Source organism: Lissotriton vulgaris, chromosome 8, assembly GCF_964263255.1.
Source record: "Lissotriton vulgaris chromosome 8, aLisVul1.2, whole genome shotgun sequence".
Classification (NCBI taxonomy): domain Eukaryota; kingdom Metazoa; phylum Chordata; class Amphibia; order Caudata; family Salamandridae; genus Lissotriton; species Lissotriton vulgaris.
The window spans coordinates 1,538,052,955-1,538,197,133 of NC_141696.1; the positions used below are offsets into that span (position 1 = coordinate 1,538,052,955).

General features: G+C 46.2%; 1 protein-coding gene across 1 annotated transcript; it reads right to left on the reverse strand.

The window, feature by feature from the left end:
- Positions 1–4,326: 4,326 nt before the first annotated feature.
- On the reverse strand, positions 4,327–71,781 carry LOC147700315 (uncharacterized). Its single transcript, XM_086935682.1, has 8 exons — positions 71,640–71,781; positions 51,197–51,323; positions 49,003–49,113; positions 29,478–29,588; positions 24,627–24,716; positions 24,210–24,320; positions 18,539–18,631; positions 4,327–5,514 (listed from the first exon to the last, which is right to left on the reverse strand). Exons 1-8 carry the CDS (start codon positions 71,661–71,663, stop codon positions 4,493–4,495), a joined length of 1,689 nt encoding a protein of 562 aa, XP_086791808.1. The 5' UTR covers positions 71,664–71,781; the 3' UTR covers positions 4,327–4,492.
- Positions 71,782–144,179: the final 72,398 nt, after the last annotated feature.

Consider the following 144,179-nt stretch of genomic DNA (forward strand, 5'->3'; position numbering starts at 1 on the left):
AAAGTAGATCTGGTAGTATTTCCAAGTAGGTTTATTCTTCAAAGGAAGACCTGAACATCTTCATGCCAGACACAGCTGGACCAACTGCTCACTGATGCCACAGGCATGACATCATCTTAGAACCATCTAAGGCATCATAAGGATGCAACATCCTAATGAGTGAAACATGTGAGTAATGATAAAGTGATGAACCACATGACATATAAATATAACACTTACAGACAAAATTCCCAGGTTGCAGAAGGTCAAACTGTTGGCAGTAATAGACGCCTAAAAGGAGTTTGACCAGGTCCATTAGAAGTTCCTTGAGTACACCCTGGGTTAGGGCCCAGATATAGAAGCTGGATGTTCATCTGTTTCAGAAATCTATGGGTGGCGATTCAGGTGAATACTTGAACCTCAGTGAAGGTAGGGAACGAAACACTCAGAATGGGGAAAACCTGGCACATTTAGGTAGTAATACTAACACTGACAATTGTAGCATTCAATGATGGAGGTCATTATTCATCCTTATGTGCTCTCACCTGCGAGCAGTCATTAAGCCATATAAGATCTATCTGTTATAAGTACTATCCAGTCACAGTTGTTATAGTGAACTATATTTCCATAAGGTAAATGACGTTCTTTTTCATTTTGTATTTATTGTTTTCCTATTCTTGTCAGGATTTAACACAATCTCCTGCACTGTATTTGTACATCCCTCGTTTGGTTCTTTTAATATTGCATTTTTCTCCTGCTTTATATATTTTAATCAAATCAAATCAAAAATCTTTATTCGGATATAAAATATCCATAAAAGCATAGATCATATCATAATAAAAGGGGAATATAACAGTCCATTAACAAAGACACAATAAAACAAAATCATATATGACAATCAATTTAGCATAAAACAAATATTTGCAGAAGACCCCATAAGACAATTAAATATTATAAGCCAATTAACTATATAAAAACATATTTCATCAAATTCAGATTGAGCCTAACCACAACATCTACTAGTGAATCAATAAAAACAGAACATCATAAGGTGCACATTGAATTTGTAGCGCACACCGCCAATTTTAGAAAGGTGCCTACACAAGCATTTAGTTCATCATCTTCTAACTTACAGAGTATGCTTAAAAAATGGAATCAAAAACTGGTTAGTGTATAGGCTATAACATTTCCCAAAAAATGAAAAGTGGAGTGTTGTCTGTCCACTCCTATCATCACATGGGCAAGGTAATTGATCCAAATTAGCAATATACCCCAAAGGAAAACACAGTAAAAATGTAACTGTGCCAGCCCTTAAACGAAACAATAATCCTCTCTTCCAATGTCCAATTGGCTTTAAGAGGTAACTAGATGGGGGTAAACACTTTTTTATTCGTATCTACAGATTAATCCGGGTTTTTAAAAATCAATGCATGGTTGACACTACTCAAACTATCCCTTACTACAGCAAGCCATGGTATTTCTTGTCCCTTATCACACTTGGGTTAGTCTCCAATAATCTCTCTGATCAGTGACGCTGCAGGATTCTGCCAGATCGCAAGCCAAAAAAGAGCTGGTCGTGCCTTTATGTAATCTTCAACATAGTGTCATTTTAGTTCAGCATGGCAAATATACTGTGAGGTGGAAATCTGGACTCCCAGTACTTTCTGACAAAATCTGTTTCCTTCAAGTTGAATATTATTGCACTTTGTGTGTCCCCATATTTACGCGCCATATGTCTCTGTTGGAATGCACTGTGTTTTATAGATTTTCAAGAGTGCTAGGTATTATCCTTGTCTTTTTAGGCTGCGGTAAACTAATGATTGAATTAATAACTTTGGAAAACTTGTCCCTGCTGTAGGTCACATGGTCTACCCAAGAACCATTGACGGAGAAAACAAGCCCAAGGTAGGAAAAAGTGCTGGTGCAATAAAGTTTTTGATCATCTACGATAATAGAGTTTATAAGATACTATTTTGGCCCACAAGACATAATAAATGATTTTTTAAAATTGATGCAGGGATCAAGACTACCCATAAAATACACAAAACCCCGTAAAAAAATTCGTAGAGCATTCGGTGTTCGTCCCAATAAAACAGCGTCATCAGCGTACAATAAGGTGGGGACTAATTTGCCGTAAATTTTGGGGACATCATTAGTAAGTGCGATCAGAGATTTATGCAAATTATTAATATATGAAATAAAGAGCAGGGGGGCCAAAATACACCCCTGCCTTACACCTCTGACGATTCTGATGTGCCCTGAAACTTCCCCATTCTTATTGATCCTTACACAAGCTTCCAGGTATCGGTGCAAGTATGCTAAAAAATGGACTAAAACATCATCTAAGCTGTATTCTAAAAGGATGGACCATAACCGGGCCCTATTAACAAAATCAAAAGCCGAAGTAAGATTCATAAAAGCCAAATATACAGGGGTTTGCTGGGCTACAGTATATTTCCCAGTGATTAAATTAAGGTTCAAATATTGTTCAATAGTGCCCACTTTACTTCGAAATCCCAATTGGCACGGTTGTAAAATACAGTCATCCTCGGCCCATGTCCTTATTCTGTTATACAAAATCCTCCCTAAAATTTTCGTTGTGTTATCTATTAGGGAGATTGGCCTATAAGAGTTAGATTGAGATCGATCGCCCTTTTTAAAAACTGGTACAATAGTGCTTGTAGACCAAGTACTTGGGAGTGAGGCATTAATTGGGCTAATAAAAATATTTAATAAAAAGGGCGTCCAGAACTCAGGTTTAGACTTAATCAAACCAATAGGCAGTCCATCAGGGGTATATATTAATTTATTCTTATTATTTTTATTTCTGTAGCTTTTATTTTTCCTATTCTTGCATTATTTAACACAATCTACTGCAATGTGTTTGTATATCCCTCTGCAGGCTTTTTTCATGTTGCATTCTTCCTCCTGACATATGTTTTATTTTATTATCACTGAAGGGGCTTTCATAGTTTTGAACGGTGTCTTCAGATCACTATACACTTTTTAAATAGTTTATAACTATTTAGTAAGTTAGTAAGCCATCGAACATACAAATCAAAACATTAAAAACACTCTGGAAAAAACTTGCCAATATTTGTATAGACTAGTTTAACAGGACACCTGGTAAATGCAATTGCAATGGTATCTATTTTTGGACCAGGATAACTGGATCCTACCTTGAGCGTACAGTAAAAAGAAAAAAAAAACTATAAGGTTTCAAAACTGTGTCTTCTGAGGCAAAAACAAGGGGCAAATTAAAAACAGTGTCCAGGGTGGGGGACAGACAACATATAGCTTTACATACTTGACAAAATAGAACAGGTTCACTTTGCAGCATTCCTGCTACCTGTGTGGATATGGAGCAAATAAAACTGTTAGACAACAAGGAACACAGCAATTTCAAAACAATGAGTTTAAATAATAGGAAATGCAAAAATACACCTCCCTCTACTTTTAAAACTTGAAAAATAGATCTTTGAAGAAAACCAATTTGCCGTATTTCTTATTGAATGAGCAGCACTTATTGTACAAAAACAGGTTACTTCATTTTATTTAACTTTAGTTATTTATTAGAGCCTTAACTTTTTAGAGGCGGCTCCACGACCGCCCCATCCCCTTGTTAGAAGCCAAGTTTGACCCTTTATAACAGTTTCAACACCATCCAGGCCACATTGTACCGCTGGTAGCAATAATTTGAGGCAGAGTTTGGAAATTCAAGACAGACATAACTTGCAACTTTGAGCAAGTAATTTCATTATAGGTTTACAAGAACCTTATGTCATCTTGAAAGCTTACAATGAAAGAGATCTTTCACTAAATATTCATTGTTAGGCAGATAATGATGACACACTCAGAAACATTGATATTTCTCCAAAATATTCCTCGAGGGTCTTCATAACTAGAATTATAATAGGGTCTCTTTTGTGGTGCCCATATGTTATTTTTAATTGGCTTATTCTGGGCATAATGAATCAGGTTAATGTCAATTGTAGTTTTTAGATATTCCTGAATGAACAATACCAATATCACAATCAATCCACTGTATGTTTTGACGTTTTATGGAGTGGTCTACAATGGCTTTATTGATTATTACTTAAACTTAGGAAGCATTTATTTTGTTTACAGCCTTTTGTGGCCCTGGTGTTGTCACAGAATACACGCCTGTGCATCTGGCCTTCCTCTATCATTGTGCACAACTACTAGACATATGTTGGAAAATAACCGGTTTCTAGATTTTAAGGGAAAGTGTCAGGCTCTGTTTTAGCATGAAACTCTTACTATTTATGGCCATGTTGGTTTCGACTGAGCACGTATGTATTTTTGCATTTTGCCTTTCTTTCCTTTGTGGACTAGCTGGTGTAAGGAAATAGATCTTGTGGATAAATCTAATTTCTTGCTTAGTGCCTGGAAAAAGCCTCACAGCATGTAGCATGTAGCTACAAAGGAGCTGGAGAAAGTGTGACAAGTGGCTGAATCCCTCCTCACAATCAGTGCAGCAACATGGTCCTACTCATGTCAGTACAGCTCTGTTATGAATTAATTGGTGTTTTCGAAGAGTTGACTTTTGACAGAAACTCTTCTCACATTCAGCGCAGTGAAAGGGTCTTTTCCCTGTGTGGATTTTTTGGTGATTTAGAAGGTTTACCTTTTGAGTAAAGCTCTTCATACACACAGTGCAATGAAAGGGCTTCTCGCCTGTGTGGATTCTTTCATGCATCAGAAGACTTGACTTGCTAGTAAATCTTTTTTCACACTGTGTGCAGTGAAACGGCTTCTCTCCTGTGTGTGTTCTTTGATGGTACAGGAGAGTTGATGTTTGAGTAAAGCTTTTGTCACACTCAGTGCACTTATAGGGCCTTTTGCCAGTATGAGTGTTTAGGTGCTTTTGCAGATTTGACTTGTGATTAAAGCGTTTCTCACACATGGTACAGTGGTAGGGCTTGACCCCAGAATGGACTCTATAGTGAATTAAAAGATGTTGTTTTTGAGTAAAACTCTTCTCACATTCAGTGCATTGATATGGCCTGACACCTGTATGGATATTTTGGTGAGTTAAAAGATTTTGCTTCACAGCAAAGCTTTTATCACATACAGTGCAGTGATACGGCCTCTCTCCCATGTGTGTTCTTTGATGCACCAGAAGATGTTCTTTTCGATTAAATGTCTTCTCGCACATGGTGCAATGAAATGGTCTTGTTCCCGTAAGTAACATTTGGTGGTTTAGAAGATGTTGCTTTCGAGTAAAGCTCTTTTCGCACACTGTGCAGTGAAAGGGCCTCTCTCCAGTATGCAACCTTTGATGCTCAAGAAGACTTGATATTTTGGTAAAGCTCTTCTCACACTCTGTGCACGGAAAACGTTTCTGTACTGCGTCGATTCTTTGATGATCTACAAGAAGCACCTTCTGGTTAAGTATCTTCTCACACTCACTGCTCATGAAGCGCTTCTCACTCTTGTGGATTCCTTGTAGTTTTCCATGTAAGCAAACGACGAACTCGTTTTCATTCAAGCTTCTATTTTCTGATTGGTTGACTACAGAATGAAGAGAACAAGAACATTTTAATTCGGGAAATGATTGTTAAAGAAAGAAATGCATTACTGTAACAGAAGGGAACATGTCAAGCTCTGCCTTGATAAACAAATGTTGGACAGTTGCCGAAAATGATGTGTCATCGCAGGAAAATAACAGGAATCTAGAGATAGACTAGTATCATTCAGTGTAATTAGTTATATCATAGAAACATACAGTATGCAAGAGTTGGATCATCAACAGTAAGTGGAAAGCAATCAAGCAGTGTCTGCAATGCACCCAACTTTCCTAAAAAACTACTCTGTATCTTTTAAAAATTGTTCCCCAGCTGCATCGTTGCTAAAACTAGGCCACTGTAAAATTGTCCCCTGTATGTATAAGAGTGGCTTATAGAAGTATTAGCGGGAATGACATTGAAATATTTATGATACAAATTCTGTATAATCTCAAAACCATGAATTAATCAAACACGATGTTGATATCATCTTAAACACATGATTTAATAAAACCAGGATCTTTACCACCTATAAAATAGACAGTTTTTACTTGAATATTTCAACATTTTTGATGTTAATTTGAATTTGAATTTTTTAGGCCCGGTGTTAGGTCTTTAACTTAACAATTTCCTTGGTGATGACTTCCAAATTTTGCTGGGAGGTCAAAAGATATGGGTATCACGATAATAAAGTATGCTTCAAAAGCCAGAATTGTGTGTTGAAGAATTTTCTGCTCACTTTTTATCTTAATTGATCGTATTCCGTTTTGTATATACAATTGAGATCACAAATTATCAATGTCAATGACAATACTGGTTCTTTTTATTTATCAAAATGATATTTATGTGCTTTGCACCCTCCTCTGCCAAGTACCGGACCCATCTCTGGAGCCAACACTGTGGCAACAGGGCATGGGGTCCCATGTGGACAGTGCACTCCAAATGTATTGGGCCACTGAGCAGGGAAGCCTACCCTGGGTAACAGGGATCTGCAGAGATGACAGTTTTACACCCAACCAGTCTTCAAATATGGGCCAAGGATTTCATTACCTTGCCTTTCATAGGGCTGACCGAAGCCATGTAGCACAATTAATGTCAGGTTGTCATGTGCTGGCTGAGGTGGGATCCCACCAGCAGCCTTGTGGACAGTCTCAGGCCGAGAGCGCTCCCTCAGGATTCAGTCTTCTAAGAGTTGGGTTGTTTCAGAGTGAAGCCTCCCGTGCTTGGCCACCTTCAACACAGACTAAATACAAATGTTAGACCAATAGCTTAAAAGTACTGTAAGGGAAATTTGCAAAAGAACTCCTGGAAGGGAGAAAGGCTGCTCCCACAGGAAATCCCTATGGAGGGCCCATTGACTGGGGAGAAAAAAAGTTTTACTGGCGTTAGAGAGATTGTTCCTGATGATAAGAATGCCCAAGATGATCTGAGACATTACTTAATGATGAGGATGGGAAAGGACAAAGGCCAATGGAGGGGTCAGTTCTTAAAAGCATGCAAGCCAAAACCCAAATGCGGTCAGACTCTTAAAAGCCTAAAATATTAGAGTATTATCAAACGAGTAACGAGTAACACAATAAATCAAAATATGCTAACATTAACTTCAACCTTCTGGCTCTTTACCAACTGTGAAAAATAGTAGCTATGAGCTAACCACACTATTAAATAATATCCACAATATCCAAAATATTAATAAAGATCTTCAAGCTGCGGGAGGCAGTATGCAGGGATGAAAAACTAATATACATATACAACAATGGTCCCAAGCAAGGAGACAGAGAATGAATCAGAATAAATATAGACCTAGTCAGTTCTATATTGGCAAAGACATGCCCAGCCGGGCAGAGGCCTTTGAAGTTTATATTTCAAAATGGAAAGTTTAAGCACAACACAATGCCTTCAGCAATTCACGTGTGTGGGGCACATCCTGTACCCAACCACAACAGTACATAAACACAGACAACACATAAAAGGGCTTATAAGGCAAGAGCAGCAATTTCTGTAGAATTCCAGTCATACAGAAAATTATGTATAGGTACCATTACAAAGCATCACATAAAGAATCAATTTACACAAGTATATGGTACTAAGGTCGACGGCGTTTCGGACCCCCTACTAAATCATGGGGTCCATCATCAGGACAAAACAATGATTGCCTTGGAATGTAAGCCTCTTTTGCCTATGGAAGGAAGGAGGGGGGAACAGAAAGACATTCAATTTATCTGATAACATATTGTTATCCACCTAATTGGTGACATTCGTGTGGTAATTATTCCATTAGCCGTGAGAAACGGGGTGTTCTATTCATCATGAAAATGATGAGTGTACAAAAAATCGCAGTGACTTTGACACTGGTGATTTTAACTCTATGGTGTTTACATGCATGCGACCGAGTGACAAGAAACACGATTTTTCAAGTGGTACTTGGTAGCAGGCATACGGTTATGGTGGCTAAAATGTGAGGTGAGTGAGTTGTTCACTGGGGACAGCAATGGGAAGTGTCAGTTATAAATATAAATATAAACGGCGCAGTGAAAAGAGTAGTTATTGATCAGAAAGATTACTTGAGCTCACCACAGAGGGAATTGGTGAAAAGCTCACAGGCGAGCTTGGAGTAAACACGGGCCAGCAGAACCAAGGTCTGGGGTGATTGGGCCAGGGGCTTTGGACGCTAGATAGAGGGAAAAAAGGTCGTTAATTTCAACCGGATACAGTAATTGGCGAATCGGCAAACCGCCGCTATGGTGGAAAGGCCAACCCATTGTAGTGACTGGGAGCCTATGCCTATGCAGATCATGAGGGGGAATTACATGGGGAACTTGCTTACCAAGAAGGGGGTAAGTTCCTCGTAGTAATGGGCCCAGGGGCGGGGCATACGTGGTGCCTAATATCCGCTTGTGACCTGCAGATAACCAAAATATAACAGGGAAACAAAGGATCAGAGCCAATTACAGAGGGAGTATTTTGGGCAGGCATTAGACCCGAGATGAGCAAGGGCTTACCTTAATCCGGATAGTACCGGCAATGCCGTTGTGCGCTGGGGGTCATGGAGCCAGGAGGAGCCTATGGGGTATAAAATGAGGGGGAGTCCGTTAAGCTTACAGGGCATGGTGGCGGGGAATCGAGGCGGCATGGGCTGGGTCCGCATAGCAGACTTACCGGGTCAGTCGGCTGAAGTCGAGTTCCTGGCTGAAGGTGTCAGGTGACCGACACTGTTATAACAGGGATGGCCATAGGTGCTGGCGGGGGGCATAGAAATAAACGAGGGACTGCGCGGATGGACGCCATGTCAGGAGTGGAGGTGGAGCGGGGCATAGAGATAAAGGAGGGACTCTTGGATAGTAACCAGGATGGGAGTGGGTGGTTGCTCGAATTGTAGGGCAGGAAGGTGAGGGGATTAAAATAGTTAAAAATTATAATGAGCAATAAAGAATTTATATAGTAACCATGAGACGAGTCGGTGGTTACTCATTGTATAGAGAACCAGTTGGACGAAAGAATATAGATAAGAGCAGTTATGGAGTGCAGATAGTGCAACCAAGTGATATTTGTGCCAATAAAAACAACAGATGTAATTAGCAAAGTACATTACGCCAGGATGTGGCAATTGGCAGCAATATGGGTACATATTCCTTACTTAGGTTCCTCCAAGAGAAGTTCAAACACATTTTTTGCTTAGGTCCATTTGAGACAATTATTCATACAGTTGCAGGGCACTGTCAGATTAATGTGGTCCATTCCTTTTGCTGGTTGAGCCCAGAGTTAAGGCTATCAGTCCTTATTATCCATTTTAGCTCTTCCTTATTGAGCATTAGATTGAGGTCACCGCCTCGAGGTGGTATTGTCACTTGAGTTATCACTGTCCAGCGAATGTCATTTTCTGTGTGTTGCTTGCTGGTGAAATGCTCTACCATGGGAGCATTAGGAGTCCTGCAGCGTATTCTGCTTCTGTGTTGGGATATTCGAAGCTTGACTTTTTGTTTGGTCTGTCCCACATAAATGAGATCACAGGGGCATAAGATAGCATATATAACATTGCAGCTGTTACAGTTGGTGAATGTTTTCAATAGATTTTTAATCTCTTTGAAAGTGAATTCTTTGCCTTCAAGAGTAAAGTCACATACAACACATGAACCGCATTTTGAATGGCCCTTAAGAGGTGTTGTGGCCCAGTGGTCATCAATTGTTCTTTTTAGGGAAGTGGTGGAAGGGAGGGCTGCTCTCACAAGATGGTCCTTAATGTTTTTGCTTTTTTTAAAAGCAAAAAGTGGGCATTCCCAGTTCAATTGACCCGCATTTAGAATGTGCCAATTCTTTTTTATGGTTTTCTTAATTCTATTCGAGACAGCAGAGAAAGTAGTTACACAAACCAGTTTGTTTGTGGTAGGTTTTGTTTTTTGTTCCAGAAGGGCCTCACGCGGACAATACCATGCGCGTTTCATAGAGTTCTTAATAAGGCGGCGAGGGTAGCCCCTTTGTTTCAATTTTTCAGCCAGGGTATTTGCCTCAGAGAAATAGTCCTCTTTGTGGAAGCTATTCCTTCTTAGGCGTAGGAACTGTGAGTACGGCAGGCTGTCTTTCAGTGCCCTAGGGTGGCAGCTACTGTAACTCAGTAGAGTGTTTCTCTCTGTCGGTTTACGGTACAGAGATGTATAGAGTAAGCCTTCCTTATGTTGAATGTTAAGGTCCAGGAAAGGGATGTTAGTTTTACTATGGGTAAGAGTGAATGTCAGACCACTGCAGTTATTATTAAGCCAGTGTAGTAGGGCAGGAAAAGTGTCAGTGTCACCACCCCAAATCATGAAGACGTCATATATGTAACGTCTCCATGTGAGGATGCCTTGGTGAAATGGATTACTGTCCACAAGAATAGTATTGCATTCAAGCCAGTCCATGTAGAGAATGGCTAGGGTGGGAGCAAAAATGGCTCCCATGGAGGTCCCACGGACCTGTTGATAATATTGGTTGTCATATGTGAAGAAATTACGTGTTAGGCAAATTTCGAGCAATTGTATTATAAACAATGTGGGAACTCTATGGGGACATATTCTTTGATCAAGAATTGCCTCCATCACAAAAAGGGACTCTCTCTGAGGAATATTCGTATACAATGATTCGACGTCGAGGGTGCATAGGGTCTCGGTGTCGTCATTGAAGGGGTAATTTTCAACAAGGTTTATCATATGTGTACTATCTTTGATGTAGCACCTGGTGGTTGGAACAGTCTTTCAAGAAAAAATTCACATGATACGATTGGGGTCCCTTGTTGTGTGTTAAAGAGGGATGAAAAACTAAGGCCAGGCTTACTTTGGATTTGAGAAAAGACCCTACTCAAAGACAGTGTTAATGATCTTTGCGTTAGTGGGGGTTTGGGTTTGGGATCATATAAAATATCCTAAATAGCAGACATAATTCCACTGCTAATCAAGTCATAGGTGTGATGTCTCATTGCAACACACAAATGGAAGCTCCATGCTGTTGATTCCTGTGACTGAGAGCATAGTACTTGGATTCTTAACAAAAAAAAATAACCTGCCTACAAGGCTGGACATTTCTAATGTGTGTCAGGTTCTTTTCAACCACAGGATACACCTCTCCCTTTCTGCTGCTCCCATTCCACTAATTACATTCATCTCTGCATTGATTATACAGCTAATTCAGGCATTCACAGACCCAAGCGTTTCAGACACCAATCTGAATGGAGATGTAAAACAGGAACATCTTTCAACTTCCATCCTGATGGCAGCACTGATCCAATGCTGTAATTTTGCTTTCACACTTTTTGATGGGAATTACTCTAACCTGATGCTTTATGGAGTTAATGTTATCATAGTCAGTACCCTCCCACTAGCTTCTATATAACTGCAGGAGGAAGTAGGAATTACTTCAGCGGTGTGTGCAAATGTGCGAGCCTTCTGCCTACCTGAAGTAACTCACTGAATAAGAAGAGGTGTGAAAGGAGCAGGAAGGCACAAACAGCTGCAGGGTGTTCTACACCATCTGATAGTCCTGTGATACAGCAAGCCTTTTTGTGGTACTTGAATGTAGAAGCTGCTACACTGGGTAAAACAATTTATGATTTGAATACTCATCAGGAGACAGTTGGAGGACTCAGTGGGAGTTGGGCTGATCTAGGAATAATAAGATATCAATTTACACGTAATAAGTCAACAAACCACAAGTTTGCATGCATTCAGAAGGGTATGCACAGTGGGCTACTTTCAGACAAGTCTAGACATCTAAAAGCTTCTGGTAGTCCTGCCTTTGGGTGGATTCAGGCACCTTGGATTCAACACTCGGATGGCATTTAGGAAATGTTGACCTTTTTGTGGAGGACTGAAGGGCATCCCAGGATTTGGCAATGTCTGTGTTCTTGATTGTTTTTTTATTTTGCATCACGTCAACCTGAAGGCTGAAGACATGCTCACCATTAAACGAGATGTTGGGAATGTGCTGTTTCACCTTAGGCAGGAAACCAGCGATCTGGATCCAGGGATGGGGGTGCATAAGGTGCTGGTGTTAATGCGTCTAAAAGCGCTGTCTGCATCATCCAAGGCCCATCTGATGTTCTCAGTGGAAAGTATTTTGCACACTTTGCAACCAGCATTTCTCCCTTCTTCCTCTGTGCCTCAGGGAGGTGCTTGATGATGTCCTGCATTTCCTCCCATTGATGCCCTTCACAGTGCTGGAGAAGTATACAAAAAATGATATGGATAGAATGCTTGAATAAATGTCAACCTCTGGTAATTACTGGAGGCTGCGTCCCAGTCCAATGTTATTTTGTACATCATGCCATCTCAGTTTGGACCCAGCCATAGGCAAATCAGTCCCGACCGTGCACCAATAGGAACAGTCCAGCTCAAACGTCCAGGCAAGGTCTTCCCTGAATCAGAGCACAAGCAACATAAGACCAGTTTTGCCATGATTGGGCTCATCCGTCGGGTGCAGCTTTGTTCCAGTGGCACAGTGAGCATGGGACCCATGTCCGGGCATACCCGACACACAGGGCATCACATTGAGTATAAAAACTGTGATGGTTGGAATACTTGAATTAATCTCAGACACTGGTAATTACTCAAAGAAGCATCTCAGTTCATTGCTATTTTGTACACCACGCCACCTCTGTTTGGACCCAGCAATATGCAAATCAGTCTTGAGCCTGTTCTAATAGGAACAGTCCAACCCAAACTGCCTGGCCATATCCTTCCCGAACTGCAACACAACTAACCCAACACTGTCTGGACTGTTCCTACTGGAGCAGGATTAAGACTGATTTGTTTATGGTTGGGTCCAAAGTAATGTAGCATAAAGTGCAAATTAACGATGGACTGGGATGCGGCCAGAGTACTTATCAGTTGCTGAGATTAATTCAAATATTCCAGCCATCAATTTTGTGTTTTGTGTACTTCAACTTCAGCATCTATCCATCTGCTCTCTTTGTCAGATAGAGGGACATCATCTGTTGCCTGTGCTGAAGCACGTTTGTGTGTTGTATGCACAACCATTGAGTTTGTGGGACTTGACCATACACTTGACGGATACACCAGATCCCCTGGAGCAGGTTTGAGATGGTTTTCAACCTTTGGGGTTAGACCCTGGTTTTAGCTGGATCTCAGAAATTGTTTGCAGACTACAACATGTCCTTGAGCAAAGGGGTGATGCCAATGTCTTTGAAAGGATCTCCACCAGGAATGCATCTTCAGCTTGTAATTGTGGGCTGGCCTCTGAATTATATTTGCAGATAAGTAGAGATGTCATGCATTAGGGATGTTTGGTGGGGTACCTGTCGAGGGCAGGTTCATCTGTGGGATCCTCATTGTGGTCCTCTAACGGGTCATTCCCTTCTATGGGCACTAAAGGCTCCAAGTACCAGTCGTTAGGTTGATAAGGACTACCAGGGTGTGAATCATAGTAGACAGAGGAGGGAGGGACTGTGGAAAGTGTTGTGTGGGGCCATTGAAGTGCAGTGGTGAAGGGGCACGCCTATGAGAAGGGGAAGAGATGGCAGGCTTGTCCCCGACCCTTTTGGGCCTTGGAAGCGTACGAGGCCGAAAGTGTAAATCTTCTTCCTCAAAGATCAGCTTCTGCTTTTTGAGGATGTGAAAGGGTGTGCGAGTTCGGAAGCAGACAGCTACACAAGATTATTCCCCATGTACGGGTGTTTGAAAATTTTCTTTTGCCTCCTTTTCAGGAACCTCTAGCAGCAGCAGCTGGATAGAGCTGTCTATGTTGTCGGATCTGGAGTTGAGGATTCGGTCAGCCTCAAGGCCAGTCTGAATGGGTTTTTTGCCATTGAATTTGGCTCCAAATCTTGATGTTTGGCGCCTCAGTTCCGTTAAGAGGTGGAGTGGTTAAACACCACTTGGTGGAGGCTTGCTTGGAATCAAGTGAGGTTCTCAGGGTCGAATGGTGTCTGCTGGCAGAGTAGTACCCGAAAGAGCAAAAGGCTCGGCAGGCCTCCTTGTCATGCTCCAGCAACAGAGGTTGCATGCGCTGTGATGGTCTGAACAGGTCTACTCGTCAATGCATCCACAGCAAAACTGGAAAGATGTCCCTCCCATAACACCCCATATAGTCATTCTCTGGAATACGTCTTGAAAGTATTGAAGTCCTGTTGATTCTGGTAGGTGGGGGTGTCAATTGCAGTACATCGAAGAGTCGTCGATGCAAGGATTCCATCCAAGATGCTGGTGCACAGGTGAAAATCCTCTGATCGGGAAAAGGATAAGCAGCAATTGATTTTGATGCCAAAAAGTTCAGAAGTTGAAGGCTGTTCCAGAAGAAATCGGCCATGAACCTATCCTTCCTGGAGCTGGCATTTGAAAGGCAACATCTGATGGGGGAATAAAAGAATCTGAAGTGAAGTCATTGTCCTGGTGCTTTGTGATCCAAGGGTGAAATCACAGCAAGTCTTGTGACTCGAAACTTCTATTAGAAGAGTATTAGAAGAGTATCTGTATCTACATCAACACCTGTTACGATCAAATATATTTTAGACAATGCAGCTAAACATTCTCCACTGTCTATCAAAGGCCTACTGTTTTTTGAATTTATACTGTTCCAAAATAAAACCCTTTTCTCAAAACTACATTGCATCACCTTTTACCTCTAGACTGCTGCCTAAGCCTGTCTACAAATGAGGGAAAAAGAAAACTGATTGGCTTAACATTAGGCAAATTAAAAAGGCACTCAACGTCTGTGAGAATTAAGAGGCTTCTAATACTGTGATGACTTGTACTGACAGCTGCCTCCTCTAGACTGTTCTTTACTCAGCTCCTGACAGTGGGGCCCTGCAACAGTGTCTGTCACCCATTCTCGCCTTCAGTTTATCTTTCACATGTCATTCCTAGAATCTTTTTTGTTTGGACAACTTACGCAGAAAAGATGGTTCAAATGAAAAATGAAGCTGAGACCCTGAAAGTGAATAGGCTACAAGAACACAAAACATAATTTCAAATTATAGTACTGTTTCAAAGACAAAGACTGTAGATGCCACAAAAGTCAGAAGACTCGGTTCCATTAATGGTCATACCAGCCTAAGCAGCAACATCACAAACATAAAAGGCACATCTATCACCAGAGACATGGTTGTAGATCAAAATCCTCCAGCTAACCATAATGTAACAAGTCTTATGGAAGTTCACCATTCAGGTGCAGACAATGGCATCTTCCCCTCAGCTCCAACCCTTAAAGCCGCCCTTTCAACACAACTTCCTTCAGTGTGGGCTGTACCACTTACCATCTAAGAGTGGTAAAACATCAGTACAACCAGTGGATGCTTACTATTGAGATCGATACTTTTTTTATTTCAAAGCATCCGTGCCTTCTATTTTATTTTAACAGCATCCGCAGTAAAACACCATTTGATTGACCTTCGCAAGAAGACAACTTTTTCTCTGCAAAAAGAAAGAAATACTAGGAGTTCCTCATCCCCTAAGATGGAAAGGCATATATTCAAGATACCGCCTACTCAGGAGGAAAGGTCCCAAAAAAGACTTAAGGCTGAAGAAAGTGTGACATTCTTGACTGATGAGAAAACAAAAAGTAACAAAGGCAATGGAGTGTTTCAAGACTTCACTACTGACATCACGTAGACTTCCTTCCAAATGTTACCGAAACTTATTTGATGCCTACGGTAGATTCAACGATTGAAGGGCCTGGCAAAAGATAACAAAAGTGTCTGGTCTGGAGTATAGTTTGGTTTAAAACAAATAATATTAGTGCTGCCCTCCAAGAATCACTTGATGACTCAAAATGGTCCTTTCACTTCTAGGAATATCTCCTGATGTTGCCAAGAAAAGCTAAATTGCTGAGTTGCCTTCTCAACAGTGACTCCATCTAGAAGGGCTCATAGAAAGCACTGCAAGAGGTGCACAATGCAATTAATTTGAAAATGACAAACGCATTTAGGTCTTCATCTCCAAGAGTGCTCTTGAGCTACCTGTTCAGGCCCTGGTTCTACAAGATCGACAATGAGCATGACTTTCTAATAGCTCTCCCTAAATCCAGTGTCGAGTCAATCATGGACCTCATGCATCCGCAAGGCTGGTAGAAGGACCCCGACTGGTCATAGGCACCACATCGTCCCTTTTTGACAATGACCTATAAAACAGCCCACTTAAACATGCCTTCATACTTAGCATGGGAGGATCTTGCAGCCAAAAGAAACTCTAGAAGCTAGCTAGTAATCAATATGTCTGGTGACCCCTAACACTCAGAAAGGACACTCAAACAACTCTTCTGTGAAACAGACCCCAGGCTGTGGCCTATCGCTATCTATCAGGAAATCTAGTCTGAAAATATACTATATAAAAGGAACTATGTAACCAACTAGGAAACAAGGAAAAGGTATCATAATAACGGACATTATTAATATGATAAGAGCCAAGAACACTTTGCAGTTTACTAGAAATTCACTGATTAATCTGATTTTATTATTTGTTCTTTATCTGCTTCCTAATTTAAATAATTTATTGTTAAAATGACTATCTTATCTAGTACCCTTTACTTTTCCTTCGATTCTTACAATGGCCCGAAATGCTGCAGGGGAAAATATTTATACTGAATCTAATCTTGTTTGATAACCATTTTGTAATCCTTTTCCCTTCTACTTTATGCTGTAATCCACACATTGTAGTCTTCCTAGCCAAATTTCGTGTCACTTAAATGTTTTTTCCCTCTCACCATCAATATGTAAATTCCTGTAATTTCATACTTGTCGTACATCGCTCGGACAAGCATGAGGCTTGTTTTGTGCTATACATGGTGGGGCAGGCCATGTAGGGGGGCAGGAAGCAATGACTTTGCTCATATTAAAGCCTTGTAAGAATCAGGTAATTAAGTCTCTTTTGTTTCCTAATGTTGAGTCCAAGTATTTTGCAAAAGTGTTAGTGGCTGAACTAAAACAAGTGTTTCCTGCTACAGATAAGGTAGATCTGAAGAGGTTTACATCATCAATTGTATGACACATTGATCAAGAGATAAAACTCCTCTTAAGATACTTAAGTCATGGATGGCATATATCCTCCCAGTCCAGAAGAACACAAGAGGGGCATGTTCTAATTATAGTACAGAGGTGCAGAGCATTTGCAGGGAACAGCTTCAGGTGTGAATCGATTCCTCTCTCGCCTTGAGGCATCTCTTCTTGCAGTAAGCATGCCACAGGTGGGCTGACAATAGATACATTCTAGCTTCTCCCCCATTATTGACATTTTACCATTCTTACAGTACCTTCCTTCTACAGCTCTTCCGGTCCTCATTTTGCTTGTGCAGGATATGCCATGAACAGGCAGGAGGGAAGGGACTTTGAGGGCCCGTAGTGGGCCCACCTTCCACCCTGGCCCTAAGCTGTGGGCACTGGGGGGCACTTACATATTCCTGCAGCATGTGGCGGGCACTGCATAGGTGCATTTTTTGCATTGCGGCGGGTGCTGCAGCCACGAGCACCAGCCACAATGCCTTGCAGGCATTCGCATCGTAATCCCTATGACGGGGCCGCCGACGGCTAGTCAGACGGTTCCGTTTCTGATAGGGCAGCGGGCGGATGTTAGTTCACCCGCCATCCTAATTGGGTCCTTAAATATGGGTCCTACCAGTGATGTCATACGGAGGTTGTGTGGTTATAGTACTGTAATCAGGGCCAGTACAATAAGTGTACATGTAATGTGGTGTTGGTGTATTTTTCATGCTGTACATTTAGTGCTGTAGCTGTGCAGTAGTAGCAGTGCAGCCGAGTTGTAGTACTGAATCAGTAGCACTACTCCGCGTATGGAGCTTGGAAGAGATTTAGAAACAATTGAGCATGCTGATTGAGAATTTTATTCACAGACACTAACAAAATGGTGGAAGAGTGAGGTACATAATATTATTCTCAAACAGTAGCTTGGCCTTGGTGTCTACCCATCCCTGTTCCTTCACTGTTTCTGAGGTGTACACCGTGTTTGAGCGCTATATCAGTAGAGCGGGCCACCTTCTTTAGAATGTGAAATAATACAAAATACCAGGCCACATGCTAACTTGTATACTTTACAGCATGGATATGCTTGTTTATATTATGTGCACATTTCTAAAATGTGAAGACCGTAACAATTTTAGAGATTCTTGGTCTACTACATATCCATCCATAGATATGTGTGTCGCATTTCAAAAGATTAACTCATATTTTCCCATATGTTTTTGTTTATTCATAAACAATTTAAGCTTATCACATTTAGTGCTGGTTTTCAAACATGTCTTACAAAACAGCCAATAAACTTTACCTGATGCACAAATTTCTAAAGAAACGTCCGCTACACCCTACAGACAACTCATTCAGAAGACTCACTTGTGTTTCTCTCCTTCGTCTTCCTCTTTTGCACTCGATGCCACAGCCCATGGACACAACTCACCAGGATCCCCTCATTAATCCATCTCTCCCTCTTCCTTTGCTCGTCAGCCAATGAACTATATGTAGACACTACTCACCTGTGCTTTCTTCTTCATACTCTTTCCTGCACTTGCACCTCATCCAATAAACCATGTACACTCCTCACCTGTATTTCTTTCTTCATCGTCTGTCTTCTGCTGGAAATGTGCTCTGTTGTCATCCGCAGAGCTCTGTGAAATGATGGAAGCAACCGGGACACCTGTAAAAAAACAGAATATTCAAAATATTCTCCTGAAATCTCCCCCTACAATCGCTGCCTGGCTTCAAAGTATGATGTTTTGTAACACAACTAGTGGCACGTATGCTCAGTTGCAGCCCCCAGCCTCTCGGCCGGTTGACAGGCAGCAATGACCCGCTTACTCCCGACCCGGCTGCCCCTTCTGGGCCTTCACCTGTGTAAGATATAGGTGTGTTGCGCTATGACCCTTTGGCGCAGGATAAATGCATTCCACTACTAGACCTTTTGTAAAGAAGACCCATGCTTGTGCTATATTAGGTACTGTACATGACCTCTAGCAAACACTGTATGCAGTAAACCAATGTATAGGATGTTACTACGCAATTATTACGATATTGCCGCATTGTTCTGCACTGACCATTATGTTGTTTTTCTTATGTTCTTTAATTGTGAAAAATAAATGAAAATTCTCCTGAAATCTCAGCAGTGCCCCGCCCAAGAAGTGCAAGAAACTTTCAGTAATGATTGCTCTAGAACGTTGCCTGTGTGGGAATTTGGCACACATAGCATAATCATGATCTAGAACTGCTGCAGTAAATGCATGTGATTATTTGTCCTGTGATCAACCAACGCATATCTAATTAACACATCTCAATAAAACGGCTACTATGGGAAAAAACTTCTTTATAGCAGCCGGCCCGGCCTACAGAGCTATAAACCTCCTCCAGCACTTAGCCAACAAGCTGAATATCTCAGCTGGTTCCAAAACACTCTAAGTGCAGACACTCTTTGCTCCAAGGTTCCACATTTCAGGAAACATTCAAACATGCTTTCTTAGGAAAAGCCCCCAAAGTCTGGAACACAATAACAACAGAATTACAACTAGTGCATGTCAACTCCTTCTCAAGCCCCTACTCATAACAAACCTGGTGACCTGTTCTCAGGACACCCCCGCGCCGCACGGCCACCTGCTGTGTGTGTGCCCCTCGCCTCGCTGCTGCTCGCAGCCTCGTTGTGCCTGCCTCTCCGCCCTAGCTGCCTGCCTCGCTGTTCCCTGCCCCTCCCCGTGTCTGTGTGTTGTTATTGAATTGCCTTTTTGTCTTTCACTACTGTGCGCGTTGTTGATATAGCCTTGTTCTAATTTCTACTGTTGTCCCCCTGTGCGCGTTGTTGATACAGCCTTGTTGTATTTTCTTTCTGCAGTCCCCCTGTGCCCTGCCCGCCCCGCTCCCCGCTTCCCGCCGCCGTTCACGCGGCCACGCCCCCTTTTCGTTTTGTGTCCTCCCCGCTCCCGCCTCCCAGCTGCTCCTCCCTCCCACTTGTCCATAAATGGCGACCGCGCGGCGCAGGTGAGTGTGACCTGTTCTCAGGACACCCCCGCGCCGCACGGCCACCAGCTGTGTGTGTGCCCCTCGCCTCGCTGCTGCTCGCAGCCTCGTTGTGCCTGCCTCTCCGCCCTAGCTGCCTGCCTCGTTGTTCCCTGCCCCTCCCCTTGTCTGCGTGTTGTTATTGAATTGCCTTTTTGTCTTTCACTACTGTGCGCGTTGTTGATATAGCCTTGTTCTAATTTGTACTGTTGTCCCCCTGTGCGGGTTGTTGATACAGCCTTGTTGTATTTTCTTTCTGCAGTCCCCCTGTGCCCTGCCCGCCCCGCTCTCCGCCGCCGTTCACGCGGCCACGCCCCCTTTTCGTTTTGTGTCCTCCCCGCTCCCAGCTGCTCCTCCCTCCCACTTAGCCATAAATGGCAACCGCGCGTACGCGCAGCGGGCATGCCGATTGTGCGCCGAAGGCGCGCCAAAGGTAAGCCCGCCTGCGCCCGTCCGCGCCTGGACTGCACCCAGTGCCAGGACCCCTGGCCCCCACCGACGCAAGACGACCCGACAAACCTACGATGCCGCGGCCCTCAACGCACTCATCACCGGCCGGAAGCCCACCTGCTGTCGGGCCGCCCCGAAACGCTTCCACGGACCCTTCACCTGCACAACATGCAAGTTCACCTGCCTCCAAACATGCACCGCGCCCGCCAAGCCAAACTCCAGCAGCGACCTCAAGTGCATCCTGCTCGACACCCGCTCCGTCCACAGACACGCCGTCGAACTCTGGAACCTCCTCGACACAACCTCACCAGACATCGCCTTCCTCACTGAAACATGGATGAACGCCTCCACAGCCCCCGACATCGCCATCCCCATCCCGGATGGATACAAGATCATCAGGAGGGACCGCGTCAACCAAACCGGAGGAGGCATCGCCATCGTCCATAAGAACACCATCCGCATCACGACCGACGCTGACGACACCTACGCCGCCGCCGAACACCTACACTTCCAGATTCACACCGACCCAAAGACGACCCTCAGAGGCACCCTCATCTACAGACCCCCGGGACCACGCACCCAATTCAGCGAAGACATCACGGACTTCATCAGCCCACACACCCTCCCCTCCGCTGACTACATCCTCCTAGGGGACCTTAACTTCCACCTGGAGAACAACAAGGACCGCAACACCGTCACCCTGCTGGACAACCTCGCCAACTTCGGACTCAAGCAACTGGTCAACACCCCCACCTACTACGCCGGCCACACGCTTGATCCCGTCTTCTCATCCAGCAAGCACATCGCCTTCAGCCACTCCACCGGACTTCACTGGACTGACCACAGCTGCGTCCAATTCAGCTTCAGAAAAACCACTACTCACCACCACCCACACCAGGTTCCTCACAGAAACTGGAGCAAGAACACCGCCGACCAGACCACCACCTCCCTCAGCCAGAACCCACCAGCCAGTACACCGGACCCCAACGAAGCAGCCCGCAACTTCACGCAGTGGCTGACCGCCTGCGCCGAAGACCTCGCACCACTGAAGAACCCTCCCAGCAACCCCAGAAGCAAGAAGGCCCCCTGGTTCACCGACGAACTCAAGGACTCCAAGAAGACCTGCCGCACCCTCGAGAAAGCCTGGCTCCTCGACCAGACCACTGACAACATCACCGCCCTCAAACACGCCACCCGCAAGCACCACCAGCTCATCCGCACCACCAAGAAGAGATCACTGAAGGATCGACTGGACAACAACGCCCACGACAGCAAGGAACTCTTCAGCATCGTCAAGGAGTTCTCTAACCCCAGCACCGGCAACAACGACATCACCCCCTCACAAGATCTCTGCGACTCCCTCGCCTCGTTCTTCCAGCGCAAGATTGCCGACATCCACAACAGCTTTGGCGCACCATCCACGCACCTACCCGCAGAACTAACGCACCCCACCGCCACCCTCCGCACCTGGACCACGGTGACCACCAAAGACACAGCCCGCACGATGAACACCATCCACTCCGGATCTCCGACTGACCCTTGCCCCCACCACGTCTTCAACAAGGCCGACTCCACCATCGCACCCCAACTCCGAGACGTCATCAACACCTCCTTCGACACCGCCACCTTCCCGGAGAGATGGAAGCACGCCGAGCTCAGCGCCCTGCTGAAGAAACCAACAGCGGACCCCACCGACCTCAAAAACTTCCGCCCCATCTCGCTCCTCCCTTTTCCTGCCAAATTCATCGAGAAGATCGCAGACAGACAACTTGCCGCCTTCCTCGAGACGAATGGATCCCTCGACCCCTCGCAGTCCGGTTTCAGAGCCAACCACAGCACTGAGACCGCCCTCATCGTAGCCACCGACAACATCCGAGCCCTTCTCGACAACGGGGAAACAGCGGCACTCATCCTCCTGGACCTCTCCGCAGCGTTCGACACTGTCTGCCACCGCACCCTAGTCCAACGCCTCAGCAACATCGGCATCCAAGAGAAGAAACTGAAGTGGATCATCTCGTTCCTCGCCGGAAGAACACAGAGAGTCCGCCTCCCCCCGTTTCGTCCGAGGCCACCGAAGTCATCTGCGGCGTCCCGCAAAGATCATCATTCAGCCCCACCCTCTTCAACGTCTACATGAGACCTCTCGCCACCATCGCACGCCAACACAACCTCAACATCCTCTCCTACGCCGACGACCCCCAGCTGATCCTCTCCCTCACCAAAGACCCCGACACCGCCAGACAGTTTGAGTATACTACACTTGGGACATGAGCGGGGATCCCACACATTACCCATCTACAAGTATTATATACGTTTGTCTTGTGTGCTAATTCCATTTCAATCTAAGGATTTTACAACCCAATCTCAGAATAGTCAATGCTTCTGGTGTCAACTGTATATTTCCTTAATATTTGGCTACATCAATGTATGTCTACAGACAAAAAAAGGGTGAAAACAGGGGTAAGTAAAGGTTTCGGGAGATGTTTCATAAATATTCAGAAACACAAAAGATATACCAGACCTAGCGCCTCAATGACCACAAGTCGCGTACATTGTGTTGGGACTTGCTGTCAACAGGACGGAAAGCCTGTGTCCATCCAGAAGGCGGCATGATTCATCATCTGGGCCCTCCTGCCACCAAGTGCTAGCTACAACCTCGAAGAGGAGAGCTCGAGAGGTGAGAAGATTTTTTTCTGTAAGGTGGTGACTGTGGGACAGAAACATGTTCCCATCTCTATCTCATGACTCACGATGTCTAATACGGTCAGGCCCGGAGGCGATTAAGGCTATTGTCCATCAATAGCCGGCGGCTCCGGTCTGCAGATAAGAATCTGCTAACCGTACCGAGATTTAATAAGGTCAAATGGGGAGGTAGAGCTTTTTCCACTGTTGCTTCGAAGCTGTGGAACTCCCTCCCGGAAAAACTCTCAAGCCAGGCGTCTCTTTCTCTTTTCCGCAAAGCCTTAAAGACCTGGCTTTTTTCACAGTCCTCGGTATAAGCATGTTTTTCTGTCAGCACCCTTATGCTCCACTTACAGTGCCTTAACGCCCTTGGGCTAAGTTCGCACTCTATAAGTCCAATCGTCATTCATTCATTCATCTAGGTAAAATTAACCCTCATGAATTTTTAATCCTACCCTCTGGAGACTAGGATAAACCTTCACACCATCCACCACAGAGGTAGTGTTATCTGCACATTTCCCATCACCTCTTCCCAACCCACATGACACTTCCTATTGCTCTCTTCATCAACTTACCAAAAAAGGATTCTCACCTCTAACGCTCCCTTCACAGGGCATGAGAAATCTATTGGGCGTGGCCAAAATATTTTTGCCCAAATCACTTTCATCTGAGACTCCTATGGGCTGATTGATGAAATAAGGGATGCGATATATGCTGTTCCTGTGACAAAACACGGAGGATGGTAAGGAATATGACCAGCATAGTATATTTAAGGGCCTCATAGATAAACAGCAGAGAAAGGAGAAATAGAGATAATCTCCTGAGCAGGTTTCTCAAATAATCTCACTGTGAGCAAAATATTATTCGAGAGGCATGAGACCAGCAGAAAGGGATTACCCCCCTGTCCAGCATTAGTGATGTAATAATTCTGGTGTATAACGCTCACTGGGCCTATAACATGGACACTCCCATCCCAGACAAGTAAGGAAGCATGGCGGCCTATTATTTACCTAACTGGACACTGACACAGGATTATTATTTTTTTTTAAATGTTAAATCAGCAACAAAAAAAAGTTATCAGGCTGGTGCCATTCACCTACTTGTAAGATTGTTGATGCTTCCTTTCATCTCAGAGTCCCAGTGGTCCACAGAACAAGCCTTGGCCTCTTCTTTGAGGCCTGATGAAATTAGCGACGCAATACCAGCCAATCCTGTTAAAACATGTAAAAAATTATTTGAAAATAAAATGAAGACTGGGAAGAAATCTGAATAGCCTAGAATATTTAAGGAACTCATATGAAATAAACAGAGACAGAGACATGATCTCCTCAAAAGAGTTGATCAAACAATCTCAATGATTTGTGGGTAAGTATAACTCCCGCAGTGTATTCAGACCACTGGACAAGGGCTAAGTCTGTGTCCAACCGAGTGATGAAACTACCCTGATGCATCACTAATGCACCGGCCTCGAATGTGGACACTCACCGCCCACCACATCAGGAAAAACTGTCCTTTACCTGCACTGGCCGTGGCGCTTCGGCATCCAGTTCCATCTCCATCAACTGCTTCTAATGTCTTCTCAGGCTCAGATGTGAGAGGAGGAAATCCTGCAATAGGAAAAATGTGACATTTCAGGGTATTTTGCAAAGTAAGCTTGACTCAATACTAAAGGAAAATGAAGATGACGAGTGTTATATGGACATAGGTGGAAATAACACTTCTTTGTAGAGATTATGCTTTGATTTTCATATAAAAGGATGTAGTCAAACAAAACCTGAATTTCGACTATAGAACTGTCACCGCGAGAGTTCAACGACGCTACTTCTGTAAACACTATGCCAGCATGGCAGGAGGACCAGGACACTACTTTTTTCTGGCTTCTTTGTGAAGACAGAAACACTAAGATCATTCTTTTTCCAACTAGGCAGTTTTTTTTTGTCAAAATCTTCGATTTTTCAGCAAAAGCTGATGTTCTTTAATGCAGCATTACCCTAAGCCGAATCTTCTGAGATGCTGCACCCCAGCATTGCACAGAGTAGCTTTTTATGGCAGTCTAAATATAAGGCGGGATACTCTTGTAAGCCTAAGTGGAGCAAAGCGGTACCTAAAGGCTGACTCTAATGTATATCACAGTAAAAACACCATATACCTACACTATGAATGCCTACCGATACTATAATGCCTAGCCCAGGTCCGTAACAATCTTTGCAGAGTCCCTTCCGCGACAGGCTACCAGCGCACAGGTACAGGGCTGTGCACATCGGTAGTCTCACACATGCGGCCCACACACAGGCCCAGTGCCTCTTACCCAAGCTGTGCAGCAGCGGCCTCAACTTAAAAGGCAGACACTGGTGGTCAGCACGTTCAGTCCAATTACTGTAAATTTACCATGAGTGAGTATCAGGGAGTGACTCGAAGTAGAAGTCCAAACTCTGGGTGGTCAAAAGCAAACAATCCCCACAGAACCCCTTTGTTACAACAATGTTACTACAAAGCATCTGTGATGTGATGCCATGCCAGAGCAGAAAGAAAGGCATAACAGAAGAGAGACTGTATGAAACGTAATAGAACATCTGGATTCTTTACTCCAAAGTTAATAGTAAATAATGGAAGGCCAGAACTTAAGTGCATTTTGAATGGGCCTGTTGGGGCCAGGAATGCTTGGTATTACAGGCTTGCACCTCTGCCCTCGGCTATCCTAGATATAGGTTATCTGGTATTCTGGTATTTCCTTGATGAAGCACACATGACAATAATTGTGTGGAGTGGTGTGGCTCACTGGTTGGAGGCGGCAGACCGGCCCGGGACCAGGGTTCAAGTCCCGACGCGGCAGGGTCGTGGACTAGGGTCAGCGGACTCGATAATTCTCGCCTCGGTGCCTACTCTAACCAGGGATCACACTCGGCAACTCTGGGCATTGCCTCATCTCTACAACGGCACCCCACATTCGCCGGGGATGCCTGGATTCACCTTGGAGATACCCTGAAGGGACCATCTCACAGGGATAGCTAGGACGGGTTCCCCAGCGGTCTACAGCGCCACGACGCCTCAGGGCAGCAGTGCGCTTTACAAGACCACATACATTACATTACATTACATTACATAATGTGCATGCTAATGTCTATGCTTTTCATCATGGTCCTGAGATCCAGAGCTAGCTCTGAGGTCTGGAAGGATGCACTAAGCATGCTCTCTGGTTGACACACCTAGGTTACATACATTAAACAGTTGTGACAACAATTGACAGTGCTGGACTGACTTTTTTCTGTTCAGGGGTAAGTATGGTGTCTGATGGCTTCACACCTTAATGCTCCTCTAGAATGTACGGCCCAGACCCTGCATTGCCACCCCTATGTGCAATGTCATGTGCATGTTGTATAACTGGTGACTGGTAGCAGGACTCCACTTTGTTTGTGAGTATGTGGCTGCTGAGAACAGTGAGGTTCATTTTGTACCGCTGGTAAAACATAGTACAAGATGGAGGTTGAGGTACACCCTCCCCAAACAGAGGTAGGTCACTGCTTGCACTCCTCAGCTAGAGGGTGTAGCCAGCACAACCGGAGCACCATAACTAGTGCTGTAACATCTATTGTAACAGTAGAGTGCCATGCACATCCAAAAATCTAGCACAGCAATAGTAATATATCTCTGTAAACAAAACGCTAAGCCAGTAGCAAATACGTCAAGTGTGATATACCTATCATCCTTAAGGTTGTCTTCCAGCATCTTTTTGTCTGCTCACCTCATCTTTTTGCAGATTCTTTTGGTTGACCTTAAGTTTCAGATCACTTTAGCTTTGTTAACCAGTACAAAGTGCATGATCTTCTCCCCTAAACATGGTAACATTAGTGTATAGGCAACTGGCATATTTACTTTACTAGTGCGTCCCTTGTAAAGTGGTAAACAGCATACCCAGGGTCAGTAAATTAAATGCTACTAGTGGGCTGCACTGATTGTGCCAACCACACAAGTAGCCCCTTAAACATGTCTCAGGCCTGCCATTGCAGAGCCTGTTTGTACAGTTTTACTTCCACGTTGACTTGGCATTTAAAACCCTTTGCCAAGCCTTAAACTCCCCTTTTATTACACATATATCACCCCAACGGTAGGCCATAGGTAGCTTATAGGGCGGGGTGCTGTGTAAGTAAAAAAGTAGGATGTGTACTTTTAAGTTTTGCATGTCCAGTTAGTGAAAATAAACTACATTCATTTTTCACTACTGTGAGACCTACTCCTCTCATAGGTTAACATTGAAAATTCCTTAATACACCTTTAAGCTGTAATTCCAGATTAGAAAGGAGTAACTGTTTCATGTTTTATATCTTTAGAAAAGTAATTACAAATCCTATTTACTAGTAAAGTAGGATTTGACATTACTATTTTAGAAATGACACTTTTAGAAAGTGCACTTTCCACTGCTGTGTGTGCCTGCAGCCTATCTCCAATACACATGTAAATGTATGTAAATGTATAGGCATTTATATAGCGCACTACTTACCCGTAGGGTCCCAAGGCGCTTCGACCGCTGCGAAACCCTTCCTGGCTTCCCTGAGAGATGGTCCCTTAATGGGTATCTCCAGGGTGAGACCAGGCATCCCCGGCGGTCTGGTGGGGCCGTTAGTGAAGATGAGGCAAGCTAATGCCCAGAGTTGCCGAGTGTGATCGCTGATCAGAGTGGGCACCGAGGCGAGAGAATTATCGAGTCCGCTGACCCTGGTCCAGAAACCTGCCGCACCGGGAATCGAACCCTGGTCCCGGGCCGTCCTCTGCTCTCGGGTCTGCCGCCTCTAACCAGTGAGCCACACTACTTCACATCTGAGATAAGTGACAGTTACACTTTGTGCATTCCCACTAGACAGCCACAAACACAGGAAAGTTAAGTGTTTCTAAGTACTCATCTGCATTCTGATGTCTGTGCCTAGGCAACAAGGAAGGGAGGAGGTAGCTGACATTTAAACCTTAAAAGGCAGTTTCCTGACCCCACAAAAAGGGCCGATTATCCCCTACAGCTAGTCTGGAGCCAGGGCTGGGAAGAAAGGGCTCCTGTGCACTTTAAAGATCCTTCTTTGAAGTCACCCCGACTTCAAAAACCCAATTTGGTATAAGTACTGGGTCTCGGACCCCACCAAATCCAACACTTCTGCACCTTAAACTGAACTTTGTCAAAAGAACTGCTGTGCTGCATCGAGGACTAATACTCTGCTAAACTGCTGATATGGAAGACCTGCTATTCCGTTGTGCTCTCCTGCAGCCTGCTGATCTCTGACCCCACTGAGGGACTCTGCCTTGCAACTGAAGTGATCTTCAAGGGCTTGAAGGATTGCCTCCTGTTACTTGAGACTCAGGGCTATCAAAGTCTCTACCCATGCTCCTGTACCTGGTTCATTGGAAGTTCACCCAGATACTTGCAACAGAGAAATCAACGCATCTCCACTCTGCGTGTAGCAGAACCGGTGCATCGACCCTGTTGAGGAAGCACAATTGGTGCATCACTGGGTCCGATGCATCAGCTCCAGAGCCTGATGCATCGGACCCACGCATCGCCGCCACAGTGGTGTGGAGAGATTGATGCATTTCCTTGACTGTGTGGAGAAACTTGCCGCATTGCACTTTGGAATCAACACTTCCCGGCTTGGTGCTTATTCGACAGAACCAAAGCAACGCCACTACTGCATGACGAAAGTCGACGAATAGCTTGTCTGCACCCCTAATGTCACTGTTGAGACCAGGATCAAGGTAGTCTGTTCACCAGGACTGCGTGGCTCCTGTCCCCAGACTGCGATCCATTGTGGGTGACTTGAACTGTTGACTTTGCCCTGGTCCAGCGCATCCAGATAACCTCCATTGGAGCTTATTGCTTCCAAGCACTAGAAATCTTTTTATTCTTTAGAAATTCATATCTCGACTTCCACTTATTGGATTTTTGTTGTTTTGGTCTTGATTTATTCATAAAATTATTGTCTATTTTTTAACCTGGCGTTAGAGACTTTTGTGGGGTTTCATTGTGTTACTGTGTGTGTGTGTTGCAAAAATACTTTGCCTCTTTAGATAAGCCTGACCACTCTGTGCCAAGCTGCAATAGGGTGAGCACAGATTACCTTTTAGTGTGTATATGACTTACCCTGACTAGGATTATGGTTCCTGCTTGGACAGGGTGCATACCTCTGCCAACCAGAAACCCAATTTCTAACATAATGCTATGTCAATATTTTATTTACAGATAAGGCACAAGTACCCTGAAGCTACCTCTGTAAACTGTATGCCAGCACAGCAGGGATACTTCATCCCACCACAGCAGGAGCAAAGAGAGGCTGAATGTCATAGATTCTATTAATTTCTGAGATTTTAGGTAGAAAATGAGGATTTACCTGCAGTGATGTAAATGTTTTGAGCTCCCTCTTGGAGTTGGTAATTCATGGGATTAGCTTCCGTCTCTTCTTTGACGCTGTCAGAGGTCCCCTCAATAGTAAACTCCTGTTCTGCGTTAAAGGAAACATCAAAGTGTGATTTCACAGTTAGTTGCAGGACCTGAAGAAGGAGCCCTGAATCACTCTTCTCACCAATTGCCTCATTAAATTCAATGATTTTTAACATCAGTCGGAGGAGATGGGACCCTCACCCCTGTGTCACTCCTCTGCTTACCTCATTACATCCAATGGTCAGTCATATGAATTAGAGATGAGTCCTGGTCTCCTGTATCACCTCTCTACTGACTACATTACATCCAGCTCGCCAGCTTGCATAGGATGTGCAGCTAATTGAGGCATTCACAAGCATTTCATGCAACAATGTGATATAAAATAATCTCCTCTATCTTGTGTTCTAACCACAGTGTTGATCTTTGTGATGTACCTAGCATACCTCTCATTTGACTCTTGGTGAAAATTGAGCTTCACGTTATTAGTCTCAGAGCCACCCCATTGGGTTCTAAGTTAGCACATGGTGAAATAAGAATTGCTTCAGTGGTGTGTGTGGCCCCTACACGACCTCTGCAGTATTGTATTGTACTATATTATTTTTATAACACTTACTTCCATATGTGGGGCACTGAAGTGTTTGTCCATGAGGATACCACGCAACACTGTCTGGGTGTGTGGCTGGCAGAGCGTTGGTTTTATTTGGACCAAGGTGGGAACGGTTTCCATGTATGTGATGACCACTGAGGTGCAAGGAGCGTGAAATGAGATGCAGCACTTACTACTGCGATGGATGAAAAAGTGAGAGATATTCATTTTATAACATGAATTATGCTGCCAGCACTGACAAAGTGTGTCTTCATGTGGAATTCGGGCGTGCTATGAATGTAGAAGCTGCTGAACAGAGTAAGATAACACGTGAGTGTTCTGTACGAGTGAGGGTTCCAATCAGGAGACAGTTCAGTAGGAGATAGGTTACTCAAAGAAGGACTATATACTGCAGTACCTATAAAATGTTAATAATAAAATATACACAGCCCAACTGAACCTAATCAACAATGGAAGGAGGTCTAGGAAGGAGAGGCAACATATGTAGGGAAGTAAAAATGCTAAGAGGAAGGAGAGAAGCTGCTGCTGCATTGGTACTTTATAGCATGGTTGACTAAACGTAGGGGACCAAGAAAGGAGCGACAGTAAAGGAAATCTACGACACTGCGAGGCGGTACAGCCCGTAATCCCTCTCTGCAGCGGTATGCCATAATCCTTCAGGAGATATAGGTAAAAGGCTGTTTGTCAATACAAATAAAAATTCTGAAACAGCATTGGGCCTTGCAATCTAGAGCTTTGCGAACAGGTATTTACTGAAAGGAACTCAGGCAGTGATATTTGGTTGTGTGAATAGAGCAATAATGTTTACAGAAATTGCAATTGTTATCCTGTTTAGGTTTACATGAAATAACTGCTATCTAAAAAAGAACTGTTAGCATTTCAATCCAATTTCAATTATTAAAAAGTTGCAGTCCCTTAGGAGATAACAGATTCAGAAAAGAGACAAACTGAAAATAGAAATATCAACTGCACCAGAGGATTTAGGGTTTAACGAGGGGAGACAAGTATCTTTAATTTATTTGCAAGTAATCTTTCTTTCCAATTAGTTTAACTTTAGGTCAATGCCTAGTTGACAGGAAAGATTATCAAAATAACGATTAAGGTCATAATATGAGATATTTGTTTATTCTGCATACAGAGACATTTAATATTGCTCAAATGTCTTTGATATGCCCTTATTTAAAACTAAACCACTGTTCTTTTTTATTTTTCAAATTATTCACCAGCAATCTACCAACTTTATTAAGGTTGTCATAATATTTAAAGTGAACATTAGGAAGAATAATATTTGCATTCTGTGTAGTTATTTTATTTAGCTCAATCTTTGCATTAATTAAGTCAAGTAAGATACTAGATGCAGGGAATGTGTAACATAAGTAATCTAAACATTTAATCTGATTTAATAGAGCAATACAAGAAGCATGAAACTCCTTCCTTTTGCTAGCAACACAGGATGTAATAAAAACTCTTATTGAGGTCTTATGCAAATCCTAGTTATCCCATACAGGAGTGTCAACAGGGTTACCTATTAAAACAAAATAATTTGTAAAATCGATCAATTCTTTTGTAAAGATATCTGACAAAATAGTTATTAAATCTGTCTCCCACTTGGGTTCCCAGACATATTGAAATCTGCAGCTGTTATTAGAAGAGCATGATCAGAAATAAAAATGGATCTAAATTCTAATTTTGTTTGCCATAAGCCATTTACAGGTAACAATTGCAATCAATTATAGATAAAGACTCATGAGAGGGATGAGAAAAATCTAATTCTTTTGCATCCGGACTATAGATTCTCCAAGAGTCAGATCAAGCTCTGAAATTAACAGCAATCTTAAATGCCTTGTACATTTTGTCAGAATATAATCTGTAATTGACATTTCTGTTAGGAAACAGATTATACATTATCATCATAACTTTATTTTGATCACAAAGATCTTCAAAAGTACATCACAGCCAAATATATACAAGCATAATTACAGATGCCAAGATGATTATGAAAAGACCAAATAATAATCAAGAATTCTATAAAACACTTAAAAATGCCATGAGAGAATAAAAACCTAATCATAAGACATATCATCTATATAAAATATATATTATTAAAAAAGCTACAATATAAAAATTATTATAAAATACACTTGAATGTTTGATCCATAGAGCTTACAGGACTTTTGCTGGGCCAAAGACCACTACTCTACAGGTATCTGTACTAAGCATTCTAAGCCCATTTAGATAGTGAACAGGTCAAATGAGCCTACACAAGGGAATAATCCACTTGGCCCTTAACCCCTTGCCCGCGGCCGGAATTCCGCTCCTGTGCGGCACATTCTGATCGCGTGCGTGGTCATGACGGCTGGGAGCCGTCATCAGCACACGAGCACAGTGTGCCATGACGGCTCCCAGCCGTCATCAGCATCGAAGGGGTTACATTCTTCCAGTACGAGCAAAAAGATAACAAATGGACTAGGGATTCTGAACTTCCTTTGCAGGCCTGACATTTCCCATCAGAGGATACATTACTTCGCCACTTGCTACAAAACAATTTGGTTGGGAGGGTTTTATATCTGAATTGGAGAAACAGTTTCCATGCTAGTTTCCTCAAAGAGCGGGATGGGTTTGAAATCCATGAACTCTACAGTAAGTGAGCCCATAGGATTTGGCACACCCTTCACCAGGATAAACTCCCAATAAATACCTTTTACCCTACTCTTCGTAATCGAACACAGCTCCTCCAGTCTTGACCAATATTCCTCCAACCCCAATTTCCTTAATAATTCCCTCAAGGTTCAAAACCAGGGAATTGTACTATTCTTAGGCTGTGTCATAAGATCCCTAATAGCCACTCGGTAGGGAGCGAGCTCCTCAATCGTCCATTTGTGAGGCCAAAACAATAGGTGCTTATAGTCCAACTTGTGAACAAATGTAATTTTCTTTGGGCCAAATTGAGAAAAATATGAATCAGTGGAGTACTGGCTGGTAAGTTGAGAAGTGATCTTATAAAACGATGTTCAGTGGCGGAGAGACATTCATTGTTCCAGCTACCCCACAATTCTGCTCCATACATAACAGCTCTTAAGGCTTTTAGTATTATATATTTCTAGTGCTGGAGCAATTTCCTAGACACCGTACTTCTATGGATCTTATTTATTTGGGCAGTCGGCTGGATTAGGGACAAGAGTACTTTCTCTATATGAGGAGCCCAACATAAATTTGGGGTTAAGCGAATTCCCCAATAATTAAAAACAGAAACTAATTCAATAGTATGGTCCTCTACATACATACGTCTCTTCGATGGCTTCAGAGTACGTTTGGAAAATATCATAAACTTCGTTTTTGCATCATTGAGCTCCAAACCGCACTTATCACAGAAAAGGTTAAAATCACTTAATCGACTAACAGCAGAGTGGACGCTCTTCTCTCTCCGACTTTGGGGCGTCACACCCATCCCTATCACGAAATCCTACCATCCCATTAATAAATCACGAGAACTGGGTAGGTGCTAACATGCACCCCTTTCTCATTTCTTGGTTTATCATGAAGGGCTTGGTTAATTGCCCCTTCTCCCCCCAACTATTTCTTTATGTGCTCAATGTAGCCAAATAAGAATACCCAATAAATTTCGAGGAATTCCCAACTGTGCCACCACCTGCCAAAGTTTTCATTGAGGAACTAAGTTAAAAGCCATACGTAGATCCCTTTAATAAAGACTTATTTCCAATAAATACAAAGGAAGCGGAAGACCTGGTCCAAGGTACTGATATTGGTATGAAAACCTGCCTGGGAGTCAGACAGGATATCTTTTTCTAAGATCCAATCCTGGACACGGGCCAAAAACTGCTTGCAGAAAATCTTCTGCACAGAGTCAATTAAACGAATGGGTCTATAACTACCCGGATTTGCCCTATCTCCGTTCCTGTAAATTGGTATGATCTTGGCTGAATTCCAGGAGAGAGGAATTTCCATGCCTGAGAGGATAGCATTGGTGAGCATATTAATATAGGGGACTCAAACTTCTAAGTCTTCTCTATATAAATCATTGGGAATTCGATCAGGGTCAGGAGCTCTGGCTGGGATGCAGGAGCTAATAGCTGCATAGGTTTCTTCAGGAGATATTTCTAGAGCTTCTACAATGCCAGATGGAACAATCTCCCTCATGCCTACATTCTCCTCGTTCTCCTTGTTTCCAAGAGTATACGGGTCCCCATAGTGGGATACCCACTCTTCCAGCTGTACTGTAAACTCTAGAGCAGACTTTGGTCCATTCAAACAAAGGGCCACTTTCTTCCAAAAGGACTTATTGTCCTTATCTGCTAGGGCACCATGAAGAAAGGACCACAGTGAACATTCCTATTGTTTCTTGGCATAATCTAATGCCTGTCTGTATCTTGCTCTATATGCCACCAAGAAAGCAAACGCTGCCCTACTTGCCCATTGCACCTCTGTTACACGCCTTGCGGCACAGTAGCGCGTCAGCCTCAGCCGCCTGGACCTATTTTAAGCAAACAGATAAAGGCAGCATTAGTGAACGCCAGGTCCCTAGTGAAACATAAAGTGGAAGTAGCCGATCTGATCGACACTTATGACTTAGATCTGCTGTTTAGAACGGAAACTTGGGCAGATAAATCCTCAGATATTGATCTGGTGCTAGCAGTCCTGGGGGATACTCTCTCCTTCGAGCAGACAGACATGGGAAACAGTGGGGAGGGCTCGATATAATCAGTAAAGAGGCTTTTCAGGTGCGAGGTTTGGAGGGTATGAACTCCCCTGAGTGCGAGACCCTACCGTTTAAAATTAGCATCACCAATAATTACACATTTGCGGGCCTTCTGCTGTACAGGCATCCCAAGGCCACTTCCCCATTGTCACAATTACTGGGCCCCGTCCTGGGGTCCAGTCTCTTGGGGGTAGACTACACCATTCTGGGGGACTTTAACATCCACCTTGAAAAAGTTGAAGACAAAAATACAATTCTCATCAAAGAGACCATGACTAGCTGTGGGATGACCCAATTAGTCCAGCAAGGAACCCACTCGGCTGGTCACACCTTGGATGGGATCTTTTCCTCCAATCCTAACATCAAAATAGGAGATGTGATGTCGGTTCCCTGGTCTGATCACAAAGTTGTGCATTTCACCTTACCATTGACCACACAAAAACGGTCAGGTTCCAGCAGGGGGGGCAACTCTCGTACCAGGAATGGGACAAGATTGATATAGTCGAACTGCATGCACAGCTGGGGGCCACTATATCAGGCTTAGATGTAGACTGCAATGTAGCTTCAAAACAAGTAGAAAAATGGATCAAATCAGCGGTACTCTCAGTAGCCCCCATTAAAACAAAAAACCGTAAGAGGAAAAACTTCTTGGAACCTTGGTTCTCAGAGAAACTAAGATTACAAAAACAGACATGCAGGCGGGCAGAAAGAAGATGGAGGGCCAACTATGAGGTTAGGGAGAAAGAAACTTACTGCAAATCATTAGCTACTTATAAGAAAATGATAGCCAAAGAAAAATCGGCCTTTTTCGTAAAAAAAATTAACTAAGCAAAAAAATTGAGTTAAGAACTGTTTGCCACTGTAAAAAAAACTCAGTGAGCCTATTGCCAAACAAATAGAAGGTAGTTTGGATCTGTGCAACAAACTGGGGCTATTTTTTACTGACAAAGTGAGACATATCTACGAATCTTTCATTTCTCCGCACCATGACTCACAGGCAATGGGTAATATCCAGCCCAATCTGGGAAAGCCAGTTTCAAGTTCCCCAAAATTCAAGTTCTCAGTCCCATCAGTAGAACAGTTTAGCCACCTGGTGTTGTCAACTAAATCAGGGGGCCCGGAGGACCCTTGCCCCCCTAAGGTCCTGCATATGTTCCCTGAGATGCTCAGCAATCAACTTCAGCTGCTCCTCACCAATATAATTCAGTCTAGTTGCTTCCCAAAGGCGTGGAAAGCGGCCTCTGTTCTTCCCCTCCTTAAGAAGCCTAATCTTGACCCCTCAATCCAAGCCAACTATAGGCCGATATCGAGAATTCCATTCCCGGCCAAGATCTTAGAAAAGTTTTTGAACTCTCAACTTGCTGGGTTCGTTAGGGAATCCCATGTCTTAGATAACTCTCAGTACGGGTTTCGGGAGGAACATGGAACTGAGACTGCTCTGGTCATGGCAACAGAGGAAATTAGGAGTATACTGGACGCAGGGGGAAAGGCTGCCCTCATATTGTTAGACTTGTCGGCAGCCTTCGACACCGTCAACCATGATGTTCTCCTATCCCGGCTTGTGGAAATAGGCCTACACGCATCAGCAACTGCATTGTTGGCCTCTTTTCTCAATGACAGATCCTTCTTGTTCCAGCTTGGGGAATTTGTATCAAAACCGTTTAGACTGCCCTGGGGGGTCTCCCAGGGGTCTTCACTAAGCCCCTCCCTCTTTAACATTTATGTTGCCCCTTTAGCCAAAATCATCAGAAACTGCGGCTTCCTCCCAGTTTCCTACGCTGATGACACCCAAATAGTGGTGGCAATTTCAAACGATACTGCGAGACAGTGGATAGATTCAGGCACTGCATGGACCAAGTCAGTCAATGGATGCAGGCGAACTGCGTAAAGTTGAATGGCGATAAGTCAGAGGTCCTGCTACTGGGGGCTGAACCTAACATCTGGTCAAGCAACTGGTGGCCCGACAGTCTCGGCAGATGTCCGTCACCGGTGGACAACGTAAGGAACCTGGGGGTCATATTTGATTCCAAACTCACTTTCAACACGCAAATAAATAAACTTGCCTCCTCTGTATGGTACACGCTAAAACTGATTAAGAAACTGCTGCCATATATTTCTCCTAACACCTGCAAACTCCTGGTAACCTTGCTGGCTCTATCAAAAATAGCTTATGGGAATGCACTGTATGTAGGGCTGCAAAAACAGCTATTATTAAAACTACAGCGGCTCCAGAATGCAGCAGCCAGGCTGGTACTGGATATTCCCAGGTTTGAACCAGTGGCCCATAAAATGAAAGTCTCCACTGGCTCCCCGTAGAAAAAAGGATCCAATTTCAGTCAGCTTGCCTGGCTTACAAAACTTTGCATGGATCAGGCACTCACTTTCTGAAAAGTAACTTACTGCGGTATGAATCTTCTAGGACTCTACGGTGAAGTAGTGCTATGCTTCTCAAAACTCCCAGAGTTAAACAACTAAGATCGGGGGGGAGGCTTCCTACTGAACACAGCGAAAATCTGGAACAAGTTACCTGCAGAACTAAAAAAAAACAGCCCTTTATTGTTGTCTTTTCGTAAGAATCTGAAGACCTGGCTATTTTCAGCATAGTCCGGTCTGGCTCCGCACGGCTCTTTCTACTTCTGCAGCATAGTCATTTAGCGCCAAAACGCCCCCGGGCATTCGAGTGCTCTACAAATCCTATAATCAAATCAAAATCAAATCATATCTGGACGGGTTTTAAATTTCACTGCCTGTAGGAGCTCAACCTTGTCCTTCCTACATTCCTGGTTGTACCAGTCAGCCACAGGGGTCTGCCTTTTCGCTCCCTTTTTTCAATTGACCCAGTGTTTCCCTGATCTGCATGTAAAGTATCTAATTTTTTCTTCTTTTACTTTTTATTTGATTTTCATCATATACATATAGATTGCAATTGGGACAGATGAATGCTACAGTATTATCATGTGGAGCAATCTCATATACTGATACATACAATGGGTTTCACAATGCTAGCGTTCCCAGTGTTAGAGAGCGCTGTGTTACCAATAAGTGCTGTGGCTCTGGGTGTATTGTGTTAGGTCTATCATGCTCTTGCTGTGAACCCTTGACTGCTTCATTCTAATGAGCCCCACATGGGTGGTCGGGTATGAACTGGGGGTATGGTGTGCAGAGAGTACACGTGTGAATGGCAAAGATGGAGCTGGGTGTGGGTATGCAGCATTGGAGTGTTGGGAGCTGTCGGTGGGTCGGGTACTATCTATGCATTTGGTGTTTGTGTACTAGTAGGGGTTGAATATGGTGATTCTCTGGTCGTGTGTTGCTCATGGTTCTGGTAGGACACGGTATGGCGGGTGGTTGTGGACGGGAGGTGTCTGTTGGTTCTTGAGATATGTGCAGCGATGTAGTAATAGTGGTAATTAGTTTGAGGTCGTGGAGGAGTATCGCCCACTGCATGGAGATGGGTCGTTTGGGTATTTCCCTGGCCTCTTCAAATCAGAGGGTGTTTTTTTCGGAGGTTCCCCACTTATTGACTGCTCCTATCCAGGCCGTCAGCGGGGGGCCTGCTGGTGCACGGCAATGCATAATGATCTCGCGTTTTGCCAAGGGAAGAGTTAGGGATGCAAATATCATCTGAACTCTGTGGTATTGACGACACCGGGTTATACCTAGAGTGCAGGCATTTCATGTGTTTATATTTGTGAGTCCTGTTGTTTTGCTTATTGTGTTATGGATTGTGCCCCAATATGACTGTAGTGTTGGACAACTCCGGAACATGTGTTGGAATGTCACAGTAGGGGTATGACATCTGGGACATGCAAATTGTGTATTCAGATAGTAGCATTGGAGGCTGTGAGGTGTTAGGTAGGCTCAGTGTAGTCCGTAGAAATGTATATTTTTTAAACAGGTGTTGTGGGAGATCTTTTGCGGGAACTCCAGCACTTCTTCCCATTCTGTCATGTAATGGTATTTGGAACCCTTCTTCTCACTGGTGGCGTAGGTGGGTAGCTGTCTGCTCGTGTATGGATTTATATATCCATGTAATTATATGACGCCGGGGTACGGAGGAGCTTCGCGGGCAACCAAGATGGCCGCTTGAGCTCGGAGCTCCGAAGACCCTCCGATCCTCCGAATCAATCCTGTCGTCTATCCTGTCCCACGGAAGTGGGAACATGTTGTTGAACTGCTGCTGATGCGGGACTCGTTTTCCGATTGAAGATCCGAGACCCCTAGGTGGAGTTACACCGTGTTGAAGATTGGGGACGACGACGCCATCAGTGCCCGGGCTTACATGGGCGACTGCGGCGCTGCTGCACGGTGGTGGTCCTGGGAGTGAACGACTGCTCCACCTCAAGGTGTCACCCGGGCTACTCTGGAGACTGATGTACTGATCGAGCGGTGGATGCGGCTGCTACCGCCTACCGACTTGGGGCCCCGACGAGGACCGGGGTGTCTTCCCGATTGAGTGGGCTTTTTGCCCAACATGGCTGGCAGAGGTGATTCAGACAGAGGGAAACCCCAGGTCAGCAGAAAAACGTCTCTTTCTCAGTCCACTCCGATCGCTACGCCCACCCAAAGGGATCGCCCGGAGTCACCGTGAGGCCTAAGGACATGCAGCGGGATGTGTCGCCGGATGACTCGGCTCCAACCCTCCGGGACGTCATGGGCGCCATTGCGGGCATCAAGGCAGAGATGCATAAGCAACATGAGGTGCTATCGCACAAGGTCGACACGCTGGCCATCGAGATCAATTTGATCAGAGCCGATCTCGGCAAGACTAATGACCGGGTCAAATCACTCGACATAAAATCGTCGAGCCTGACCTCGGACGTCACGGACCTGCAATCGGAGATCCGCGACCTAAAAGCTGCGAACTCGCTGTTTGCCCGCAGGCTTGATGATTTTGAAGGACGGGCCAGGCGCCAGAACGTCCGCATCGTTGGTGTCCCGGAGGGGGCCGAGGAGGACGCCACCGATCTCTTTGTTGAGGACTTGGTCCAGAACCAGCTGACCCCCGGCGGCCTCAGCAAGTTCTTCTCGGTGGAGCGAGCTCATAGACTGCCCGGAGGCCGCCCGAAGATGGGGGCCCCACCGCGCCCTATCATCGCCAGGGTGTTCAACTTCAGGGATAGGGACGCTATCCTGCAGGCATCGAGGAGAGGTGGGCCACTGAAGTTCCAAAATGCTGACATTAACTTCTTCCCGGACTTCACCCAAGCGGTGCAGAAGCAAAGGCAAAGTTTCACGGGCGTGAAACGTAGACTGCGAGAGCTGGGGATGAAATACTCCATGCTGTTCCCGGCGAAACTACGCATCGAACATGATGGCCGTGTATTGTTTTTCGACATGCCAGAAGCGGCCGGAGACTGGCTGGACACTTTGCCCCAGCGCCGGGGCGCACCCGAGGAACAGTCGGAGGGGGCGGCTGGTGGCCCCGATCTTCAGGAGTAATAGGACCCTTTGGGCCATTTTCGGATGATGAGTCTGCTCAGGCAGTCAGTCACAGACTACTGTACTTTTGCTGCTATCCTTTCTCTATGATCGGGGGAACGGGGGGGGATAGGTTGCCTCCTTTCTCCTCTAGGGGCTTTTCGTAGAGTAGTTTTTGGGGCGACAGGCACACTGCTAGTTGGGGGGGCTCTATAGTCTAATGCAGGGGTGCAGGGTGGGGGGTGGTTGGGTTGTTTGTTTTTTGTGTGTTCTCTCTCTCTTTCCTTTACCTATTTTATGGCAAGGTGGCTACTCTGCTGTTGATTATGTTGTAGCGACTCCTCCCTGCAGGGGCGGCATGGGCCTCTACATTGACGATTGGGGGTAAGAAGTTAAATGTACTAAGTTGGAATGTTAATGGGCTGGGTGATCGCATTAAGCGTGGGGTGGTGCTGCAAATGTTTAAAAGATGCATGCCTGATGTCATCCTGTTACAAGAAACACATCTGATTGGGAATGCGTGCCACGCACTCAACTGAAAAGGCTTCAAAATGGTGGCACACTCGGGGTTCTCTTCGGGGTCCCGTGGGGCGGGGATCATGGTGCGCATGTCTCTCCCGTTTGAGGTGGAATCTAGTGTGATCGATGAGAGGGGACGTTACGTCGCCGTCACGGGTAGGTGGGAGGGGCGTACCCTGGTCTTGGTTTCTGTTTATGTCCCCCCTGGTTTGCAAACGACTACTTTCCAAGATCTTGGGAGCGCCATTTTGGGCTTGCCCGAAGGTTTGCTTATAGTTGGTGGGGACTTTAATGCAGTTGGATCTGGGACTTTAGACCGTTGTCCATCCAGAGATCTTCGAAATGCGCATCCAGGCTTCCTGATTTCCTGGATACCATGGGGCTTATTGATTGCTGGAGACTACTTCACCCCGTTCAGCGACAGTACTCCTTCCACTCGGGAGCGCACGGTAGCTTCTCCAGGATTGACTATGTTTTGACATTGGCTGCCCACGCGTCGGCCGTCTCTGAGGCCCGTTTGATGGCCAGAGGCATCTCGGACCATTCCCCGGTCTGGGTGTCTTTTGACTTTGACATAGTAGTGGCCTCGAGAGTAGCGCCAGTCAATCCGTGGTACTTCCGTAATCCTAAGACTCGTGACCTCCTGGCTAAGGCCATTGAGCTTTATTTTTCCGAAAATACGGGCTCGGTAGCGTCGGCCATGTCCCTATGGGAGGCCTTTAAAACTGTCCTGAGAGGAGAAGCCTTCTCCTTAATAGCCGAGGTGCGCAGACGTAGAGACGAGGAAGTGATGCGGCTGGAATCAGAGATTGGGGACCTTGATTCTCAATTGGAGACTGGTCCGACGCCTGCCCTGCTCCACGCTCTCTCACTTAAGCAGTCGGAGTACCGGGCCACTGCTACTGACGCTGCCAAGGCAATGGGCAGGGAACAGCAAGGGAGGATCTACGATGTCGGGGACAAGGCAGGCAAGCTTATTGCGTGGCTTGACAAGAAGGAAATGGCCTCCCGTGTGGTTCCCGAGGTGCTGGGGGAGGACGGACTGGCTGTCACCGACCCCAGCGCTATAGTCACGGTCTTTGCCGATTATTTTGAGTCCGTATATACCTCGGCTTCTGACAGGACCGAGGCGGACTCTGCCGCTCTCCTTGAAGAGATTGAACTTCCGTGTCTGTCGGACACCGAACGCGACGACATGGATAGAGGTATAACGGCGGACGAGGTCGCGCTTGCGATACGCTCTTTAAGGTCTGGCAAGGCTCCCGGTCCTAATGCCCTCCGGTGGAGCTTTATAAAATAAAGGCTGACACCATTGCTTCGCCTCTGCGGAACATGTTCCTTGAGGCGCGCGAGATGGGTGAGCTCCCCCCGGACCAAAGATTGGCCACCATAGTGGTCATCCACAAGGACGGGAAACCCAGAGACCTCTGCCGGTCGTATCGCCCGATCTCCTTGTTGAACGCCGAGCCTAAGATCCTGGCTAAATTATTGCCCAATCGGTTGGTGGGTGCGATTAGCGATTTGGTCCACCCGGACCAATCGGGCTTTATTCCTCATCGCAACACGGCCCTCAACCTTAGGAGACTCCATGCGGTCATGGCAAGGGTCAGTACGCTCCGGGAGCCGTCCATCTTGGCTTCTCTGGACGCGACGATGGCTTTTGATTCCCTTGAATGGAATTACCTGTGGGCGGTGCTGACGAAGTTTGGGTTTGGCCCTGAATTTATCAGATGGGTCAGGCTCCTATACGCCAACCCATTGGCCAACGTCACGGTCAATGGCCGAGTGTCCGCATCTTTTGCCCTTCGAAGAGGCACCAGGCAGGGTTGCCCCCTGTCGCCTCTGCTATTTGCATTGGCGCTTGAACCCCTTGCCGCTTGGTTACGGACCCACCCTGATATTAATGGGATAAGGTGGTTGTCTGGCTTCGAGGACCGCGTGTCTTTATACGCGGACGACATTTTGCTCTACCTCACCTCTCCTTGTAAATCCCTGATTGTGGCTTGTGACATGCTGCATACCTTCGGCAGATACTCTGGCCTGGTTATTAACTGGTCCAAATCCCACCTTGATGTATTGAATGGTGAGACTCCGCGTCTTCCCAGGGGCTGCGCCATACAGATCGCAAGGCAGGGGTTTAAATACCTGGGTATTTATATTTCAACCGATGCCTGGACACGATATGCAAATAACTTGCTTCCCCCTCTTGCACGCCTTCGGCGCGACGTGGAGGGGTGGCGCAAGCTGCCGCTTTCCCTGCTCGGACGTGCGGCATTGTTCAAAATGATGTCTCTGCCCAGATTCTTGTACGCGCTCCAGAACACTCAGGACCCAGTCCCCTCTGGGTATTTTAGAGAGGTCGAAGGTTTGCAGCGGACCCTCCTCTGGGAAGGTAGGCCACTGATTGCTATAACCAAATTGACGCTCCCGTGGTACGATGGCGGCATCGCTCTGCCGGACATCCGACGGTACTACTGGGCCTCCCATTTGGCCGCCCTTAACCATGGTTTCTAGACCGGCTGATAGTCCAGGGTACGCCATGGATCGATGGCTCCTCGACGGTGGGAAATACTACAGAGCGCTATATTCGAGATCTCTGGATGGAGGAATGACAGGTCCCACTAGGACAGCTGTGCATATATGGAGGGCTATCACAAAGGCGCAGGGGTGGCAGGGGAGGCTTACGTTGGCCACCCCGCTTTACGACTCAGACCTACTGGGCAAATTGTGGCACACAAAGGGGTTTGATCGGTGGGACCTTATTGGCATTTCTAGAGTAGATGACATGATGGCTAAGGGTCAGATAAAGTCTTTCGCCGCTTTACAAGCGGAGTTTCAGCTGGGAGCGACGGAATTCTTTAGATATGCCCAACTACGACACGCCCTTATGTCGGTGCTGCCGGAAGGTGAGAAAGTCCCTGAGTCGTCCCCGTTGGAAGACAGGGTCTTGGATGGTCACATGCCGGACAGTGCCATTTTATTGGTCTACAAAAAATTGATCTATGTCCGAACGGATCTTCTGCTGAGTGTGAGGGACCAGTGGGTGCGTGACGGAGTCGAATTGGATGATGAGGATTGGCAGTGTGCGGTGTCTTCTCCCAAGGAAGTGGCAATCCCAGCTAGATTACGCCTGGTCCAATTGAAAATTCTTCATAGAGTGTATGTAACCGGCCCCCGGTTGATTCATATGGGACTCTCAGTGGATGGTCTTTGTAGGCGCGGATGTGGAGAACTGGCCACATTCATGCACATTATCTGGGAATGCCAGGCCATAGCCTCTTACTGGAGGCGTGTCTATGCGGTGATGCGTGAGGTGACTGGTGTGGATTTGCCGGCGGAGGCCCGGCGTTGTCTGCTGAATGTGTGGGGCCCCACGGATTACAACAACGCACAAACCCAATGGGTCACCCTGGGTAATATGGTGGCGAAACGTGACATCGCTCAGAAGTGGAGCGCCCCGTCGCCCCCCTCCGTGGAACTGTGGAAGACCAACATGGATTGGTGTATGGTTCGCGAGAAAACAGTGTACGTGGCCAGGGGCAAGCCCAAGAAGTGATCTGGGGGGCCTGGAATGAATATAGGGGTGATATCTGTCTACCTCCCGACACTGCCCCATTGGACATACGACTTCCCCCTAGCCCCTATTTCCAACCTACTCGTCATTTTATTGCCATCCTGGTTTTCTTTCCCCCCGTTGTCGTTCAACTTGTACTGCTTAGTTACACCTTGTGGGCATACAGCCCTGCCCTTTCCTGCGTTGGGTATTGTCGCATTCATGTACTTCTTCCTTGCCTTTTCACACTGGTTTTGGTGTTTCTTTCGACTTGTTACCTCATAGGTTTATCGTTATCATAACATAAAACTAAACCTGATACGATTTTATAACATGTACTGTGTACACTACATATCCTTCTTCCAAGAATGCTGCCTAGCCTCCGGGATGTAAGGCTAAATAGCTGTGTGCCTTGATTTTTCAATAAAGGTTTTCCAAAAAAAAAAAATTATATGACGCCGGGGTCCCATTTGTAAAATGGCATGATTGACTGGGTGTGGCGCTGGTTCGTTTTCGACTACATGCCGGGTGCGGGAACAGTCGGAGAGCACTTGTCTGTGCAAGAGGAATTGTCCCAGGGAAAGTTCATACTCCTCTGCTAGATCTTCGTAGGAGATTAGCTGGCCATCTGCAAAGAGGTATCCTACCTATATAACTGAATGGTGAGTCCAGAGTTTGAGAGTGCGTGAGGTGTAGTGTTCTTGACCTTTTGGTAGGCCCAAAAGGGGTAGCAAAGGGGTATATGACGGGGTTTCTCAGGATAGTCGATGGATGCGGGATATACAAGACCGTGCTATTTGCACTTCTAGGGAGTGGATCACCGTGGAGTGGGAGCCTCGCAAGAGCATGTGTTGAAATATCCCATGGACAGTGACCCTGCGCTCATAGCGGTTTCCTCCAATGTTGGTCCAGCTGTCCAGCGTGACAGCCACTCGAGCTGGGCTGCCAGGAAATATGCCTCAAACAAGGGGGCTTCTAGTCCGCCCTGATCTATTGGTAGCTGCATTTTGGCCAGGGCAACCCGTTGGCACCCGCCCCCCATATGGGTTTGCCTAGTGAAGTATTCAATTCCTGAAAGAACGAGCAGGGGGGGTTATTGGGAGGTTTGCAAAATAGTATAAGACACGCGGACTATGATCATTTTGGCCAGTGCAGTCTTCCCCAAGTAGGATAATGACAGAGTGCGCCAGAACCGAATGGATGTTCGGATGCCTGCCAATGCTTTACGGTTAATGCCTTCGTATATATCCTGTGGGGTGAGGTATATGCGGCAGTGGCGGCTGGTGAACTTTGAAAGTGGTGAGGCCTAAATACCTTCTTCAAATTTGAATAAACAAGCACACAAACCTAGAGAGCACAACCTACTTCAAGGATTCTTTGCTGCAAACATTTTGTAAAATATTAGAACAAAATGTTCACTTTGGATTCCAATCGCACATTGATTAGCTTGAAATGGTTTTGAAAGGACACTGATGACATATGAGTATTCTTGTGATATGCTAGTATGCCTTGGCCTTTATAGGTATGTAAGGACTAACCTTGTACTAAGTGCATCATGCTACCATTTTGCCCTTTATCATTCATTTCACTAGGTCAGTAATAGCTGGACCAACTCGGCCCTTCTGCTGTCTGATGACGTAACAATAGGTGTTGTGCATGAGTCAGAAGACATCCCTCTCAGCGCTGCATTGGTACATAGTGCAGGGGGACAAGACAACAAATTAACAGGGAGAGTTTGCTTGGATCTCAAAGCCCGGGCACGAGCGAAGCTGTGAAAATATATGTTGTGTAAATCACACAACAAATGACGTAAAATATAATAAAATCTCTTATAAGCTCAATAAAGTGTAATTCTATAACATGTTGAAGCTTTGATATTAATAGGGCATATTGTAGCACTACACTATTAAAATGGTATGCATATATTCAAAAGTGATTTCTTACATACAAGATAATGAGGTAAAAAGAGTTTTGGTGAAATAAAATATTTGCCTAAGAAGACACAATTTAAGTTGGGAAGCCACGATTTATCCAGCTTTTCTGGTTGCACTCTGTACAAATCATCCAGTAAATGGGCATGTATTTGTCATTCCTTATGTTAAGTGTTGTTTTGACCTCTTAGTGAATTCTACTGCAGTTTGTAAATTAGTTATTATATCATCGCAAGATTAAGTGATTTGCCCAGAATCACATGAGGTTCAGCTGATGCCGAGATCTGAACCTGGTTCCGAGTTCCAGAGTCAGCAGCTCTTCCCATAATACTACAGCTGGTGTTCAGGGAGGGAACCAGAGGCCACATGAAACCTAACAACGCCTCTCACTGAGCGGAGCCAGGATTGCGCCTGACTCGACTCTCAGCCACCTTTAGTAAAAAGTAAAAACAAAATCTCTTTTCGGAAAGAAAGTTAAATATGATTCGCTTTCTATAGAGATTAAGTAGGGTCACTGCAGACACTCACAAAGTTAACATTTTAACACAACACCGAAAAAGAAAAGTAACTTTGAAAATGACTTCATACACTTTTCATGCGCTTTGCTTTTACCAAGGAAAACTCTTAAAATGTAATTACACGAAACTAACCTGAATTCCACATTTCCAGTCAATTGACTGCAGACCAGATTTGTCCCGCATTCTCTCCTCCGCTTCGACAGGCCTTCCAATTCCAAAGCCATGCATCTGGAAATAAGGGGCTGATTTCAGACTGCCAAATCAAAAGGCTGGATGCGACTGGGGGCTGAACCTTCTTTGCTCGGCTGTATCCTGCCATTTGACAGGGCATGGGCGACTGTTTCAAAAACACGTCACCGCCCGAGCAGGACTCTATATTTACACATGCTGCACTACATTGGGCATGCGCACATTATGCAATGGATTGTCAATGTGATTCGGGAGCTGAAATGAAAAGCGCCCCTCACATGCACAGAACATCTGGACTCCTGCTCTCTCCTCTCCTGCGTGTTTTGACATGCACACTTTTATCTGTGTAAAGCGCAGGCATGGAAAAGTAAACAGATGAATTGTGAAAGCTCAATTCGTCTGTTTACATTTCCGTAGTCCGAACTGCAGTGAGCAGTTTCTATTCTGCAGATGCAAGTGGGGCGCCGCTCCAGCGCCCCCTATGCGGCACTGATATTCAGACACCTAGGTATCAAGGGCATGCACGTTCACTGTAAGGTTGGTGGTTCCCATTCATATCGTTTGTGGGGGGAGGTCAGCACAAAGTGGATAGAAGATTTTTCTTGCCCAGTGCGGCAAAATCTGTTAGGGTAGTGAGGATGGGCATGAGGTTCATTGTAATGTCCCGTTCGTACTGTAATTGGCCAGTCGGCGTAAAGGGATACGCTGTGGTTGTTGCCCGATAAGGGAATACACCAGTCTGTGCCCTCCCTCAACATGCGGATCGCTAATGGTTCCATAGCCAGGGCAAAGAGGAGAGGGGAGAGAGGGCAGCCCTGTCGGGTTCTCCTGGATATCTGAAAGGGAGGGAGATGTGGCGTCCAATTCAGACTGTGGATGTAGGGTTTGTATATATTACTCGCGTGTATGCCTGTAATGTTGGGCCCACTTTTATATATCGGAGCTCAGCGAAGAGATATGGCCAGGATACGGTATCAAAAGCTTTTTCCAGGTCCAGGACCAGGCATGTGGTGTTGTGGAAATGACCCTGCACCTGTACGCTGGTGTAATTCCCCAGCCATCTCTGATTCCTGCACATCTCTTCATTCTTAGTTCCCTTGTAGCCTCACCTCAATTGCACACCTTCCCTGAGCCCTGAGACCTGCTACTAAAGGATTTATGAAGGTGGATGTTGACTAGTAGTCTCCAATTGAATGTGGCCCTGACTACTGGCTGGTACCACCGACAATATCCATAGCAGTGAAAGTATGATAACTTTCTTATATATTTTTCACACAAATCAAGCGGAGTGACATAGCGAACAGTCCTGAAGAATGCTAAGAACCTTTTCCTTTTCGGTCTATTGAGGCAGAAACATGTTGACCTTATCCTAATAGGGAATATCTATATCCCTATTCTCACTGAGCTTATTTTAATCTACCCAATAAAGGATTGACCCTGTCAACCAGGAGATAGTTTTAAATCACATGTAAAAAAAATGTGTACTCTGCCCCTCACTCTGCCCTACATTGGATGACATAAAACACCTCACGCTCCTCTCCTGCGGGGGAGTTGTAGCCCACACTGGGTACCTTGCGGTCTCAGTGTGCAAGAGGGAGACCAATGATAAAGCATGTCACCTTAGGGTGAGTGAGGGTTCTCGTCTTAACACACGTGTGCGTCTGTCCCTTCCTCCCTCACTTTCATTCCTTGACGAGTAGCATGGGTCCACCATCTGGTTACTTTATTGTGAGTTCAGATCATATGGATTGGAACCGTGGATGGTAATAATTCCTTCCTCTAGAAACCCTATAGTGAGATTGTTTTAATATAGATTAGTACATTTAGACAATATCAGATAATTAGGATCACGAGAGAGCTAATCCCAACCGTCTCACGCACTGTACGTATGGGGTTCTGTTCTAGTGCAAATCTATCTATGTGTTTGCGTGCTTCTCTGAGCGAGAATCAATGCAAACGTTTATGACTATGGAATGCTCTGACAGATAACTGATAAAACACCTGTACTATTCTTACTCACTTGGGGAATGGTCTTCACTGTGTTGTTCGTCAGAGTTCTCATCATTTGAGGAGCACAGGCCTTGCTTTTCCTTCACGCCTAATGAAAAGACAGAGGTTGCAATCACAGGACCTGGTAAAAAAAATATAAGGAAATACGTAAGCGATCAATAGCTCCCTGAGTAAGATCATAATTAAAAACATTTCTAACAAGTGGGATAAAAGAAATGAGGAGTGCCCAACTTCTTGTGCGGTGACAGACATTGCAACAAGTAGGTGCCTTGGGAATGAACTGTTTTATTTTATTTATTTATTTAAAGAGTTTTATATAGCGCTGGCTAGACCCGAAGGTATCAGAGCGCTTTACATGAGAATCAACAATGTAACAGAGAAAGTTAAAAAATTACACAATACATCCAAATAAATAGGCAATACAATTAGGAGAGGATAGAAAGGAGAGAGAAAAGTAGTGGGGGGGCAGGGGAGGTGAAAAAGGGAGGATAAGGGTAGAGACAATAAGGAGAGACGGAAAGAAGTCTGTCTAAAGACCGACTGGGTAGGTGACGACCAAGGAGGGAATCCACGGCCCATCTCCCCTATAGCTAAACCAGGTAGCTCCATCGGGCATCAGACAAAATAGTTCGGTCTCAAAACATTGAGAGACGAGGGAAGGAGAGACATAAATAGAGGGAGGATGCGGGAGGAGACGGCAGGAGAGACGAAAGGAAGTGCAGCAATGTGGTACAACAATATACCAGAAAAAGATCAACAAGTAAACAATATATCAAACAATCAGCAATACATTAGGGGAGGAGAGAAAGGAGAGAGAAAGTATTGGGGGTAGGGGAGGAGAGAAAGTGAGGATAAGGGAAGAGAAAACCATAGAGACGAAAAGAAGTGTGTCTAAGGACCGACTGGGTAGGTGACGACCAAGGAGGGAATCCACGGCCTCATCTCATCTCCCCTATAGCTAAACCAGGTAGCTCCATCGGGCTGGAGGAATTTATTAACACATTTTATTATTGCTAATTAGATATGCCGGGGCAAATATTAATCCAAATTAACAATAAACACAAAATAACTCAAAACAATCAGACAGGACTTGGTGGTCATGGTAGGGTCAAGGTCAGAGTTTCAGTGGAGTCAGCAGCCATTTTCACGGTGTGGGTGGGCATTGGGGTGGACATTGTAGTGGGGGGATTGGATTGGGGGGAGTGGGTAATGCGAGAGAGGAGCAAGAAAGGAGATGTCTTAAGAGAAAAGATTGCTATTTCGCAGTGTCCTGAAGGATAAGAGATCGATTGAGGCTAAAATATACTGATGATGGGCTAATTTATATGAGAAGGCCATCCGGTGGAGTAAATGCTATAGCTTCAGAAGTGGATGCAACACATTTCTTCCCCACAAACCCAACACAAAAGTGACAGACTTGCTACTTATCACTTGAAGACCAGCAGCAGACAAAAGATCTAATCTAACAAAGTCTAACTTGTAGTGCTAACCATGCCTGCAAAGTCTACATCATAGGAAGAGGAGACGGCCTCCCCTGACACAACTCTTTCAGATGAGCCCATTAGTCCACCTTTTTTCAGAGCAGGGGAGTCAAGAAGCGGCCTTGCTGTGTCTTGCCAACTGTGTACCGATGCACCTGCCAGACCTCTGTAATCCAGCAAATGAAGTAACCCAAGATCTGTAGAGATCAGCACCTGTAACCATGCAGTCGCTACTCTGGACATGGTCTATGCATTGACTGAAATGGGAATCTGGTCTCATAAACTTCTTTTTAGGATCCTACTAAAGCCCTTCTAGACATTCTGTAGATAAGCAATGCAACAACTAAGCATGTAATCATTTCCTGAGGCAGAACCACTGTTCCCACATAAAGCCCCCACATACTACACATCCAGCTAGTCTGCCCTTGATGCATGTATCATGAAAGGAAATAGGAATTTACTGCACAAACTGAAGTCTGAAGCCATAGTGATTCAACAAGAAACGTTCTGATTCATGGCCTACATGGACGATCATAAAGTAATTTGCCTCGCATCTTGGATTGGTCTATAAAGGAATTACCCTCATTAAATCTTCAAGTGTAATGACAGGCAAACAGTCAAAAAGCTACTACACAAACTGCCATGAGAGCCAAATACATGACAAGGTGCCCAATACTTTAAAGGTTTTGCAAACTTTTCATAAACCATTCAGCAGAACTTTACCCAGTATCATCAATACTTGGTGAATTTCCTTCATGAGGTTTGCATAAAGATCCGTTTGCCATTTGTGTAAAAGTTCCCACTCCTCGTGTGAGAAACAGGCAACAACATCCTGGAACGTAAGCGGCACCTGAAAAAAGGAATGTTATTATGAACACTTGTGTCATTCGCAGAAACTGAGCAATTCAGCATGATACAGAACAAGTGTGCTCATCTAACAACGGTATTCTTTCCTCCTGCTCCTGGGTGACAAGTCCTATACGATGGGAATATACCAATGGAGTCAGATATGAACCATGCTTCGTTCCCATTCAAAGCCAAAATGCACATTCTTTCTTCACACCGTCAAGATCGATCTCCTATCGCTGGCACAAATTAGCAAACAAAGGAATACATCACTCGGCCCAACTGGTTTGTGCACTCCACTGAAGAGTTTGTTACTTTGTGGGAACATATACCGTATTCGTCATGGCTGAATCGTGTTAAATCATGTAGTATTAAAGGCGGCAAAATCTAAAGTCTGTAAAGCTCAGAGACTGACTGAACTATGAAAAAGGCTTGATGGGGGCTCAGTTAGTGTACCCCATAGTTCAAGCATCCGGCAAGAAAGGCATATTGGTGACTGTGTTGTGACATGATTTGTAATTTTAGTTCCTAGAGACAGAAGGCTAAGAAAAGTAGGTCTTTTATCCAAAAATGTTTAAGGTATTTTTTCATTTTTCGTCAAAGTACTGAAGTATGTTACTATCAAACTAGATGCTGTTTGATCTCAGGAGAGTAAAATGGAAAGAAAAAGATAGAAAGAGAAAGATAATGAGACAACCCAAACCAGCCTGTTTTTCAGTAATGGCCTCAAAATCAGATGTAACTGAAGGGTGAAACTACGTACAGCAGACGTTTTCATGCTCAACTCTAAGCTACTTCGTTTTAACCCCTATTCTCCGGCTGACCTAGATGGACTCCTCGCTTAGGTTTTATAGTTGGAGATATTTATCGAACTCGGTTGTGTGGGCAGAATTCTGTCCACAGGGACAAGAGGGACTTCCTAGACTCCCTCTCTCCAACATCTACCAAATTCAAGAAGCCCATGTGTTCTCATTGCCTCAAAGCCTAGCCGGCCCATCGCTTGCTTCAGCCGCGCGCCACAACACCGCGGGATCTCTCCAGCTACTGACTCTGATTTACTTCAATACAGGCTACAGCTAAACACTGACAAACAGACCCCCTGGACACCAAATTCCAGTTACTGAGCAGTGGAATTTGGAGAACTAATAACTTCTTCTGGCAACTATCCTCTGTGATCTGGAAATCCCCAAGCCTCTTGAGTGAATATGGAGTAAGACTTTTGAAACCAACAAGCAGCCTTATTGAATTCAAGCAATTTATGGAGAAATATAAGCAACTCTCTTCTATAACAGAAAATATTTACTCCGTGTGGTATGAAAAATATAATTTTCAGTTTGTACGTTTTAGATTGCTGAAGGCTGAAGAGGCAGCCCCCACATCTACCCTGTAAAAAGTCAGATTATCCTATGATCCTTGCTCATCTGTTGCGCTGCAAGCAACGGCTCCAGTATTACCGGAATCTCCTCTACAGCATGACTATAGTTTATTGAAAGAAAGGTATAGTTTCCCCTCTAACAAAAAAAATCAATCTGGGTGCACCTGATGCTAAAAATACCAGCTCAAAAATGTCCAGTGCTTGTCAAAATCCTAGAAAAGCACAACTTTAGGACCTTTTCAGGTAGGTTTTCCCCTGGTAGAGGCACAGAGACAGATGATTACTATGACAGACTACCTCATCAGAGCCAGTCTAGATGAAGATGATGTAGTTGGAGTGATAACTTAGATCTCTCCACTGCATTCAACAAAAAAGAAAAACCCGGTGCTGTTGAAAAGACTTTCAATGACAGGTTTCAAGGAGAAAATGTGAACTGGTTTAGGGCTAGAAGAAGAAATATTTATTCAATTGTGTGAGAATTTGGGTGTATTAAATGGTACAGTTCTGCAACCTTACCGTGTAATACACTTGTGAAAAAAAAAGGTTTGGGTCCAGTAATGTTGGTTTGCAAAACCTTAGTTCAACCATGGGTACCTGTGGCTTGGAGCAGCAAAGCGTAAACAAATGAACTAGTGCAAAACATATAGATGGACCAAACAACGAAATGAGAAATTCACCCCACATGAAAGAAATCTGACACTAATTTATAAAAATAGATATTTTTATGAATTTTTATAATCCAAGATCAACAAAATCCACAGGAGGATTAGGGAGATATAGATTTTCAACAGAATTATAAATATCAGTACTTCCAAACACCAATGCAAACAAACATTGGTAACTGGAAAGTTTGTAAGAGTTGTATTTGGCTACTACGATGCGACCAAGGCGACTAAATCCGGCAGGGAGTAGTGGGGAGGATGGGGGGAAAGGCACTAAGGGGTATTTGGACAGTTACCTCATAACCAAAAAGATCCCCATTCCAGTTCTGAACTTTATGTCACGACCACCATAGACTTTAATGGAGCTGTCCTTATGCTGAGGATGCAGGAGATAAGAGGATGGTCTGGATGCTGGGCTTTTTAAGAGAATGTCCTTGCTGTTACTCTTCGGTCTACGGGTCAGGTGGAGCAATTTTGGACAATGAGGTTGTAGTCCCTCGGAGTCTTCTTTGAATCAGTAGATGACCAGCTGCTGCTATGCTACTGGTCGTCCATGGAGGTCCCAGTGGTATCCTTTGGTGGAGGCTGGTGTCCCTTTTGGGCAACCTGTCTGGACTCAGATGACCCTCATGGGTCCGGCAGACTCGGCTGCAACTTTTGGCCATCGAGGATTGGGCTTGTGGGGCGCCCAGGCCAGTTGGCTGCAAAATTCCAGATGTGGGTACTGACTTGCCGAGTTGGGCTACTTCAGCTTTGATGGAACGGGTGCTGGTTTCAGGGGGTCAGGTGACTGACTCTTGCAGCCAGTTCTTTGATCTGGAGCTTGGAGTGACTTTTCCTCAAGCCAAGAGTCACAGGCACAGTCCTCTCTTTGTTTGCCCAAGGAGCCGCAGGTAAATTCCAGCAGACGGTGTAGCCTCCCTTTACCAAGTCCAGGAGTCAGCAGGGCAGACCTTCTTCAATCCTTTCTCCAGTTCGATAGTGATGTAAGGTTCAGGGTGCCATATTTATACCCAGAACGTGCCTGGGGGGATGATATGGTTACTAGCGAATGGGCTACCAGGATCCGTCCAGCCCTGTATTGACTTTCGGCTATGTGTGGTATCAGGCAAATCCCAGGGTGCACTAATCTGCCCACTTGCACGATGTCTGAACATTTCCCTGGATGTTAGGAGCTTGGTAGCCCACCCTAGAGGTGTGCTAACCTGTAGGTTACCCACCCACAGGAAAACCGTTTTGGGCACTGCTCTCCCCTCTCTGTTCCTGCAACCAACCTGTCAAGCTGAACAAAAGGGCAACTCTTCAGGAGTGCGATCACCATTTGCCGACTTGAGGCAGCTTTGCCTTTGCTGATCGCCTTTTGAGCTAACACCTTGAGGGGCTTCCTGATTGAGAAGGGTGGGGGGGCAGTGCATTGCATTGCCTTGCTGCCTACCGGAACAGTCACAATAAATGCTCACATTTGAATTTCCTCCACACCAGGCTAGATGGACCTTAATGGGAAGAGTCCGCAATTTAAATCTTAAGTATAAGGAGCATTTCAGCCCTGGATATAGCCCATCAAATTACTTCTCAAACCTGAGAGACAGCTCATAAGCAAGATAATTAGCTGTAATTAGGGCTAATACTGATTCTTGACAAGTTCAACTGAGTAGAAACAATTTGAGCTGGCTCTTTCCAGAAGTGATCTAATAAAGCCTTATAGCCCTTCGGCTCTGGCCTTTAAGAAAGGAGCAGGTCTTTAGTGGCCGGTATAGCCCAGCTATGCGGCCTATAAGGCTATTTGAACATTCTGCCACTAGAGGGCAGAAAATTCTAACAAATAAAACAAAGACCTCAGTGAGCCCAAGGGGATTTAAATCCCCTCAGGCTCAATGAGGTCTATGCTCACAGCAATACCTATGAACAAATATTGGACTGAAGGCGCTCCGGGCCTTTACCAGACATTAGAAGCCCGGAGTATTCCGCTGTCTTCAATGGAGCTCCCAACATTCCAATGTTCTAATTGAAGCTTAATTAGTTCATTTTTAACATGATTCAGCCAGTTCCCATCTCCCCTGCTGACCATTTCTTGAACTGATTTTAACTAAATTGATGCGCACAGATTCTTGTGCACGTGTATCCAATACCATACGGGTTTCAAGCCTGCCTGAGCTGCACCAACAGAAACACCTAGTTCAAGGTACAAGGGCACCAATGGAAATCCGAGTCTAAGCTCAAGAAGGACCTAAGAAAGTTGCCCTCTCCTACTTGAAGCTTTTTTAGTTTACTGCAGCCCCATAACTCAGACCCATGAAGGGCAGCAGCTACAGTCTGTTGCTGATATACCCTTAGGCTCACACTCAGACATTGATCACCCACCTTGTGTTTCAGGGAGAGATTGCCCTTGAGGTTTGTTCCGCTCCAAGGGAACACCATTGACCCCAAGTTTCCTTCAAGGGGGGGGGTTTGGGGGATTGAGAAGTATGACCTTTGTCTTTGAGGTGTAATTAGGTACTTCTTAGTACAATAATTCAAAATACTTAAAGGAATTTGTGTGAGGCATTTTCAGTGTTCGGCAGCAACGCAGCAACGTCTGCAAACAGATGGATTGGCATATTACTCCCCGCCATGGTGGGCAGGTCTACATTAGCTTTTTGCAGATAGTGAAGGGTATTCGCTCTCAATCTTTAAGGCTAGCAACCATGCTTTAAAATTGTGTAGTAAGTGCAAAGTGAACACGTTGTGCTCGTGAAGAAATAATTCAACGGCGCAAGTGAAACACGTGAACAACAAAAAAAACTACATCGTATTGGAAAGATTCTGGATGATCTTATGCATGAATTAATATTAATATAATACAGAAATAATGCAGAATCATGTCAACATTGAACATAATCCATATTTAGCTGGTACAAATCAATGCTGTTTCAATCTTTATCACTGGAGGTCATCATCAGGACAAGGGTGACACAAGGTGGGAAGATTACTGTCTGAGGAAATTCCAAGGCACATATAACGGCTCCGTCAGCCGATCAAGGAACCCAGATCTTTGCCAGCCTGGCTGGAAAGGCGTCCTCAGCGAACCGTCTATGACTAGTACACAATTTCAAAGCATGGTTGATGCTGCCTTATAATTTGTGTAGCATATTTTGTATGCCTTTGTCGTTAATACAACTACATCTCATTTTCAAATTGGGACTATGTGTGACTGTTTCCTCTAATTGATTTACGTTTAATTTTATATCCCCCCTTGATTCCCACAGAGACATTGCTGCATTACACTGCATTTACTCAAGTCTCTACTGGGACTATGCTGTCCCCAATAATATTTAATTCCTACCTTCCTTCTCTGATGTGTATTGTGTGCTCATATGGTGCGGAGCCTATTAATGAGCTAACCGCAGTGTGCCTAAATCATCACCACCGAACACTGCTGTCAAACCACAAGACTGCTTAGAAATGGTCCAGCAATGGAGGTATCACAAATGGTAACACTGACAAGACGGTGCTCCTGCTTGTCCTGTAGAGAGAAACTTTGTTGAAATGGCTGCTATTTCCTTGGCTATTCCTCCAATTCCAGTGGCAGAGGTTAAATCACTGAAAGTGATTTTTCTAATGATAAACTGGCCTTCAACCAAATATTTCGCCTGTGGTTTGTACCCGTTTTACCTACTAAAGTCACTTAAGAAAATTCTACCTTTCCTCCTCTGTGAATCTCGCGAGTTCGTAGTTTCTGCTTATGATATGTGCAGGTTGGACTACTTTAATTCCATGTATCTCGGCCTTGCACAAACTGGTAGGCTCCAGCACATTCAGAACAAAGAGGTGAGACTAGTCTGCAAATGAAAGAAATGTGAGCAGGTACCAGGGCAAGGAGAAGGCTAAGCTTGCTGTTCGTTAATCGAAGGATCAACTTCAAGCTCCTCTGCTTGACACATACAATCCTTCACAAATAGTTTACATCAAAGGTGGCTCATCATCCGAAGCACTAAAGCACACAAACACCGCTACAATCCTCTTGTCAAAATCTTCTGTAGACTCAAGAATAAACAAAGCTTTGAGTGGGTATAGGACTTTCCTAAAGCACTCAAACTGAGCAATAATCTACCTCTCTCCCTTTAACAAATCCTATCTGATTTGGCCTTCAGGACAGGTGTCAGAATGTTCCCGTTTAACTAGCTGAGGTGTGGGCCATCACTAGTGGGCCATGCAAGTAAATGACTACAATTTAGCAACAAGACAACACTGTGCCATGTGTGTTGCACATTATAAATAAAAAATATGAAGTTTATTGCCAGAATGCTTAAGAAGCTAGAATTATCTAGATCTAAGGTACTCACAATACTAGTAGCAGGTGAGTGGGCAGGAAATTCATCCGTCCAAGTGCACTCCCAACATAAGCTCCCAGAGGAGCAGACAACACAAAATGATTGGCTTCCATGCAACCGATTGGAAGATCTGACACACGCTTTATCCTCTTTGACTGAGCCCGACCCCTTTTTGACCTCCTAAAGTTCCTGTCAAAAGTGAGGGAGCCATCAGTCGAATGCCGCAAGCTTCGGAAACCAGCATCATGCAACGGTAACTCTGCACCCTGATGCCCCTGATCATACCTGATCTCAAACTGCCCCAAATATCTTCTTGCTTCCCGTCTCCACCCCAGAAGATCACATCGAGCTGTCCGGGTCTGCCGATTGTAACCAGGTCTTTGACACTCTTTGAGAAACTTTAAGATGGGCTGGGTGAGCACCTGCTAGATCAAGAGGACAAGGTGCCATGGTGGAGAGGAGAAATGATCTCCCTGCTGTCCCCCAGGCCTCCTCCTGAAACAGCTTTCTGATTTTCCAAAAGAGTTCGGGTAGCAGTTGCCCCTGAAGTCCCCACTATCCATAGTCAAGGTGGCAAATGTCATCATCATCTCTTTGAACCAAACCTCCTCTACTGATTAAATGAGGATCTGCCTTCTTTGCGAGTAGTCACTGCTGCATGCTCAGCTCAAAGTAAATCCACTGTCTTAGATGCAAGACTGGTCTGGGAGTATTGAGAAGAATCGAGTGCGCCAGGCATTTGGTAAGCACGCAGACTCTCTCACACAGATTCCTGTCCCAGTACTTTTCATATGTTACCCAAGGGTACTGAGGCACCACCCTCTGCTTCCCGCTGCCAGGTCAGACCACGACTGGGTCCCTGGTATACCAATGCCAAAGCAGCTTATGCCAACTCTGGATCAGATGCACCTCCCACAGCACTGCCAGGAATGTGTGCAGTAAGTTATCCTTCTTGTTGGTGGTCCAAGCCTGCACTTCTGTGTTGTAACATGAGTGGATGCTCGTCTCTAGCTTTGACCTCTGGTCATTGCAGGTACAAAGAATGAGCAACTGAGACAGGGAAATGAGAGAGAAATAGGAAGACAGGGTGCAGGGGCCACAAGAGCAATGTTGTACACAAAGTGGGAGACCCAATATACCCTTGAGGGCTTGGGCTATGTAAGTGATAAGGTAGGGGTTGCCTTCAAGGGATTTTTTTGACCGAAATATTCCACAAATTATTTATAAGGAATAAATCATAGGCCCAAATACTTTTGGCCCAAGCTAAACAATAGACAATCACCATATAAATTTGCAGTGACTTTTTGATTTAGATAAAGCACTAAACATTACATCAAGAAAATACATAAAAAACGAAAAAGAGCACAGAAACCGGTGTATATAAAATATTTTTCTTTATAGTTGTATTTTAAAGAGGGTACTAAAGTGTATATGAACAATGTGACAAGAAGGGAAACAGTACACAATAAAGACACCTTCACTGTAACATTATGTAACGCTTTTCTTCTTTTGTTAAAATTAAATACAGACAAATGATGCAAGAAGAAGCGTGGGTCGACGTTTCAGTTTCTACCGTTTCAATACAGAGACCATCTTCAGGACTATACAAATATACAGAAGTTAACTCCTGATATTAGGTGGTGGAACCCGTATTCGAGAACGTCATACAGATGTATTTGAGTAATTTTAGGTCGAATCTCAAAGGTTTTTCTTCAGTGGTCCAATTGTTTATTTAATTTGGGTGATGTTTTAATTCGGAAATATAGCGTGCAATTCGGTTCTTAAGCACGGGAACGCGTATCTTTACCAGTGCCTTGTTATTTACTGTCGGAGCGTTCTAGGTTCGGGTCAGTTTAGTTGATGATCTTATTGGCAGCTAACGGCTTCGTGGATTCAGACGGCAGCGATTACCAAAGAGAGCAATGGGCATCAAAAACAGCACAGGGGGGGGGAGGAGCCTGGCTCGTAACCATGATGGCCGCCTGACTCCTCGGCTCCGCTTACCTTCTCGCCAGTCTCCCGATTTCCGCGTTATCCTGATTACTTTCCTCGGATTGCATGGCGTCGGCGGAATCGGGAGGAGAGCCCGATCCTACCGATGTGCTTTGTTGACCGATCCCGGGAGTGGAAGCGCCGCGACGCCCTCGCCTCCTCCCGACGCCGCGAGGCTGGGTCCGGGTCTTTGTCCTTTGTGTGTGACCGGCCCCGTGCAGAACGACGGCTGCCAGTAAGTGCTGGACAGGACTGGCCGGCGTGGCGCGGCAGCTGTATTCCGATCTAGGCGTCCTGTCACGCCGCTTCACCTGATCTGGATGCCGTAGCTGAAGGGGACACATTGTTTCGTCTCTCCGGACCCGGGACGGCTCCGCTGCTACTTTGTTTCCCTGAGTGCCGAGGTGGGCGCCATCTTCTTGCCTGCCTCCACCTCCTGCTAGTGTGGATTCAGGGCTGCGCCCACGCCACTACAACAATGCGGGTGATGGAGACTACTGCCCCTGTGCCCCCCGCCTGGGTTTATCATGCTGAGCAACGGCAGGGTGTTCCAGGGTTTGCGAAGAGTGAAGGCGATCGACTATCAGGGCGGCTCCGCATATGTTTGCCCCGAGTGCAGGACAATGCTGCGTCCTCTCTCCCTGAGGAGCCACTGCGGATTGGTGACTTCCTGAGCGCCCTAGGCACCTTGAGAGCTGCCCTGCGTACTGCTGCTGGTGAATTGGGGGATCGGATGGACGCGATTCTGTCTGCGACCCCCCTACCTGTCCACGGAAGCCCTCAGGAGCGGGCCGCTACGCCACACCCTGTGTCTTATCCCTGTGGTTCTTCCGCCCCGGCCGCCATTGAAGCGTTGGGGGCGCGAGACTTCAATCCTGTCAGGGAACCGGCGGGAGCACCCTTAGGGAGGTCCGGAGTTTTTGGTGCTGTTTTACGGCCGGGGAGACGTCACTGGGCGCCATTTTTGGAGGCTTCTTCACTGACTGCTGGCGGGACTCATTCCCTTCTCCTGGAGCGGCTGCGGTTGATTGGACTGACTGCTTTTGGTAGACCACTGCCGTGCGATTCCTCTTCTTGTATCATCGACGATTTCATGGCTGCGTGTTGGATGAACTTTTGCGACTGTCCTCCCATCCTGACGAGGTCCCCTCATCCACTCATTTCATCCAAGATGTCTTTTGTGCAGTTGGACTGCGTCGCTGCACCTTACCGTAGGGGGCAAGGTTGAGGGTGTCCCTTCTCAATTCGGAACTGTCTTCCTCGTACTGCTGGGATACTGATGGACTGCCGGGGATTTTGCACATTGGTACTGTATTGGTAGTGGGGTCGGGGTAAGGGCGGCCGGAATAATGTATGCTGGTGGTTTTGGATGTGCTCGTATGGCCCTCCCCCGGTCTTATGTGACTTATATTCCTTCTTTTTCTTTTTCTTTCCCTTTTCTTGTTCTATATTTCGGGTTCTCATGGGCGACAGGCACACTGCTGGGGGGGGGGTTGGCCGTAGGCTCCGCATGCGTGCAGGGTGGGGGTCGGGGGGTGGGGATTTTGTTTTGTTTCGGTTTCTATGGGCTTTTTTTCTCTCTTCTCTTCTGTTTTACTTTCACTTTTTCTCTCTCTGGGTCAGTGGGATTCCTGGGGATAGAGCTGCTTCTTCTTTCCGCTGATGGTCCTGTGTTTTTGTAGACTTAGGTGTTTTGTGTCCGGGGGGCGGGCAATGACCAATATGTTCAGTCGGACTGTGCTATCATCCTGATTCGTGTTATTATGTGCTGGTGTTTGATTATTATCCTTCGTTTGTAGGAGCTTGCTGGGTTCATTGCCCGTACGGTACTTTCGGTGGATTGTTGACATCTGATCCTTTGTTTCTTATAAAATTTAAAAATAACCTCATTTCTCCTATACCCGGCGGTCCCTTCTTACACATGTTCTTGTTTGGTCACTAATTGCTTTTGTCATGGGACCGCTGGGCCGATCTATCCTTACTTTTTTGTGCGTCTAACTGCTTTCGAGGCCGGCCTGTATGGTTGTGGGCCCGTATCTGTATGCTTATATTGCACAATAAAGGTTTCAAAAATGTAAAACAAAAAACAAAAAAAACAGCACAGGGCACCAGGAGAGGAACAGCAGCACTAGTGGCATTACTGATAACTGCTCTGAAAACAATTATTATGGCAGTACTCTCAGTTCATAGAAGCAGGGCACCAGAAACTGCATAAATCCCAAGTCCTGGAAGTGATATTGAAGGAGGGTGTATCCATAGGCGCTCCAGGTGGCAGCGCTCTTGGGCACACAAGGTTGCAGCACTTTCAGACACTAGATATTGCTGTGAGGCACTAGAGATTGCTGCCTTTTCAGATTAGCAATGTTTAAAGGATATTTTGGATCCCTGCACTACCTAAAGTAAGTATTTGTGTTTTAATATTGATGCTGCCTGCTCAGCGCATGAAGATGGGCCTGGCTTAGAGGCGGTGGTGACAGTAAATCTGCTAAAGGATGTTAGATTCACTTGTGCACCATTGAGGAGGGGTTAAGAACTGATTTTAAATTAAAGAAACGGTACCTACTCCACTGTCATTTGCTCTGCCAAGGTGTAGAACGAGTGAAAGATCATCTGCCCCTCCTAGACCGGCAGATTTCCATGTCAAGCCAAGTGCAGATCGTGAACACCGGCAAACATCATACATGAGGAGAGCATTCCTGCCAAGTACCATGCATCAAAGGATAGGCTATTGCAATGTAATGCTGGTATCTGCAACACCTCATTAAAATGCTCAGTTACCTATATTCAATTAGATCCTAGCAGGTTGCTGAGGCACCACAGGCAGCCGACTCTGTGGAGTATAATTAACAAGGACACAGCCAGGCTCTTTCTGTACGCTGCTTCCTGAGCAACTATGGCCAGGTGGTGCTAGTGACGCCCTGGGCCCCTGCTGAGTTTAATACTAATATATATATATATATTTATTTTTTACAACTTATAGAGCGCGCAAATACCCTTGGGTGTCTCGGCCCTGAGGTCAACAGGGTCATGTTAGTTTATTGGGTAAAGAGCCAGGTTTAACATTTTTTTCTGAAGCTAAGCAGAGAGGACCTGGTTTTAATATGAAGAGGTAGAGAGTTCCACAGTTTAGCCGTTACGACCAGAAATCTTCTGTCACCCCATGAAGCCTTGTTAGTACGGGGAACAGGCAAAAGAAAAGTTGAAGCAGAACGGAGGGATCGAGTAGGGTTATAGAAAGAGAAAGCTTTTTTTAGATATCCTGGTCCTAAATCTCGTGTAGCCTTAAAGGCAATGCATAGTGCCTTAAATTTGGTTCTTGATCTTATGGGCAACCAATGTAACTGAGTGTGACGGGGTGGGTCCCCGGGGGCCCCTCGAGGGGGGTCAGACAACGGACTGGTGGTCCGACCCCGCTATCTCACCTGACTCCGTTCCCTCTCCACAGCCGCCGGGACAGGAAGTGGACGTAGATTGGAGGACCGGAGATCCTGAATACTGGTGGCCGACATCTGACCGGAGTGAACCCTGTTCCTTTAAGGATTTGGATCCTGCACGGATAGCCCCGCCCCCAGAGGATGACGCGCTGGCCTCAAAAGGAGCCCGGATCAAGGAAGCGACGGACAGCGTTTCCCGAGAGGCAAGCAGAGGAGGAGAGGAACGTGTAAGCAGTGACAACGAGGAATCGGAGGATAACCACCCGAGGAGAGCAGAGGAGAAGCCAGGAGGCCAACGGAACAGCGAACCGCCCCGCCACGTTCCCACGGGAGGAGCGTGGCTACAACAGGTACGGGGTCGTGTGGCAGGGTGGATGGGAAACTGAGTCCCGCCTATTGTAGAGTAACTGTACAGCCCGTGTAAAGTGTCCCTCGACCAACCCACCCCCCCCACGAGCACTTCCTCACCTTAGAAGCTCTGTAGATAAATCACGTGACACAGGTTTCCCTCACTCCCGGTCCCTCACCGTGTATATTCATACTCGGTCCTGATATTCCTCTGTCTTCTTCTCTTACATACGGAGACCCCTGGCTCGGAGGACGTGTGGAACCATCTCCATAGGCAACCTGGATCCACCCCGCACCCAGGCTTATGACCCAGCGGCGTTCGCCAGAGAACGCATCACCAGCCGGAGGAGAAAGACATATACCCAAATAAAACCATCTTTGAGAAGTCTATATAAGTTCTCTGCCTCTCCTTCCGTCGAGATGCCAGTCAGGGTAGAAGAGGATAGTGTGATCCCCGAGTCCCCAGGCACCCCGGGACGAGTAAGGACTTTTGTTACTGAACTGAATTTAGGTGTGCCTGCTATAATTCTTGCGGCAGCATTCTGCATCAGTTGAAGCTTTCTTATTACTTTTTCCTGGGCCTTTAAGAGGAGGGCATTACAATAATCAGTTTTTGACATTACTCATGTGCTAATGTGCTTATTAGTGTCTTACTTGCATTGTCGGGAGCCATGGTATGATTTTAGTTATCATCTTTGAAGTGTGGAATGATGAAGAAACAATAGAGTTAACATGAGGGAGAAAAGAGAGTTTATCGTCAAAGATCACTCCTAACTTTCTAACCTTGGCGACTGGGCAGGGAGGAGATCCTAATTCCTCAGGCCACCAAATAGATGATCAAATAGGAGAGAGATTTCCAAAGGTCATGACTTCAGTTTTTTCTGAGTTTAGTCTTAGGCAGTTATGTGCCATCCAAGAGCTGATGGCTAGCATTCCCTCTTGGAAGCTTGCTGCCACTACTCCGCCATTCCTATGCATCGACAGCACAAGTTGGGTGTCGTCGGCGTAGGAGGTTAACCCCATTCCGAATGCTCTGATAATCCGTGCTATGTCCGATACGTATATATTAAATAGTATCAGACTTAAGGATGAGCCTTGTGGGACCCCACATGGGAGCATGAAGGCGGGGGAAGAGAAATCGCTGAGGGCAACTGATTGAGTTTGGTTAGTGAGAAATGAGGCTAGCAGAGTTTTTGCAGTGTTTTTAATGCCTAGCGACGAGACACGGTTGATCAAGGTGGCGTGATCGACCGTGTCAAAAGCGGCAGAGAGGTCCAACAACACCAGGACTGCGGCACCGCCTTGATCCAGAGTGATTCTGATCTCATCAGTTATTTTTATGAGTGCAGTTTCATTCCCATGACCCTTTCGAAATCCAAATTGTGATTCGTCTAAAAGTTTGTTATCATCGATATATTGAGTCAATTGTACGTTAATAAGTTTTTCTATTATTTTTGCTGGAAAAGGAAGGGCAGCTATGGGTCTATAGTTTTTCACCTCTGATAAGTCCAGGGTGGTTTTTTTTTTAGTAATGGTTTGATCGTTACCTTTTTCCAGACAGAAGGGTATATACCTGACTCGAACATAGTATTACAGATGTGTATTAGTGTAGGGGCTATGATGTCTGGAATGAGTTTGAGGACTGATGGAAGGCAGGGATCTTCAGGGGAGCCCGATTTGGTCGTGAGAATTAGTTTTGCAACTTGGTCTTGGGAGACTTGGGAGAATTCAGACAAGGGTGGGTGGCAGCAGTGATAACTGACTGTGAAGGGAGACAAAGTTGTGATAGATCTGAGTTACTTTTTCCTCGAAGTGAATTGCTAATTGATTACAGAGGGTTTGGGAAGGAGGTATCGTTGGTTTGGTTGCTATTCCCGATAGGTTGGCTACTGTCTGGAAAAGTTGTTTTACAGAACTTTTGGCTGAGTTTATTTGGTTTCTAAAGTAGATTTTCTTCTCAGCGCAAATGAGAAGTTTGTATTTAGCCAAGGCTTCTTTGTAACGTTCTTTGATGAGATTGTCATAATCTCGTCGCCAACGTCTTTCTAGGTTCCTACATTTCTGTTTTTCTATCCGAAGTGTTTCGGAAAAACAAGGGGCCGATGGAGTGGTCCTATTTTTGGATACAGAGTTTATAGGAACTAAAGTAGAGAACGTGTGAGTTAGCCAGTCATTATAGTTAATGGCTGCTTGTTCCGGATCTTGGACGGTAGGTGGTTGATTAATATGTAATTGTGTTCTGAGGTGATTGGTGTTAATGCTTTTCCAAGCTTTAAAGGACTTAGGCAGTGACTCAGAAGGGTGTGGAGGGGCCGTGACGATTTGAATGTTAAACATTATTAGACCGTGATCTGACCAAGTTAAGGGGAGGATGGCTTTTATGGTGATAGACTCATTGTTGGTAAAGATTCCATCCAGCGTATGACCTGCCGAGTGGGTAGCATTTTTTACTTTTTGTGAGAGACCCACTGCCTCTAATTCTGATATAAGGGAGATGGTGTCACCATCTTCTTTGGCTTCCAAATGAAAGTTAAAATCTCCTAGGATAGTAAAATATGGTGCAGCGGCGACTGGTTCGAAAATACCTTTTGCTTTCAGTGAAACAATTCAGCTGTGGCCTGAAGGAGGCACTCAACACCAAGTGGATTCAGCTTCACACATGAAAAGAAACATAGACTAACCCACTTCGGACAAAGCCTCATGTGTTATGTTATTAGCATTTGTAAAGTGCATGCATACCTATAGGTGTCTTAAAGCTATTTAAGTTCTGATTTGATCTGACTTTCAAGGTAGGTTTGTTGACTTTTATTGGTTAAAGAGACAGGTTATTAGTGCTTTACAGAAGGGTAGAATATCCGAGAATTTTTTAATATGGCTAAGTAGCGAGTTCCAATTCTTATGAGCATTGTGAACAAACTCCTTCCACACCAAGAGGCACATCTCACAGCAGGGACTATGATATTGTAAGCCTGTCCAGATCATAGAAGTCTGCTTGGGCGGTACTACTTGAAACACTTCTGGAGTCTTATGGGGCCTATGTCGTGAAGAGCTGTTTGTGTGTGATACACAATGCCTTAAATGTTAATCTCTGGCTGTAAGAGGGTAGGATCCTTCTAGCATGGTTACCCCCACTTTTTGTTGGTGTCAGTATGTTTTTTGACTAGTCTGACTGGGATCTTGCTAATCGGGGCCCCAGTCACTGTGCTTCCTCCCTAAATTTGACATGCTAAGTACTTTTGTACCTCCACAATTAGGTACTGGTGTACCCCTGTATATGGTACTGAGATACCCAGGGCGTAGGTACACCAGGGGTCTCCCATGGGCTGCAGCTTGTAATATGCCACCCATGAGAGACCACTCAAACCGTGACTACAGGCTTACCACTGCAGCCTGTGTAAGCTGGTGCTAGCACCACATACAACAGATATAAGTTTCCTTATATATGAGGTCTCTACACCTAAAACCTATGTCACCCCTAAGGCATGCCTTTCAATCCTGAACGCTGGGTGCTGGGCTATAAGTGTGAGGGTGCCCATGCTTGAGCAGAACACCCCTACAAATCCCGGAGTTGATTCTCCAGGCTTTGTAAGTGCGGTCAGCCATTTTGATACATATAGTGGCCATCAGTCATTACGTGATGACTAACTATATAGTGGCTGTGCCGAACCGGGCATGTTTGGTATCAAACATATTGGAATCATACCTCAACAACGTTACCGGTGTTGGAGCTATGATTCCATGCACTGGGGGGCTCCTCTGGAAAGCCCCCAGTACTCCTGGTAACAGCCTTCGAGGGTCTGCTAGCAAGCTAGTGATGCCGACCCCAGACATGAATCTGCCCTCCTACTGCTGAGCTGAGCACAAGCAGGGGAAGGTAGAACAGTAGGTTTTCTGTCACAGGGAGGTGTGACTTCCTCCCAGACAGGACTTAGTGTATTGGGTTGGGGTGGGGGCTCTTTCCCACACCACCAGACTGCTTTGAAGGGCACATTTGGTGCCCTCCTTGCATACTCTGGTTTGAGCCAGTTCATTGAGCTCTTGGGTCCCGCTCTGGCGCGAAGCTGGACAAAGGACATTGGCGTATCCTCCCCTCAGTCCAGCCTCTTCTCTGGGAGAGACCCTTGAGTCGTCATAACCCCTTTCTTAGGGTATAAAAGGGCTTACCTGTGGGTGAGACCTCAGATTTGTCATGGGACAAGACTCAAGACTGAAACCACGTCACTCTTCGACAGTCTGGACACTTGGACTTCACCTGGAACCGAGACTGTATCAAGGAAGACTATTGCTGCTCTTGGTCTCGATGTTCTACAAGTCTTCTTCGTCGTCTGTGTCTGTGCTTCTTCCAGGATCTTCACCAAACCTGTGGGCATCAAGTACACCCGAAGTAATCTCCCTTGAGTGAAGGAGTCACTCCCCAGCATCTGCAGGCACCGCAATGAAACTGACCGGTCTGCTGCTCCTGAAGTCCCACAGACTTCGAAAGGCTCAGCAACACAGGTCATGGTTCTGCAACTCTCTCGAGGGCTGACCTGTCCTCTCTGCAATTTTGAGGCCAGTATCCTTCGGCGGAACGTCTGGGACCGAACCCCAGGTACCACGTAGACTTGCAGTTGGCGAGGCGTGTTGGCTCTGCACTCCAAAGATCTTTGGGATACAAGAAGCTTCAGCCTCCCGCATCTTTTCTGGCCAATATCATTGTCCTCACTGCATCCTCTGCGCCATGGGCCTTCATCTTTGGTGAGCTGCTCGAGGACCTCTTGTGACTCCTGTGCATTTGGCCTGTGGATCCTCTCAAGGGTCTTCTCTTGCTTCAGTGGGCTCCCCTGCTTGCTCGGACCTGCTCTGACTCTCCTGCACTTGGTGAGCACCTTGGCCCTTGCTGGTCCCAACGTTGCTCCTTCATCGGCAACCACGTCTGTTGCTGCTGCCAAGGCTTGCAGGTGCTCCCGCCGGACACCGACCCCTTGTTCTCGACTTCCGACGTGGGGCAGCCTGAGAACTGCTCCTGGTCTTCCTCAGTGTCACCTGGCCCTCATAGCTGCACCAACAAGTCATCGCCATCACTCCTGCATCTTCCGTCATCACTGGGAATTGCTCTTCTGTGCCTCCTGGTCACCTCTGAGTGGCGTAGACCCTGACCCCTCTGCTTGCAGGTTCTTTTCTTCAAGAATCCTCCTTTGCCTCCCACCGGACTAGTGCACAGTTTTCACCAGCTGCATCTTTACTGGTTTCAGGCGTCACTTCGCACCTATGCGCCAAGCTTCGCTGGTGTAGGTATCCTGGTTCCTGGGGTATCCATGGGTGGGTTGACTCTGCAACCTTCTGTCTTCCACTGGGTTTCTTCAGGGTCCACTGGGAAGGCCCCTTCTTCAAAACTTCAACCACAACTTTCCCGTTGACTCGTATTGAGTGCACGGCTGTGTTTCCATTCTGCGCACAGCCTCCGTGGGTTCCTGGGTACTTACCCTGGGTGGTTCCTGGTGTCCCCAGCTTTTCTAAGTCTTCTGGTCCAACTCCTGACTACGGTCGCAGTTCACTTTACACTTTCTAAGTGTATGGTTTGGTCTCCCACTGGAGACCACTGTATAATGTGCTTACTTACCTCATGCAATTGAATAGACTTATTTGTAGAACTACACTGTGTGGTTCTTTTTCATCTAACCTACACTACATGATTAGATTTGGTAAAACAAGTTGCTAAACACTCCTTCTGGACTAAGCCACAGCTACCACTTAGAGGGCTGTCTAAGGTTGTCTAAGACCAATAAAATCACCATAAGTGTTGTCTGGATTAGTGCAAAGTGCTCCACTTAAATAAGTGTGCACCATATACTAAGCCAGGATCCTACACTGGCCAACTGGGAGCAAGTGCAACCTATGGAGTGGTGTTTTTGCGGATAGGAATTTAGGGATGCCCAGGAGCATACGAACAGCAGTGTTTTGTAGTATTTGGAGAAAGAGACCATTGCAGTAATCTAGTCTAGACATAACAAGTGCTGCCGTGAGCAGTTTTTGTAATGTCTCCAGGAGATAGGGTAGAATTTTCTTAACTGTTTTAATCGTGGATCCAGCGTATTTGTCAGACTTGTTCCAGCCCAGTTGTTTGTGGTGTAGAACTTAAAAGGAGCTCTCCATCAGACAAGGAGTATTATGGAAAACTTAGTACCCAGAGTCCTGTCAGCTCTGTGCCTGAAGCTCAGGTTCACAGCTGAGCAGAAAAAAAAATCGGGACACCATTATTTCCCTATGGAACTACCTGCCAAGCAACTGCTGGTTTCAAACTTCGTCCCATGCTTTCAGCAGCAGCACAGTAATACAACAACCTTCTTCTGTGAGACTCCAAAGCAATCGGCCGGAAGGAGATCAGCTAAATAATGTAAAGATTCTGGAGAAATAAAAAAACTGGGTTTTTCATAAACAAGTAAAACATAATTAAATGACACTATCATTTATTCAGTTTGAAAAAGTCTTTATCATTATTTGGCGCATTCAGGTGGTGTTTTGTAACTGGAAATGCATTAAATGTTTGCTTTTGGGCATGACAATGCTAAAAGGGTAACGTTTTAAAACAATATACGGTTGCAGTGTATATATTGTTTCTCAGAAAGCAAAGTGGACTTGTGCTGTCACTGCCCCTCAGTTCCCAGAAAACTGAGGGGCTGTGACAACACAAGTCGTGCCGAACCTGCGATCGAGCTGGCCGAGCCACTCTCAGCACACCCGAGGAGGCAAATGTGATCTCCTAATAAGACACTACAAGGCTTTTCTAATACTAGATGATTCATACTAAGAATCTAACCCAAACTTGAGGTTACCTAAACGCCCCCCCCCTTTTTTACCAGATATACTAGGTCCTGAAGAAAGCCGACTTGACCCCTTGTGGGCAAATTGCGTCTGAAACATGTCGACCTTTTTAAGGACATAACTCAGTGCGGAAACCTCCTAATCAGGTTTCCTACGCACGCCCAAACTTTTTAACCAGGCATTCTTTACAGCACCAATTAAAGTTTATCAGCACTGGTTAATAGAAGCCTCTTTTTAACTGCCCAACCCCCCCTTTTTTTCGATTACTAAATAACTACTGTACTAAACAGTGGTTCACCTCCGGGTGGAGGAAGCACACAATCAAACCCAATGATGATGCTGTCACGTTGCTAACAACAAGGCGGAGAACCAAGATATACCGTCTATCGAGCCACGGCACGTGAATGAGGGTTTTTTTATCGGCACCGGAAACGAATAAGAGAATAAAACACTGTTTACTCAGGACAAGTGATCCCTTCCCCCTTTGATTTTTTGATATTGTAACCAAGGAAGCTGAAAGGATCACAGACTTTTCCTTCTCCCCCCCCCTTCTGATAGAAAGTGATTTTTAATGACTTCATATCTGTTTATGGTAAGGTGGGTTGGTAATTTAAAAGCTGTTCATAATTAGGAGATAAACCAAAGGGGATGATGGACGGAGTGTTGAACATTGCAACCACTCACCCTCAGTCAACTGATCTGGGTTTAATCCATCATCATTCTTTAGCACACTCCGCCACCCCAGTTCAGACTTGGCCATATGCAAATCAGTCTGACCCTGTGCCTCATGGGAACAGTCCAGCCCAAACTGCCAAGCCATGTCTTCCTTGGACCAGAAAAAGGCATCCTGGGACCGGTTTCTGGTTAATCAGCTGTCATCAGTAAGGCTAGCTTGAATCCAGTGGCAAAGTGAGCAAGGGACCCACATCTGGGCATACCCTGCCAACTTTGGGCGGAGAGGATGTGGTCCTTCGGCTAGACTGCCGACTTTGGTGCTGGAAACCAGGGTTCGAGCCTCGGGGTCGTGTCCACATCCAGTGATTCTGGGCAAATCAAATAATCTCCCCGTGCCTGAATGTGTAATGTAAATACGGTGCTCATGTAAAGCGCTCCAATACCTTCGGGCGAGTTCGCGCTATATAAATATGCAACAAAAAAAACCTCACAATGTCACGCGTTTTAGGCAATGTCACGCATAACACTCCAATGAAGGACCTCTAATGTCACGCATGAACACAATGGATACTTGAGAGCTCTGCGTAAGACTGGCAGCAAATGACATTCTGACTATTTTCGTGGTTAAAGGCCAACCACTGTCCTTTACACCTTATTCTGCGTGGCTTCAGAGTAACATATGGTATCTTCATTCCTTCTTCTATGCAAAATATTACTTACGGCGGCGGATTCCTGGCGGGACATTCCTTTCCTGCTTTTAATTGCAAACTCGTCGGTGAGTGCGAGGAGTCTGAGCTGCAAGAGAGTAAAGAGGGACGGCGGAGTATCCTTGACCTTCTCTAGGAACACTCAAGCATTGAACACTGCAAGCATGACAGACCTCAGCTCCTCCTGCAGCAGATTCGTAGGAGCTGCGCATGCGCGGAATAGTGTGTACCGAAATCTACGCATGCGCAGAGAAGACAGGAGGGACAGCAATAGGACAGCTTCACCCGAGCTGCCTGCGCGCTCTATTACACAGAAGAAACCTTTACTCGCGTGTTACAGTAATGGGTGAATAAAACCAGCGTAGAGTGGCCTACGCTTCTAATGTTACCTCTAGAAGCAATATTTATATCACATTTCTGAAGACAGATAAAACCCATTTCTTTGGAAGGTAACAAAACGGAGGCTGCAATACAGAAAGTATAAGAAACCCCCCATTAAAGCAGGATATCAGGTTTTTCTCGTATTACATTATAGTTGGGTCAACGTTGAGAATTGCAACTAATAACAACCATTGTTATAGAAACCTTCCAGAAATGTCAGCAGAGCTCAGCCACTTCCAGTCTGGCGCTTGAGCATCTTCCTGGCAGATACTCGTCCTGAGTGAGGCCTCCTTACGAGCTCTGCTGGGATGTGCAGGACGGTCAGTACCACAGTATCAAGCGGGCATCCTGCACAGAACACAGGGAAGGTATTACCTCTGTCCCCTGGAACTCCTAATAAGAAGGGATCCCTTTCATACCAGTTCTGTGTGATTATCCACATGCAACTTTGCCGTACTATAGGGTTGCCAGAAGTCGTTTTTTTATGGCTGTTATTTTAATACCCCGTGTAGCGGAGGCGCAACTAGAGCCAAATTTCGGGGGTTAGCTAAGAAAAAATTTCGGGGTGGGTGCTGAACCATTAATAAGTAGGCAGAGTGGAGCTGCAGGGGCTCTTAGAAGGGGTGAAACAACTGCAAGGCCTAATTAACATTCAAATGGTCTTTTAAAGAAATAAAAATAAGTTTTCTCTGTTGTGTAGGGGAGGGAGGGGCAGAGTGCAAACACAAAATTAGTGTGTGAGTTAAAACTTTCTCTTGGTGGGTGAGGACAATCTTTCTTCTGGTACCCCCAATTAATAGGATTAAAAATAAACTCTGAGATAGGGATATAGATTTTACCCTATTCTATAATTTGGTCGACATGTTTCTGCCTACATAGACCAACAGGTTCATGGCATTCCTCAGTACCAGAATTGTAAGTCACTCTGTTTTAGATCAAAATAGAAAAGTGAAAACCATACTTTCACTGATATGGGGCATTCTTGTGGTACTGGCATCTAGTAAGGTCCACAAGGTGCTGAAAAATATAAAGACAAAATCAACACAGCATAAAATGCCATTCCTCTATCTTTCACCCCTTAAGTGTCCATCACCAACACTGCAAACCAAAAGTGATGCAGTCGACTGACTCCAGAATCTGGGGATCACGGTTCGATCCCCAGCACTGGCGCCAGATTAGCCCAGCACCATGTGACTCTGGGCAATAGCTTGCTTAATCTTCCCGACGGCCCCCAGCGCCTAGAGACCCTTACGGGTGATTGTGCGCATTGCAAATGTGGATTATTATTATTTGTCAGTAAAGCAACTACGTCAATCCTTACCATATATAACCTATTGTCGTGTCCATGCTGTGCGCAGGGGTGTACACCACACACAGGACGCAGGTTAGTTTAACGCTTCTTTATTATTACATCATGTAGCTGCTCGTCCCCACGTCCGTCCACGTCCCTGTCCTGGTCATTGTCTGTCCCCTTCCTGTCCCGTCACCGGATCTGGTGTCCGGTGACCTGGTCACTCTGCCTGAGGACCCACAGGGTCCTACTGCCCTACTGTTAGTCGCCCACACTGTCGGATCCCAACCTCTCCGTCACGACATCTCCCCCCTTGTTGCAAACAAATGTTCGTGACACATTTATCATAGTCCTCATTCACAGTTATATTGATGAAGGTGAAAGAATGAGAGAGAGAGAGAGAGAGAGAGAGAGAGAGAGAGAGAGAGGGAGAGAGAGAGAGAGAGAGAGAACTTGTCACTCTACATCTCTTCAATGAGTCTCTGTTATTTTCTGAATGTCCTTCGTGATCTAGTGTCTCCTTCGCTTCCTTGTCCTCTATCTTCCTCCTTCTATGTGGCTGCAGTTGCCGCTGCCATTTCTTCTTCATCCGCCTTTAGCTCCTTGAAACGCTATCTTTTCCTTGTTGTTTGTTGTCGGTCGGAGACAGCCATTATCATCGATCCTTTCACTTTCGTCACCGCCAGTGAATCTTTGGAGAACCGGTTGTCTGAATATCGATATTGTTTCTTTCTGTCTCATCACCTTTGGTCCTGGCCGTGCAGTGTCTCTTGCCTTGATCTTTCTTGGTGGTGCCTGTCCGCTCTGCTCATTGTCTGTCTTTGTCCTTTCCTTTTGTTGCTGTTTCTCCTGCGCCAAAGTCCTGTCACGTTGCTCCTTTTTACCCATTTTATTTTCTTTGTCTTTGTGTCTTTCCTTTTGTTTTGTTTTCTTCTATGTTCTCCTTTTCTCTTTTCTGTTTCTTGGGTGATCTTTGTCCCTCTTGTCTTTGTTATTTCTATTTTCTGTCTTTTCATCTATTTGGCCTTATCTCTGGCTTTTCCTTTATTTTTACTTCTTTCTTATTTGTCCTTTTTTTTCTTTTTTTTTTTTTTTTTTTTTTTTTTTTTATTCGCCTCTTCTGGGCTTTCCTAGTCTTCTTCTTCTTTATTTCCGTGTTTTCTTATATTTGCATCCTTCCTGCGACTTATTCTTATATTTATGTCGTCCTTTTTCTTTTGTGTGCTCTTCCTGGTACTCTTCTGTTCTCCGTGCTCTTCCGGCACTCTTCTATTCTCTGTGCTCTTTCTGTCACTCTTCTGTTTTCTTCTATTGTCTTTTTCTTTTGTCCTCTTTTCTTTATTCTCTTCTGTCTTCTGTGCTCTTCCTGGCACTCTTCTATTCTCCGTGTTCTTCCGGCACTCTTCTATTCTCTGTGCTCTTTCTGGCACTCTTCTGTTTTCATCTATTATCTCTTCCTTTCGTCCTTTTATCTTTATTGCCTGTTTTTGTTTTATTTTTGTTTTACTTTATTTGGCCTCTTCTGGGCTTTCTTCGTCCTTTTTTTTTTTTTTTTTTTTTTTCTTCTTTTTCCTTTTATTCTCTTCTTTTTCCTTGTATTCTGGGCTTTCTTCGTCCTTTCTCCTTTTATTCTCTTCTTTTTCCTTTTATTCTCTTCTTTTTCCTTGTATTCTGGGCTTTCTTCGTCCTTTCTCCTTTTATTCTCTTCTTTTTCCTTGTATTCTCTTCTTTTTCTTTGTATACACTTGTATTATTGTTTTACTTCATGTGGCCTCTTCTGGGCTTTCTTCGTCCTTTTCCTTTTATTCTCTTCTTTTTCCTTTTATTCTCTTCTTTTTCCTTGTATTCTGGGCTTTCTTCGTCCTTTCTCCTTTTATTCTCTTCTTTTTCCTTTTGTTCTCTTCTTTTTCCTTGTATTCTGGGCTTTCTTCGTCCTTTCTCCTTTAATTCTCTTCTTTTTCCTTGTATTCTCTTCTTTTTCTTTGTATACACTTGTATTATTTCTTTGTCTCTTTTTTTTTTTATGTCTTTTGTCTTCTCCTTTTTCTTTATTTCTCTTGTGTTTGCTGTCTTATCTTCTTTCTTTTCACTTTCTTTTCATATTTGCCTTTTTGTTCCTCTTTTGCTGCCCTTTGTTCTTGTATGTACTTTTTTTCGTCCTTTTTGTGTTGCTATTGCCAGTGCTTTTCACTTTCCACCATTCTTTCCCTTGTTTCGCCGATCTTTGCGCTGTGCCTGACCCTTTAAAATGGCCGCCGACGTTTCCTTTGATCTGATTGGCTCCTGCGCCTGTCCTTAAAATGGCCGCCGGTGCTCTCGCGGGACTTCACGTCCAATCAACGCGACGCCTGACTCCAAAATGGCCGCCGCTCTCAATCGCTGTTCCTATTGGCTCTTGCGCCTGACCCCACTATGGCCGCCGCGACTCTCGCGAGAGCTCGCGCTACTATTTTGAAATTACACGTCCCTTCGCTCTTACCGCCGTTTGCAGGCAATTTCTCAGAAGCGGTCGGGTGGGCTCCGATGTCGCTTCTTTCCTCCTCCGTTTCTTGGCACATCCAGGGTGGGCACCTGGTTCTTCCTGATCTTCTGGTTCTTCTCCGATGTCACCGTCGATCGATGCATGACGATCTGCGCGTCGGTCCGTTTCACCTCTCGTCGCCAGTTGTCGTGTCCATGCTGTGCGCAGGGGTGTACACCACACACAGGACGCAGGTTAGTTTAACGCTTCTTTATTATTACATCATGTAGCTGCTCGTCCCCACGTCCGTCCACGTCCCTGTCCTGGTCATTGTCTGTCCCCTTCCTGTCCCGTCACCGGATCTGGTGTCCGGTGACCTGGTCACTCTGCCTGAGGACCCACAGGGTCCTACTGCCCTACTGTTAGTCGCCCACACTGTCGGATCCCAACCTCTCCGTCACGACACCTATAAAGTTAGCTCCACCCTCATCAGTCCAGTCATGGCCAGTCGGAGTTATAAGGGTATACAAATGAGGTAACACAGGTCATTTAAGGTCAACTGCCCAGTTCCTTAATGACTTATAGCATACTACAATCAGCTCACACAGGGTATTTCTGGTAAAATAATCGGGATCCATATCTTGATCAGACATATATGTGCATGTTGACACTTATGCCATTGTGGCAATGCGTGGCAATTTAGGTTTTTAGGGAGGACAGAGAAGTGAATACTGCACACTTTCCTTTTTAGTCGGAACTATCAGATCACGTCTCGGGGAACGGACTGCGTGAAATTGAAACTGCAACATCTTAAAGCCGCCATTAGTCTCAGGAGTTGAGATGCGTCCCCCGGAAACTGTTGCGACTGACTACCAGCAAGAATACACATTCTTGTAACAGCGCATTAAAAATGCCCGACAAATGGCACTACACCTCGTGGGGGACGCGTCTTACCTGAGTGTTCTTGACCGCTGCGTCTGTGAAGGGCCAGCAGGGACAAGGCTCAGGAAGACGTTCCCTCATAAAGCGTGATTTTGCAAAAATGACCCGCACGTATGGTAATTAACCCAGAAATTATTTCACCAGATATATGGGGGATGCAATTCCAGCTCTTGGACGATCTTTACAAAAAGAAAATCTCTATAACCAAAGGAAATCTCTGTTTCCTTGCAGTCCCAGTGTTAAGAGGGGACCCTATAATAAAGCATATTACCCTAGGGTGAGTGAGGGTTCTCGTCTTAACACATATGTGCTCCCAAGTCCAATTTTTCTTATGTTGTGCTTCCTTTTCTTTGTCGCCATCCCCGAACTTTAGTGAGATAGATTTTAATAACCCGGGCAGTAAAAAAAAAAAAGGAAAAAGTTAGGAAATGCATCTAAAGTCAGTATTTTTCCACACTTAATTTCACATATTTCTAACATTAAATACAAAGAACAAAGCAATAGAACTCCTTCTGAGCTCGTCATGAGGCACGGTGGCGCTGTGCTGATGACAAGCTGAGCTCGTCATGACACGCCCGGCGCTCACACGCAGCGCTCACACGCAGGGCTAATTCCCCCGCTGTGCTGAGCATTCTGAAAAATGGGCGTGGTCATGATGACAACCTCAGCTCGTCATCAGCACAGCGCCACCGTGCAGCGCGACGAGCCGTCACAAGCAACGTGGCGCTGCGCGCGCCCCCACCTTCCCCCAGCGCCGCGGGGGAAATTAGCCCCGCGGCAAAGGTGTTATAACAAAGTAGGGGGAGAGGATGTGGAGCTATGGCAACAGCTGGGGAACCATGTTTCAGTCTCAACGTTAGCTCAACATCCTGTGATTCTGGGTAAATCACTTAATCTCTCTGTCCCATGTTTCCTTGTGTAGTTTAACTGTGGTGCCTGTAAAGTAGAGGTGGGTGAACCACTGAACGCTCGAGCTAGAAGCCTTGCTCCACTCAAGGTCTTGTTGGAACCTCAAGCCCATAATGAGCCTAGCATGCAAGTGGCTTCTGCTTGCCACCCTTCTGTAGCGTCCTCCCCAGCCGAGCCTGAAAGTGGCTTCTGCCTGCCACGCTTCTGTAGCGTCCTCCCCAGCCGAGCCTGAAAGTGGCTTCTGCTTGCCACCCTTCTGTAGCGTCCTCCCCAGCCGAGCCTGAAAGTGGCTTCTGCCTGCCACGCTTCTGTAGCGTCCCCCAGCTGAGCCTGAAAGTGGCTTCTGCCTGGCACCTCTCTGTAGCATCATCCTCAGCACGGGTACTTTTAAATGATCACACCACACACGGAGCTTGGTATTACACGTCGTTATTCCTCAGCGTGTAACCATTGAATCTGAACATTCTACAGTGTGAATTCTATCCCCACACTTAAACACTTACATCACTGTTCTACGGAGTCCATCAGAAACCAAAACTGTGCCATCATCAATAACTCACAAGATACCACATCTTCCCCTTTGATAAATAAAAAGTACAAATAATACATATATACATCACAACACTTCAATAAGTTTGTTGGTGCTCAAATCACTCCCCCAGATCTTGTCCTGTGAGGCTAAGGAGATATAGAAGTGTCCACAACTGGCACTGGTGACAGAGACAGTGATGCAGTCATTGGGCTCTCCGGATTCTCAGATGTATAAGTCTCACTTCTGACATCTTCAGTCAGCGAATGTCAAGGCAGGTTCTTTAAATGCAAAGAATCTTGCATAATGAACTTTTCAGGACGGTGAGCAGTCACCATGTGTCCTTTACTACTTACGACCTTGAATGGGTCAACATCAAAAGGAGCATCAGACTTGTGTTTCCATTTCTGCCTGAGAGCAACAGGGTCTCCTATTTAGAACACAGTGCTCCGAGTACAACAGAGCCTGTCCGCGTTGGTTTTCATTCTTCGTATGTGAGATTAATCATTAGCACAAAGTTTATCAATGTTATTAGATCTTTCAACGGTCCATTGTGGCAACTTGGTTCCTATGGCTCTCCCAAACATTAAGGTGGCAGGGCTTTCACCCTAAAAAAAATGGTAGAATGGGGTTGACCTGTGGTGCAGCGCAAAACTGCCCACTCTTTACACGTCACAGAAGTCTAATAAACCTTTCACAGACATACAAAATGAACGTGCACTTTGCACATGATTTTTATGTGACTCAATGATTGAGGGAAACATGTAGGGCCTGATTTGGATGTTGGTCGGAAAGCCTCCAACGGCTGGTCGGAGGCTTTCCGACCGACATCTAAGGTTTAAACTCCAATCGCCGTGTTAAAAAGACGGCGGTCGGAATTTAAACCAACCAGTTAATCCGACTCTCTGTCGGCCAGTCGAAGGGCATCACAATCCCTAACGGACGGCGTTTCCATGGTCAGGATTATGATGGCACTATCTGACAGCAGTTCCATGTGGGCCTTTCCGACATGGAACTGCTGTCGGAAAGTGTCTTTGGGGGCCCCTGGCAGGGCGCCCTTCCCCTCTGGCCCTCCAGTTGTGGCCCTGGGCAGGCACTGTGAGGTGCCTGCCACACGGTACAGGGATGTGCACAAACGTCCATTTCTCAGTGGGAGCTTGGGCTGCGGGCAGTTTCGGCCTGCCCCACAAGGTCCCAATGAGAAATGGAAGTTTGCGACCACACCAAATTGCGGTGTCGGAAACGCCGACCTGAGATCAATCGGTTCCACATGCACGGTGATGTCGGTCGGAGTTGCCTCCGACTGAAATCCAAATCCGGCCCTATGTCTCACAACACTATTGGAGAGTGCCTTTACGGTAGAGTTAGGGAAAATGTATACTGCATGTGTTTAACCAGGCTAATAAATGAAGTCCATATAGTTCTAATGTGTTAAACATTTTCTTAAGTAGACATGTATCCTATATAAATGATTTTGAATTCCTCATTTGATGATGATTAATAAAACGTTTTGACAGTGAATAATGACACTTATGTGAATGTTATAACTGTACACTTCAATCTATCCTCTTCCATGTTATTGTACTTTACTGTTGAACCCGTTCCATAATTCCTAAACACGTGATATGTTGTCAGAATAGGACTTACGGAATTGAAACTAGGCTATCTCAACCCATATATAGAGAGTCTTAGTGTAAGTGGAAGAATTGAAATAATGCAATATATGCATATATGTTACACGTGTGCCCCTCCTAATGTAATTCTCAACCATACTTCTCATTGGTTGATTTGATGGTTAGTTTAATGTTATTTATTATATGAACTAAAATGTACGAAAATAATCTGTAAACATTTGCGTTTAAATGTGAACACGCATATTAAATGTGCACCATTGATTTAAAATGTTAATTTAGCATCACTCTCTAGGCCAGTATTTCACTTTGCTGCATTTATAAATCATTTCATTTCAGTCTTTGCTAACTCAGTATTCTTGCAGGTATTCTCATGCATTGCTGGTTTAGAATAGATACAATTATGTATTAGAAACAGATACATCATCTGAGACTCAGACGTTGAAGGGTGCACATGGGAATCCAGAGCCTTAATGAATGGACTATTGACGACCAGTGTGTGCTTGTGAAAAGTTGTTGTTCCCATGTCTAGTGTGGGACAACACGCCAATGTTGCAGATTGTACCTTGGGAATGGAATCGACTCATGGATCTCAGATGATGGTGGTGTGACCTATGGACTTGTAGACTATGACCTATTGTTTTCACTGGTGGGTTACAGATGAACTCTCAGACCTTTTCCCCTTGCCGACGAATTCCTCTTTCCTTGCTGACTCCAGAACTCCCTCTTGGAACCGTGCAGAACCTTCTAAACTCTTTGAGGACCTCTTTGCAAACCGAGGGGGTCATTAGGATGGTGGGCAGACTTGAGTCCGCCCGCCATCCTATCGGTAACGGGACAGCCAGCCTGTAAGGTGGCCGCCCCGCACTCCAAATCAGGATGCGACTGCCACGGTGGCGGGCGCATCCAGCGTTTTAACATTGCGGATGGTGCTGCTGGCTGCAGCACCGCCGAGGTGTTGGAAAACGCATGTTGTGCATTTCCATGCACAACATGGCAGACACCACTTGGTGCCTGCCACCTTGTGCATGGAAATGTAGGGGGGTACCATGGGTGCAGCCCCCCATACGGGGGTCCCGCAAACCGAATCCCCGCCAGACTTCCCATCGCGGAATCGCTTTACAGTCTTGAGGGTGCTCATGAACATCTCAACAACACCATTCACCTGTGACCAGAGAGGCGTGCTTTTCTGATGCTTGACATTCAGATGAGTGAGGAAATCTTCATATTCTCGACTATTGAAAGGAGGGCCATTGTCAGATTTAAAAATCGAAGGAACACCCCATGTTCAAAAACACTTTCTATTCTTTCAATGACTCTGTCATGAGTAGTTGATGACAGATCCTCTACAAGAGGAAAACAGGAGTATTCATTAAAAATGACTAGTAGATAATGTCCATTATCAAGTGATCCAAAGAAATCAATTACAATCTTTTCCCACACATGCCCTGGGAGATAAGACATGCTTAATGGATGGGGGTAGTTTTGGATGACAAGCAGTTGCACAAATGACAGGTCGTTAATTCATCTTCAACTCTTTCATCAAGACGAGGGAACCACACTTGGGCCTGCAGAGCTCCTTTAGAAGGAACAATTCCACGATGTCCCTCATGTGCTAGTTCAATGACTTGTTGTCTGAAACTCTCAGGTATGACAATTCTAGCTCTTCATAAGATGATGCCTTCTGAAAAGACTGAAATATCTTCCTGCACATTTTTGAATTTCTGGTATTCTAGGTCATCATGAAAAGGTCGAGTATGTTTTCACGAAAATTAATGTTAATAATATCTGTGAGTATTAGCAAGTCCCTGTCAGTGCCCCGTGGCAGCACTGATTTGTTCTATCGATATGGCAGTGGGTGTACTGGATTTCACGATGAAGTTAACATAAGCATCAGTCGTTACAGAAGTAGTGCCATGACACAGTATTGCTACACGTGAAAAGTAGTCTGCGGGATTTTGGTCTTTTCTGGAACGATGCACAATAGTATAATCATATTCCTGCAGTCGCAACCCCCACCTCTCACTGAGAAGGGGCATTGTGGCTTTAGGATTGCCATAAATGGTAAGCAATGCTTGGTAGTCGGTAACAACCGTGAAATGCTCCCCATAAAGGAAAACATGAAAATGTTCACAAGCCCATACCACAGTGTGGTTTTCTTTTTCTGGTTGTGATTAGGCACGTTCTGTTGATGACAAACTCCTGCTAGCATAAGCCACGATCCATCTTGGTGCATTGGGATGTCCAATGTGCTGGGCAAGGATGGCACCCAAACCCACAAGGCTTGCATCAACAACCACCTTCGTTTGCATTTTTTGATGAAAGTATGCCATTTCAGTGGCGTTCCCAACTGCATGTTTGATTTTCTTGAAGCTTTGTTCACTGTCACGTGACCATCGAAATGGAAGATTTAGTTTGTAAGTCTCTCAATGGGGCACTCACAGTGGCAAAGTCACGTATATAACTTTAACAGTAACTGGCCATACCAAAGAAGGATCGAAGCATAATTACAGCTTGTGGGGGAGAAGTGGATGACAAGCCTTGTACTTTACTTGGTTCTGAAGTCCTTTCCCAATCAGAAAACATATGACTGAAAAACCTGAGGTTGTTTTATGAATCTCACTCTATTCTGCATTTAAAGGGAGACCTGCTTCAGCAAGTACGCAACACACTTGTGTAAGAGTTTTATCATATTCTTTCTGTGTGGCCCCAAAATGAATATATCATCACTGTAATTGGAAGCATTTGTGACGGGATGTATTATGCGAAGAATGACATCCTGAAAGAGTTCTGCCGCTGTGGACACTCTGAAACAAAGTCTTTTTTAATCTCAACAATCCAACATGAGTCGAAAAAGGTAGTAACATATCTGCAATTTTCTTCTAGTTCGAGTTGATGATACTCTTTGTTCAAATCGAGGCAGGAAAAGACTTTGGCTCCATTCAGCTGTGTAATCATGTCAACTATGTGCAGACCTGGATGTCGTTCTCTTTCAATCGCCTTGTTCGCTTGGCACATATCAAGGCAGATGCGAACAGCACTTCCAATATCCTTCTTCGGCATCATTGCGTCGGACCAGTGGATCGCTCCGTGATGTCATGTTTCAATAATATCTCTTTTTCTTTCTCAAAAACCTCTTGTAAATGAAATGCAGTCGTCGTTGAGCAACAGGACAGATGTCCTCAATTATGTGAAGTAGCTCTTTCATTGTCTTAAGCTTTCCAAGTCAATGAAACAACAAAGGAAATTGATTCACAATCTCATGATAGGCATTGACGTTGTAGTTTATAGAAATCAGCCCCATGTCAGCAGCAATGCTCAAACTGAGTAAACATGCAATCAATGAAGTGCCAGCAGCACATGTATTGGTGCTTGTACTTTCGTCTTTTTATGTGTCACAGTTGTTGTAAATGAAGCTTGAGTTTGCAGTGGCATCATAGCAGCCCACATAGACACTTTGGTTTTTGACAGGGTTTAACAGGCTCTGCAGACAGTTCATTGTATTTCTCCACTGACATAATGTTTATCAATGCACCATTGTCTCTAATAAAAGGTATGGTGCATCCATTCAATTTCAGTGTGATTTTGGGACAGTGTCCAAATGAATTTCGCACTTTCACTTGTCGATGTAGCTTTGACCAGCATTCTTCCTTGGAGAAGCTAATCCTATGAACGCACGTTGTTCAGTGGCCAACATTGACATCGCACACATAGTCAGTCAGTCAAAAATCTATATTCAACCAGAAACTGGTCATAAAAGCACAAAAAATGAATACAGTCACAATTAATAGCAGATAAAAGTGATCGAATCAACAATGGATTAATACAGATTTTTTTTAAAAGCTAAAAACATGAGAAAGTAATTCACATCCATAAAAGTTCTTACGTTTTATCGCAGCAGTGATAAAATTAAGTGAGACCGTGCAAATTTCTGGAGAGGCTAAGGATTGTATGTATATATTCTAAACTCTCTTTATATGAACGCAGGTGCTTATTTAATAGAATATAATGTAAAAACAAACCCTTAATGGATAATACAAAATGCAAAATAGCATAAAGTGCGCAGTTGATCGAAACGAAAACAGTATCACAGGGGCATTTCGATAAAAAGAGGCAACCCATGGACCAGCCAAGGGATGATGGATTAAATTTAGCCTCAATCACAGACCCATCTTCCTTACTGTCGCTTGACAATGACGAACCTATAGATGAGAATTTGGCGACAATCGATGTTGTTCAGTTTCTACTTGCCTCAACTGATGTTGCCACTTGGCCTTGTGGGCGTGGTTGTCACATCTCTGGAACTTTCTGGCATCCATTTTGTTTTCTCAACATGAGGCACTTGATCTTTCCTCTTTATTGTTTTTTCGACGTGACACACTTGATTTTCCCTCAATTTGCTAACCGTTACAAAATGGTATTCTTTCTCACATCCTTTGCATATCTGTCCAAACTTGGGACATTTACCTTCATGTGGAAAGGAAAATCCACATCGAAAACACAACTTCTTTTTTTTTGGAGACTTTGTTCTACGGCCTTCTACCTTGTATTTCAGCTTGCTCTTCACACTCAGCGCTGATTCATTTGGAGCTGTTCTAGCCTCCATGTTAGCGGTTTACCTGTCAGCTCTTTCTTCCACTCTAGCAGCCATGAGTACTTGCTCCAAGCTGAGTGTCTCTTTCAGCATCCGTAATCGGAAGGAATCGGAGAGACAACTATCTATTACTCTGAGACTCATGTCCTCTTCATCACTGAACCTATTGAACTTGAAATGCTTGATGAGTGAATCAAGTCTTTTTACACATTCATCCATTGTTTCACCAGTTCTCTGCCTTTCATGACTGAAAATGCACCTTTCGTAGTCGACATTTGGCAATGGATTGAACTTGGTGTTTAACGCTTCTTTGATTTGACAGCACATCACTTCTCCACAGTGTGGTATTTTCTTTATAACTTCTTTGACTACTTCACCCACCAAGTTCTTCAGATGCTTAATGATCTTTTTGTCATTTGCTTCTTACAGCGCATCAATGAAATCATCAAAAGTGTCAATTCAGGCAGACCATCGGTCACCAATATTCTCCTTCTTAGTGGTATGGAAGGGAGGCAGTGGTTGTAAGAAGGCAGCTGCATCATAACCAGTTATGACCTTTTCTGACAATAACACATGCTGTTCACCTGGACTTGCTTCTTTCACACCATCTGCAAGTCCTTGTGACGTGCTTGTTTCCAGATCATCATGGCCAACCTGAACTTGCGTCGCCTCTTTTCGTGCGGCCATTTAAGCCTTTCAATTTCTGAAGGATTTTCAATTTGTGCGGAACGCACCCATCACCGTCTGTGGTATCCGCTTTGGGGGATCAACAACTCCGTATTCACAACCCCTTGGCCAAAGGCTGTGAAATGATGACTCTCTTAACTCAAGTTCTGGTAAGCGTGATTGTATTCTCTATATATCTGTTGGTCACTGCCTCTAATGTTTCTCTGCATTTATCTGCTTCTGTTCACAGCATTCTCTTGCACGTGACTGTCGCAGCTTGGTGCACTTTCTATACCTGGTCGTTACTGCCTTTAGCGTTTCTTTGCATGACAGTGTTCTCCTCACCCCTTTGAGCACTTCCTTGAATTCAGCAATCACTGCCTTTGGCGCTTTCTGTACCTGATTGTCACTGTCTTTAGAGTTGTCATACTGTAGGAATGACGGCTCTATTACACTGGGGCGCAGTGTCTCTTGTCTAGATTTTAGCAGAAAATTTCTAGCTGACAAAAAACCAAACTTTCTTCAATGGCCCTGCACTGGCTGGACTGACACTTTGACTCATACGCCAACTGTTGATTTTCACTTAAACTGAGGCACACGTGGCACACACATTTGCTAGACCATGACAAACTCTCCGGGAGAGCACTCTTGGTTCTTCTGGTTGTGGGGTTTACGTAATCCCCTATCTCGTCACCAGCTGTATCATCCTCCCAACCCGGGTACTTGTAAATGATCATGCCACACACAGAGCTCGGTATTACGGGTCTTTTTTACGAGTGTAACCGTAGACTGAACATTCTACAGTATTAATTCTATCCCCACACATAAGGACTTACGTCACTTTTCTACGGAGTCCGTCAGGGACCAAAAGGTTCCCGTCATCTCTAACACGCAGGCCACTACATCTACCTCTATCGAGAATGCCAAATTATGACTGAGCTGCCGACTTTGGAACAATTGTGGGGAAAGTTTGTCCTGGCTCCCTTTTGGTCACATGATGGCCTACCCCTTGGTTCTCACTGGGCCATTCGAAAGACGCTGGCCTTTTGAGGCATGATTCCTTTTAGCTTCCGGCTGCCCGTCCTTGTGTTGCTTCCTGTGGCAGGTGGCAGCCATAATCCCCTCTAGGCCTGTGGTTCAATGCTTCCTGTGGCAGCCATAATCCCCTCTAGGCCTGTGGTTCAATGCTTCCTGTGGCAGGCATAATCCCCTCTAGGCCTGCGGTTCAATGCTTCCCCTCTAGGCCTGCGGTTCAATGCTTCCCCTCTAGGCCTGTGGTTCAATGCTTCCTGTGGCAGCCATAATCCCCTCTAGGCCTGTGGTTCAATGCTTCCTGTGGCAGGCATAATCCCCTCTAGGCCTACGGTTCAATGCTTCCCCTCTAGGCCTGTGGTTCAATGCTTCCTGTGGCAGGCATAATCCCCTCTAGGCCTGCGGTTCAATGCTTCCCCTCTAGGCCTGTGGTTCAATGCTTCCTGTGGCAGGCATAATCCCCTCTAGGCCTGCGGTTCAATGCTTCCCCTCTAGGCCTGTGGTTCAATGCTTCCTGTGGCAGGCATAATCCCCTCTAGGCCTGCGGTTCAATGCTTCCTGTGGCAGGCATAATCCCCTCTAGGCCTGCGGTTCAATGCTTCCTGTGGCAGGCATAATCCCCTCTAGGCCTGCGGTTCAATGCTTCCTGTGGCAGGCATAATCCCCTCTAGGCCTGCGGTTCAATGCTTCCCCTCTAGGCCTGTGGTTCAATGCTTCCTGTGGCAGGCATAATCCCCTCTAGGCCTGCGGTTCAATGCTTCCCCTCTAGGCCTGTGGTTCAATGCTTCCTGTGGCAGGCATAATCCCCTCTAGGCCTGCGGTTCAATGCTTCCTGTGGCAGGCATAATCCCCTCTAGGCCTGCGGTTCAATGCTTCCTGTGGCAGGCATAATCCCCTCTAGGCCTGCGGTTCAATGCTTCCCCTCTAGGCCTGTGGTTCAATGCTTCCTGTGGCAGGCATAATCCCCTCTAGGCCTGCAGTTCAATGCTTCCCCTCTAGGCCTGTAGTTCAATGCTTCCTGTGGCAGGCATAATCCCCTCTAGGCCTGCGGTTCAATGCTTCCTGTGGCAGCCATAATCCCCTCTAGGCCTGTGGTTCAATGCTTCCCCTCTAGGCCTGTGGTTCAATGCTTCCTGTGGCAGGCATAATCCCCTCTAGGCCTGCGGTTCAATGCTTCCCCTCTAGGCCTGTGGTTCAATGCTTCCTGTGGCAGGCATAATCCCCTCTAGGCCTGCGGTTCAATGCTTCCCCTCTAGGCCTGTGGTTCAATGCTTCCTGTGGCAGGCATAATCCCCTCTAGGCCTGCGGTTCAATGCTTCCTGTGGCAGGCATAATCCCCTCTAGGCCTGCGGTTCAATGCTTCCTGTGGCAGGCATAATCCCCTCTAGGCCTGTGGTTCAATGCTTCCTGTGGCAGCCATAATCCCCTCTAGGCCTGCGGTTCAATGCTTACCCTCTAGGCCTGTGGTTCAATGCTTCCTGTGGCAGGCATAATCCCCTCTAGGCCTGCGGTTCAATGCTTCCCCTCTAGGCCTGTGGTTCAATGCTTCCTGTGGCAGGCATAATCCCCTCTAGGCCTGCGGTTCAATGCTTCCTGTGGCAGGCATAATCCCCTCTAGGCCTGCTTTTCAATGCTTCCTGTGGCAGGCATAATCCCCTCTAGGCCTGTGGTTCAATGCTTCCTGTGGCAGCCATAATCCCCTCTAGGCCTGTGGTTCAATGCTTCCTGTGGCAGGCATAATCCCCTCTAGGCCTGCGGTTCAATGCTTCCCCTCTAGGCCTGTGGTTCAATGCTTCCTGTGGCAGGCATAATCCCCTCTAGGCCTGTGGTTCAATGCTTCCTGTGGCAGGCATAATCCCCTCTAGGCCTACAGTTCAATGCTTCCCCTCTAGGCCTGTGGTTCAATGCTTCCCCTCTAGGCCTGCGGTTCAATGCTTCCTGTGGCAGGCATAATCCCCTCTAGGCCTGCGGTTCAATGCTTCCCCTCTAGGCCTGTGGTTCAATGCTTCCTGTGGCAGGCATAATCCCCTCTAGGCCTGCGGTTCAATGCTTCCCCTCTAGGCCTGTGGTTCAATGCTTCCTGTGGCAGGCATAATCCCCTCTAGGCCTGCGGTTCAATGCTTCCTGTGGCAGCCATAATCCCCTCTAGGCCTGTGGTTCAATGCTTCCCCTCTAGGCCTGTGGTTCAATGTTTCCTGTGGCAGGCATAATCCCCTCTAGGCCTGCGGTTCAATGCTTCCCCTCTAGGCCTGTGGTTCAATGCTTCCTGTGGCAGGCATAATCCCCTCTAGGCCTGCGGTTCAATGCTTCCCCTCTAGGCCTGTGGTTCAATGCTTCCTGTGGCAGGCATAATCCCCTCTAGGCCTGCGGTTCAATGCTTCCTGTGGCAGGCATAATCCCCTCTAGGCCTGCGGTTCAATGCTTCCTGTGGCAGGCATAATCCCCTCTAGGCCTGTGGTTCAATGCTTCCTGTGGCAGCCATAATCCCCTCTAGGCCTGCGGTTCAATGCTTCCCCTCTAGGCCTGTGGTTCAATGCTTCCTGTGGCAGGCATAATCCCCTCTAGGCCTGCGGTTCAATGCTTCCCCTCTAGGCCTGCGGTTCAATGCTTCCTGTGGCAGGCATAATCCCCTCTAGGCCTGCGGTTCAATGCTTCCTGTGGCAGGCATAATCCCCTCTAGGCCTGTGGTTCAATGCTTCCTGTGGCAGCCATAATCCCCTCTAGGCCTGCGGTTCAATGCTTCCCCTCTAGGCCTGTGGTTCAATGCTTCCTGTGGCAGGCATAATCCCCTCTAGGCCTGCGGTTCAATGCTTCCCCTCTAGGCCTGTGGTTCAATGCTTCCTGTGGCAGGCATAATCCCCTCTAGGCCTGCGGTTCAATGCTTCCTGTGGCAGGCATAATCCCCTCTAGGCCTGCGGTTCAATGCTTCCTGTGGCAGGCATAATCCCCTCTAGGCCTGTGGTGCAATGCTTCCTGTGGCAGCCATAATCCCCTCTAGGCCTGTGGTTCAATGCTTCCTGTGGCAGGCATAATCCCCTCTAGGCCTGCGGTTCAATGCTTCCCCTCTAGGCCTGTGGTTCAATGCTTCCTGTGGCAGGCATAATCCCCTCTAGGCCTGTGGTTCAATGCTTCCTGTGGCAGGCATAATCCCCTCAAGGCCTACGGTTCAATGCTTCCCCTCTAGGCCTGTGGTTCAATGCTTCCCCTCTAGGCCTGTGGTTCAATGCTTCCTGTGGCAGCCATAATCCCCTCTAGGCCTGCGGTTCAATGCTTCCCCTCTAGGCCTGTGGTTCAATGCTTCCTGTGGCAGGCATAATCCCCTCTAGGCCTGCGGTTCAATGCTTCCCCTCTAGGCCTGTGGTTCAATGCTTCCTGTGGCAGGCATAATCCCCTCTAGGCCTGCGGTTCAATGCTTCCTGTGGCAGGCATAATCCCCTCTAGGCCTGCGGTTCAATGCTTCCTGTGGCAGGCATAATCCCCTCTAGGCCTGTGGTTCAATGCTTCCTGTGGCAGCCATAATCCCCTCTAGGCCTGCGGTTCAATGCTTCCTGTGGCAGGCATAATCCCCTCTAGGCCTGTGGTTCAATGCTTCCCCTCTAGGCCTGTGGTTCAATGCTTCCTGTGGCAGGCATAATCCCCTCTAGGCCTACGGTTCAATGCTTCCCCTCTAGGCCTGTGGTTCAATGCTTCCCCTCTAGGCCTGTGGTTCAATGCTTCCTGTGGCAGGCATAATCCCCTCTAGGCCTGTGGTTCAATGCTTCCTGTGGCAGGCATAATCCCCTCTAGGCCTACGGTTCAATGCTTCCCCTCTAGGCCTGTGGTTCAATGCTTCCCCTCTAGGCCTGTGGTTCAATGCTTCCTGTGGCAGCCATAATCCCCTCTAGGCCTGCGGTTCAATGCTTCCCCTCTAGGCCTGTGGTTCAATGCTTCCTGTGGCAGGCATAATCCCCTCTAGGCCTGCGGTTCAATGCTTCCCCTCTAGGCCTGTGGTTCAATGCTTCCTGTGGCAGGCATAATCCCCTCTAGGCCTGCGGTTCAATGCTTCCCCTCTAGGCCTGTGGTTCAATGCTTCCTGTGGCAGGCATAATCCCCTCTAGGCCTGCGGTTCAATGCTTCCTGTGGCAGGCATAATCCCCTCTAGGCCTGCGGTTCAATGCTTCCTGTGGCAGGCATAATCCCCTCTAGGCCTGTGGTTCAATGCTTCCTGTGGCAGCCATAATCCCCTCTAGGCCTGTGGTTCAATGCTTCCCCTCTAGGCCTGTGGTTCAATGCTTCCTGTGGCAGGCATAATCCCCTCTAGGCCTGTGGTTCAATGCTTCCTGTGGCAGCCATAATCCCCTCTAGGCCTGTGGTTCAATGCTTCCCCTCTAGGCCTGTGGTTCAATGCTTCCTGTGGCAGGCATAATCCCCTCTAGGCCTGTGGTTCAATGCTTCCTGTGGCAGCCATAATCCCCTCTAGGCCTGCGGTTCAATGCTTCCTGTGGCAGGCATAATCCCCTCTAGGCCTGTGGTTCAATGCTTCCCCTCTAGGCCTGTGGTTCAATGCTTCCTGTGGCAGGCATAATCCCCTCTAGGCCTGTGGTTCAATGCTTCCCCTCTAGGCCTGTGGTTCAATGCTTCCTGTGGCAGCCATAATCCCCTCTAGGCCTGTGGTTCAATGCTTCCTGTGGCAGCCTTAATCCCCTCTAGGCCTGTGGTTCAATGCTTCCTGTGGCAGCCATAATCCCCTCTAGGCCTGTGGTTCAATGCTTCCTGTGGCAGCCATAATCCCCTCTAGGCCTGCGGTTCAATGCTTCCCCTCTAGGCCTGTGGTTCAATGCTTCCTGTGGCAGCCATAATCCCCTCTAGGCCTGTGGTTCAATGCTTCCTGTGGCAGCCATAATCCCCTCTAGGCCTGTGGTTCAATGCTTCCTGCGGCAGCCATAATCCCCTCTAGGCCTGTGGTTCAATGCTTCCTGTGGCAGCCATAATCCCCTCTAGGCCTGCGGTTCAATGCTTCCCCTCTAGGCCTGTGGTTCAATGCTTCCTGTGGCAGCCATAATCCCCTCTAGGCCTGTGGTTCAATGCTTCCTGTGGCAGCCATAATCCCCTCTAGGCCTGTGGTTCAATGCTTCCTGTGGCAGCCATAATCCCCTCTAGGCCTGTGGTTCAATGCTTCCCCTCTAGGCCTGTGGTTCAATGCTTCCTGTGGCAGGCATAATCCCCTCTAGGCCTGTGGTTCAATGCTTCCCCTCTAGGCCTGTGGTTCAATGCTTCCTGTGGCAGGCATAATCCCCTCTAGGCCTGCGGTTCAATGCTTCCTGTGGCAGGCATAATCCCCTCTAGGCCTGCGGTTCAATGCTTCCTGTGGCAGGCATAATCCCCTCTAGGCCTGTGGTTCAATGCTTCCTGTGGCAGGCACAATCCCCTCTAGGCCTGCGGTTCAATGCTTCCCCTCTAGGCCTGTGGTTCAATGCTTCCTGTGGCAGCCATAATCCCCTCTAGGCCTGCGGTTCAATGCTTCCTGTGGCAGGCATAATCCCTTCTAGGCCTGCGGCTCAATGCTTCCTGTGGCAGGCATAATCCCCTCTAGGCCTGCGGTTCAATGCTTCCTGTGGCAGGCATAATCCGATCTAGGCCTGCGGCTCAATGCTTCCTGTGGCAGGCATAATCCCCTCTAGGCCTGCGGCTCAATGCTTCCTGTGGCAGGCATAATCCCCTCTAGGCCTGCGGTTCAATGCTTCCTGTGGCAGGCATAATCCCCTCTAGGCCTGCGGCTCAATGCTTCCTGTGGCAGGCATAATCCCCTCTAGGCCTGCGGTTCAATGCTTCCTGTGGCAGGCATAATCCCCTCTAGGCCTGCGGTTCAATGCTTCCTGTGGCAGGCATAATCCCCTCTAGGCCTGCGGTTCAATGCTTCCCCTCTAGGCCTGTGGTTCAATGCTTCCTGTGGCAGGCATAATCCCCTCTAGGCCTGCGGTTCAATGCTTCCTGTGGCAGGCATAATCCCCTCTAGGCCTGCGGTTCAATGCTTCCTGTGGCAGCCATAATCCCCTCTAGGCCTGCGGTTCAATGCTTCCTGTGGCAGTCATAATCCCCTCTAGGCCTGCGGTTCAATGCTTCCTGTGGCAGCCATAATCCCCTCTAGGCCTGCGGTTCAATGCTTCCTGTGGCAGGCATAATCCCCTCTAGGCCTGTGGTTCAATCTGTTGCATTGAAGTCAAAGCTTCCACATGTCAAAACACTCTTTAAAAAATTTGAAGAGGCATCATATTTATATGATGTTTGTTATATGATTTACGTAGCACACATTATCAGGGGCTCGCTCGTGAATGGGCTATAAGACCTGAACCAGAACTTTGGCTCAGCTCTCACTGTTAATTATTAAGCTCGCCCACCTCTACTGTATAGCGCTCTAGTACCTTCAGGTCGTCTTTGCGCTACTTAAAACAAAAAACAAAACAAAAAAGTGATCGAGAGTAGTCTTAATAATCCCTGAATACCAACGTAAACAGAAAGCAGAAAAGTCATGTTACAAGTTATTATTTTATATATATATGGAATGGTTGTAGTACACACAACCTACTGAAAGGCAAAAATTAAATGGAAATTAATTGCAAGTCCCAGCGTGGACCTTATTGGAACTAATGGTGAAAAGGCACACCGGAGGCCTGGTAACTAATTGAAAGAGCATGAAAGCTCTGAAACGCGCCAGGTAGGAGGACAGAAATCATCAGAATAGCAATGCCTGCTCCTGTTTCAATAAAAGACTTTGTTGAAATCACTGGCTGGAGGAGTGCGTCTCTTAATGCAGGAGCATTTCTGGAGGGGATATATATATATATATGTATATATAACAATCACTTGAGTATTGTCAAAACCTTAGTGAATTGAAAGACCACTTGTGCAGCGATTGGAGTCCATGGCATGCTGTTTCTTTCACGCTTGAACTCAGCATTGTGTCGTATATTTTGGGATTTGCCATCCCGCTGTGGAATTCCGTCGTTGGAGACAGGGGTAAGGCGACTGCTGTGTGTTGCACCGCTTTGCTGTGGGATATATATATATAGATAACACATCCTGGCCGTTGCATACTAATGTAATCTCTAATGTAAAGCGCCCTGACACCTCTCGGTAATGTACGTGCTATATAAAATCGCATAAATAAATTCACATGAACAAATAGGCAGTATTTTTCTTTTGGAATGGTAACCACCTGGTTTAACAAACACGGCAACAAACGCGATTCAGGCGGTAGAATACCAATCTTTAAAACAAAAATGGCTTTATTTTAGATGTCTTCAGCATAAACCTGCCTCTGCTTCAACGATAGTGAATGTGGAAAATACATTCCCCTGATTATTTTTTCCCTATATCCCTCCTTGTTTTCCAATGTTGGCATGTATGCTTTCAGCAGGTGGCAAATGGTTTCAGGAGCCTTGTTTGGACGGGTATTATGAGTGGCTGTGAGCAACATTTTTAATGAAATATGTTGTTTCAATGAATGCCTGGACTCTTTTATCTAGGGAGGTTTATCATCGCTTTTTACCATAGGGTCAAATATTTATTGAAAAACTGAAATTTGCACATCTAATTTAGTAGGAGGCCAGGCCATGCCCGTTACAGTGTTACTCTAGTTGGCTTTATGATAACATTCTCTCTCGTAAAGAAACAATTGCACCACCAGTATTGTCAACCTCCTCTGTTAAGACTAAAAAATTGACCCTCTTGGCAAGGCACAATACTATGTGACAAACAACCCCACGTGTTACGTGGAGGGTCAACTGTTTCTATTGGGTCATTTGACACCCCCCATAGACACATCATGGCAACAGAGCCCCCCCACCCCACACTTACATGCATCCCGCAAATAACACACTAGACACCAGTGTTAGATTGGGAAGAAACTGCTGCAGGTTTATTTTATTACATACAACGTTATGTAATCATAGTGGGTTATCTTACGGGCAATCCAAGGGCAGGCCGCATTCTCGCCACCTGCCCTTTTTTACCGCGCCTGATGAGCCAGGCAGCACCGTGGCAAACCACCATGTGCTGCCCCTTATGGTAAACATTATACTCACGCCCCTTGCGGGGCGTACTAGGCAAACCCCCGGTTGCACAGGCCCACAACCGCCCGAAGGACAAATGGGGCGCCGACACGTGTTCCCGGAACCTCCTATGAGGCCCCAGGTCTTAGGCTCTGGCACCCCTATGTGCCCGCTGAGGTCCAGTGCTGAACTTCTCTGCTTCCGGATTGCCCTGTAACTCCGCCACAGCCCGTCCGGCGGCAACCGTCGCCGGCCGGGCCCCCCACTACTTAGCCTCCTTCCTACCTGCAACCTTTGTACATATGTCTTGCAATTAACCTTTCTTAGTTAGCAGTGTCACTACTAAGGTAATTCATTTTACTCTCGTAGCTTTACATGCTTACACGTGCTTTCTCAGTTAGCAGTGTCCCTACAAAGGTATACTAGCATATTTTTATACTATTGTAGCATTAAGCTTGTTTACTCACAGCCATCAATCATAGCCTCCGCAATTGGCACAGCCCTTTGACCAGTACTCCTACATAGAGTCCAATATGATTATTAGTGCATTGTGAGCGTCCCTAATAAAAAGGGAATCCTGTTGGAAGTTCTATTTTTCAGGGAATGCCCTTTTGAGAACTCTGAGATAAAGCATGTAGGGTAAGCTAAAGGGCACGCTGTCCCAGCTACTCCATGGATTAATGTCAGATCTCCATTATCAAAAACGTGCCTCCACCCTGACATTTTCATCTCCGATAACTAAAATAAGTTATAGTTAGAAAACGAAGTGAAATAACATAACTTTCAGGAAGAAAATTACTTAATTCTGCAGCACGTTCTAAGAATGGCAATTGTCAGGCTGATGCTGGTCTTTATCGTAAGGCTGATATTGCTTTCTATCTCATTAGTCTATAGGAAAATAGGCTCAATAGGCAGGAGGCCCCAATTGGGTTCTACCCAGGGTAATTGATGGTACTACCACCAGTGTAGTTGCGTCCCTGAGTGATGAGTACAAGGAACCAACATTAAATGCATGCGTTAGTGGTCACACTGTTGTGCCAGTAGGGAGTCTGAACTGCCCCCCAGTTTTAGTCTGTGCAGGCCCCGCCCCGGATGGCCAACCCACATCACTGCCCCAGCCCCTTACTGCAAATACTTGTGGAAAATGAGTCACGTGGCCGTTGCCCATGATGGCCTCGTTTGGATGATATGGGGGGGGGGGTCAGAAAGCCTTAATTGCTGCCTTTACCCACAGGTACTGTCAGTGGCCAATTGCGAGTGCCCAGGTACTTCTATCAAATAAAATGAATGTCTTGCATTGGATTATTTGTATGTTTATTTTGTGACTTAGATGCCCCCATTCCTGCTGGTTCTAACCAGGGAACATGCTTTCCTTTTCAGATCGAGACACCTCGTGGCCACCCCAGAGTAACTCACCCCGGGTCCCCATTTGTGTGCTTGCAGCAATAAAACCTTGTGTAACCTAACCTCGACCCCACCCTGGGGTACCTGCACCAAGGCCCCTTGTGCTTGACGCACCGGCTTACCCCCTAACTCATTGGCTGCTAATGGTGCTGGACACTCGTATGACAGCTTCTGCGTCTCCAGCCTCCATAGCAATTGCTCATTGTCCTGTCAATAGAGAGAGAAGTCTAATGTGCCCTGGGCCAAGCCCTATGGTGATGACGCATAGAACCCCACAGAGAATAAGTGATTTCCCAGCCATACCAGGAGTGCATTGCCCACACAGACTAGGAAGCCAACACAATGTTAGCCATGCAACTGCACACATTATCTGCCCTGATATCCTAAAGCAAGCTGACCTAAATGTAGAATTGTACCTTGGCCAGCAGCTGTCAGGAGAGACCCATGAAAATAACTCCTAATCACACCATAATAAAATTACATCATCCAGTGAATCTACCTGTTTGGTCGCGGTATGACCTGCATTCACTCTTTCGTTACACTATGCATTATTGCATTATTCAAATTGTCCTTTTCTCCTATGACATGCTAGCAAAGTGTTCAAACGGTTTCACAGAAAACTCCCAAAACACTAATCACTGCACTTCAAGTCGAAACACTAGCCACACTCGAGCGCCTAGTGCTGTTGCGATATGAGGTGGCTTATCCCTTCTGAACATACCTCAAAATTCCAATAGTGCATATCCTTGTAACCTTGGGTGTCTGCATCTCTCACGAATTCTAGACGAGAGGCATTAACAAGCATTTACAATGCAACGGTTTTGCCTTTGTGAAAGATTTCAAAAGGATGAATAAGCCTGTTGTCTAACTAAGGTTAACACAATGAGTACTGCTGTGAGAATTACATATGTTTCATATACCCAAATATGGCCACAGATAAATACACGTTTTATAAATACTAATTAAATAAAGAGTGCAACAAAAACTTGCCATTCAATTCTTTGTTTAAAATTGCCGAAATTATAGATTGTGACGAGTAATTTTAATTTTTTATTATATATGGATGCTGCATAAAAGGGAGGCATGCTGCATTAGTATTTTTGCGGCTTAATGGGAACGTAGTGTTATAACAAGCAGTGGTCCGAAACTAATTAAAATGAATCAATCTGTGCTTGGTCTGTGCTCCACACATTGAAAAGGAAGTGATGCCAGATCCACGCTGAGCAATTAGGAATCAGCAAATAAGACTGCCAAAAAAGGAAACAAATAAAAAGCAATGGTCGGGCTCCAAGCCCTTTACTGTAAGCAACATCCCTTGCAGCAACGTGCATGTGCGCTGTCAGGTGAGACCTCACGCGAAGGCCTATGAAAATGGGCTTGGAAATCCACACGCACAGCTATGTGTAATTTCAAGGTCCATTTTCAAAACGCCTGGAAAAGGACTCTCGTCGCTGCACGACACTGCTGCGCAGTGTACACAGAGCCCGAGCCCTAAAAAGTGTTACCATCTGAATAAGTGGTGTCAAATTATGTTTTGTTTGTGAGAAATAAAGTACCATTGTGCATTTTTAGGGATTTTTTTTTTTTAACTGTTAGGTAAGCGTCTGACACCAAACCACAGTCACCCACAAACCTTTGGTTTGCTAAACACGATTTAATATTTCCCCATCGTAAAAATTATTTGCCATGAGGGGCGTTTATGGTTGTCAATAAAGAGAAGTTCTAGGTTCTAGATATTTTTGTCAGGTGCAGGTTCTTACGCCTAAAAAATGTTGAAGGCCTCTGGTTTAGACTTTTCAGGACCATATGCAGTATTGCCCTCAGGTAGGAGGTATTTAATTCTAAATGTTGACTATTACTCAAATGGATAGAAGTTTGTTGACCCACTGGATATGGAAACGGCCAATGAGTTGGAGTGAATTATTTTTAACAGAAGGCGCTTCCAGGTTCATTGTCACAGACAAGGTTGTGTAAGTTCATACTTATGCAAGACATATTTCATCTCAAAGTTGCGCTATACTCCCACTTCGAATGTTCTAGTGGAGCATGGCAATAACACCATGAAAGAAGGCATACAGGCAGCCATTGCTTAAAGGTTAAAGGTTGGATGCAAGTGATTTCATTGAACTGAAGGTGTGGAAGTATAATACATCACCACACTGCACTATGGGGGGTTACTCCATGTTTTCTATTAGGGGGCAGTGAGGTGCACACATCTCTGTTCCCATCATGGTTGAGTGAGAAGAAAAATGTGGCCAAAAGTGATATGTACAGTATGGAAGAAGTATCTTCTACGTTTGCCATGAAACATATGACAAATAAATTTGCCATGAATTATGGTTTAAGTGGTTAAGGACTTGTCAGTTGGCGATTGGGTTTTAATCATGAAACCCCTCAAAGTAAGGAAAGGGGAGTCTAAGTTTTTCATGCCAGTACAAGTCAGCAAAGTTAACTAAGGCGCTGCATTTATTGTAGGGAAAGGTTAGTGGAACAAGAGAAAACTAATGAAGGTTACACTTGAACAAGCCAACATCATGCAACATAAGTAGTTTTCCGTGGATAACCAAGATTGGGCGCATTGGCTGCCATATGGCATGTGAATACAGCCACAATTTCTGTGAGTGTGAGTAGTGAACAAGTGTAGCCTTCAGGATCTGTTCATGCTGACGTTAGTCACAATGGTAATGGAAATGTGAGTGGTTCACGATTCAGAAAAGTTCCTGAAAGTGTGATGACTTTATTAGGTATTAAGTAATAGACATGTAAAGTTTATTTTAAATTGTTTTTGGGTCCGGAGTAATGTTGGCATGGCATCTTCTGCACTTCCACCGCGCGTTACTGTACACTGTTTAGCTCATGAGATGTATACTGTAAGTGATGTAAATTAATGTAAACTCGCACACAGAGCGGCTCCTGGGAAGGCTTCGAATGACAAGTGAAAGATAAAGTTTGACCTCCGAGCCAGATGAACGCGGCATGCTGTGGGTGATGTCATAAGTGGAAATAAACCAGCTTTTCTTAAATAACGCTGTGTTGACTTCACTTACTTCAAAAAACAGCTAAAAGATGCTACTGATAAACACTTGGAGCAGAAACTATGAAGATTAAAAAAAAAAATTAAAAAAAAGCTGTGATGATACAAATCTGTATTGCTTGCCTTCAGTACAGGTCATAATTCCATGTATGCCAAATAGCGAGCTGAAATCGTAGCTGTTTGCATGACATACCGGGGGTCAATTATGCAATCTGCAATACATAGGGGCTCAGTATAATGTAGCTCATAAGCTTGCCAAAGACAGCCACAACACAAATAGTGAGAATAGATTGCACTAAAGTGCACGAAATTTTAGGCAGTGGAAAAATAAAGTAACATTCTTTTGGTTTACCAAATCGTGATTCTGCAGTGTGCAGCCTAAATGTTGATATGCAGCCTTTCCTAAAGGGAGTACAGCACCAGGAGAATGCCGACAGGTAATACAAAACAATGGCCATAGAGTTTGTGACAAGAATTTTATACACAGCTTAGTCAAAGTCAAGCTTTGAATTATAGATTCTAATATACGATAGTTTAAATGTGGCGTAGCGCTTTATATTGCTTCTAATTTTAGTGGATATCTTCTAACTTTACTTGAGAAAATAAATACGAGCCCTATTCTAAAACAGAAGAAAGTCATAAAGCAAAATGTTCATGTCTGGCATGTAAAGGTGACAGAGCTCTCAAGTTATGAAAAATTATTGTATGCGACAACTAATCATCGTATCTTAAGAACGCAAAGGAAGAGGCGTCACACATTGATACTGTTCATAAGACAGGATCCGGCAGTTTAACGATAAAACAATCAAAATGAAAGTAAAATGAAAAGCCCACATCAAAAGCTCAATATAATGTATGACAAAACTTGTGAGGCGACTCTCCTATATGTCCAAATCTGTCCCTTCTTCAAATGAAAGATTGCACCCCCCCCCCCCCCCCCACCACCCCCTCAACCGGTGATACGGCTTCCGGGAGCCATTATGTCCATAGCAGACTTTTAGAGAGGTGCATTTAAAGATCAGGTTCTAGTCTTCCAAATACGTGACATTTTGCCTGCTATCACGGAGAACTGAACTAAACCGCCAGTCCATGTTTGTAAGCCCCACTCTGAATAAGGGAGACGTTATGTATCTGGGGTGACAACCCTACACAGACACGTATACAACTGAACGCGCAATCCCAATTAACCCTTAAAAGGGCGTTCTGTGACAAAGGCCAGAGGCAAAAATGTGCGGAGCTGTAACCTGCTCCTTACAAGCTCAGTCACTAAGAATATGCGGCCTGAACTCTCTGCCGAGCCCTCGCTTGCGGACTACGAGTCTAAGAAAACGTAGCTGGTATGGAGACTGATTCGGACTTTACGACATCGACTACGGCAACTTTTACTTCACCATGCAGACACATGACTCATTTGACTAATTCACCCGCCCGAGATCGTCCCGCACTCACCGCTTCCTGCCGCCTCCTATCTCCCCCAACGTACAATGCGACGAAATGGCGCCACCACAGGAGAGCACCCCTCGATTGCTCCTTTCTACACCGAAAGCAAATGGCGACTTCTGTCATCGAGACTTGTTTCGGAAGCGCTCTCACCAGCCACGGTGCAGACTGGGAGCGTCATGGCCACGCTCCGATTTCTTTTCTGCTTTTTACGTATAAAACTTTATGAACAAAATCATCAATGCACAAAATCAATTGCAGCATGAAAGAGGCATAACACGGCAAAAAATAAACTAAAAGTCATTACATCCCTTAATTAACAAGTCAGGTCCCGGGCCGGCCAGCCAATCACAGCGCGGCCCGGGAATGATGTCACGGGGGGTGTCCCGGGCCGGCAGCCAATCACAGCGCGGCCCAGGACAAAGGGGCGGGGCTTAAAAAAAGAACAAGAAACGCCCCCGAATGGCGTTTTCGCAAGAAAGCGTGATTGACAGCCTCTGTTTCCCAATGGCTAGCCTCCATTTATGGAGCTAGCCAATTGGAAACAGAGGCGGTCCAAACATCCCTACTGAAGACAAAAGTTTTCGATCTGGGAGGGGCACTGCGTGCCCCTCGCCAGGTCGAAACCTAAAAAGGGGATGCGGCAATGCAACCGGGAAAGTGACTGCCTGCCCCCATGTGGATATGCTGATCACCGGGACACCATTAGATGGAATGTACGCTGAGGTTAATTCCCAAGTCACAGTGGTGGCTCCCGCCGCTGCTCTTCACTGTGAATCTTGCAAAATAGGCAGGGCCGCATACCCTCCCACCCGCTAGGCTTAATACATTCTTTAACTATACATGTTTTGCAATAGCTTGCAGTATCGACCTTGTACTTGTGTTTGGTACTCCTTTGTAACATGCACACGTCACTTTTCTTTTGTCACAGTTTGCTACCTTTGCTGCTTGCACCCGTGCCACCATTGCCTACTTAGCGTTTCATCTTGTGCCTGAGTGTCAAGCATATATTTATGTATTTATTTATGTATTTGCTTATATAGCGCTGGACTCGACCCCCGAGGGGGTATCTCCGCGCTTGATTCGCTGATGGTGCCAGATTCGGTGCCTTTAGTGGGTGGGTTTTCTCTTGTAACCTGCCCACTTGTCATTTTTTCCTCCTGTGCACTTTTTGCTACTTCATATGCTTGGTTTGCTCACACTTGTCTTTTACCTCCTGTAACTTAACGTCTGCTCTAGTAATCTGTTCACGTGTAATGTTCTCCTCGTGTACAGCTATGTTTCTATTGTGAAGTGCGTGACGCCTTCGGGTAAAGTCCGCGTTATACAAAAACGTGTAAGTACATTTACGTCAAGCCTCCTCATGTAATTGGTCGCACATACGATTTACACTGACCCACTAAGGATGAGCGCCAATCCAGCCTGGAAGCAGCGCATCTTGCGTGTCCTAGTGAACACTCATGGACTACACAGGACCCGGCACCCGCTCGCCTCCTGTCCAACCATGTAGACATGGCTACCCTGCCAAACACTCGGTGCTACTAATAAATGACATGGCTGTATAATAGATAGCCGTGTGCAAAGCATTACCGCGAGGGCAGCTAGTCCACAAAGTAATGTGGACCACCAATGTCATTTCTGCGAGCTCCTGCACACTTTCTGGCCCTCGTGTTAACACAATCCGTGCAAAGCCTAGTGACCGCCCAACTAATATTAACTGTTTTCTGTCCTTTATTTATTTTATTTATTTATTTTATTTATGCGATTTTATATAGCGCGAACTTTACCCGAAGGTGTCAGAGCGCTTTACATAGGACCCAGTTTCAACCATAAGGACTGATGGTTACAATCGGAAAAACAGATTTGCAAATTTTTGACTTACATAAGAACCAGTTGAAAACATACAGACTTAGGATTACATGCGTTATAAAAAAAAGGTACAAACAGAAAAAATTGCAAATGTACAAGAGAAAGAGTCACACAAGGAGGAGATACAAATGGATAAACTCTAGGCATATACTAGTGATATTTCTATCTACTTAGGGAGGGGATACACATGGATATACTCTAAGAGTCACAGAGGAATGGTAGAGAGCACAGCGGACTCCTGCATAAACTAGTGATTAGAGTTATCTCTATATACATAGGGAAGGGGTAAGACTGGATATACTCTAAAAGTCACATAGGAATGGAAGAGAGCAAAGCGGACTACTGCATGTCCTAAATGTAAATGTAAATGTATAGGCATTTATATAGCGCACTACTTACCCGTAGGGTCCCAAGGCGCTTCGACCGCTGCGAAACCCTTCCTGGCTTCCCTGAGAGATGGTCCCTTAATGGGTATCTCCAGGGTGAGACCAGGCATCCCCGGCGGTCTAGTGGGGCCGTTAGTGAAGATGAGGCAAGCTAATGCCCAGAGTTGCCGAGTGTGATCGCTGATCAGAGTGGGCACCGAGGCGAGAGAATTATCGAGTCCGCTGGGTGCAAGGTCTAAAGCAAATACCATTGATTAGAGTTATTACATAAGTCAAAGAGCAGAGTTCCATAAGTGTGGATGCAGTCACAGAACAAAGGGAGGGTGGGAGGGATGCAAGGGTATGGAGAGAAGGGGAAGCGGAAAAGGGAGGGAACATTTGAGGATCATCCACGGGGAAAAGGGTTAATGGACGAGGGAATGAGAGGAGGGCTAGAGTCCAGCGAAACTGTCCGTAAACATCAGCAAAGTGATGGTCAGGACAAAACAGAAAGTCAAGAAGTCCAGGAGTGAAGGTGGGAGATGAAGCTGGAGGCCAGCCGCAGGCGCGTCACCATCTTGGAGAGCTGTCAGGTGATTCAAGTCACTCTTACCTGTATGGCTTGATGCTCTTACCTGTAAGGTGCTTGATGGGTTTTGCGGAGACGCTATGAGCCAAACTCCCAGAAAGCTATCCTACCTCTTGTGGTTTTTTTATCAATTCACTCCAAGATGCTAGATAGTTATTAGGGAGAGTGGCCGGATCTGACGCTAATGAAGATTCTAGTAGTCGACCTGCAAAACAACAAGTTCTCCTTAGAACCCTTCCCACTTAAATTATACCTTACTCCAACCTCCCTACGACACCTTGTGGTTGTGTTCTAGATCTTAAGCTTCCTACCTGCGATCTACTAGGAGGGGCTTCGCGTCCTGGAAGTGGTGTGTTGTAGAATCTTGTCAGGTTAGCAGGGCTGTTTGGATGATGACGTCCTTGTAGTTTTCTCAACTGAAGATTAATTCACCTTCTCTACAAAGATACAATTACACTATTAAATTCTTATCTTTCTGAAATACTCCAACATTTAACATTACACCTTCCCTCTTGCACGCACTTACTTATCAATGCCTGCTTAATATTCCACCACTTCCTTGTTTTCTTTCTTCTTTGAATAAACTCTATGCAAAAGATATGGAAACAAAATGCAGCAGGCCTAATACAGACAGATGCAACTGGCCTAATACAAATACTACAATTAGCTTAAAGAAAGCTTTTACTCAAATTATCAAATAACAAATAACAGATATCGCCTTTGTTTTTCCTTTAGTCCTTTTCTTCTTGTTAATTCAGAAGAAACTGGTTTCCAAAAATTGTTCCTTTGTCCAAAACGAGTGGCTAGCGTTGGGCGCCTTCAAAAGAAAAACATTTACTTAGCTTTTGTCTTCTCAAGCTGCCGAGTTCTGAATTTCCTTTTCCGTCAAAAGTAGCAGCCTCTGATGGGACCTCGAGATGCGCGATGTGTTCTCCGTGAAGGCTGGAAGGCTAAGCGCCTTCTGGAAGATCGGGTGTGGTTTTTATACCTGAACCACACCCGAACGTAAAGACGCTGACGTGCATTCCGCTGCTTGCCGCTTGTCTTTTCCAAGCGTCTGAGAAAGACAAACCAACGCGTCTATTTCACTTCTTGCTCGGTGCTCAAGTTACCAAGAAGGGACTCTGTCGAACCTGAATACAATGTTCCCAAACCACCGCCAAGAGTCACAACGTTCCTCAAGCACCGCCAAGAGTCACATAAATAAAGAAATAGCAGATTACAAAAACGTGATTCATTAAACACTGATACATGTAAACGTTTATAATCATATTCCTTCAATAAGCATAACAATATGTTAATGAATTCAAGGAGTGCAGGATGCACGGGACAGGGGTGGGTTTTCTCTGATACAAAATTAGCGCAGTTTCTAAACATGCGCGTTACAGGCTTTTACCTTCAATGAAGGTTGCTGAATCTGAGGGTGTGAGATCATGACAGTACCCCCCTCGTAGAATCCCCCCTAAAACCGTAGGAACTGGCTTTGGTTTATCAGGATACTTAGCGTGGAATGTTTTTAATATTTTAGGAGCATTCTGCAGATTCACCAATGGTTCCCACGTCCTCTCTTCAGGACCGTAACCCTTCCAATCAACTAGATAATGAAGCTTTCCTTTCACTCTCTTAAAATCTAGGACAGCCCTAACTTCGAATTCTGGTATTCCATCAACATCAATAGCTGGAGGGTGACCAAGATCCCTTGTTTCTGGATTGCAAGGCTTAATTAAAGAGATATGAAATACGGGGTGTATGCGATACTTGGCAGGTAGTGCTAATCTTACACAAACTGGATTGACCACTTTTTCAATGGAAAAGGGGCCTATAAATCTTGGGCGAAAAGTTTTATGACATTTCAATCTCAGATTTTTAGTTGCTAACCACACTTTATCCCCTACTGAATAAAGTGGGGCTTTATAACGATGTTTATCAGCATACACTTTTTGAGTCTCCTTTGCTTGTGCCAAATGTTGTTGTGCTTCCTGTTGATTAGCAACTAATTCTTGCACATAATAAGATACTGCTGGAACTAGAGTTGAATCCAAATCTGCTCCCATTATTTCCTTAGGATGATAGCCATAAGTACAGAAAAAAGGGGACATACCAATTGAAGAATGGTCAGAGTTGTTGTACGCAAATTCTGCAGCCCACAAAACTTCTGACCATTCTTGATCATGAGTTACTAACATGCATCGTAACAACTGTTCAATAGTTTGATTCGTGCGTTCGGTTAATCCATCAGTTTGTGGATGATAGCTGGTAGAGGTACGAATTTCCATATTTAAAGCCTTTCCCAGATTTCGCCAAAAATGGGAAATGAACTGTGGCCCTCTATCAGAAACTAAAACCGATGGAATGCCATGTAACTTTACAATTTCCTTCATAAATACTTGAGTTAGTTCCAGAGCAGATGGAAGTTTTTTTAAAGGTACAAAATGAGCATAACGAGTGAAATGATCTACCACAGTAAGAATAGCAGCGTAACCAGATTTAGAGCGAGGTAACTCAACAATGAAATCCAATGAGACTGTATGCCAAGGTTGAGGTGGTAAAGCTAGAGGTAAAAGAAAACCACTGGGAGCATGATGTACAGGTTTGTTCTGACTGCAGACAGTACAAGTCTCTACGTAATTTTGGATATCTTTGTGCATTGAGGGCCACCAGAATTTTCTCTTGATCAACTGATACATTTTGGTTACCCCAGGGTGTATTGAAAGTGAAGTGTCATGATACAATTGTAAAACACGTTTCTGAAGAGATTTAGTAGGAATAAAAACTTGGTCATTCATGAATAACAAATTTTCTTTCCACAATAACAACGGATAAAGTTTGTTCCATTCTTCTTTAGACTGTGATTGAAAGGCTTTTTTAAGATCAGAAACCACATCTGAATCTATAAGACCTACAAGAAAACGTTCAGCAGGTATGATTGGAATTACAGGTTCTTGTCTTACATTCATGTCATCATTTATTCCAATTCTTGATAAAGCATCAGCTTTATTGTTCTCTTTTCCAGGACGAAAAGTGATAATAAAATCAAAATCATTAAAGAACAAAGTCCACCTTAACTGTCTGGCTGATAAAGCTTTTATAGACTTAAGTGATTGTAGGTTTCGGTGGTCAGTGTAAATTGTCACAGGATGACGGGCACCCAGCAAATAGTGTCGCCATTCTTTGAAAACAGCTTTTATGGCTAGTAACTCTCTATCTGCTATGGCATAATTCTGTTCTGTGGGATTTAATTTCCTAGAATAGTATGCTATGGGGTGCATTTGGCCAGTACTGGTACTTCTTTGAGAGAGGATACCTCCAATCGCAAATTGAGAGGCATCTGCTTCAACAATAAAGGGTTGTGAAGGATCTGGATGTTTCAGAATAGGAGCGGTAGTAAATTGTGATTTTAATTTCTGAAAAGCTGATTCAGCTCCTGAATCCCATTCAAATTTGGTGTTTTTTCTCAATAATTTAGTAATTGGAGTGATGATTTTTGAGAAATCTTTAATGAATCGCCTATAGAAATTTGCAAAACCCAAAAAGCTTTGAATTTGTTTCACACTACTGGGGACTGGCCAATCCATTATGGCTTGCACTTTCTTTTGGTCCATTTCTATGCCAGAAGGACTGAGGATATACCCCAAGAAATCCACTGTGGTGACATGGAACAAGCTTTTCTCCAATTTGACAAATAGAGAATTCTGTAAAAGCTGTTTCAAAATGGCTTGTACTTGCTTTACATGTTCTGAGGTGTCTTTTGAGTAAATGAGAATATCATCTATATAGACAATACAACAAACGTCAAGAAATTCCCTCAAAACCTCATTAATAAAGAATTGAAATGCGGCTGGAGCATTACAGAGTCCGAAGGGCATGACTTGATACTCATAGAGTCCGAATTTAGTACGGAAAGCAGTTTTCCATTCATCTCCCTCTCGGACCCTTACTAGATGGTACGTCCCACGCAAATCTAACTTGGTGTAAATTGTTGCATCTTTGATTTGATCAAGTAGAGTCGGAATCAAAGGTAACGGGTATCTATTTTTGACAGTCACGTTGTTGATTGCGCGATAGTCGATGCATGTGCGCAATTCTCCCCCTTTTTTCGGTATGAAAAATAGAGGGGAAGAAACGGGAGACTTGGAATGTCTGATAAAACCGTTTGCCAAATATTCGTCTAAATAGGTACGCAAATGTTCATTTTCTTTCTCGGTGAGAGCATAAATCCTACTACATGGTAAGGTAGCTCCCGGAACTAGGTCGATTTGACAATCATAGTCCCTATGAGGTGGTAAGGTATTGGCCTTTTTCTTGTCAAATACATCCAAAAGGTCATGGTATTCTTCTGGAACTCCTGTGACTGTCAAAACACTCTGAATTTGTTTTGGAAAATTGTACCCCTGAACTTTAAGTTCAGCACGTGGATATTGTTGAAAACAGCTTATATGACAATAATCGGACTTAAACAGAATAGTTCTCAGTCAGTCAGTCAGTCAGTCATAAGCTTTTATTCGATATGCAGAGATATCTTATAAGCACATTTACAATACAATCATAACAATGCACACAATAAAAAACATAGCTATAAGAAGTCAGTGTATGAATTTGTTAAAAAGGATAAAAGGACATATAGTGCCCATGAATAATTTAACTAAAAAAGGAATTAAACCGCTACTGACAATCTCTTACAACGAATAAGCCAAAACTGTTTTAAAAATTTTGCTGTTCCACACACAATAGAGGGGGAAGTGTCCGTAGTTAGAATACGCAAGGCTTCTAGGTGGCATTGTGTGCCCATATTCCGGCAAAGAGGTTTTAACCAAAAAGCCCTAGGCCTTGCATAATCCGGGCACTCAAATAGAACATGCGCGATGGACTCGACCCTGCTCGGGCAACATGCACAATTGGGGGAAGTGCGGGCCGCTGATGACCATTTTGATACCACAGCACCCAGCGGGAGGGATCCAACTCTAAATTTAAAATAAAGGGCTCGGTCAAGGGGGAGGGTAATCAAGTCCAGGTAGGGTTCAAAGGCCACAATATCCTTAGTTTGTAAAAAAGCAACAGTGGACTTGCAGTGGTTTGAGTTTGTAATTAGGCGCTCCGCAGTCCATTTCCAGAAAAGCGCCTTGACAGCTTCTTTTGGAGGGGCTGAGCGTGATGACCAACAGTCCCCTAGTCCAATCTTTTCCAAAAGATTTTTTGTTTCCCTTAACCACCTTATCTTAGCCCAACCCCCCCATACTCATTATTTCCCCCAGGCCGTCAGCATAGGATTTTAGCTCCTCACCCCTCCAGATTCGTGTCCATAGTAGGAGCGGGCGGAGCTGGGCTTGGTCTTTAATGTTTTTACAGCCCGTGTCCAACAGCACTGGTACAGAGGGTGTGCTCAATGGAATAGAAATAAAGGATTTTAGCAACTTACTCTCTGCTGTAGCGAGGGCATCCAAACGGCAGTGGCCCCACAGTTCTGCCCCATACAAGGCTGATGTCACTACTTTGGCCTTGTAGATGTCAATTACTGGGGTAAGTGATCTCCTAGGTGAGGCCCGGAACTCCCTCATGAGAGCTCCTCCTATTCTCCTATGATTAAGGACCATTTTTTCAATGTGGTTTGCCCAGGACATCCTATCCGTGATCCGAATACCGAGATAATCGAATTCGGCCACTTTCTCTAGGGGAACAGAGTTAAGTGTAGGTGGGCGGCCCAATTTCCTAGGTGGGTTTAGGACTAGGTATTTTGTTTTGTCCACATTTATTATTAAGCCTTTGGCAGCACAAAACTCCTGGAAACGCGTTAACAATTTCTGCAGGCCTTGGGGGGTCTTCGAAATCAGAAGCGTGTCGTCCGCAAAAAGCAAGGTGGGGATACGGACTCCTCCAAGACAGGGGGCGTCAGCTGGTTCTTGTTGGAGATGTTTCACCACCCCATTCACATATAGTGAGAATAGGGTGGGCGCCAAGACGCAGCCCTGTCTTACGCCCCTGGACACTGGTATCTTTTCAGTGAGCTCTCCGTTTTTACCCCAACGGACTTGTGCAAAGGTATGGGCATGGAGGCTAATGAGGAGGGACAAGATGTAAGGGGGTAGACCCAGCTCATAGAGCACCCTCCATAGCTCTTCCCGGGGGACTAGGTCAAAGGCAGTCTTCAGGTCTATGAAGGTGTAATGGCTGGATTTTCCGCTTAGATGGGATCAGCCCCCAGGGGCCCCTATGACCCAGCCAAAACGTACTCACCTTCCCTCCTTAGAATGTATTCACAATGGATAGATATACAGATATATATACAGGTCGCACCTAAGGATGGGGAATAACAATACACATGCATAGATTTTCTACAATATCTTATTCACATCAGTTGGTCTCGCGGCCACCCCGACCCAGACCGGTCTACCCTAGGGCAGATCTGACACACAATCCGGTGCGTCTACACATGGGCCTGCAGAACCCAATGCTCCCTTTTCCAAACGGTTCGCAATCCGGCAAACCTCCACGCCAGTCTCCCCCCTGACGCTCTCACTTATTCAAGCCACAATCTTGTGGGTATACACGCTGGTCTCCTACCCAGCGTTCTCACTAACGCCGCATATCAACGGCGACCACATTCCTATGAACAGTCATCAGGACAATGTCTCAGTTATCTACTCGGGATAAAACTATAATAATGACTTTTAATACGGTTCCCAAATCATATGATGTACCTCCTATTCTTGGCATCAAAGGTCCATTCACTCCCTCTTTGTTCGATCACCATTTACCTGATCGGGATTTCACATCCGTTCACATAAACAACTCTCAACTAGGAGATGCATTTACCGAGATTGAACAGGAACACGAGGCACACTGTAATTCTATAAGAATTAGGATATTTATTGACAATAAATGCAAATCACATTACTATGCAACATAATTTCTGCAAAGAAAAGGTAAAGATTAGAACGCGTGCTAATTGGGAAAAGGACGGAGGTCACCTGGTTAATATGAAGTCTGGACTCGGCAGTCATCTAGGTTCCCTTCTCGTCTCTGTGTCCTGGCTCGCCTTGCAGTCACACCCCAGCCATCACAAGTACACGTCTGCACCGCTAGGCTCAACCTCGTCTGCTTCCCTCCAGGGCACCGGAACCTTGCTGGTTATAAGCTACCGTCTCTCTCTCTCTCTGTATCAGTGCGCTCCGCGCTAATTCTCCTTCAGTCCTTCTCAGAGAGTTTCGGTCTTAAATCTTTCTCGGACTTCAAAGATGGCGACTGTCCGCCATGAGATAATTAATGGCAGAGATGCTAATGGCTAGATGCCGCCTACGGACTAACTGACAAACTGACTAACACCTTCGCTAATATCAAAGCCCGTTCCTTCATGGAAAGCTACGGCCAGTAACCTGCCGCCCACCAAATTCTTGTACCTCCCCGTACCAAGGACACGTTCCCAGCCGGCCGGCCTGAAGTTGTGTCTTCGGTGTGGAGAAAAATACATTCCTTCGATAAGGGCCAGCCTGAGCCGGTTCTCTCCAAGCGAACAACAGCTTGAAACTAAAACATTACACTTCACCTAGAAAGCCTTCTCGAGCTACCGGGCAGAAAGCAAAATGGAGTCTGTCTCGTTTAAGGCCTACAGGGCCCACAATATGCGTAACTCCATGGAAAATATCCTAACATGTTAGCAAATGGGCAAATCATGACTAATACTTATATATCTAACCCCTAACTTAAATTCATAAGCCCTACACTAAGGAAAGTGACACGAAAATGCTCTAATATATGGAAGGCAGGGGCCCTGTCTATAGTCCTAATCCCTATGCTATGGGGGTGATAGGCTGGAGTCACTCTCCATCATTCTTCCCCTTAAAGGAGCCAAAAGGGCAGCCATTACATTACACCCCTTGACTCCAGTCTATTAACCACAAACTATATAGAACTTACATCAGTAGAAGAATAATAGGAAACAAAATTAACTGATCTATGCCTCCTACCAAGTCTAAAAAATTGGAGCAGGGAAGGAATGCACTGAATAAAGCAACAAATAGCTATCAGGACACAAATAGCAACAATAACTCCCCCTAAAATCTGTCGTAAAGAATGTAAGTCAGGCAGCCAATTAAAAAGCCAGTCAAAGAAACCCTGATCTATGTGTTGTCTAATTTCTGCAGTCAAGTCGTGGAGTTTGTCAATATGGGATTGGATTGATTTAGAATGGTCAGACAAATTAAAACAGCATAGGCCTTCAAAATCAGAACATTCATGTCCATGTTTTAACAAAAGGTAATCAATAGCAGCGCGGTTTTGTAAAATAGCTCTACGTTCGCCTTGGGCATCTAATAAAAGATCAGATAAAACGGTAGACGTCTGATTGATGGACTTAACCATCCAACAGGCCATCTTGCCGATCGTCTTGGCATTATAAACGGCCAATGCAGGCACTCCAATAATAGAAAAAGCTAAACCAAGGTATTCTGATTTAGAATAGAGGTGGACAGAGGAATCGCAATCCTCATGTAATGACATTGAATCACGTACAATACGGGAATGTGAATTAGGATGTGAGGAAAACATTAATAGACTCAATCTAGTGATGGCACATGGGCCACCAGAAATATTCGCAGGAATATAGGGCCAAGATGAATTCCCGCAGGAAAACAGCCATCCAGCTGGCAATAACATTGAACGATAATAACTAGGGGCTACTAATAAACGTTGACAAGTCATATTGTTTTTTACAGAAAGACACGAATTCGGAAGTCTCTTTAAACACAGCAATCGTTGATGAGCTGAAAAAGAAGTAGCAGCCTGTATCTTTAATCTTAAGCATTCGGTGATAGCCTTAGGGTCACATGTCATTATAAAACATAGATCTCCAGGGGTAATATTAAAAGTAGTAATTCGGGAATTAATAGCGATATCAAGGTCTGGAAGAACAGTACATGAGGGACAAAATTCGTGGGCCGCAAAGTCGCCCAGAATAACATTGGGTCGGGCATTCGAGATATTAAAAATATGTCGCAAAGTCTCGGTAGATGCAGGGACGGCAACCAAACAGGTCGCTAAAATGTCAGTGACAGATTTCATTGGGGTAAGACAGAAATGCGGAGAGTTCGTCACCCGCTTTGCGAGTGTAATCCAGAAGTTGGAAGAGGAGGTCCACGCGGACCGCGGAGCTCGGATTATCCCATCAACCGGCGTCGGTGGATCCTCTCCTCTCCCGGCGTAGCAGGCCAAAAGGAGTCCAGCGCCGACACATCCTGCAGCAGCAGTCCAGAGAATGATCTGAAAGAATAGAAACACAGGCCTTAATCATTCTCGTAAGTAACATTTATCAGCTGGGACAGCTTCCCAGCCATCTTTCCCTGGCTTCATCACCAAAACGGTGTTGTCATGACCGGTCGCAATAATATCAGCCTGTTCAGGAGGATTTTTAGGCGATTGCACCCATATCTTAGCTCCAGGAAGATCAGATGATCCGAAGCCTTTTTGTCCTCGCACAGTTAGCAACGTTGGGGCAGAGCCTTTTTTGATCTCACCACTGAAGACAGGCATAATCATTAACTGAGCAACACGGTCAGACTTTTTAATGAACAAATCAGTCTCACTACTATTAAGCAGGAGAACCTTAATCTCTCCCTGATAATCACTGTCAATCACTCCTCCGAGCACCTGTACGCCTTTCAGGGCCAGGCCAGATCTAGGGGCAATTAATCCAAAACTACCGGCAGGTATACAGACACCAATGCCAGTTTCAACAATGATTCGATCTTTTCCTGGAAATTTTGCATCATTTAAAGCATGCAGGTCGAGGCCTGCTGAGCCTGGGGTCGCTCTACATGGAGCCAAAGCACCGGGGGTAATTTCCCAATACATGACAGTGTTTGATAAAGAATTAGGCTTCACATCAACATTTGGAGGAAACAAACGCATTAAAGGGGATTCAGCATGTAACAAAGGGCGATTATTCAGAATCAATAAAGCTTGAAACAAGACATCCCTCCACTGGCTGTATCGGTCATCAGTCAATTTGCGCAACTGTTCTTTCAACAAACCATTCATTCTCTCAATCAGACCTGAAGCTTGTGGGTAATATGGAATGTGAAACACCCAATCAATATTATTTTCCGCACAGAATTCCTGCACCAATCTTCCACGAAAGTGGGATGCGTTATCTGATTGAATTTGGAATGGGACACCATAGTATAGAATAAGTAGCTCCAGGGTTTTAATGGTATTCACTTGGGTAGCGTTCTTGCAAGGGAAAGCGACCAAAAGGCCACTATAAGTGTCAACAACTGTACAAATATATTGACAATTTCTGCTCATAGGGAGCGGACCGATATAGTCAATCTGCCAAATTTGAGCGGGCAATTTACCTCGATGCAAGTGGCCTCGAACAATCTGAGGCACCTCCTTTTTCCTAGAATGCTGACAAATGGGACAATGTAGAATGACATCCTTGATTAAAGAAAAAGGAATATGAATTCCTCTATCGGCAGCCCACCTGCTAGTGGCTTTCTCTCCAAAATGTCCTGCTTTCTGGTGGGCCCACTTCGCCAATCCCGCCAAATCAGAATCTTGCAAGTCCACCACTGCCTCAGCAATTTTAGATTTTTCATCTGCAATGTTATGGAAAAATTTATCAAGGGAGTCAATTGGAGTGTGAGCATCCACGTGAAAGATTGTTACAGTACTCTGCGGGAGCAGCTCCCAAATTTCTTGCCACAATTCCTTTCCCCACAATTCTTTTGAATGCAATTCCCAATTATGAGAATGCCATGTTGGTAACCATACCGCCAGTCCATTCGCAGTGGACCAGGAATCAGTGAAAATATGACATGTGCCAGGTAGTTCCTGTTTCAAAACTTGGTAAACTGCATAGAGTTCAGCATACTGACTACTCTTACCATCTCCAGTTGTACTCAATAATTTCTGCGTGATCGGGTTATACGAAACAGCTTTCCAATGCCTTTTGTCACCGATGAACTTCGCTGAACCATCCGTAAACCACACATGTTTTCTATCCTCCACGGACAGATCATCAAATGATTTACCCCACTTAACGGGAGACTCTTGCACCACGGGAACCGAACACTCACTGTCAGTCTCATTGGAGGGCGCCTGCGCCACTCGCTCATGTAAAACCGCCACACCTTTCGGACCCACACGTGCCCTGTCCTGAATGTACCATTTCCATTTAATCACACTAGCCTCCTGAGCATGTCCAATTCGATGGGACTTCGGTGAACTCAAAACCCACTGCATAATGGGAATTTCGGGCCTCAAAATCACAGCATGGCCTAAGGTCAGTTGCTCGGTATCCACCAGAGCCCAATAACAAGCAAGTAACTGTTTCTCAAAGGGTGAGTAACGCTCACCAGCCTCAGGTAACTTTTTAGTCCAAAAACCTAATGGCACTTTTTGTCTGCCCTGCTTTTGCCACAGGCTCCAATTGGCATACAGGCCTTCCACGGACACATTCAGATCCACAGCACCTTCACTCACGGGCCACAAAACCAAGGCATACTGAATAGCTTCTTTAGCCAAATTAAAAGCAGTCTGTTGAGACTCACCCCATTCAAACGCATTCTTTTTACGAGTGACTCGATACAATGGAGCCAAAATCTGACTTAGATGGGGAATATGCTGACGCCAAAATCCAAACAAACCAATGAAGCATTGAGCCTCTTTCCTGTTCCTGGGAACTGCGAAATCAAGTATTTTTCGTTTTACCTGTGGGATCACTTCTCTGTGACCTTCATGCCAATTAATTCCTAAAAATTTCACATTCTGGGATGGAGTTTGTAATTTGTCAGGATTAATTTCCCAACCTTTCGCTCGCAAACAGTCAAGGATCTGATCTAAATGGGACTGTACCTGGTCTTGCGTTTCACCTTGAATCAAAATGTCGTCAATATAATGACAGACCTGAACTCGTGGATTCGTGGGCACTTCAGACAAATGCTCTGCCACCAGCCGGTGACAGATCGTAGGACTGTGTACATAGCCTTGAGGAAGACTTCGGAACGTCATCTGACGTCCATTCCATGTAAAACTGAACTGTTCCTGACATTCGGGGGCAATCGGTATTGAAAAGAAAGCATTAGCAATATCAATAGAAGCATACCACGTACCTGGATGCTTTTGAATTCTCTGAATTAGCGTGACAATGTCAGGCACTGCAACAGTCAATTTAGGTGTGTTTTTATTCAATTCTCGATAATCAACAGTCATGCGCCAAGAATTGTCACTTTTGCGCACGGGCCAAACGGGATTATTCCAAGCGGACGTGACCGGAGTTATGACTCCCGCGTCAACCAAATCCTGAATCGTAGCAGTAATCTCTTCATGACCACCTGGGATACGATATTGCTTCTGAGAAATCACCTTCGTGGCCAAAGGGATTTTAATAGGTGGCATTCGTAAACGGCCAACCCGTACGGGTCTGGTCGAAATGTACTGTCTAGTTCCAAATTGATAACAACCATCATCCAAATGCAAAGTCATTCCTTTCAAAATGTCAATTCCAATTATAAATTCCAAAAGTGGTACAACCAACACAGAGTATTCTCTACGAGGAATCCTACCAATTTTAATTTCGAGTGCAGTTTGAACTGCGGGTGTTTCTTTACCACCCAAACCAGTAATCGTGAAAGACTGTCCATGAAATTTCTTTGACTTACCATGAATTAAAGTGGCCTCCGCCCCAGTATCAACTAATGCTCGGGCCCTTTGGATATTACGATGCTTCCAAAAAATCTCAATATCTACATAGGGTCTGTTGTCTCTGTGAGCCCACTTGTGTACCGGAGCTTGACCTATTTCCTAGTCATTTTTCCTGCGTTCCGTCAACCAAGACAAATCAGGGTAAATGCTCTCAGTTTTCTTTGGTATCAAAATATCTTGTTCATATCCGTCTCCAGTACGAAACGGATTAGTGTCATGTTCAAAAAGTTGTGAATTACGGTCAGAAAGTCTGTTACGATCCTCTCTTTTTCTCATATCAGGGGAATAACTTCTTTCATCTTTTCGTCTGTTGGAAACACGATCATCTCTCCCCCTCTTACGGTCATCCTCTCTCCCCCTCCCGTCATTACGATGAGGGGATCCATCACGTTCATAACGCCGATCATCACGGCGATCCGAATTCACACGTCGCCTCTCATCACCACTGTCATCCGAACCACGGTCATACTCATTCTTTCGCACACGACGGGCACCCTCCTTTCGATCCAAACCACGCTTACGAAACATGTCCCATAAGCGATTATTAGGCTCACCGTCAATGTCCTCCCTTTTAACACCATCAGCAATTAGAGCAAGAAACATGTCACGTCTAGAGAACTTATAGTCCCCACCAGTACGACCCTCAGGTCGAGATTGTCTTTCAGGTTTAAACCACTCACCCAGCTCACCAAGCTGACGAACAGACTCAAGCACAGCAGACAAAGGATTGCCAGTTTGGTTAATCAATAATGTCATCATGACCTGCTTGTAAGCAACAGGAGAAGAACGGATAATGCGATTGCGCACAGAAGATGTTAAAAGACCATCCAATAACCTATCAGCAGTACTAAGAAAGATAGCCGTTTTCATGACTTCCTCCTTTAAACGTTGAGACGCATCGCGCAAAGTGTACCATGGTTTCTCATCAGTGGGCCAATCAGATTCAGTTAGATATTTATGATTACAGCCGTCAGACGCAAGCTGGAGCAAAGTAATTTGACCAGCACCATTATAGTTTCGAAAATGATCCTGAATCGTAGAATCAGAACTTAAAGAGCAAAATCGTAAGCAATCAACCGCATCGAGCATAATACCGGCAGCGCCAAGTTCATAAAGACGCACCATCCAGGTAAGCAAGGCCTCACCAGGCCGTTGTCGAAATCGTTGTAAAATGTCACTAACCTCCTGCTGAGTAAAATCTTCAATACAGTCTAAAGCTATACCAGCCGGGTTACCAGGGGCTTGTTGTAGTTTACGTCGAAAAACAGGGTGAGCAGAAACTTCAGGAAGAGCTTCCGAGGAAGCCCGCATCTTAGATTTAGTAGAACAATCAGGGCAAGCTACGTCATCCGAATGGGAAGAACGAGCACGGTCGCTGTGAGGACCTATATCAGTACATGAAGCAGATTTACAATCACGTCCGGAGCGAGAAGACTCGCGCTTGTCACCCTCCTCCGCCGAGGAGTCAGAAGTATGAGAATCCCAGATATTACCGTCCCACTCATCGGGGTTCCAATCCATTCCGGCTTTTGCTACAACCATACGCACTTTGCGTGTAGATACACGACCACGACGATGTTTATACTTATATCGTGCAATACGGACCGCAGCTCTTTCGGCAATGGTCTGATATGTTTCAAGTTTGTCGGCAAGCAATTTATTTTGACAACGCAAAAGAGTATGCGCATTTTGCAACTCAACACACTGTCCTTCCATGTCCTTAAACTGATTTTGTAGCTGAACAAACCTCTCATGCAGTATTCTGTATGCATTAAGAACAATCCAACCTCTGCATCCTAAAATAGGAAGCTCATCACCCTTCACTACTGGCGCTTTCTGTAAGCACGATACCACATCGGCAGGCTCCGCCTGCTCCAAGCATGAAGACCAATTTTCACTCAAACCAGTAGAATCAGCCCACTCGCGGGCCAAGGCCTCGTTAGGGGTACATTCCCAGCCGGGAATCTGAATCGGTAACTTGAAAACCGACGATGATTTTTTCGCAAACATATTGACACAAAAAAATTATATACACAACTATAAACAAAATTTTATACGTACAAGCCGAGCGCAAACCAACAAGATTAAAACAACACAATGCACACAGGCTTCGTAAACAGTTCGTGACGCCAGATGTAATGGCTGGATTTTCCGCTTAGATGGGATCAGCCCCCAGGGGCCCCTATGACCCAGCCAAAACGTACTCACCTTCCCTCCTTAGAATGTATTCACAATGGATAGATATACAGATATATATACAGGTCGCACCTAAGGATGGGGAATAACAATACACATGCATAGATTTTCTACAATATCTTATTCACATCAGTTGGTCTCGCGGCCACCCCGACCCAGACCGGTCTACCCTAGGGCAGATCTGACACACAATCCGGTGCGTCTACACATGGGCCTGCAGAACCCAATGCTCCCTTTTCCAAACGGTTCGCAATCCGGCAAACCTCCACGCCAGTCTCCCCCCTGACGCTCTCACTTATTCAAGCCACAATCTTGTGGGTATACACGCTGGTCTCCTACCCAGCGTTCTCACTAACGCCGCATATCAACGGCGACCACATTCCTATGAACAGTCATCAGGACAATGTCTCAGTTATCTACTCGGGATAAAACTATAATAATGACTTTTAATACGGTTCCCAAATCATATGATGTACCTCCTATTCTTGGCATCAAAGGTCCATTCACTCCCTCTTTGTTCGATCACCATTTACCTGATCGGGATTTCACATCCGTTCACATAAACAACTCTCAACTAGGAGATGCATTTACCGAGATTGAACAGGAACACGAGGCACACTGTAATTCTATAAGAATTAGGATATTTATTGACAATAAATGCAAATCACATTACTATGCAACATAATTTCTGCAAAGAAAAGGTAAAGATTAGAACGCGTGCTAATTGGGAAAAGGACGGAGGACACCTGGTTAATATGAAGTCTGGACTCGGCAGTCATCTAGGTTCCCTTCTCGTCTCTGTGTCCTGGCTCGCCTTGCAGTCACACCCCAGCCGTCACAAGTACACGTCTGCACCGCTAGGCTCAACCTCGTCTGCTTCCCTCCAGGGCACCGGAACCTTGCTGGTTATAAGCTACCGTCTCTCTCTCTCTCTGTATCAGTGCGCTCCGCGCTAATTCTCCTTCAGTCCTTCTCAGAGAGTTTCGGTCTTAAATCTTTCTCGGACTTCAAAGATGGCGACTGTCCGCCATGAGATAATTAATGGCAGAGATGCTAACGGCTAGATGCCGCCTACGGACTAACTGACAAACTGACTAACACCTTCGCTAATATCAAAGCCCGTTCCTTCATGGAAAGCTACGGCCAGTAACCTGCCGCCCACCAAATTCTTGTACCTCCCCGTACCAAGGACACGTTCCCAGCCGGCCGGCCTGAAGTTGTGTCTTCGGTGTGGAGAAAAATACATTCCTTCGATAAGGGCCAGCCTGAGCCGGTTCTCTCCAAGCGAACAACAGCTTGAAACTAAAACATTACACTTCACCTAGAAAGCCTTCTCGAGCTACCGGGCAGAAAGCAAAATGGAGTCTGTCTCGTTTAAGGCCTACAGGGCCCACAATATGCGTAACTCCATGGAAAATATCCTAACATGTTAGCAAATGGGCAAATCATGACTAATACTTATATATCTAACCCCTAACTTAAATTCATAAGCCCTACACTAAGGAAAGTGACACGAAAATGCTCTAATATATGGAAGGCAGGGGCCCTGTCTATAGTCCTAATCCCTATGCTATGGGGGTGATAGGCTGGAGTCACTCTCCATCATTCTTCCCCTTAAAGGAGCCAAAAGGGCAGCCATTACAGAAGGCCAAGTAAAGACTGCCCTTGCCCAGTTCCACCACCTTCCACCCCAACAGTGACAACCTAAACACCTGCTCTATTGTCCCCATTCCCGCCCGAAAACCTGCCTGAAAGTCTGACAGGATTTTATTCTCCTCCACCCAATGGAGAATCCTACCAAGGATAGCTTTGCCTGCTATCTTTTGGGTGGAGTCTATCAGGCTTATGGGGCGGTAGTTCCCCGGGGTTTCCCTACACCCATTTTTGAAAATCGGGACCACCACCGCCCCTTTCCAGGATTCTGGCACTGCCCCTCCTATCATGATGTCATTTAGCAGAGCGGCAATGACCCTTCCCCATTCCGCTGGGTATGCCCTCATAAGGTTCCCCGGCAGTCCATCTGGGCCCGCCGCCTTACGGGGCGCTACCCACCCTATAACCCCCTCAATCTCTAAGGGAGTGAAGAGATCGTAGGAGTGGGGTTCGATTACTAGCGTAAGGTCCATCCCAACATTCAGTTCCCCATCTGGCGGGAGATATAGGGTCCCGAATAGTTCTATCCTTCCAGTCAATATAGGGATTGTGAAGTACTAACCAAGGAATACCTAAAATTAGACCAAACTGAGGAGCATCAATTATGTCAAAAATTATGTCTTCTATGTGTTTGTCTGCACATGTCATGATTAACTCTTCAGTATTATATTGTATTGGACCTGAAGTCAATTCTTTCCCATCCACAGCCCTAACTATTTCTGGAGAGTTCTTCTCAGTTCTTTTTAACCTTAATTTCTCAAATAATTGGGTGTCGATAAAATTGCCTGTGGCTCCAGAATCAATCAAAGCATCTATAGACCATGAATGACTTTTGTCCTTCTGTGATTGTAATAGAACTCTAATACTGAGATGACTATGAGAGGCGGTAGGTGCATTTGAGGGCAAACTAAGCTGTTTACCCGATAAACTGACCTCCTGATCTATCGAGCTTTTTAGTTTTCCGCCTGATCTACTGTGTTGACATCCACTGACTTCGACTTAGGTCTTGTGGGTCGAGTAGGGCACTCTTTGACAAAGTGTCCTGACTTACCACAATACATACATTGGTTCAGTTTTCTTCTCTTCTCTCTCTCGTCTTTGGTTAAAGGCCCTCTTATTGTCCCTATTTGCATTGGCTCAACGGGGTCTAATTTAGCTGTGGATTCATGTTTAAGATTTGTCTTGTCTCTTGGTAAAAATACTTTGAAATCTGTTTTCCCTTTCTCCCCTTTCCTTTCTATAATGCGATGATTGAGTTTGACTACCAGATCAATAAATTCCTCTGGGTCTGTGGGAGGGTCAAGAATTTGTGTTACCATATCCTTTAATTCTTCTCTCAACCCTCTATAGAATAAAGACACCCGTTTATCTTCTGGCCATTCTGCTTCTATAACTAATCTATTGAAAGAGGAGATATAATGCAACAGATCAGAGGACCCTTGTTTTAAATTTAGTAGTTCATGATCTGCGGACTGCACAAAGACATGTTTAGCAAATAATTTCTTCATGGTGTTTTTAAATCGCCGCAAATCATAAAGAATTAAATCATCTCTTTCTATGTAGGGTACAGACCAAAGAGCTGCTTCACCACTTAAATATGAAAGAATGAAGGCTACCTTCGAAGAGTCATCTGGAAATGCTGTGGGTTTTGCCACAAAATGTAAATGACATTGATTCAGGAATATAGCAAATTTGTTACTGTCGCCATAAAATCTCTCTGGAGGCGCAAGGGGTACAGGAACAGGGGTTACTACCTGAATTTGGGTGTTAGAAGAAGGGGAGCTCGATGCGCCACCACTATACAAAGTTTGCATGTGTTGCTGGTCTGATCGGAGAAGTCCAGGAAGTGCTAGTAGTTTGTATCTTGGCTTGCATATCAGACATATCTCTACGCAATTCTGCATTTTCATGCCTCAGCTCCGCTAACATTGCTGCTATATCTTGTAGTGACACCTGAGGAGTTTGGTCCATAGCGCCTGGGCAAAACGGTATCCGTGGGCTTAGCCTTCTGTCAGGTGATTCAAGTCACTCTTACCTGTATGGCTTGATGCTCTTACCTGTAAGGTGCTTGATGGGTTTTGCGGAGACGCTATGAGCCAAACTCCCAGAAAGCTATCCTACCTCTTGTGGTTTTTTATCAATTCACTCCAAGATGCTAGATAGTTATTAGGGAGAGTGGCCGGATCTGACGCTAATGAAGATTCTAGTAGTCGACCTGCAAAACAACAAGTTCTCCTTAGAACCCTTCCCACTTAAATTATACCTTACTCCAACCTCCCTACGACACCTTGTGGTTGTGTTCTAGATCTTAAGCTTCCTACCTGCGATCTACTAGGAGGGGCTTCGCGTCCTGGAAGTGGTGTGTTGTAGAATCTTGTCAGGTTAGCAGGGCTGTTTGGATGATGACGTCCTTGTAGTTTTCTCAACTGAAGATTAATTCACCTTCTCTACAAAGATACAATTACACTATTAAATTCTTATCTTTCTGAAATACTCCAACATTTAACATTACACCTTCCCTCTTGCACGCACTTACTTATCAATGCCTGCTTAATATTCCACCACTTCCTTGTTTTCTTTCTTCTTTGAATAAACTCTATGCAAAAGATATGGAAACAAAATGCAGCAGGCCTAATACAGACAGATGCAACTGGCCTAATACAAATACTACAATTAGCTTAAAGAAAGCTTTTACTCAAATTATCAAATAACAAATAACAGATATCGCCTTTGTTTTTCCTTTAGTCCTTTTCTTCTTGTTAATTCAGAAGAAACTGGTTTCCAAAAATTGTTCCTTTGTCCAAAACGAGTGGCTAGCGTTGGGCGCCTTCAAAAGAAAAACATTTACTTAGCTTTTGTCTTCTCAAGCTGCCGAGTTCTGAATTTCCTTTTCCGTCAAAAGTAGCAGCCTCTGATGGGACCTCGAGATGCGCGATGTGTTCTCCGTGAAGGCTGGAAGGCTAAGCGCCTTCTGGAAGATCGGGTGTGGTTTTTATACCTGAACCACACCCGAACGTAAAGACGCTGACGTGCATTCCGCTGCTTGCCGCTTGTCTTTTCCAAGCGTCTGAGAAAGACGAACCAACGCGTCTATTTCACTTCTTGCTCGGTGCTCAAGTTACCAAGCAGGGACTCTGTCGAACCTGAATACAATGTTCCCAAACCACCGCCAAGAGTCACAACGTTCCTCAAGCACCGCCAAGAGTCACATAAATAAAGAAATAGCAGATTATAAAAACGTGATTCATTAAACACTGATACATGTAAACGTTTATAATCATATTCCTTCAATAAGCATAACAATATGTTAATGAATTCAAGGAGTGCAGGATGCACGGGACAGGGGTGGGTTTTCTCTGATACAAAATTAGCGCAGTTTCTAAACATGCGCGTTACAGGCTTTTACCTTCAATGAAGGTTGCTGAATCTGAGGGTGTGAGATCATGACAAGAGCTTGCAGTCAGCCGTCTCGGTGGGGGAGAGAGTGCGCCAGGTGGTGAAGGCCATGTTGACGCTGTTGGTACGGTCACGCGTTGGCCATGGGGCGCTGCACGGCTGCCGGTGGGTTGTGTGTGGATTCACCCGCAAGCAGTGTGGACTCCGGGAGCAGCGGCACATTCAGAACACTGGTGCCATGTGGTGTTGGGGGGGGGGAGGGGTGAGTGGTCTGGAGATCCGGCCCGTGTTGCAGGGCCACAGGGCATTCCGGCACTGGCAGTGGCCCCAAACTGGCAGCAGGTTGGGAGGCAGGCCAAAAGTCCAAGTGAGGGCCACAGGATTAGCAGGAGGCCGGGCAGAAGTTGGGGCGAGCCAGTGGAAGCAGCGATCGCCATCCAAAAGTCGACTCCGGTCGCCTTGCATCCAGATATATGATCCAGCCAGACCAACAAACCTGCGCATGTCAAGGTTGTTGGCTTTGGGAAGACTGTGGTCTACATGTATTCTAGCAAAGCTCCCACTTAAAGCCACTAAAGCAGGGACTGCAGCGCGATCCTCTGAGCATGAGCAAGGACCGGCCGTAACTCACACAGCAAGGGGTGCGGGGGGAAGGAGCATATGCCCAACCGCTTTAACACGCCCCAGGGGGCGGGAGACGGTAATCATATGGAAGCCGGATGGCGCCCGCAGTGTTGGGGGCGGAGCGATGTATCCCTTGGAAGTGCCTCGTGCATGGGCGATGGTTCTCTCTTCGGGCTGCCCGTGGATGGCACAGAGGCTAACAGAAGCTGCCGCTGCTGGCAGTACCGCTGCTCGCCTTACCACCGCCCTTGAAATTACTGCAGCACAGTTACAAGTATCCCGGCTGGGATGCGCAGAGACGCAGACGGCCCAAGGCTCTGTCCCCCATGCTGCGGCGCAGGGCACGCCAAACCCTCTAAATCCCCGAGCTGGCGCCCTAATAACACAGAGAGCGAGTAATATAAATCTCTAAAGCGTGTACACGCTTAGGTCTGTAAGACGCTATTCAAACCCAGCTCAATGATGCTTCGAGGGGTCACGGGGTCAGTGGCGCTGCCGCACTCCGAACCTGAGGCCATGACGCGCGCGCAGACAGGATGTAGGAGCCCACTTGCTGGTAGACTGGCTACCAGACACGCCACCCCGTATAGGCACCGAGCGTGTGGAAAGTCTCAGCGTCGAGGCCCGCCACGTGGCGATGCCCCGTAGGCCCCTGTCATTCCCCCCCCCTGAGCAGAGGGGGTAACGGCCAAGCTTCCCCCCTGGTAAGCGAGAAAACCGGGGTTGCTAGTTACCGCAATCGCTCCCCAAACCCCCGCACCAAATAGATCAGCTCGGGGGCCAGGTCGGGTGGCGAAGGGGACCCCGTGGACCAGGCGAGGACCGACCAAACTCAACCCCTTTTTAACCCCTTCGCTGCTGGCCCGTTTCCGCCGCTGTGCGGTAAACAAACGAACAGGGGCGGGCCATGACGAACCCCAGCCGTCATCAGCACACGAGCACTGTAGTGCATGACGGCTGGGGTTCGTCATCAGCATACAAGGGGTTAAGCGGCTCACCAGCATGGCCGGGCCGCCCTGCCCTAGGTGCAAAACCATCGGGAAGGCTGGGCAAGGGGGTGGGGGCGGGAGTGATGCACAATGCACAAATGCACTCACCGTGCCACAGATGCTCCAGAGCTGGTCGCTCCCAGAGGTCCGTCGTCCTTGAAAGGGAGCAGACCCCCAGCTCCCTTGAATCAGCGCGCCAAGACTGACACCGCGACGGCCGAGCACAGGCCCAACCACCAGACGGCGTGACCCGCGCGGCAGCGGCCGTGCGAGTCCAGTGTGTCCCCGTCACGAGGTCACTACGACGCGTCCGGTGTGGCAAAGAGGCAGAGAAAATGGAGAGGGGGACTTAAGTACCCCTCACCCTGCCTGCCGCACCGGACATGCCACTCAGCTCCTCCTAGCTCCCCTCGGGACTCCGCCTGCCCGGGGGAGGATAGGGGCTAGAGAGGGGCGGGGGGAAGCCCTCTGTATCTAAGGAGCCGCCCTCCTGATGGCCACTGCGTGGCCTCGGGCAGCCGCATTCCCGGAGTCTAACACCAGTTTTCAAGGGGGAATGCCGAAGCTAACTTCTGCACAACCGAGCTATCATGTTCTTCATTTATTTCATAAACTGGGCCCTTAACTTATTCATTGTTTGGTAAAAGTGGAAGGACATGAAGAAGTTGAGAGTCCAAATATAATAATAGTGAGTTCGCGGCCCCCCCAGCTGCCTTTACTCTGCACTTTGTGCACTTTTCAACTGCTGATGTCCCACTACGGCCCCTGTCGTGGTCTTTTTTAGGAGGGGTGGAAGGTCGATTGTTCTGGGGAGCCTCACAATATTTTAATCACCAGATCCAGGTCTCAGGACTTCTGATCTTTAGTAAGGTAAGGTAAAGTTTATTATGCATAGTTAATTAAAACCAGTGCAAAGCATATTACAAAAGGATCATAAAATATCACAGAATATATATCATTCTGATCTTTAGTGTTAATTCTCCTGGGGCAGGTTAGTTTATGAAATTGCACTTCATATGTTTTCAATGAGCATGGCACACTTGACCTACCGGTTAAGTCAAGGCTGTCGCGGTAAAGGTTAGTGCACCTGTTTAAGTCTTCTGGGGCTCAGCCCTCTTAGACTTGAATGCTGAAACCTTCTTCCCATAATACCTCATTACCTCATCCGCTTTTTTGGTGCAATGGTTAGCCCTTCTCTACTTCTCACAACTCTAAGGGCATGCAGTTGCACTTAACCCCTTGCAAGGCAAGAAGTTCTAATCTGAAACAGCAAAGCCTCATCTCACCTTGGGAGGTAGAACAAGCATCGTGGCTGACAGTGGCTGCGATCCAGTTGTGCTGCCGGCTTGCTCTTGGTATCCTTCGGTACATTAAGTGGGCGCTAGAGGTGGACATGACTCTACTGGCTGACATGAACTAGAAAAATGGCGCCTCTAGATGCCACAGGTAAAAAGAGAAAAGATCATTGATCCTATAACCACTGTTCCATCATGTGATGCTGATCTTCTTTACCACATTGTGTGCCCCCTTCGTAGCCCACTATATACCTGCTTTTTGTGTCACTCTCCTTTGTGTCATTTGTCTGTGAATCATGCGATTATTCATGTTGTGTATTTTTACTTGATGTAGATATTGGGTTTTTGACCTTCCTTCCACCCTTTTGTAAAGCGCTCTGATAACCTTCGGGTTCTTGTTCGCGCTATATAAAACTACTAGCAGCCCGCCCCAGCGTTGCCTGGGGGTAGAAAGGGGCTGGGGGCAGCATTTGAGGCTTGCGTGCACTTCTGCCCCCGGCCCCCTCCCGCTCCCTCCCGCCCCGGCCCGGCCCCCTCCCGTCCCGTTCCCCTCCCGCCCGTGTCCCGGAGAGCCTGATCCTTACCTGAGCCGCCGGTCCCGCTCCAGGCGCCCCGCCCGCACAGGCCGCCACTCTCCAGGCGCCCCGCCCGCACAGGCCGCCACTCTCCAGGCGCCCCGCCCGCACAGGCCGCCACTCTCCATGCGCCCCGCCCGCACAGGCCGCCACTTCGCCCAGCAGCAAGCAGGGCCGCGGCAGTCCTCCCAGCAGGTCGCGATCTTCTGCGCCATTTCCGGAAGTGTTGCCAGGGAGCGCAAACGCAAATGATGTCATCACGCAGACGTCGCGGCTGGCGCTACTTGTAAGGGACTACTTTATTTTTATTTCGAAATCTTTTAAACAGCATATATTTTTTATTTTTAATAACCTATGTCCTTCTGCTTGCCCTGAGGTTTTCAAAGATGTTTTGGGTGTTTTGATTGGTGGTGTACTTTTCGAGTTTACCTGGCTCAAAGGTTTGTGTTCTCTCTTTATAATAGTAGTATAGATATAAATAAATAAATGGCTACTGTGCCGAAAGTAGTTTTCCCACACGTTCAATTCAGCTTTAAAAAAATCAAGATCGTCAGTTAAAAAGTGCATCAACCTACACACATTTCTACAGAGTAAAGCCAAATAAAGTGCATCAACATTAAAAGTAGGAAGTAAAGAAAAGATAAAAACAACAGCCAATTGTATATAGGTTAATTAGCTCAAAATAGACGTCTTCTGTACCGCCTCCCAATTTATCTCCCCACCCGGTGTTCTTGGTACAGTCGATGTAAACCCTTGGGGCCCTCCAGGAGTTAAGCCGATGGAGTCGTTTCTCCTCCTTGGAAGGACAAGGGGCAAGGAAAGCTGAGAATGTCATAGACTGCCCTACGTAGAAGGGCGTGAGAAAGAGCCTGACAATGTTTTGAAGAAAAGCAACTTTTATCTGAAGGACAATTTTGTCCTGAAAGAAGTTGGTGAACCACTGCAGGATAGACAAAGCCCATAGTTCATTTACACAACAAAATGAAATCATCGCAATGAGGAACGTTGTTTTCAGTGTCAACAGATGTAAGGAATTGCTATGCATTGGTTCAAGTGGCACATATATTAGATACGTAAGAAGCAAATTAAGGTTCCACTGCAGCATCACATATGGTGTTGGTGAGAACATATGAATCAGGCCTTTCAAGAAACATATTACAAGTGATTTGAAAAGTGATGGCTGATTGGGTAAATGTTTAAAACCTGAAAGGGCCCACAAATAACCTTTAACTGTTGCCACAGCCAGCTACCTTAAATAGAGCTAAAACAACTGTATGTGAACTAACTGTACCTGTAAATGCTGAACGTTGCAGGAGGAACACCATACAACAGATATCTCCCAGTATCCTGCATAAAGAGCTTTAGTAGCGGAATGCCTGGTTGCTTGTATGACAAATACTTCGGGAGGAAGATCCAAAGCTATCACCTGTCGCCACTCAATCTCCATGCATGCTCACGAAGGGGCAGTCAGATCAGAGGACAGATGTTCATGGACAGAAGTTCCATACACCACAATCTCCTTACTCAGTCTGGAGCCACTAGAATGACTTGGGTCCGTTTGTTCCTCATCTGATTCAGAACTCTGGGCAGGAGAGAGGGCGTACAGGAGTCCTGACCTCAAATCCAGGCAAAAGGCATCTCAGAGCAAAAACTGCCTTGGGAATTCCAACACGTAAAAGCTTGGGCACTGCATGTTCTCTGCAGTGGTGAAAAGATTGAGCCAGAGTATCCCATATGGCTGGAAGACACCCTGTGCCACCTCTGAGTGCAGCTGCCATTCATGAACCACTAGTCAACGTCAACTGAATTTGTCAGCTCTGGCATTTAAAGATTCTGCGAGGTGCTGTACGACCAGGGGAGACAAGACCAATGACCCGATTCCACATCATTTGTTGCAATATCATAAGGTGGTGGTGTTCTCTTTGAGAACCTGTACCCGTTACCTCCTACTGTTTTTTTTTTAAGTTTCAAAAACCTTTATTGAGAAACTTGTACATCAAGTTACAATATATGTAGGCGGGGGATCCGCATTCAAAGAGGAGAACCACATCTGTTAGAGGCATCATAGGAACAATTATACATAAGCAGCCCATTGCAGTACTCAGCAGGAAGTGACATGAGATGGAACAAGAAGGGCTTAGAGGAGCGCCCAGGGAAGGCCAAGTGCTGGCGAGAGAGGCCGCAGGGAACCTGCAGAGTGCATGGATGGAGAATCTGCACTCTACTAGCCATCCCCGGTGGGCGCCTCGGGCAGAGACCCTGCGGGGGCATGGGAGAGGCCGCGGAAGGCATAGTGCTCTAGCGCAGAAGGTAAGAAAAAGGGTCCCCAAATGTCAACCGGGCGGCAAGTTGCTGGCGTCAAATCCCAGAATTCGGACAGAAGCGTCTGACAACCCGCCGCATCCTCTAGCCAAGCGCTGACCCTGGGGGCGGGTGTCCGTCCCCAATGCATGGCGACCCTACGCCGTGCAAGAATGAGCAGCACTGCGGTTAGCCGGCGGGAGGTGTCTTGACAATATTTCACAATGCCTAAGAGGCAGATCAGTGGGTCTGGTGTGACAAGCGTGGAGGTGATATCAGTAATGGCGATACACACATTGCGCCAATATGCAGAGACCTTTGGAACAACCAGGCGAGATGGGAGAAGTCGGGAGCGGAGCATCGGAGACTTTTGTCGCTGGGAGTGGGGCCCATTTTGTGCAGCTGGGCAAGGGAAGGGTACAGTCTACGCAGGTATTTAAAATGTATGATGCGCAGGCGGTAGTTAGGGGACAGAAGTTTGGTCTGCTAGGAACAGTACAGCAAGACCTCATGAGAGAGATCGGCGCCTAGGTCCGCACTCCACACAGCACGTGCGCGGTCAGCAGAAATCGGGGACGCCACCAGCGTAAGGGCGTAAAGTCTAGAGACCAGCTTGTGGGGGGAGGCGGATGTGTATGCGAAGTCGAGGACAGCCATCGAAGGAGGGGGCTGAGGAAATGTAGGGTGTATCGCCCTGCAAGACGCTCTGAGTTTGTAATACAGCAGAGTGTCCATGGGGCCGGACTCGGCTGGAAGGGAAAAAAAGCCACTGTCAGGGTAAAGGTCAGATAATGTGGTTAGCCCCCGGGGAGTCGCACGTTTAACCATCCTGGCAGTCTGCAAAGGGGGAATGCCGGATTGTGTGCGATGGGCATGGCATTGGTGGAGAGCATGCTAGAGCTAGAGTATCTCCGGAGGCCGTCCAAGGCCCAGCACAAGGTCTCTACTGTGTCGATCTCACCGTGCTGGTGTTTTGCAGGGGCAAAGAGAGCAGTCAGGAGCGGCCAATGGGACGCAAGATCAGCTTCCACCACCATGTGAGGCTGAAAAGGCGTCGGATGCAGTCAGAAGTGAAGGAAGCTGGCTTGGACGCTGAGGGCGTATCATTTGAAATCTGGGGCGCCCAGTCCGCCACACGATAAAGGAAGTGTGAGAATATTATATGCAATTCTAGGCTGACGCCCGGCCCAGACAAGAGTGATTATAAGGGAGCGAAAGTTAGCGGAAAAAAATGAGCCGGGATGGGGATGTTCAAGAATAGGTACAGAAACTTCAGGAGCACCACCATCTTGGCGATGGCTATGCGCCCCGCCAGGGACAAGGCCAGTTGCCGCCAGAGGTGGATCTTAGATTCCAGCCAGTCCACCGCCCAGCCGAAATTTGCCCTCCAGAGTTTGTCCACGTCACTGCTGAGCCAAATGCCCAGATATCTAGTGGACCCCGACACCAGTACGAACGGATAATCCGGCGTGAAGGGGACAGTGGCGTCCTTCAGGGGAAAAAGAATGGACTTGCCCCCGTTGACTTGGATACCAGACAAATCCCTGAAGCGCACCATCTCGCGGACCATGGGGCCGAGATTTTCCTGGGTATTGAGGACATAGAGTATGACGTTGTCCGCGTACATAGAGATAACCAAGGCTCGAGTCGCAAAGCCGAGACCCCTCTGGGTATAATGCTGCCTGAGCCTGGCGGCGAGGGGCTCCATAGCTACAGCAAAGAGCGTGGGTGAGAGTGGGCACCCCTGCCTCGTGCCCCTAGCGACAGGGATGGTCTCCATGATCTCCCCGTTGATCCAAAGGCGAGCTGTGGGGAGAGTGTAAAGAAGGTGGACTTTGCGCAGAAAAACCGGGCTAAAGCCTAAGTGACGGAGAAGGTAGAAGAGGAAAGACCACTCAAGAGTATCAAAAGCTTTGGTGGTGTCCAAAAGGACAGCCACGGTCGGGAGCGCGGGGTTGATTTGATTGAGAACGGCGAATATAGTCCGGAGGTTGTGCGACGTGGCGTGGCCGGGGATGAAACCAGACTGGTCTGGGCGAGCTATCAGGGGCATGAACGGAAGAAGACGGGAGGCTAACAACTTGGCGAAATTCTTGTTATCAGTGTTGATGAGAGACAGAGGGCGGTAAGAGTCACGGAGCTCGGGGGACTTGTCCGGCTTCAAGAGAAGCGTTAACAGGGCCTCGCGTAGCAAAGGAGGGAAGTGGCCGCACTCAAAGGAGTCGTTGTTGTACATTGCGGCAAGGTGCGGGACTAGAAGGGGTGCAAAAGCTTTGTAAAAGAACGCTAGTAAACCATCGGAGCCCGAAGCCTTGTCGCCTGGCAGACTATTAATGGCTGCCAGGATCTCCTCCTTAGAAAAGGGTTCATTGAGGTACTCCTGGTGGCTGTTACCAAGCCAGAGTAGCTCAAGGGCGTCAAAGTATTGATCAAGGATGTTGCGCGAGGGCGCAGCCCCAGCGGTGTAGAGTTGAGAGTAGAAGGCGGTGAATCTAGCCACCGCCTCATCGGGAGAGGTTGTTCTTTCCAGACCACCACCCTGGAGCAGTGTGATATAAGAGGCAGCATGAGGGTGTCGTAGGAGTTTGGCTAGAGTCTTGCTCAGGCGATCCCCCTCACCAAAGCGGCGTGTCCACGCCTCCCTGCCCAGAAAAGAGAGATCCCTATTGGCCTCATCATTAAAATCAGTAAGTCTACCCCGCAGCTGCACAAGGGTGTTGGGGCTGAGGCTAAGAGAATGCAAAGAGTCAAGAGCCTTGATTTACCCCTCCAACCATTCAAGAGCACCACAAATAGAGCGCAGAACGCCAGACTGCTTAGAGATACATTTGCCCGAATCACCACTTTAAAACCCTCCCAGAGTGTGGAAGGGGAGTCGACGGAGCCAGCGTTAAGGTCAAAATAGTTCTCGATTGCCGTTTGGATCTCGTCTCAGAACACCGAATCCCGGAGCGCAATGGGGGCAGCCGCCAGGCAAACATACGCTGCGGGGAATGTGAGGGGAGCATACTAAGGCGGACGGAGCGCAGTCAGAAAGAGTACTTGCCATGTGCTCTACGGAGGTGACCCACGCAAAGGCGTCCTGAGAGGTGATCCAGAGGTCCAGACGGTACCAACAGCCTCGAGAGGCCGTCACGCACGTGCCTTCGCGTGTCTCTAGGCGGGTGTGCCGCCACGCACCTAGCAGCGAGGTGTCGTTAGTATGGAGTGCACGAGAGAGGTAGCGCGTGGGTGTTATTTCGTGGGTCCAGAGCGATCAAGGGTGGCCGAAGGTGTAATGTTAAAATCGTCCCTCCAAAGCAGAGCAGCAGGGCCCAGGGAAGAGATGTGTTGCCACACTTGCGTAAAGAATTCAGGGTCATCGGAGTTGGGACCATATATCGCAGCAAGGATCAGAGGTTGGGCCGAAGGGTGCCACGCAGATTGACAAAGCGCCCCACAGGGTCCGCAAGGACCTGAGATGTGTGCCAGGGAAGCCCTCTGCTCATTAGGATGGATATCCCACGAGAGTAGCAGGAATAGAAGGAGTGAATTTCGTCCCAAGGTTTAGAGAGAAGCCTGGAGGATGTGGCGGGCAGCAGGTCGGTCTCCTGAAGGAAACAAATGTCAACCTTGTGTCGGATGAGGTGGGCGTGTACTAAGCGGGCCTTTCGATGGTCGTTAAGACTGCTGACATTCCAAGTCCAGAGTGTGGTGTCCGTCATATCGCTGTGCCATGAAAGTGAGTGGCGGATGAGGACAGATGCGAATCGGGAGCCAGGTGTGATTTGGAAGGGATGTGCAGTGCAGAAGTGGATGTAGCAAATGACATGTTACAGAAAACGTCATGAAACAGAACAAACAACAGGCCTCGGAATGGAGACAACAAGTCCAATGAACCTCCCTCCCCCCACCCCCCACCACCCACCCCAACCCCCCAATCAGGTTGAGAAACCATCCCCCCCATCCAAGGGAGACCCAACTAGGAAGTTGAAGAGCAGAATAAAGGAAGGGAATTATCCTGTGGAGGCATGGTTCTGCCCGGCGTACGCTCCTGCCACAAGAACAGGGTGGCCAAGCCGTGAAGTATTGCGGACATCAATGTGAAACAAAGAAGGACAGCGGAGCACCTGCATGGTCAAGGCACATTGCATGGAATCGGATGGAGTATGTGGTTGACTGGAGTGTGGGCCATTAGTGAGTGCTTGAGGGGAGGGGTGAAAGGGAAGCTGTTTCCTCAGGAGTCGTGAGGGTTCTCTACGACAAATGAGAGTCCCTAGACCCAGGGACCAGCGAGCATGAGAGCAGTAAATGGAAATAGGAGGAGGGGCAGCTACCAGGGCAGGTGATATTTAAGCCAGGGCGGGAAGCGTTGTGCCAGAAAGCACAAACAGCAAATCCACAATAGGAGAAACAAAAGTCAGTCATTGTTACTCAAGTTGCCGTCGACAGCAGCCTGGGAGCTGGATGGAGAAGAGCGTTGCGGCTTGTCAAGTTATTTTGCATAGGCCAGTGCTGCCTTAGGCTCTGTGAAGACATGCACCTGGGAGACTTGTTTGACTCGCAGCTTACCAGGGTATGCCAGGGAGTAGGAGACGTCATGTTTCTGGAGCAGCCGCTTGGCCGGGAGGAACTCGCGGCGGGCAGCCTACACCGCCGCCGTGTCATCAGGAAAGAAAGAAAGGGAGTTCCCCTGATGTTGAATGTCTCCCCTCTCCCTGGCCACACAGAGAACAGTATCCCGGTCCTTGAAGTTCAGCAGTTTGGCAATGATAGGGCGAGCAGGCAGGCCAAGAGCGGGCCGAGGGCCCAGGGAGCGATGAGCTTGCTCAACGATGAAAACAGGGGAGAGAACATCGCCAAATAGTTCCCGAATGAGTTGCTCAATGAAATCTTCCATTTTAGAGATGTTGGAGGATTCGGGCGCTCCCGTGATGCGAAGATTGCTCCTGCAAGAGCGTGCCTCCAAATCCTCGTTCTTACTCTTTATCAGCTCGAGCTCGAGAACTTTGTCCATTTACAGTAGTTTGTGATGGTCCCGTGTTGCAGCATCTTCAATATCCAAGACTCTCGTTTCCACGTGAGTCGCTGTGCATCGTGCGAGTCAACCTGGGCTTTGACAGTGTCCAGAAAGTTGGTTGAACTGGGTGACGATGCCAGTGACGGTGGCTTTCACGTCGAGCATGATGGCCTTTAAGTTGTCCTCTCTGGTTGGGCTAGCTTCAGTCTGGGCGGCAGGCTCGCCCGTGTCCATGATTGCCCCATCCTGTCTCGTTTGCCTGCGCTGATGGAAGGCCAATTTAGGTTGTTTGGGGTCAGCCTTCCACATGGTTAGGCTGACGGCCGAGCACAGGTGCACCCCCGAGCCGACAAGGGTCAAGAAGGTGGGGAGGCAGCTCAGCTCAGGGCAGGGCGAGAGGCAGCATGAGGAGTTAAGGCCGTGTGTGGTACGCAAGAAGTGCGGCAGATGCAGGTCCCAAGAAAGGCCACCGCGTGGAAGGCGTCGCAGGGCCGTGGGGCAGGGGTGGCACCGGAAAGCAGCAGCCGTCAAGGACACCCGGCGGCCGTGCAGATCAGGATAGATGGCAGTGATGTTCAGGGCTGCCCAAGCGAGGTGATAGTCCGAAGGTCAGCAGAAGGTACCAACAACTACGCCGGGCGGGGGAGGCCAGGTGAGCTGAGAGGCAGAGGGGTGAAAGGAGAGGCAGTCCAAAGTTGCAGGCCAGCCAAGGATGGGGCCCCCACGGAGGCTGTGGCAATTAATTACTGTTGCTTTAAGTAATCCACGGGGACCTGCGCCGGTCCAGGCGCCGGGGCAGCAGATGCGTGCTCTGCAGAGAAGGGAGCTAAAAGAGGGCCAGCAGGCAGAACCACTCGCAGTGGCGGGCGCACAGAGCCTGGAAGTAGGTCGGCAGGCCTCAGATGCGGATGTGTGCCGGTGCGAGGATCCCGGTGCACAGGGCAGCAAAGGCTGGCCTCTCACTGCGTGGCAGGTAGGAGGCCACTGCGTGGATCCCAGCCGCTACGGTGGATTGTCAGGAGCGCTAAGACAGGTCCGCGCTCACAGGTGGAAGGCAGCGGGGAAACGTGGGGAGCGGTCCGCCCACATCACGGGCCGTAGTAAGGCAGTGAGCGGGGTTGAGTCCGGGTGGCACCGGAGGGCTCCAGTCAGTAGGTGGAAAGGCCTAAGCCCCGGCGTAGGGCGCGCACACTCCCTACCCCGCCGCAAAAAAACCCAGCAGAGGAGTGACTCACCAGGATCAGGAGACGGCTGGGCGGCAGGCAGGCCTCGTCAGGGAGTCAGACTTCAGCGGTCTGGTGCAGGTAGGTCTACAGCTACCTCACGGCCTGGTGCAGCAGGCAGCTGCGTGCCGTCAGGAGGCCCGGCAGCTGCACGCGGAGTCAGCTGCAAGACCCGGTGAAGAGTCTATGGCAGGCGCCCAGCGGGTGATCAAACGATGCCACTGGATGTGGTACAAAAGGGGATGGTAATGGACAGAGCATCCGAACTAATCAAACACTCACACCCAGTCAAAAGATCTGGGTTTAATCCATCACCGTTCTTTAGCCCACTCTGCCACCCCAGTTCAGACATGGCTATATGCAAATCAGTCTGACCCTGTGCCTCATGGGAACAGTCCAGCCCGAACTGCCAAGCCATGCCTTCCCTGGACCGAAAACAAGCTTCCGAGGACCGGTTTCTGGCATTCCAGCCGTCTTCAGCCCGGCTTGCTTGAATCCAGTGGCAAAGTGAGCAAGGGACTCACGTCTGAGCATACCCTGCCACACTTATGGCGGCCAAAAGCGGTACAAAAGGGGGTGGTAATGGATGGAGCATCAGAACCAATCAAACACTCACACCCAGTCAAAAGATCTGGGTTTAATCCATCACCGTTCTTTAGCCCACTCTGCCACCCCAGTTCAGACATGGCTATAGGCAAATCAGTGTGACCCTGTACCTCATGGGAACAGTCCAGCCCGAACTGCCAAGCCATGCCTTCCCTGGACCGAAAACAAGCTTCCGAGGACCGGTTTCTGGCATTCCAGCCGTCTTCAGCCCGGCTTGCTTGAATCCAGTGGCAAAGTGAGCAAGGGACTCACGTCTGAGCATACCCTGCCACACTTATGGCGGCCAAAAGCGGTACAAAAGGGGGTGGTAATGGATGGAGCATCTGAACCAATCAAACACTCACACCCAGTCAAAAGATCTGGGTTTAATCCATCACCGTTCTTTAGCCCACTCTGCCACCCCAGTTCAGACATGGCTATAGGCAAATCAGTGTGACCCTGTACCTCATGGGAACAGTCCAGCCCGAACTGCCAAGCCATGCCTTCCCTGGACCGAAAACAAGCTTCCGAGGACCGGTTTCTGGCATTCCAGCCATCTTCAGCCCGGCTTGCTTGAATCCAGTGGCAAAGTGAGCAAGGGACTCACGTCTGAGCATACCCTGCCACACTTATGGCGGCCAAAAGCGGTACAAAAGGGGGAGGTAATGGACGGAGCATCCGAACCAATCAAACACTCACACCCAGTCAAAAGATCTGGGTTTAATCCATCACCGTTCTTTAGCCCACTCTGCCACCCCAGTTCAGACATGGCTATATGCAAATCAGTCTGACCCTGTGCCTCATGGGAACAGTCCAGCTCGAACTGCCAAGCCATGCCTTCCCTGGACCGAAAACAAGCTTTCGAGGACCGGTTTCTGGCATTCCAGCCGTCTTCAGCCCGGCTTGCTTGAATCCAGTGGCAAAGTGAGCAAGGGACTCACGTCTGAGCATACCCTGCCACACTTATGGCGGCCAAAAGCCGCCATAAGGAAACCGGTCCTTGGATGCTTGATTCCGGTCTGGGAAAGACATGGCTTGGTAGTTCGGACTGGACTGTTCCCATGAGGCACAGGGTCAGAGCTGATTTACATATAGCCAGTGTCTAACCCAGGGTGGTGTGGAGTGCAAAAAAACAATGGATTTAGGCCCAGATCCTTGTACTGGGGTGAATGTATGACATTGTTCTACATTCTGTCCATCAACTGTGTTTTTTGCAATTTTCACACCGAGTGTTCTGGGTATGCTCAGACATGAGTCCCAGGCTCTCCACATCACTGGAGTCAAGCTATCCAGGCTGATGAAGGCTGATAGCCAGAAACCGGTCCTTGGATGCTTGATTCCGGTCTGGGAAAGACATGGCTTGGTAGTTCGGACTGGACTGTTCCCATGAGGCACAGGGTCAGAGCTGATTTGCATATAGCCAGTGTCTAACCCAGGGTGGTGTGGAGTGCAAAAAAACGATGGATTTAGGCCCAGATCCTTGTACTGGGGTGAATGTATGACATTGTTCTACATTCTGTCCATCAACTGTGTTTTTTGCAATTTTCACTGGATGTGGGGAAGCAGGTTGGCATGCAGCAGAGTGGCGGCTCCACCGTAGTCCGCAAGATTTTGGCGGATTTAACAGCTTGGCCGGCAGGTCCCACTCAAGGCGCCCCACACCCCCCTATTGGTTGGAAGGAAGCAAATCGCCTGCAAATCCAACAAGTGGAGGTGGAATTCTGCTGGAGGCCAGATTCCTCAGATCGCTACCTCTCTCAGATGACCTTCCCAGCAAAAATGTATCTATCACTATCGTTAGCTCTTGGTGTGGTGGCAAGAGGGTCTGGCGCTGGTCCAGCTGCGGTCTATCAGCCACCACTGCAGGTCTTTCGCAGTCTCCTCCACCAACGTGGATGAAATCCAAAAGGTATGCTTGATGCTGAGCCCACTGAGACTTCAGATCCCACTGCTGAGCCCTCATGGGCCACCTACCGTGGTCCACAAACACGATGAAGGAGGCCATAAAGCTGCAGATCCACTCTCACTGAGACCCAAGTCTAGGGCTGTGACATCAGGATTATACCCCAAATGTCCTAGACTCATTGAGGCAAGGGAAGGCTCTGAAGTGCACAGTCTCCAGAATGGTTCCAGTGAAAGGGAGCCATTGTAATGGGAGTCAAGTGCGACTTCAGCATGATGATGGAAAAACACTACCATGTCAACAGGTTAGCTATGGTGTGGAGGTGGTTTACAACTGAGGCAAGCCCACATTCAGGAGCCAGTCGTCAAGGTATGGGAACACTGGTATTCTTAACCTCTGCAGATGGACAGTGACCATCACCTTTGTGAACACGTGAAGCCGAAGGGGAGCACGGAGAAATGAAAGTACTCATGGCCTACCTGAAATCGCACACAACGTCTGTCGGACCGCAGGACAGGGATGTGGAAGTATGCATCCTGCAGATCTTGTGCCACCTCCCAGTCTCCCGGATCAAGGGCAGACTGGACTTGGGCAAAGGTGAACGTTTTGTACTAGTCCTTCTGGAAGAAGAATTCAAAGGGCAAAGATTTAGAACAGGCAAAGGTCTGCATCCTTTTTCAGCACCAGGAAATAATGTGAACACCAACCAGTCAGATCTCTGATGTCAGAACCCTATCTTTGGCTCTTTTGGCCAAGAAAACTTAAACTCCCCCCCTAAAAATGGGCACGGGTTCCTCTCCAAGGTGTTGTGGTGAAGGAGGTATGTCGGGGATAGTATCGGAAAGGGAAGGGAGTAACCATCCTGTCCGATCTTGAGCACATCACTGTTCAGATATGATGTTCTTCTACCTGGTGAAGAAAAAGCGATTGTGTACTGCAGAGGATGATTTAAAGAGGTTTTGTGGAAGCTGTAGGGAGAGGGGCCGGAGTTTGGGTAGATAGTTACCTGTGGGTGCCTGGATGATGACGGCCAGATCCCTAGCCTCTGTGTCGAAAGGCTTGGGAGGTTTGGTACTGTAGAGGCATGGTTTAATGTGGCCTCTCGGAATATCACCATCTGTAGGTTGTATGATACAACCACACATGCCTAAACAATGCAGTCTGAACGACGACTGCATCTTTACCATGCACGCCTTTAAGGTTCCCAGGGCCTGTGTTCTTTCCGAAACTGTACCTTTGAATCCACAATTGGCACATCACTAGCCTCAGGTAAGCCCCTGTAAAAGGTACCAAAAGTAGCAAGGGCCCTGTGACCAAGGAAGGCCTCTAAGAGCTTCAGCACTTATTGTGCCACCCTTAGAGACCCTGCACCTTAACACTTAAACACCACTGCCATTGCAGGCTGCGTGTTTTGGTGCAGGGAAAAGCGAAGAGTTGAAATGGCACACATCTCTGTGTGCCATGCCTGCAACTCATTGCCTGTGCCTAGGTAAGTCACCCCTCTAGCAGGGTACAATAGACCACCGGTGAGGGTAGTGTTGCCTGAGCACTGTACCCCTACAGTGTCTGAGTCAATTCTTAGACATTGTGCAGTAAAGCCATAAAGAGTATATGGTCTGGGAGTTGGTCATTACGAACTTCACAGCTCCATAATGGCTTTACTGAAACCTGAGAAGTTGGGTAGCAAACTTCTCTGCCTATTAAGCCCACACTGATGCCAATTTGAGATTTAATATAAAATGCTGGGCAGAGGATTCATGCCTCCCCCCCCCAGGATGGGCTGAGTCCATGAAGGAGAAGCTTTGAAGGCTTGCCGCCAGCAACTGGCTCACACCAGTTCTGAACCCCCCCCCCCCCCACCACGGTCAGGAGAATCGGCGGGAAAACCAAGTGGGGAAGAGAAGTATGCCCACCTTTGCCAACTCCACCCCCCAGGTGTGGGAAGCGAGGTGAACCACACATCTCAGTGCCCTCCATCTCTCCATCTTGAAGATGAGGGGACCCAGCCAATCAGAGAGAGGCTCATGCCTGTGAGTATCTGCCCAGCATACAGCTGGTGCTGACTGATCTCAAGCAAGGCTAGCTCAGAAGAAAATTATTTTCACCAAAGTCTTCTTGGGTCTCTACTCTCTGACAAGGGAGGGGGTGTTGAGGCATGCACTGGGAATGGATAGGCAGGTGGGGGTCCGTACCACTAGGCTTTCTGATAAATGATGTTGGAGGAAAATGACAGGATCCCGGTGGCAGATCTGTGGCCTTACAATCTGCCTGTTCACTGGAGGGTCCTTGCTTTGCCAAGGTGCCCAACAGTGTGTCTGTGGATTGGAGGATGACGAGTGGCCTGAAGCACTGGCGTCCCCCCGAGAGGTGGCCGTAAAATCTAGATTTAGCTTAGTGCAGTTAAAGATTTTACACAGATCGTACTATGTATGCACAACCATGGTAAAGATGTGAAGGGGGACATCCGCATTATGTCACAGAAATTGTGGTCACATAGGTACATTTTCTCACATGCTTTGGGATTGTCCGACCATTCAGCAATATTGGGAGTCAATGGTTGATTGTTTGAACAAAGTCTGTGGGGGAAACATGGGTGCTTCTGCAAAATGGTTCCTCTTGTATATCTGGGATGCCACCGACCTCAAGTCTATGGATCAGTTATGGATGACTTTGGGACTGATGATAACTAAGCGCAACATAGCGCATCTATGGAGAGCAGACCAGACACGACAACTGGAGGATTGGAAGCGAGACATGGACTGGTGCATGCTGGCGGAGACAGTGGTCTATGAGAGCAGGGGTTGCTCACATAAATGGACCAAGATATGGGGAAATGCCAGTGGTTATGTATTGGGCTCAGCTTATCCAGGACTTTAGGCTGCCTTGTGAGGCTTGGGAGTGGAGGGAGAGGAGTTGTGGAGCCCTAACGGTTGGATGGCAACTGATTTTGTCTGACGGTGTTGTTGTGCTACAGTGCATAGAGTCATCCAAATGCCCTATTCTGACTTAGGTTTTAAGTTTGCGGGGCTCATTTTACCTCAGGCCCTTAAATACCTTCAGTTTTAGATGATTTTAAAATATGTTGGGTCACTGAAACGACGACTTCTTTCTTTATCTGTTGGTTCTCGAAGAGACTCCTTTTGCAGTAGACCCTCTCTTTCCTGGTATAACGATCCACTGTGCTCAAGAGATGCAAAAGATTCTGACAACTTCCTGGAGGCCAACCTTCACTATATTATAGCCATAGAAATAAACAAGAAGGACATTAAATTCATGTATGTGAAGCTTTAAGCTATTCTTAAGTAGTAAAAGCAGGTAATTCCACCAGTTTATTTTGTTTAGAATTGTCCTAACTTACCTCATTAAACCTTGGTCCTTCCTTTACATTTAAATATTCTTTCACTCAAAGTGACCTTGAGTTAACTTCTCTACCGAATGAGATAGCGAAGTCTGAGCCCAACTGAAGGGTGCCGAATACATTTGCTTCAATGAACATTACAATTATTGCAGTGATTAAGTCTGGGACACTATTGACTTCCTGCCTTGCTAGTAATTACATCTTGTTGCTGATGTTCTTACTTTATGTAATCTTATTAGTTCTTCTTTAACTATGTTGCAGTTTTGTCCAGTTAATTTCTGGTCCCTCTCACATGAGACTCACAACCACACATATTTCAGCAACAAGCAAATGAGCAAAAAAGGTATGTTAAATGTCGTATTCTTGTAAAGCGCACAGCTGCCCCAGCAAAGGGGCGTCCCGGCGCTGTATACCGCTGGGGAACCCATCCTGGCTTTCCCTGTGAGATGGTCCCTCCTGGGAATCTCCAAGGTGAAGACATGCATCCCCGGCACTGATGGGGCCGTTAGTAGAGATTAAGCAAGCTATTGCCCAGAGTTGCTGAGTGGACACCATGGTTAGAGTAGGCACCGAGGCGAGAATTATCAAGTCCGCTGACCATGGCCCAAGACCCTGCCGCGTCGGGAATCGAACCCTGGTCCCGAGCTGACCTCTGCTTCCGGGTCCGCCGCCTCTAACCAGTGAGCCACACCACTCCAGTGTCTTAATTCAAATTGTTTTGTTAAATTTACTTATACTTTCTCTTAGTACAAATTCTCAGATTTCGAAACATAACATGACTCTCTCCTCATCTTGTCTTTATGGTTACTGAGACAGGTATAGTTCCTCTGCCTTCTGCCTTTCTAGCCGACTAAGCATCCCTTGGAAAACAACCAAGTGTAAAATTTAAAAAAAGCCCATCTTTTCTTAACATGTTTCTCTAGGCTTTTCTTCCCTCCTCACTCACACATCACGTTCCCTGCACCCATGTTTTTTCAAATTAAGGCTTTGGCACATGCATTTGACATGGTCCAAAATCCTCCTCCAGATTTTGGCTAGATGCTAAGTGGCCTGGTGGGGGGTGAACACCACCACTCTTCACTCCAGAAGTCTTCCTCCAGGTCTTGTGCTTCTCTTGCCTCTGGTGTTGCCTTGTTGGTTATGGGTCTGACATGAACTTTCTTTATCCCTGTTGGGTCATCTTTGTATCAGCTCTGTCTCTCTCCTTCGCTCTCATTGTCTTCCTGGTGGTTGGCGTCCTCTTCTGCTCCTTCTATCAGCGTGACATCTATTAGTATTTTCTTTGCTAATATATGTTTCTCGCACCATCATTACCTTCCATAGTCTGTCTTCTCTATTTCCTTTTTATCTAGTCTTTCTTCCCTTTCTGTAATATCCTGACCTGATCTTTAGTTTTTCCCCTTAAGGTCGACACTGACCCTGCAAGATGCAGCGAAGATTCAGAGTATCTGATTCATACCAAGTAAGGCTTTATTCTCGGAGTCCCATTATTTAAAAATCCCTCCGCATATCTATCCCTTCCTATTAATACCAAACAATTTCTCTTTTTCCTTTTGTGGGTTAAGACATTGAAAGTGACATGAATTACTAGATGTAATGTCTTTACTAGTGAAGGTTTTCCCAGGTCATGTTGAGTGTTGATCACAGAACCGAGGCCCACTAGTGTTATGAACCAACTTAAGACTCATTTAGGACCAGGCATTCCTGCTCTAAACTTATTCTGTGGATCAAATCAATTTGTATTGAGTTTTAAAAGTATAAATAAAAAGCTAAATAAAATCTAATCATGTCTACAAGGCAGAGGCTGGTGTTCTTTTAGAACAGTGCAAACACTTATTCTCTCCTAATGAGATGGAGGCAACACTCCATCAATTGCCTCTGAAAAACCACTATGGCTCCCTTGAAAGCAAGCACTGCGGCACAGGGCCTTCAGACGTTTGACCATACCACCCCAACACTGAATGAATACAACCGGTTTCTCCTCCAGCTTCGAATCATAGCTGCATCATCTACACGACAGTCAGAAAAAAATAGCCAGTGATATACATATGCAATTAAATTAACCACCTAAGAGGCACACTGCCACAAGAGGACCCAGGACATAATTGGGTGGGAACATAAAGATTCAAGTAGGAAAAAGACAGAAAACAGACTTTCTACATCTACACACACAAGATATGTAATAATATGCCCATCCATACCTTGTCCCTCCTGCAAACTAGGAAGTTCCGAAGGCAATGTTGCGCCTTGGGCTCTTGCCAATGTTCGGTGCTCCATTGATTCCCAGCTTGGTACGTATAGACATATAGGAATACTGCGGATCAGAACAATCTTAGATGGCGGATCATTACCTTCAAATGCAGGCTGAAATGCTAGATTGGGCTAAACAATTGAAAGGATTCATCTAGGGTCTCCTGTAAAGACTTTATGTCCTATGGACTATGAGAAGGTGTGCCTGCTTGTGGAGAACAGGTGTCTCATAATAAAGGTTTAAAACAAGGTTTGTGTTATCAAATATACTATAGTATAGTCGTATCTCCCAATAACACATTCAATGTAATAATGAGCGCAACAGAGGCAATGAGATGTTTTGAATAGAATAGTTAACAGTAATGTTTGTCTATCATCTCATGCTTTCTCAAATGAGAAAATTGATACTGTTGAGAAACAGGAGGGAATGAGCACAGCCCGCACACATTCATATGGTAATATTAATACTGACCACTGTAGCAGTCAATAATGGAGGCCACAATTCCTTCTCATGTGCTCTCACCTGCAAGCAGTCATTAAACCAAGAAAGACATATCTCTTATAACCACTGACTAGTCAAAATTAGTAGTGTACTCAATTTCTACAAGGTTCATGACTTTATTCTTCGTCATGATGTAAGACAATCTACTGCAATGTCTTGTACATTCCTTCTTAGGTTCTTTTCATGTTGCGTCCTTCCTCCTGGTGAATATTTTACCTTATTATCACTGGAGAAGCCTTTTACATTTGAACTGTGTCTTCCTGTCACAATACAGGGAGCAGTAAGTGTTTAAAATTGTCCACAACCATTAAGTCAATCAAGTTTATTAGGGCTGAAAACATCAAACATATACATAAAAACATTACAAACACTCAGTAAAAACTTGGAAAATTGATTGCTCTTAGTATTAACTAGCATACTCGGCTACCCTGTAATATGTCCTAAGAGAATGGCATTCACAATGTTTTCTATTTTAGCATCAAGATAGGGGCATCCTATTTTGAGCACACATAAAAAAAAGAAAATGAGGTGTCACAATTGTCTCTTTGGTTGAAACAATAAGGGACAAATAAAGAACAGTCACTTGGGATGGGGGTTATTATATATAAATAGCTCTACATACGTGTAAATATTGAGCAATTCTACTTTGCAGCATTTCTGTTAATTGTGCAATAGAAAATGGAGCAAAAAATATTTGGTCCAGACGAAACTGTTACACAACGTAATAAAAAAGTACACAGCAATTTCAAAACAATGTGCTTTCATAAAATAAAATGAAAAACCACATCCTCAACATTTCATTTTTAAAAAAAATGTAAAAAATGTATTTTGATTCCACACT

What these genes read in the sequence shown, in the direction of transcription:
- LOC147700315 (XM_086935682.1), bottom strand. Translation starts at nt 71,663, where the DNA reads ATGTCCCGCCAGGAATCCGCCGCC. An exon ending in CCCGCCAGGAATCCGCCGCC is followed by an intron (nt 51,324 to 71,639) that starts GTAAGTAATATT and finishes TCCTTTTTTCAG; the next exon opens with GTGCCGCTTACGTTCCAGGA. An exon ending in CAGTGAAGACCATTCCCCAA is followed by an intron (nt 29,589 to 49,002) that starts GTGAGTAAGAAT and finishes CCTTTAACGCAG; the next exon opens with AACAGGAGTTTACTATTGAG.